The sequence below is a fragment of the Aplidium turbinatum genome, chromosome 10 (genome assembly GCF_918807975.1).
Source record: "Aplidium turbinatum chromosome 10, kaAplTurb1.1, whole genome shotgun sequence".
NCBI classification, from domain to species: Eukaryota; Metazoa; Chordata; class Ascidiacea; order Aplousobranchia; family Polyclinidae; genus Aplidium; species Aplidium turbinatum.
In genome coordinates, this window is record NC_137481.1 from 18,589,369 (window position 1) to 18,714,449 (window position 125,081).

Genomic DNA, 125,081 nt, shown 5'->3' on the forward strand with positions numbered 1-125,081 from the left:
CAATGGAAAAAAAGTATTTTATCCTTTCACGTTGTTGTTTTGTTAATATTTTCAAAATGAAATAAAATCCGTTTCATATTTCGCCTGTTTAGAGTAAAACTGTACAAGCAAATTTTGATTTGAAATTGAAAGAAATCCATGGATTAAAGGTTTTTGTTGGGTTTCTTTGATGAATCAAAGTTATTAAAAGTAACTGTTGTGAATGGACGACGACCGATGCTACATTACGTCAGCGTGCGTGAGCCTTTTTCTTGCGCGCCCGCGCCATCATACGGATTAAAACTTTCTTGTCTAGCTAAATGTTTTCATTTCTCTGATCGTGCGCTGACTGGGTTCAAGACGGAACCAGTTGGAAACGAAATATTTTACATAACATTGATTCAAGATAAATTAAGCTACACGTTTTTAGATCGTGATGATTATTAATTTGCATATTGCCTGCTTGATTGCTGTTCAATCTTGTACCCAAACATTCGATCCCCTCAATTTTTTGATCATGAAAGGGCAAAACCCGATGTTATTATTAACAAGCCTCCGCATCCGATCCTTAGTTTCTTGCTGTGGATACTCAGAATTCTGAAACAAACCACTTGAAAAAATGTGACGGGGCCAACTAAATTAAGCATTCTTTCCAAGTAGGCCTATCTATATTCTTTTTCATTCTTTGAAGATTTTCGTCGAAAAATAGGCTACAACAAAGAAAAACCCAAAGTTGTGCATTGGTTTGCCTGGTCGGGAAACAACAAATAGGCTAACAAGACTAGGGGGAAAATACTGAAGTGCTCGGGCAGCCTACTAAGAAAAATAATACGTAGCTCCTGATGTTGATATTAAATTCATATTTTGTAAAATGTTTGAAAACTGTGCTGCTCTCATCTTCAGTGAAACAGTAGGCTGCAGTTTTTGAAACTATTGTTGAATATGAGATTAGTTTTGGCATTTGAAGCTCTAATTTTTTTTACTCGGAAATAACAAGATTAAATTATTAACTTTTAACATATTCTTTGGATCTGTTAGGACTATTTAGTTTTGAAAAATTGCTTTTGGCTGAAGATCATGTAGCCTATTATAAATACCCATCAAGCTACAGTACATTCTTCGAAAAAAATTCTCTTTCACGTGAAAGTTAACTTTTATAATTATGTCCGCAACATGTCTTCAAAACTTGATTTTTCAATCTTGTATACTCTTATCGATGGAAAATTTTTGTCGAAAATAAAAAAATAGATTTTCTTTGAGTGCTGCCATATTAAATAAGCATTAGGAAAACCCCATTCGATACTTTGTTGTTGAAAACAAATTAAATGCTATCGTTTTGCACATTTTTGGATCTTTGTTGCCAATTTAAGTAATAATTCTTCCAGTGTGAACTCATGAACTATCTTTGCCATCCAGGTCGTTGTTTATATAACATCTGACAATTATTCAACTCTGTCACTCTGCAATTCCGGTGCATTGCAAAGCGTGAACACACCGACATCGCTTGTTATGGGTTGCCCAAAGTTCTCCTGTCATCATGACTTCCTTGCTTTTGGATGACAAATATCTGATCGCAGTGGTCTTGATTAGTCATGGTTAGTTCGATCTGATGTAGTTACGTTTTCTAGCGCAAAAAGCTATCTTAAAGTCAGACAACCTCAAAAGTTATATTTCAAAGGCTTCAGTTCTTTGTTGAGTATTCATGTCCTTTTCAAAAAAAAAAAATCAGGTTGTACTTGCATTGCACGTAGCCTAATTATAAATTGATTATAGCCTAACTGTAATTCTGTCAAATCTCCATCTTGCTTCACACAATTATATTTTTGTAAAACATCTTTGGAAAGAGTTTTCTTTGTTCTGTCTTTTTGTCGCAGAGTCGGAAAAGTCTTTTTCCTAAAGTTTTATTCAACTGGTGTGATTGTGGTTTCAATCATTTTATAAACTACGTCATTTCCTACGTCACTCAATGCGTCATTCGCAATCGGCAAAACAGAAACTCTGAAGAAGTCTTTGATAACGATTAGAAAAAAATGATAAAAGCGTATAACTTAAATTATATTGCATCGATTGCAAATTGGAGCACGCAACTGTTAAACCTGATGCATTTGCGATAATTTTGAACGGCGTTGGCGTCTGAGACAAACAAATAATAATTTTATGAATATGTGTTGTCATAGCAACGTAATCGTTGATGAGTGAGATTGCACTTTAAGACTTTTGGTATGACTATGTTCGCAATGCGTAGTTTTAGCTTCCTGGATGACAAATATACTTGTGCCGGAACGCATATGCCACTTATGACTTAAGCTTTTTAAAAGGTTTCTGTTGTAGGTGAAGTGAGTTTGGTGCTAAACAGAATGCTTGAAAATACAACAGATGTGTCACATAGTGCCACAGCACTGCAAAGCACCAAATACGACTTTGTTTTACGGTACGGCGTTATATGCAAAAGGAAAAGATGGTAGTTATTCTGTGAAATAAGGTTGCTTAAACTGTTTTGACAAGACAATTGGGTTCAACACGTACAGTAAATTAAACCGGATTAGACTGTTCATATTTGTCGCTAGTTACTTGAAAAGGTCGCACGTGATCTTATGGGACTACGATACTTTTGTGTTTTGTTTTCGCTCTAGTTACTCATAAAACTCTGAAGGTAATGTTGCAGGAATGATTTGACGAGTTTCTCTTTTTTTCCTGTATTGATTGGAAGTCTAATAAAAAAACAAGAGTCCAAATGTTGATACGAAACTCACGTTTAGCAAGCTTCAAAAACTATGCTGTCTTCATCTTTAGCATTATAAATGATGTGATTTTTTTTATTAGATGAACCAGGCGTTCCAATTATTTTGCTCCTAAGAACTGAAGTCATTTTTCAAGTTTTAACATGTTCCTTACAAAGCTGCAATTGTTTGATATATTTTGTAACTGTTACATCCTTCTACATCATTTTGTAACGTATCCTACATCAAATGTGTAAAACGTAGTTCCAGTTAACTTGATACCATTCGAATAGAAACATGAACAAACTCACCTTGCGGTGGAAAGAATTTTCATAAAAAAGGTTTACATTTGGTTTAGCTTTAGCATGCAACATGAGTTTGTATTTATCGTGCATTTGACTTTCTCTTGTAGCAAATTAAAAGGATTCATAGATTAACTTTCAATGAACAATTGATATTGATAGAAACGCATTGCTTAAAATCTAATAAAAAAACTTTGAAGCATTGATTTTAAGAGTGTTTAAGAGAAGTGTTACATAAACCACCACACAGAACCCGTCTGGGCTATCTTTTACGAGGAAGCTGGAACTGTTTGGCCATTTTTTAAAAAGAAATGCTCCAGTCTCACCTAAGTTACATAAGAGTCAACAGTACACATGTGAATTATATGCGTGCATAAATGTCAAGCGAATCTTCATACAAAGAAACATCGTATATCAGCTGTTTAATCGACGTAATTTTGCAATTGTTATGGCTGAGTTGTAACAGTGATCAATCGAATTGACCTGTAAACCTGAAAATAAAACCCGTCCATGTACGTTGCAAACCTGTTGATGCCCTAAGCCAGATAGGCAAACCCATCCAGTTTATCTTGATTTAACGTTTAATAATCATTGAATCAATGTAGAAGGCAAATTTTTGTTGGGTAGATAGGGATAGGCTATGTGGCCCGTTTTTTATCTGGTCACATACGCGGATTTCTACGAAAGAAAGCGACTAACCTGTTAAACAATAAGTCTGTCGTAAGAATCACGGTGCATACGTGCGTCACGGAATGACGTAGAAGTCAAAATTGCTCAGCACATTCTTCAAATGTTTATGTAAACGTACCACAAGTGGTGTAAAAAAAAGATTTTGTGTAATCTGTAGTCTAAACTTTTAAACCGTACACTTTTCAGCTTTTTTAAACCGTACACTTTTCAGCTTTGAGTTCTTTTGTTAAATGACGAGACTGTAAATGACGATATTTATCATCTTCGTGAAGCGATAAAAACTTAATTTAATTGATAGTAGTGTCCAGTTAAAAAAAATTAGGTTCACGAAGTGTGAAATGATATGTCATCGAACACGCTCCTTTGATATGTGCAATTTTCATCTACAGCAGTTTAATATCTCTGCTTTGTCATGAAAAGTCCGGACAGAGTCTTGCAAGTGTAAACGCTTAACAGCGGCATGCTTGATTTACTAGCCTTTCGAAGATGTGGTGTTTCTCTTTGAGTCGTTTTATAAAAAAATTTTCGTTAATTTAAAAAAAAATATTGATGGCCTTATTATGGTTGTATTGAAACAGTTACGCTTACTTCAACAGCAAATTTTGAATTAAGTATTTGGGTCGGTGTAAGCATAATTCTGGAGAGCGTTCTACTGTTTCTGTAAGTGGTTAAATTTATTAAGTGTTTGATGAAAGTTTTGTGCTATTTGAATGTTTTTCTTTTAAATATTCACAATCTTAAATTTTGAATTCGTTTTGAAAGTAAAGTTTTTTTTAACTTATAAATCTTGAAGAATATTTTACTTGTATTTTTGTTTTGGAGTCAATTGCTATGAACAGTGGCGGCTCGTGACTTTTGGCCATGGGGGTGCTGTAAATGGTGATGTTAAATATGACGTCATAAAGTGACAGCAACGGACAAGCGCCGCAGGCGCGAGCCTCCTAGGGGGGTCTGGGGGCATGCTATACTTGCACATGGTATACTTGCACACAGTAATACTTGCACATAATCTTGCCTGAAAGCAGATAATCAAAACCATGATTGATTTGAAGGTAGGTGGAAAGTTCAACTACTGCTCCCATGGACTGAATGCAAGCTGTGAATGTCTCGTTCGAAAGCCCAGCCATTCCACAAACACGACATTCTTCAAAATGTTTGTTTCTTCCTTCATAAAAAGGCAACCCGACATGATTTTTCATGGCTGATGCTCACCATCAATGTATGAGCTGATCTTTCCAGGCTAGATTGGTGGGCAGGAAATCACCAGCCACTCAACAGTCTCGTCGTCCAGGACATGGCTGATGCTTAATAGCATGAACACTGTGATCTCTTTCTTTCTCTCCTGAAAAAATTACCAAAATTTAATATATCTGCACTATACTGCTTGTGTCTTTGACCTCCACAGACTGTACATACCTTTAAAGCAAGTTGTAAAAGACATTACTTTCCAAACGTTGGTGATAAAATTGATGTATCGAGCAGTTTCTGAAAATGCTGAACAAGCTGTGCTGTGATGTTCCAAGCCGATTCATTAAAAACACCTGCATCTGCATGCCAAAAAATAACTGGTCAGTGGTCACATAAAAATACTAGTAAAGCTATGACAGCAACAGGCAAAAATTTGTCTTCTGTAACTGCAATATCAGATCAAGAAAAACAATAATAAAAAAGCAAAAATCGTAATTCAGTCCAGGGATCCCTGATTCAGTCTCTATTAATCGACAAATTTTAAACATGTACTGTAGAATAGCCTACTTGTAATGCATTTTTCAAACTTCAAGTTTGATGTTTCCACTACGTTTAATGCATTTCATTAAAAGGTATTTTCCCCATGAAAAGATGTATAAAAAATTATGCATGGGCTATATAGTGCTGTTTGTGTTTTCAAGATAATGGTAAAAGTAGCAACAATAACTATGGACTTATCAAACAAAATAGGAGAGTTTTGGAGCGGAAAACCCAGAAAGGCATAACGCAGCCGTATCAATGGGGTCTGGTCGTGAAAATTCAGACCATCAGCGTTTGGGTACAGATATACTCTCCCACTCAGCTCGGTATGATGTCAAACTTTTATGATCGCGTAAGTGCCACTGCCAACTCCATTAAATCTTTGACGTAACCTTTGGAAAAAAATAACCGTTATAACAATCCCATAGTGCAAAGACGTACGTTGAATGAAACAAAATATTATCGGTAATAATATTGAAATGCAGGTAGGGCACCCGGAATGCTCAGAGCCAAGTTTTTCATTTGGGAAATCAGAAATATTTTGAAGGCTTATTTGCTGTATACCACTCCGTACTTTAGGCTACTATTTCAAAGTAAATGAAATTCAATTTCACGCAACAATATCTTATTGAAGGTCCGGATACTTGAATCCAACATAAACTTACCTCGAAAACTTCTCCTCACTTTGTTGATCACATATGCTGGCACAGGTACACGAATTGAACGACCAAGGTGACCCTGACCCCACACCCACCGCACAAACTGCCGATAAGCTGCGTGCCTATAACACCTGCATACATGAACGTTGTTACTATTTGAATTACATCAACAATCGTGAAGATTTTACAGTGAGCAACCGTAACATGGTATAGCAACTCAGCATGCTGATTTTTGACCATGGCGTTAACAAAAGTAATCAAATTCAGTTACATACTTTTGTTGCTGTCCATGCTCTGCTACCGTTCTGTTGTAATGCTGCATATATGCCAAGTAAATAATCACCTCTTTTGTAATAAAAATACTATAAATATAGTTGTGGTTATCCACGACGTGCAAATTGCACATATATATATATAATTTTTCGTTTTCGCCTAATTTCGGCAAGGGAAGGTTTCGGTGTTCCCTCTAAGGTTTTAACTCTTCAGATGTAGTCTGCAGAGCTTAAAATTCCAATAAGCACGTGTCTCAACATATTTACATATTAATGTTGTAGATTTTGTACTACCGTTTGGTAGAAATACGCTGTTTCACAATAATTCTATTTCACAAACCAACGAATGTGCACTTTATAAACTTTTTGTACAAAAAATTAGTGTTAAACATTCCTTACTGTTTGAAGCTTTTTTTGGGCTTAATTGTAGCTCGGCATCCTTTTGACAGTGAAACACTAAAATCCGATGTGTCATATTGTGTTGCTACATCACAAGTCACTTTGGCTGCACAAGTCACTTTGGTTTGATCTGGCATTATGGATTTGATGTTTCATATGGTATGCAGTTTAAAGATTCATAGCCTATTCACTGTTGGCATATACCGGTAGTTCAGTTTATTTTTCATCATTAACAGGTCTGGAATGAAAATGGTTGTGAAAGCTACAATATAGACCTAACATCAATACGGTATACGAACATGCCAATAAACAGGAAAAGCTAACCAGTTAATGCTATGCATACCGTAGGTCTATCTATAGCCTACTGAGAAATGTTAAAGAAAATAAATGTAGCCTATGCTGTAAGCATCTGTTCTTAGTCCAACATCATAATTGTCTAAAACACTGACGTCTAGGTCTAACTCTACAAAAATACTTAATTTACATTAGTCTAACTCTAAACAGCTCAAAAAGCAACTGCAAGTTAGTGAGGAAGAACACACATTTAGCTCAGGGTTGCCAGATTGATAAAACAAAAAAGGCCAAATGCATCCCCAAAAAAGGCCAAATTATAGAAAAAAAGGCCAAACCTGAGGTTTTGTTCTCTTTGTTGAAATCAGTGGTGTTTTTGCACTTACTTTCAACAACAAATTAGATAATATTTACCCAGTTTCTATTGTTGTACATGTTATCTGTTAAAGAAGAATCGCTTAGTAAAATTCCTGAAAAAATACAATCCATAAAATACAAACAGATAGGTATGGAAACAATTACAATACAACTGAAATATGCATACAACATTAGGCTAAGCGTCATCCTGTAGACTAAAAAGCCATTAACGTCCACCAGTGAGACCCAGGTGACTAGTGAGAAGGAGTTAATATTGGCATATCACTTAATGCAATATGAAATAGTATATATCTACAATATTTATACCCAATATAATTACTTGTAGGCTACATTAAACACCCAACACTGCAAAATCAGAGAAATCAATTGCATTTATGTCCAACATCTTTCCACAATGAACAGTTGAACACTCCTTATTATAGGAAAGCTAGCGCCTCTGCCATTTCGTTACTGCTAGTTTCACCATAAACAATATCAGATGTAAAACGTCTTATCATTATGGCACTGCCATCAAAGTTTGTGCAACATTTTCCATTCAGCAGCCTGTCCGTTTGTATTCGCAAAATCGTTTCCAAAAGCTCAGTCTGCATTTTGTTTCGTGTTTATTTTCACTGCAGTAAGCAATGAAAAAATCCTCTCTACTACTGCATTACTGACAGGGATGCAGAGACATGTTAAAGCATAGCTAGCAAGGTCTTTGAAATGGCCATGATGTAAAACGCTTCACCAAAACTTTTCACTGTTGCTAGGGATAACCAAAAGAACTATGAAAACCAAAAGAAAGAAAGGCCAAACAAATGCCAATCGTGAAACTAAAAAAGGCCAAAAAAAGGCCAAGCGGCCAAACAAAAATTGTCCAGCCAAACACTTTTTAAAAAGGCCAAATTTCTGACATTTGGCCGTAAAAAGGCCAATCTGGCAACCCTGATTTAGCTGCCTGACTAGCTTCGACCGACAGGGTTGCCAATAGTAATACCACTGGCTTACAGTCCAGCAGTTTCTGTCGTAAGAGAAATTTCAAGACTACAACATGGCAACTCTGGTACTGCAAAAAACGCAGTCCCTCTCCCAGCCAAAATCGTTGCTTGTGAGAAATTCGCGCATGCGCAATACCGCACAAACTAGCCGAAACTGGGACTGCAGCACTAGAGTTTCCGTACCAGAATTTGTTTAATGCGGTGATTTGTGCTATTGTTTTCTAGATATGACGATAGGTTTGAGAAGATTTTCAAGAAATACACATACATTAGGTTCTTCAATAAAGGTTAGGTTATACATTAAGTTATACTTGTAACAAGTGAAATTACGCTAGGGGGTGCTGCAGTACCGCAGCACCTTCTGACGAGCCGCCACTGGCTATGAATTTCTTGAAAACAGGTTTTCAATAGTACTGGAATTTCTCCATGGAAGCATACCTTGTCTTTTAGGTTAGGCTTTATTTTATAAATAAGTGCTCATTTGAAAAGCCAGAAAAGCATCGCCTGGTTAATCGAGTATTGCAAAGTGCAAAAGTTCATGCAAAAGTTTTTGTTTACATAAACTTTTGACAGAAATCTTTTTTTTATGATAAGCAATGCATGTTTCTGTCATTTTCCCTTTTTTTAACGTATTAAATTGACAAAAATATACAAACTGTCATAAACCAGCAATATCTTGTTCGCCAAGCCCAGTCACGACCTTGTTGTGAGCATTTTTTAAAGTTTTGTTTTAGTTCTGCAATGATAAGTGTCACAGTTCATCAGCAAGTGACTTTTGTTGACGTTTGCAATGTTTTCTGATGTCAAAGGTCAAGACTTTCTGGTTTACACGGCTGAGCTCGACTTTCTGTTAGATGTAATGCGAGAATTTTCATCAAGCAAAATCAATCTGGCCTTTTTACATTGATTCAACGTCTGCAGACGAGGACGTCTTTGCTGGTTAGGTTGTTTTTTTCTTTGTGCAAACATTCCTCTAAGAAGCTGAAGTGCAATGAGCTTTTCTTTAAATTTTGAAGTTTCTGACATGAAACATGTTGAAAATAAATTTCCAGTCGTGGGTTTTGTTTATCTTCAAAGTCATTAAAAAAAAACACCACTATCTTATGAAAATGGGAAACGCCATGCTCGAGTTTTATCCTAATTGCTTGCCACGTGCAAACTGGACAAAAAGTTGAGAAGTTTGCTCTGGCAATCCCAATTCCGGTGAACGTTAAACATACTTAACTTCTATAACCGTTCCAAAACGTGACAAAATTTTTTGTGACCTCGAATGCAACCAGCTTAACCGTGTTCGGATCTGTTTATTAAGGCAAACTTCATTCTGTAATTTAAAAAATTTGCATAATCTTTAGGTTATCTGGCGACTTCTGTTGCCTACGCTTTATGTTTTCCGCAAATTGCCGTAAATAAGTTGTAATTTTGGCAACGGACGCCAAGTACCAATAGTAACGAGCTGCTACGGAATTTGCTTGACCTGGCATTTTGTTTTGATCAAGTTTTTCTTTTGATTAGATCAGGAAAGGAGTTTCATTAAGCTACATACATGAGCTTGGTGATTTGGGCGCAGTGACCAGTTTAGAACAGCGGCCATAAACAATCTACCGGTACTCTCATAGATTTATCGATAAATTATTAAAATCACCGGATTCTGAAAGAGAACGACGGTAGGCTCAACTATTCACTTGTTCAATGCAGGTTTGCTTGGTTTTGAACTTGAAAAAAGCTAAAACATCAGAAAAAAAGGTTAAAAAAAACAACAATAAAAAAACTGTAATATAAAGCCATCAAAGCAGGTTCTATTTTTAAAACTTTGACAGAGACTTTTTTCTGTTATATTACAGACATACAAAACTTAGTAACATCAACAGGTACTGAGCGTAGAACATCTAAAATGTAGAAGAATAAAATGTTAAAACCATTGATACTACTAAGTTTTGTATGTCTGAGGTTTTATTTTTGCGTCACGCAGTTCAGAAACACTTCAATGATAGTTCTTTGTTATGGGGATACGTAGTGCATAGACGAGTGTACAAGCAGCAATATTGCAATTAAGTGAAAAACTTCAAACTTTTCATCTCAGTGACCGAACCCGCTTCGGTGGTTTCTATTCTTTGTAAATGTACGCAACAGGATAAGGCGTCGGAATAAGATTTCGCAATCAAAGGTAAATGTCTTCCTTGTTGCCACGCGTTGCTGCTTGGATTTCAGTCTCAAAAGTTTTTGCGTTGTTTTGTTAAAAAGATTTCGGGCATTTGTGATACTTGCTGAAATCTGCTTCGAAAAATATTGCGCGCTATTGATGAGCACTTGCCAAATGTTTATATTTGTTTAATAAAATGCGTGCGAGTGGACAAAATTGGTAGCACAGCAAAATTATAAAACGTCTCTCCACCACCATGTTGTGAAAAATTGGCTTTGAAAATATCTTTTCAAAAGAAGTTTGTGCTAAACATGAATTTAGTATTCATATTTTGAGCTCTTATTTTTGATTCCATTTTGATGAGGGTCATGGATGTTTGGAGAAACTATGTTGATGGTACCCGGGCTTGCCAGAATGGATGATGACGATGACATTTGAAAAACTTCGTCAAGTTCTTTTGAAATTGAGTATTATTCCACTTTAAAGTCGTACTTCTAACAAAACCGCTTAATACACGGAATATGTAAGACACTGTAAGTAGCTGTTTTCATACACATGTCAGATCTGAACGATCTAAAGAAATCACAAGGCTAATCAAATATGATCAACAAACAAAACCAATTTCCAAACTTTAAAAAATTCCCAATCATGATTCTTTGAAACAATTATATTTCTTTGCCCGCCAAATGAACCTTAAAATGCTTTTAATGAGTTGAAATTTATTTATATTTTCGCCCGATTTGAATCGAAGTTTTGTGACGCATAAGACGGCAGTGTTTCGGCTGCACCTCTTTTAAACATTATTTGACGTTAAGTATATGTACGTATTTGTTAAGAGGAGTATGACAAATAAGGTATGAAAACAAAATCATTTAAAGAAAATTTATTTCTTTTTACTTTCATTGTTTCATCTTTAAATACACAGTGTCTTTGAATGTTGCGCAGTTGTTGTCTGAAGCGTTTGGACGTAAAAGTTTTATCAAATCTGAACGTCATATAGAGAAATAATTGCACATTTGTGTTTGTTTGTTTGTACTTTAGGGCTGGTCTTTTTTGTGATGTTGAATTGGGTAAGTCGCATTTTCATACGTAACATTTTCAATAAACAATTTACTTTTTAAACTTTAATTTAGCGCAAGCCCTGTAGCTGTATTACTTTATTTTCTGTAGCCTATACTTACCCTATCTGTTTCTCAGCAATGCACCAGCCCAAGTACTTTCAACTTTTATTGAGCTTTACTGATATGTAGTTGTTTCTCTTTCTTTGAAATTTTTCAACGTTTTGATGCCAGTGTTTTAAAAATAATTTAAATGCTTTCCGTAAACACATTTTGAAGGATTTTACAGTTTGTCATTAGAAGATTCATCTTTGAGCCATGGATTTTTGTGATTAAAATTTGAAAAATTGGTTAGTTTAAACTGGAATATGTTGCTTTATCAGCTCCTTTGTTGACCAAACGAACGAACATGAATAAAAATACCCCAAATGAATTAGCCAATAACTTCCAAACATTTTACGCTGTCTCAAAATCGACTGTCAGGTAACACACTAACAACGCTTTTCGGACATTGACAATGCTTGATCTCAATCAATTTCAACAAGCACGCTAACACAAGATACTGGTTTGGAGATCTTGTTTGTCCTCTAATAAGGTACGGTACACCATGAGTTGAACCAGTACAAAAGTTCAAACAACGCTCTGCAGACGCGGAAGCACATTTCTTGATTGAACAAAACATGGCACATTCTTTTGCTCTATGGTGGCCGCATTTTACCGTCAAGATAAGACTTGCACGATGTTTGTGCGATTCCGAGTAAGTGAAAACTTTTTCAGTTTTCCCAGAAGATAGTTTTTTTTGACTAGCAAATTTCCACCGTCAAGTTGCAAGGGAAACACTGTAGTGGTCTGTTAGATCTATTTGCTCCTGAGTTTGAAGCTGATTAGAAGATATGCTTATTTTGTTTTAAAGCTATTGATTGTTTTTATTGAAAACTTCAACGACCTCAAAATCACATTAAGCTTTTGTTTTTAACAATTTGCTTACCAGCAGTTCGATTTGTGACGTGATTTCTAACTCCAGTACGCAGTAATCGCTTTTATTACAATAAACTTTAGACGACAAACACTTAGAAAACATGTGTTATTCAACCTTCTTCTTATGAATTGATAAATAATAAAATGCAGTGAACTCCTTTGAACTAAAGCAGGGAAAAAAACTGTGTTAGGCCTCAAACATCTCGTTCTCAAAAGTAAGTCTCAATTAATCAGACTTATGATGGAAATAAATTGGCAGAATGACATCAACTGTGATGGCATGCTGCTAGTGGCAAAATATTAGAATTGAAATTATGATAGGTTGGTTGTTTGAACTGGGTTGTCTGCTGGCTTGCTTACAACGGTCTTGGTGGCAGTTGTGAATAACTGCATGCAATTTCAAAGTTGCTACCGAAAACTATGCTTTGTAGGTGGAACTACTCGATGTCGACCAAGCCAAATTTTGTTTGAAACAAATTAGACTTTGATTAAAACACTTTAAGCACAGCTACATGCAAGTAAAAGTTTCAACTGTGCATGTCTGTTAAAGGCATGCAGATATAATTGTACATACAGTGTTGCCAAGTTATTATAATTAGACGTAATTCTGCAGTGGAGTTTATTTCTTTCCATATAAAAACTTCCTCCACAAAATTATTTTTTTTAATTTTACAAGAAACTTATTTTCACATAAAATATCTATGAAAGTTAGTTTTGTTTCTACTATTCGGTTAAGATAAGACTGTTCATAGTATTTGATAAAATTGAAAAACTTTTTCGTTTGTATTGAATTTGGTTGAGGCATGCAGTGCATACTTTGCATTCAAGGAGGATATGCTAGTGGTGCATGGTTTTGTCAGATGCAATCTGCAAACAGAATCGAGATACTTTTTATGCTGTTTGTATTTTCCGTTGCGTTTAGAGCCTTAGTTGGTAAGAGTCATGGGGTGAAACTGCTGCTTTGTGAACCCAATTCTAAAACTGGGTTCTTTGTGTGCAAACATTTCCGGTCAAACAATTGTATTTGCATTACAAATATGACCTGTGAGACCATATAAACTGTACGCTCGTTCTCCTTTTGCAAGCTACAAACCATTAGTTACGTACACCAATGATTTTCCAACAGTTATTGACTGCTAGTTTTGTCTTTTTAAAGTTAAAATATTATTTTCTTGCGGAGAGAGAAACAATCTTCCATGTCAGCAATAATGTCAACAATTGACGCTTTGTAGTTTACAACCAATATTTTTAAAATTACAAGAAGAAATGTAAGTGTTTAATCCTGAATTTACATTTTACTCGAAACTCTTGAACTTCTCATGAAATGTTGTTACTTGACGCAAGCAAAAAGTTCTCAATGAAATTAATAAGTCAGATGACTGCCTCGTGGATTTGATAGAATCTCAATCGCGTTGTCCTTTTGACCCCATTGTTGACCAAGCACTCTTTCAAACTTTTGTGGAGCACATTATTCACTTTTAGATGCGACATTGAACAGACTTATAGGCATTCCTTCTAGCCAGTAAAGTGGTTGTTTTGCATCGTTTCATCATCCTTAAATGTTAAAGAATGCAATAAAAACCTACTTTGGCAGTCCAGTGGGTAGCCTATGACGTTTCTCAAGCGTGTGTTGGATTAAGTTGAATTGTTGATGACGTCAAATTGAGTAATGATTGGTAACAATCCATGGCTGGTGAAGTAGACTTTTCTTTGTGCTCTTCTGTCCAGGTGTTCTGCAATTTAAAGACGAAACAATCAACTAAAATACGTCTTATCTGGTAATAAAACCTCTTCAACACCTAGTCCACTTTTATCTGATAGGCTATTACTCTGTGCAGCATGTACTTTGTCAATTTGGGATTAATAGTCCTTATAGTGTCGCTGCAATAATAAATTAATTAATCACCGTCGCTGTGCAATGTGTTGTTGTTTTGTTATTGGACAGTAAATCTGTGATGGATAGTTTCTAGCTTTTCTTCTGAAGTGAACGCTTATGGGGATATTTACCTGTATAGAACATGTGTCCTCCAATTCACCTGAGATTGCTCATTTGTAGCTTTCCGGGCAGAAAGCAACCGTTTTTCACATCGACTTTCTGTCCTGGTTGTTGTAAACATTCGGCGAATCGGCGCACTGGCCTACTCTGAGGCTGTAGTTCTTGAACTGAATAGAGTTTGTTCTCAGAGGTCATGGGGTTCTCAACTTTTTTATTCTCGTTTACCTCTTGCAGAAGATCACGGATAAGTTTACTCCACCTGGCAATTTGGTATTATCGGATCAGAATTTGTGTATTGATTATACTGTTTATCTTCTTTGAAAAAGTACATTTAGTGATGTGATTGATGAAATTACCCCTGAGCAGGAAATCTATACACGGTTGAAAACGCGTCTTCTCAATCATTTAGAACTTTAAACAGAGTTGATAAAGTTTTATCAGTTTAGGTTTGATTCAATAAGATTCAACCTGTTTGTTATTTTCAATAAGAAAAACTTGGTTTCTATTCAGATTTCGAGAGTCAAAAGCCCTCACACAATTTCTAACACTGTTTTGTTGAAATTATTTCAGAATAGCATCACATGTGCTAAAAAATTATTTTTTTTAAAAGTTGAGAGACTCTGCTTTTAAAAAATGTTAAGCGGATCCTACACCAAATTGCCCCTCAAATTCCTACTACAAAAATAAATCGTCATTTACTTATAACGCAGCATTGTTGTGGATATTTCTAAAATTCTTCCACGCATTCTCAATAGTCTTAATTATTTCATTTCATGATTACGGTATTGTTCTTTTCTATTGTCAAGACATTTAGATAGTTAAAATGATTTGCTAAAAGTTTGAAACCTTACAACCGCTATCTCAGTGAATGAAAATTAACGGTGGTCTAAATAGGGATCTGTGCTGGTAGAAAGGCGAGCCTCATTGAAGGAAGAGAAAGCACTGACTTTAAAATAACAAGTTTCATGCCATATTGTAAAAAATAAACGGAGAGCAAAAAACATAAACAAAAAGAGATTCCGGTTTCAGATTTAGTTTATGAGGAAGGTTAATTTACACCCTTATCATCCAGTATCACACAACAAAGGATTTATAAAATTTGAAATTTTTGTTTGGGTTAGTGTAGAGGGCTACATCTAACATCTAACCCAATCTCAAAACTAGCAAGCTACTCTTTTTTTGTATTCTAAACAAATTTAGTTTAGTTTATCACATTGTAAAGCAATATATGCCCCGAGCTCGTTTGTTGAAGCTTACACGGTGTGAATGCGCAATACCGCTGATTCAGATTACTGGAAATGTTTTTCGAGATTGCGGAGCTGTCTCCAAAATCAAGGCGGAAGAAAAATATTCCTCTTATTGCGCAACAATATTTTATTGTTTTGTAAATTAACGTTGTTTCATCGTCTGCAGGTGATTAGATTTGAAAAAAAACACATCCAACTTTTGTTCAGAGTATTTCGTTTCTTTTACGAGTAGTTTTCACAATGCAGGCTAAGTTAAGAAATCGTACTAGCCTACAATTTTTAGGTGTTAGCACTTGTAAGGTGGGTCGTTTCTGCTTAGGCATGAAACAAAACTCTGAGGTCAGTAAAAAGCTACTTTCAAATTATTCAAATTTTTTTGCAAAAAACTCAACCGCAGTTCAATTCCATTGACAACAACCTATTTTGAATATTATTGTTTACTGTGGGTCATGCTGAGGTTAATCGGCTGTTGCATAAATAACAAGCCGAGAACAAAAGCTTGTCAGCTGGGCATTAACGCTCAAAGCGGCCGATGTTTTGTGATGAAGCGGAGTTGTTTGCAAGCCATGTTAAAAAAGCACGTTTTTAAGAAACTCTGAGACACTTCACTCACAAGACAATCCAGTTCCTGTTGTAAGCTTACACAGTTGTGTATTCAATTTTTCTGGTTGCTATTTGTGTGTTTGTTCTGATTTTGGTTATTGCATGTGAATTGACGATGTTATACATTCGTCAGTTGACGATCAGGTTGAGCGATTTCAAACACTTTTTAAAAAAATTAGTTTTGTCGAAGTTGAGAGACTCTGCTTTCGAAAAAGTATTAATGTATTGGCGCAGTGGCGTAGCCAAGGGGGGGGGGGGGGGGTTTTGGGGGTTACGACCCCCCCCTTGGCACGCGTGTGACGTCACGATATTGAGAATGATGCTTTCAATCTAAAAAAAAATTCCAAAACAAAGCTTCGTTCCTAAACTTTTCATCAAATTTTCCTATAATTCAACTGATGATCCACTGGGATGCACGGTGTGACAAAACATTTTAAATAAAGTAAACAATATCACACCAAATCAGAAGAATCGGTTTATTTAAATACAGAGCTTTCGCCACACAAGTGTGGCTTCATCAGTATAAACTGCAACAATAATAAAGAATGATATACTATTAAGATGGTTATAAAATTTAATGAAAGTGTTAAAAAAGTAGATAATATAGTAAAGAAATAGAAAAGATCAAATATTATACATAACTATAAGACTTTAGGTCAATACACTAGATAATAAGATGATAATTAACATGTAAAAATTCAAATCTATTAAAATTGTAATTGGAGAGAACTTTTAACTATAAAACTAGTTTCTACGTATTGTAGCTCCTATCATTTGTCATTTGACAAATGATAGGAGCTACAATACGTAGAAACTAGTTTTATAGTTAAAAGTTCTCTCCAATTACAATTTTAATAGATTTGAATTTTTACATGTTAATTATCATCTTATTATCTAGTGTATTGACCTAAAGTCTTATAGTTATGTATAATATTTGATCTTTTCTATTTCTTTACTATATTATCTACTTTTTTAACACTTTCATTAAACTTTATAACCATCTTAATAGTATATCATTCTTTATTATTGTTGCAGTTTATACTGATGAAGCCACACTTGTGTGGCGAAAGCTCTGTATTTAAATAAACCGATTCTTCTGATTTGGTGTGATATTGTTTACTTTATTTAAAAAAAAATTGCCTAATTTTAAACAAAATTGCATTAAAAGAGGGAGTTTTGCCAATACCAAACATTCAAACATCTCAGCCAGGAATTAGCAACAAGAAAACATAGAGACTTAGCTTTATTTCCGAAAAATGCCGAAGAAAACATGATCTTATCCTTTTGCTATGCTACCGGACAGCACCATTTTACAGAAATATTCGTACCCACATTTTTGTTGAAAATGCTCTCAGAATGCACCAAATTCAAAGTAATTTTTCAAAATTTTCTGGGGGAGGCCCCCCAGACCCCCCGCCGCTGGGTGGCTAACCCCCCCCCCTTTCAAAATTCCTGGCTACGCTACTGTATTGGCGAGTTGTAGACTACGTGGCGGAGTGATATGAGCTGCGCGGCGTATGAATCAAGAACATAGGCTACATACGCCTGAGTCTTGGCATCAAGAACCCTTGAAGGTAGACACGAATATTGATGTTATTGTCTTTCGCACAATTAATTCAAATTTCTTTTCAAATCAGTCAGAATTCTATTTTCTTTAGTCTTACAATCTTCTAGAGTCAAGGCAAAACTTCTTTGACGATGAATTGTCAAACCTTACAGCCTGCAATCTCCACCAAGACACCATTGAATGTCACATTTGCACTTCAAATACTCCAGTTTTTTCTCAGCATATCATATTGTATATTTAATGCATATTTTAAAAGCAGGAAAAAAATTATTGACAGAGGGATTGTAAAGTGTTTGGCTAAAAACAGAAGTGATTTTTAACCGTATTGTTTTATCAACAAAGCAAAAAATCAAAATTTTTTTCTGCATTTTAAGAAGAATAAACGTTTTCCTATTGTCCTGCAGGCGCTTCCCAGGATGAAAATATTTAACAAGACAGGTGCTTGCTTGCTGCTTGAGAAAGTCAAAAGTTCATTGGGATTAATTGTAATCCAACACACAATGCATAAGAAATTTCCTTGCAGCTTGCTTGGCTTGGTGCAAAGTCTAAACTAAAAAACGAGTTTAAGCTCTTCTGGGGTGAACTTTAAACGCATTCAGTAACACTTGACTATTTGGCCAGGTGCCTAAAATGCGCCCATTTAAATAATGATATTAGAAGGTGAATCCAGCAATACGATAAGCACCACCCTAACTGATCGAGCACCTACTGTATATAAGACGTGATTGAACTGTTGCTCAATGTTGGCGCTTGGCTTTTATCGTCGCTGCGAGCTTAATTGAGAATTGACTTGGAAAGAAATTGTTGTTAAGATAGCGTTGCCGTGTTTACGGCTAAACTTTATCGACCTTTCATTCACCTGATTCCATTGAAGCTAGGACTGAAGAAGATCGTTTTGCGGTTTGACGAAAGTGTTAGATTGCTAGAAATCTCAAAAAGTTTAACATCTTTGTGGTGATTACGTGACTTTTCGGAATGTGCAGATGGTGAAAAATCACCAATGCATTGAATGAGGAATGTTTTCAGAAAACCCATGTTTTTTAATTTCGACTTTCAAAAGCAGTGCATGAAAGATATCATAGAGTACAGACTACCTTTTGGAAATATAACCTAATATTATTAAGACACATGAAACCTGTGATCAACATTTGGCGGTGGCTGTTTTCCTTTAAAAGCGTATCCCCAGGCTATGTTTATCAATTAAGTTTTATAGCACAGCACATTCTCCAGATCTCTATCTACACCCTTAATTTTCAAACAGTTTGCTATAAAAAGTACATGCAAATTAGGATCTAAATCATTGCGTAAAAACTCAAAAGTGGTTGTGTGAGATTTTTCTTGAAAACAAGGTTGTTTTTCTTTATAAGTCTTTTTCAGAGGAAAAGGGGAGTATTTTCGTCATCGCGTGGAAGATTGTCTTGCTTTGAAGATTTCCTATTGACTTGAGTAATGCCTAAACACTAATTTAGACGTATTACTAGTTTTCTTAAAAAATTGCAAAATAATGTGGTTATACAGGGACGAGTTCTGCCATGCTTGTATGTAAATGTTCAAGCGTGAAGAGGTTGTTAATGTAGAACTCACAGCAAGCCCATGACTAGTCTGATGAACTCAGAAGAAACCTTACAATTTTCACAGTTCAAATCGATGAAGTGCAGCTTTGGCATGAAACTTGATCATATTAAACAGTTTGGTGCAATTTTCTGGCCATTTCTCAAAGTTCAGTTGAAGTTTTAGTCAAAAATGTTGCTGAATGCACTCTTTTGACGTTCTTTTTTAAAATTAACTACGCTAAAGTTTGAACAACGTGATGACTTGCAACATTTGAAAAAACGTTATTTTTTTGGTTGGAAGGTTTTGTGCGTGTGTACGTATTTTTTTCTTTTTACGCAGGCGGCGTTGATTGAAAACGCTACGTGTGCCAGCGTCACTATATAAATACAAACCTTCTCGCAGCCAACTCATTGCATGATATTTTGTTCTGGTGGTAACTTGTCTTGATTGACACTGAGCGTTGCGCAAAAAAAAAATGGTAACTTGTCTTGATTGACAGTATTGTACTAGATAGCCGCACTGAAAATAATTTAATGTCGTTGACTTGACAGTGTAAGAAGATTGTATTGATTATCATTAAATATATGAAATCTTTTTTATTTCTGCAGTGACTTTATTGTGATAAAGCTTTGGTAGAGAGTTTGCTTTGTTGATTTTATTGTAGTTTACAAGTGCGTTCTTTCGCATCTTTGGCTAACGGGAAAATAGTTTTGTCTGGCTATGACCCATATCTATCCTACAGAAACGTCAAATCTCGATAGAGAACAGTTAAAGTGGTCCAGTAAACCTTTAATGATGGTATGTTAAATAGATTCTTAATTTGTGTCAGTACAACTAGACTTTTTTAATCTGTACAGTTAAGAGCTTTCGCGATGGATTCTGGCACAGGTTCTGTCGCTGTAGTAGCGTTTTTTTGACCTTTTTTGCTATGTTTTGTATTTCTTTATAAGCTGAAACAATTGCAATTTGGCGTCATTTGTTCGATTGCTGCTCTTGTGAGAACAAGAATTTGAAAATTTGAGTTTGTGCTGCCAGTTCGTAGTGTCAAAGAAGCAAGTTATGATAAAATGTCAAAAGAAATAATAAAACAAAATTTTATTTCAACTAGAAATGCTACTTGATTAATTAAGGTAAGGATAGTATCAAAAACAAAGCCATTATATGACCAATCTAAGAATATCTTTGACTGGGTCATGCATTGAAAAGACTTTTGCACTATGGACTTTATTGCAGCCAAGCTTTTACGTTTCTTAGCTTTTACTCGAGGTGGAAGGAAAATAGATGTTAAGCATTTTTAGATATTTGTTTCACTGTTATTCAGCGGCAGGATAATATATAAATAGAAGCATGAAGTTTTTAAAAGAACTAATTAAATTAATTGTCACCTTATTTTGATCACAACTATTAGTGAAAATACTGGCTTAAAATCCTTCTGTTTACGCACGTGACTTTTCCGCTTTGTTTACGGCGTTAAATAGTTCAGGGCCAGCCATACATTTGCTCGAGAATAAAATACCGGTAAGAGTGAACTATTTGACTGTCCACTTGCTAACAAATTATCTTAGGTAGAAAAACCTAGAAATAACTATCCATAACATCCAAACTAAAATCTCTTTAAGTTAATTAAATCATTTAAATGTCGCATCAAATTGATCGGATACATTGAATTAAAGTAAAAAGATTGGTTTCAGTTTGATTGCCATTTACTTGCTAGTGACCGAATAAATTGCTGGGCTGATCACTTTTTGTCTCTCTGTTTTTCTAGTGATCGATTTAGAATTTGTTGTCATGAAGTACTTCATAACGCGAGTTAATGTTATTTAAACTTGCAAGAGAGCGTTTTTTCTTACTTTTACAGACAAAGTTTGTGGTTTTTCTCATCAGCAAAATTTTTATGCTAATCGATTGACTTTGGAGGTTGAATGAAAGGTGGCATTAGAATTTGAAAATCATATACAAACCTATGGTTTTCCGTTTGTTTATGTCTAATGCACTGTGAGTTTTGCTTTGTTATTTCGCCTGAAGATAGATTTTTGCTCAGGGTAATATTTATTGTTTTTGTTTATTTTAGAATCAGAACGAGACGCAAGATTGGAGTAGAGTTACGTTATCCTACTTCGAGGACTCCGTACAAGTTCCGTCATTAACTTTTCCTGTCGGAGCAGATAAAGACGCATTTTTGTCCTCAACTAATCTTGCTGGTGAATCTCATTTTGAAGATACCTCCAACGTTACGTTCTCCCATAATGCAACATTAAAAGACATTTTGGCAAACTCCACTAATTTTTTTATCACCTCATCTTCGGCATCGAATTTACCTATTCCTCCATCAATGCTGATAATATTGCTTTTCACCGTGCCGCTGATCTTTTTCCTTTGGATTTCTCTACGATCGTGGTGGAAAAACATGAATATTCGTTCTGCGAAAGATCCTTCCTCCGACATCTCGCATCTTCCACTTCCTCCAGGAGATTTTGGACTTCCCCTTATCGGAGAAACATTTTCCTGGTTGACTCAGGTTAGAATTTAAAATATCTTGCTTCAACTAGTAGCTCTAAACGAACTGTCATCAATTGAAACATTCACAGTACAGTAGGCTACTGTATATTGCTGTTACGGAATTTAAATCGTCCCAGAAGAAAAAGTCATTCAATTCAAAATCAAATTCGTTTACGAACTAAACTTTAACACGCGAAATGCTTTGACCATTGCACAAACACACTTTTGACATCACCTCAAAATTGTGACTTGATGCTTTTTAAACCCGCAACTTCAATTGTCAATACAATGAAGTTATGACATGTCGCATTGTCCGTATGTGACTTGCAATGTTATGGCTTACGGCTTTGATGATCTGGTTCAGTTAACCTACTTTACGAATTGACGCTTATTGATCAAAAATTGAGCGCAGCATTACACAAACATGCTTTCCATTTGGAAAAATGGCTAAAACAATACAGTTTTTAACTTCTAATGCTTGTAGCTTTTCATTTCTGGGTGGCGCTATTACCTCAGTAAACAGTTTAACTTTATATCTTTCAAAGTTATGTAATATACTTTCATAAACATTCCCCAGGCCTTATAAGGTTTTTTTGGTGGGCACGAAACCATTTCGAATGAGCCGAAACGCGCCTAAATTTTGTCAGCGTTTTGCTGAATCACTGTGAAAATAAATCATTTCTGTAACTATCATTACAACCTTTAACTGAACCCGCGGCAGTAAGTAAAGGTTCCGAAACTTGCCAGCTTCACACAGCACGTGTGGTTTTGTTTGCAATGCGGATATGTGATTTTTTGGTCTTAAAGTGAACCCTCTGTTTTTTCTGACGAGTTGCCTTTGGGATTTGAATGCTTTGTGCTTTTACTATTTCTTTTAAAACTTTTCGTATTTATTAACTTATTGAGCGAGTTGTAACAGTTAAGTTCGAAAAATGAAACTTAGTAGTTATGGTCAGCAGGCCAAGTTTTAATGTTTAGTTAGAAATTCCACGGTTTGCGATTAATTTTTTTTTGCTCTTTGATGCAAGCACCTGTACGATTTATGTTAAAGATGTTAACAATATCAAAAAAACACCTTGTTTTTGACGTACGAAGTCGTGCAATTACAGTTCAGAATCTAAGAAACCGAGCGAAACAAAAGTGCGTTTCAAATACCGATACAACTGCTAATTAAGAAGTAGTCGAAAGCTGACGTGAACTTTGCGTAGGTTGGCGGAATATTTGATTAGGTTTCCATGTTCGCTGAAGATCGAGTTCAAGCAGAGGACAACTTCTTGTAACTTCTATCATTTTAATCGCTTTAAATCACATTTAAAACTCGGCGAACGGAAAGTCTTGATTAATTTTGTGCAATTTTTTAAGGCTAGGTGACGAATCGATAATAACTATCTTTGAACTGTGATAAAGCCAGTCGATTTTGAAACTTTTGTGTTCGTGTTTCCTGTTTAGACAGCGGCAAAGTATTTTGGTCCAACTCCGCTCACAAATTTGTTAACTTTATTTTTACCAACCATGTTACCATCAGCCAGCACAACACAATCAAGTAGACTTCTCAATTAAAAATATTGAAAACGGAATGAGACTGCTTAATGCTTATCGTGCATTAAATTTAGAATCTTGAACTTTATGAGCTAAATTATCACAACGCATTAAAGTGACAGCATACTATACATTGTAATAACTGACTACAATTTGAACTGCAATATCATTTACAACATCTTGTGGTTAACTTAGCTAGTACAGTATACAATAAAAACAGAAGAGCCTATTTGTTTTAAATCAATGCTAAATAGTTGAAAAGTTGAGGATGGATTAAATCTGAACGGCCACTATAGATTCGTCTATTTCAAACTTTAGCAGTATTCCGTTTTCTTTTAAATGTTCTATCGGATCCCAGTGTTTATTTACATAGTTTAATCCTACGTGGCAAATAGCTGCATTTTTTAGTACGATGATTTATTTTCATTTGATTAATCTCTCTCGGACTTGGGTGATATAAAAACAACAATAAAAGCTGATCTGTTGCGAGTAAGTTGTTTAACGTTAATCGTATAAAATACTATAAATAATACATTAGAAGCTCAATAAGTAAGTTAGTTGTTAGCAAAAATCGAGTTTACTTCTTGTCCATTAGTCTTCTATGACATACAGCTCAATAGTTGTCATTGTAAAAGTAAATTTGGGATTACTAAGTCAGCGTTTCCGTTTTTTCGTCATCCAAATCCGCTTTTCCTTTTGATCATTTGATTGCTGGGATTGATCAGCTGCATTCCCGCGGAAGTTAAAAAACTCTTCGAGGTTCGGACAAACTCGTGACTCGCCATTTTTACAACCGATTTTACATAAAACTTGTTTGTTTTTCCAAAATGTTTTAAAATTTTGACCTTTAACCCTTAGGTTCTTTCGGCTTTTTTGTAAAGAACTACAGAAAGCAGGGCTTCTGAACTTCTCCTCTTTCAGTAGCAGGATAAAGAATTTTTATTAAGACCCGGATGTTTACGGAAACACAATGACTAACACACAGTCATCATATTGAAAAGTTTTATGTCAGAAGTTTCTATTTGCGGACAACTATTTTCAAATATTGTTGCTTGAGAACAGCTTTTAGGTTCGTTTCTATGCTTTGTAGTGCAGATTAGTCAGATATTTGAAGGAATTATGATGTCAGCAGATCACGTATCTCCTTCTCACGTTGTTATTGTTCATTTTCCCGAAATGCTTCACGGTTTTTGATTTATTCTATTATGGTTTTGTCCCCGTAGCGTAGTCGGACTTTATTTGAACGCAACCGGCTCTGTTGACTTCAATTAATGAGCATTAATGGCAGGTTAACAATTTATAACTTGATTTATTTATTTCCACTTTAAAATGCTGTCAACCACTTTTTACGCTCTTTTAACGTTCGTAGAGATTAAAACGATTGCAGAAATTACCTGGGTGTCTAAAATAAACAAAAACCAGCGACACCAAGTCTTCGTAACACTCTGACCCCATTTAAACTCTTAGTGACCTCCGTCGATGATAGGCGATCTTTTTGTAAAAACATTCACTCTTTTTTCAGTTGCAATGATTTGATAAGAGCTAATTGATTTTCTCCTATTTGTTCCCTTGAAAAAGCGTGTTGTTCTCCAGAAAGTGCTTTGTAATAGTCAGAGGAAAGATTCAAAACATGGCTATCACGGTTTGATTTTCAAAATTGATACAATTAGCCAATTTTTGTTTGGGTTCACTTCAAGGAAAAGCCTGTTACTACCCAGACAACTAATCTACCGTCTTTTTCATTGATTCAACGTCTGTAAAACGATGCTTCTTCAGACGTTGAATCAATGTAAAAAACGGTTGATTTATTGTCTGAGTGAATTGTCTCTGGTCGTACCTCTTTCTAAAGTTTTCAAATCATGCTTCCACATAAAAAAATGAATTTTTATTCTTAAACTTTTCGTAATGTGGTACGGAAAGCATGTCACACAGTTACCAAAATCACTACCTTTAACACTGACTCAACGTATGCAGACGTTAATTCAATGTAAAAAAAAACATGTTTTGCTGTACTGTAACATGGAGCATTGAATTTATCTGCCTCAATTCAAGAGCAGTGTGCAGTTTTTATCAAATGATGCTAACAACCTGAAATGCTTTTCATTCGTCACCTTTCCTGTTTGGGTGTGGTTGTCTTCGCTCTCTTGTTACGTCATAAGTAGTTGATTGACAATGAAATACGATGCGAGAATCCAAAAGTCATTCAAAGTTCATATCGGAGCAAGTTGGCAAAACCACTTTCTGTTGAGAATTTAGTTAAGACATAGGTAACAGTAGATGGAACGTGTAGCTTCTTTTGAGATGTAAAACTTTCAAATCCCCCATTTTGCGTTTATTTTGCTTCATATACGAATTATGTTAACGAGTTATGTTACGCCAACTGACAGTGACATTTAATGCTAAACATAGTTGAAAAAAAATCGTCCAATATTTTATATTCTAATCTGTGATTTATTATTTCAGGGAGCAAACTTTAACTCCAGCAGGCGAAAAAAATATGGCAACGTGTTCAAAACCAACACGATAGGATCCCCTATGGTCAGAGTTAGTGGCCATGAATTCGTGGGAGAGGTAATTCCTTGAACTACCTTTAAACATATTCATCATTATTTGATACAATTATTGCATTTTTTTAATGAGTATATTGGAATCGTTTTCCTGTTTTGATTTAACGTTGTTCTTCGTTCTCATTTGATGTATTTTCATTACTTTGTCACACTTTCCTTTTGGTGTGAAAGAAGCAACTTTTTCAGCAACTCTTGTCTCTTCGTTGCAATGTATCGTTCTCGTGATAAATTTTACTCTAATCAGCCACACCGTTTCTTTATGCCCATAAAGTGATCTGAAAACAATCTTAATTTCTTGTTTCAGATCGAGGAGATAGTTTAATTTTTATTTTGCTTGTAGGGTTGCTGGTAATATTGTAAAGTAAACGAAGTGTTACTGGGTATTCATCCAATCTAAACAATGTTGCCAAGCGCTAACAAAGTTTTTTGACGTAATTGCAGGTATTGAAGGGAGAGCATGACAAAGTGACGACGATCTGGCCCATAAATGTGCGGAAGATTTTGGGAGAAAACGTTTTGGTGAACTCCCTTGGTGCTGTCCACCGACTGAAGCGAAAAATCACCAGCAAGGCCTTCACGAGATCTGCACTTAATGGGTATATCCCCTCCTTGCATAGGAACGCAAAAAGAAATGTGAGCGATGTTTATTTTAAATATAACACGGTATCAAAATCTGTTTTAAATAAACTTCGATGCTTTTGAGACGATTTGACAGTGGACTCTTTTTGCGTTTGGAGATTAATTTTAATAAAAAAAAAGAATTATTTGATAGATTGTTACGAAAAAATATTTTTGAAGTTATAAAAATAGCTTTGTTTAAAAGAAGCCATCCATTGGTGTGTATGACAAACGCGAATTCGCGTTTGGCAAGTCGTTCAGAAAAAATAGCGTTTTTGCATTAATCTTTCTTTTTTTGTTGAGTGCGACCAAACTTAGAAACAACGTATATTTAGAATTTGGTTTTTAGGTTAATAATAATCTTTTTTCAATTTATAGATTTTAATGTCTAAAAGCGTAAAGTTATTAATTGTTTGCGTAACACCAAAGTTCACGCTTACTTTCTTGATAAACATGAGGATCGGATTTTAAGTTGTTCTTTAATGACTTCACCACGACTTTACCACAGAAATCTTTATCGCTGTCATCCAATATGAAACATATCCACAGCACACCGTTCAATAAACTCTTGGCAAATCCTTAATCTTGACATGGTGCATTTGTTTGGCATTTTCGAAACAGCAAAATCTTTTTGCAAGAGGTTACGTTTAATTCTGCTTTTATTCGTTGCTGAGTTTAAAACAGTTTCAACAGTCGACATGCATTCAACACGCAGTAGAGTAAACTTTGCGAAATCAATCTAATCTCTATATGCAAACCAGGACTCAGTGATCGATATATTTTAAGGTCATGTAAACAATAAGTTCAAAAAGATTGCTCAAATTGCAAAAAGTGTGATCTAATCCACCACGTGAGAGCAAACCATAAAAAGTATTTTTTTTTCTTTTGAAACATCTTGGAGAGAAATGCATTTTCGGTTGTTTTGTGCAGCAATACGAGGGACCACAAATAAAGCTTTTGTTTGTTTGTTTTGAGGAAACTAGTTTTGACCTGACATTATGCCATGTAATCAGCAGCACGATTTCTCTTTAATCAAATACTTGGCGGTTTGCAACGAACCCATGCGTATGAATACTTGCGGTGATTTTAAACCATCGAATTCAAGAACTTGAATAAGGCATTAATCATTTTTCTATTGAATTACATTTCCAGGAAGCTTATCTCAGACCATGGTCTGTGACCCATTTTTAACCTTTTCATTCTGAGATGTGTTTGTTGCCATGCGTGGCTGGTGCCTCACTTCCACGGTACCAACATTGGCCTGAGAGGCAAACAGACGATTCAATGACCACACAAACGCATCACTTTTCTCTTTTTTGGCGGCCCATAAGATATTTTTATGTTCCTTTGGGTACAAATTTACCTAAATTGTTACAAAAAAAGTAACTTCCGGATGCAATTATTTTATTAAGTTTAAATTTCTTTTGTTTTCGCGCAGATTCAAGAAATGGCTAAATGCGAACGCCCTCTGGTGTACAATAAAATGCTTCGCCTGACCTTTGATCTTGCCGCATCTACTCTCTTGGGACTCGATACGATGCAGGCTGGATGCAACACGATTGTGGACGCTTTTTATGATCTTGTCAGCAATATCTTCTGTATCCCGCTGAAGATACCTGGGCTGGGGTTTTGTAAGGTTGGTCATTTTTTGCTAAAAACGCCTCCTTTAAACGTTTCCGTTGAACTTCAGTTTAAAAATAAGGTAAAAAAAGCGGTAAATGCGATTTTTCTGAAACATAGCTCAAGTAACGCAGAGATCAAGGAAGAGTTAATCATGATGTCATTATGTAATCTTTTCTCTATAAATTCTATCAAGCTGTCGTTCCAGCACTAACCAGTGTAGACAGTTCACTGCCTTCGTATATACCGTAATACTCAATGTCATTGTGATTTTTTTCAGTTTTTGTTATTGTTTTACTTCTACACGCGAAGAATTGTGAAGCAAGGTTTAAAGAAAATACTTAAAAATGGCAGTCAAGTTTAATGCAAATACAAACACCCTTGACTGAAAAATAAATAATTTCTTGTCTAGTTTTCATGGACTTTCGCAACTAAATAATTTATATTTTTCAGGCAATGAATGCAAGAGAACAGCTACTAAATTTACTTCAAGATCACATTCGACATAAAAAAGCAGCCTTGATAAAAGAATTTGAAGACGACGCTGTATCAACGGATTCAGAAGAAAATGTTGCTTTTGATATTATCATACGAGAGTTGCTCTATGAAAAATTGAAGTGAGTTATATATGTCTTTGAAAAGTATTTTTTATGGCTTGTTAAATTTTATGCTGCATAAAAAACTAAATAGATAACTGGACAATATATTTAAGGATAAAAAGAATCCTAAAATTTTAATAAGGTAATGTAGAAACTATCAGACCGATGGAAAAAGTTAGCACACCGTAATGTTCGTTATTTGCAGTGAGATTTATATCCTTTACACAGGATTAACCTCCTTATATGAGAAATACACGTAAATTGGCAGTTATAAAAAAATTGAAACGATTAAAAAATAAACGACATGATTTCATTTCTACTTCCAGAAACAAAAAAGAAAATGGCGACAACACTCTCAACAACAACATCTCTCCGAAGGCCAATGAAGACGATGCTGAGCCCATCAGCGATTTTGCTCTGAAGGAAATGGCCATGGAGCTGATGTTTGCAGGTTATTTCACTTCTGGGAGCGCTCTCACATCCATGATTTTGGAGCTTGCAAGAAGTCCTCATGTCTTCAAAAAAGTTGAAGACGAACTTCTTCAGCATGGATTGTTAGCAGAGAACAATTCCTCCGACAAAAAGGAAGTTGACATGAATTTAAATTTAATCCATAATTTACCTTACCTGGAACAAGTTCTAAAGGAAACTCTTAGAATTCGACCGCCTGTCCTTGGGGGATACAGAAAAGCAAGGAGAACTTTTCAAATCGGGGTGAGTGTCCTTTTAAAATTGCAATAATATTTTGGTTTTCAAATTATACACTGGGAAGGGACGAATAACAATCTTCTGTGTTTACTGTAAACATCGCTTGAAAATTGAGGGAAAAGCGCGTGAGACTGCGCGAGATCGTACTGTATGTAAATGAGTCTAATCAATGAACTCGATTCGACCATTTGCAATCTGTTAATACTTAAACCACAGATCAGTTAAAGTATTTGTTTCAATGTGATCCAAGACACGATGTGGGAATTTTTCATCAGCTTGACGCCGCTGGCTTTTAATTCTTAATAATAACTACAGCACAATATGTGAGCAAACTCAAAGGTAATCTAACCTCAAACAGCTATTGTCTACTTTCAAGAAACATACGCACTGCTTCTGGCTCGTAGTCAAGCCGCAATTTTAGCAGAAAATATTACTAGGAAAAGAAAATTTAATTGTAGCCTTCCACACGCAGAGAATAAAATTAGTTTTTAGTTTTATGATTTTGCATTGTTTAAGCGTCGCCTGTGTTTTTAATCGAGAAACACATTCCTTTGTCATAAATAAAAACAGTAGCTTACAGTGCAGCTATAATAAAAGATATTATTAAAAATTAAGCTTGATTGCAAGTTTTCAGCTTTTGTTAATTTGCCTTAACATCAGCAAATACTGTAAGATGAAAAAAATTATGTCAAACGAAAAATAAATATTATTCATATAGACTGTTACAACTCTGATAAAAATTGAAATTAAAAAAATTCGAAAAAATCTAAAAAATTTACCAAATCTTATTTGCCCATTGCCATTTGTGGTAAAAAAAAAACGTTTCGCCCCATCTCTTTTTTTTTATAAAATAACATACAGACGATAATAAATAAAGGAGCGCAAAGCCTTGCTTATTCAGTCTAAAACGGAATACAAGTGTAGTTACTGAGAAGGTACCACACCTTGTAGTCTCCATCAAATAATGGTCTAGTTTTGGGCATAGGTTTTTTGAATATCTGTATTTGCGCAGGCGAGATCATTTCAATAAATCATGCTTTCGTTTCAGAATTATCGGGTCCCGAAAGGTTGGACTGTTATTTACAATATTCGAGACACGCATGAGTTTGAATTCGAAGACATGGACACATTTGATCCTGAAAGGTTTTCTCCAGAAAATGAAGATCTAAATAAGTTTAAGTAAGTAGGCCTACCAAAAAAATAACATCATTTATTTTTGTTAATCTTTGGAGTTTTGTTGCTTTGTTTTGTTTAAACAGAAAGCAAATGATTTCTCCACCTGATTGATTTTTGTACAGAAGAAACCACGCATATAGAACATGAAGATGTTTTGCTGGTTATTGTGCTAAAAGTGTTGCCATTTTGACTTGTATGCTACAATAAGTGTATGAATGTTTAACGTTGCTGTAACGTGGCTAACATTCTGTTTCTTTAGATTTGTTCCATTTGGTGGAGGCCCAAGAACTTGCGTCGGCCGAGAATTTGCGAGACTTATTATTAAACTTTCGATCATCGAGATGTTTCGGACCTTTCAAGGTTGGGAACTTGCAAACAAAAAACTTCCCAAAATGAAAGCCATTCCCACTTTGCACCCCGCCGACGGTCTACCATGCGTATTCCACCCCCGAGAAGCGTATGGTATTGTCTCCCGATGAACACATTTGACTTGTGTCTATTTTTGACGATCGAAAACAGACAGAACACGAAAAGAGTATGGCTTTCGGTGCTACTGAAATGTTACTGCTCTCTATCGCCTACTGACGATTATTTTAAACTGTGAATCTCACTTTCAACAACCTGGAATTTACCTTGAAACACAAGCACGTTTGTGAGAACGCAAAACGCCTATCTTGCCCCTTTTTCGGGTTCGAGTCGAAAGATGAGAAACGTTGCTCCAGGCGATCTCTACTACCGATCTAGGGGGTGTAATTCCCTGGTGATTGCAACCTACCGTTACTTCTAACATTTGCGATATTTCTTCACTATTTTATAAATTGTTGATTGACTCTTCTATGTCGCAGCATGTTTTACGACTAAGATGTTTTGTGGTTATAAGGTGCAGTATTATGCCATTTGCTTTATGTCGTTGTTCTCACTTTTAAGAGCGTTTCTTAGAACAAAATTTTTCACTATCATGCAGTTTATCAAAGACGTTTGAACCTGTTGCACTTCGATGGTTTAAAAACGCAAACCAGGCATGTTACCTTATCACAAATCTACACTCAACATAAATGACTTTGTCTTCATAGTTTAATGAAATCGACATTTTCCTGCTCAGTTTTCATCAGAGACACAAATGTTATTGTTGAAATAACGACGTGAAATTTTTTGACTTGCATTCTTGATGCTAATTCATCCACTTGTCTTGCCGCCACTTTTCCTATTGCTTCAATTTGCTCGTGAAGCAATTAAAGAGTAATTTATGAAGGCAGATATTTATTGATCAGTTTACGTGTGTGCACATTAACAAACAAGCTTTTTATTTTGTCGCTTTCTTGTGGATGAGCTTAAAAAGCGGAACAAAACATTAAAATTTTTTCTTTAATTTTTCCGAGATTTGCGGGCATGACTAATCAGCTCACAAAACAAGTTAAAAGAAATATCTCGTTTCATCGCAGTAAAAAATGCACAAAACGGTTGATTGGAGCCGATACTTTTAACGCACAGTGATACAAATAGTTTGTTTGCATGAGTAGCCATTTTGATTTTGCAATTCTTTCAAATTTCCCACCCGAAGTGAGCAAGGTTGTATCTTTCAACTAGGCTACATCACATTAGCCTGCTTCTCTGCCAACAAACCAGGCGTCTGCTGATGTTGAATTAACGTAAAAAGACCTAATTTGGTGGCTGGGTAAGCAAAGCTGCTGACGCGTAACTCTTGACATATCTTGCAAATCCATTGCGATACCTGCTCATCAACTTCGTATTTTTTATCATAAACTTGTTTAAATGTGGGACATAGGCCTATTCGTGCATGGAAACTTAAACAAGTTTAAATCAATGTAAAAAAACCGTTTTTGAAAAGAATTTCTCGCAAATTTATGCTCGTTACTTTGTATTGCATTTAAAACTAATAAATTTTTTATTATTTAAACTTTTTAACTGTGGTAGCACATTGTAATGATTGAGATTTATGTCGACATAAGCCTACTGTAAATGAGCGTAGGGTAGGCTAACCTAGCACAAATCGCTGAATGTCGAAGCATAAGGACCGAAAGTTAATTTTGATTAAAAAGTTGTTGCACAGTTGAAAACAAGCATTATTCAGGCCATTTCAGAATGGCTTCATAAAAATGTCAATCTAAACACGGTTGCGTTTATCAAACTCATACAGAAAAATGACCTTTATTACTAAATAGCATGATTACTCGATGGAGCCAGAGCCGAAGGACGAGTGGCATGCCGCTACAGAGCAGCGTGCGGCGACCTCTGTCAGAAGGGAAAACCGTTTACTACTGGCATCTCTTAGATTATTCTTTCCATCTATTGGAACCTAAATTCCCAAACAAGTGTGTGTTAAATTTATTTCGCAGTTCCATCATCTTCCAATGGAATATTGCATAAGGACGTCCACGCACAACGAAACCGATACCATTGATTGGACATACAATACCCAATTAGTATCCACACTCAAAAGGTCATGAAAAGTGAAGTCTCATTTTATATGGATCACGTGACCCGACAATTCATCGAAACGACAGTTCAAATGACATTCTGCTGAGAGATAAACACGTTTTAGTTCGCCTATTGTGAAAATAGAGAAAAAATTCATCGACTTAGCCTATGTATTGCAGTTACAGTTTATCGCAACTGAAATATTCTTTGAGTAAACCCCCCCCCCCCAAGGTAGTTTTACTAACCCAATCCCGAGAGAAAGTCACAAAACGATTTCTGTAAATGTAAATTATTGTGGAAGGAAAGAGGTGCAGGGGAAGAAGAACTTGGGGAGATAATGTGAAACAGTGAGCTGCTGACTTGTCAAGCGTCAGAGATGTAAAATGAGTAGCAAAAGAACGTGACGTGTGAAAGAAATTGACAGCAAACCTTCTGCTCGGAGACGGCACACAATGATAATAATAAATCCCGGGGGATTTGCACTGGAGACATATTTACCGGGGATATAGATCTAGCTTCAAAAATTCGATGAACTGTCATTGCGATAAATTGTCTTGATAAACCGTTGCTCAATGCACTGCTGTAGAAGTAAAACTTATTTTACATGAAAGCCGGACTAATGCAATTTACAGTAGACTACATTTTATATAGCAATATTGTTAACACAAAACTAACGTTACTGAACGGTATCAAATATGAAGAACAATGAAGCTGGTGTAGAAAGCATAAAGCGGCAAAACGTTTAATTACAAAATTACATAAAAAAACGCGCGATTAATGTTTTGGTGTTTGATGTCAGTGAAGCAGCCGCAAGTTAACAAAATTTTAACATTGCAAAAGTATCTTCAGGCTTTGAAATATTGTAAGAAATAAACTTTTACAGCATTCTTGCCAAAGTTGAAACCATAAACCTTACCCAACAACAAGTCAATCCTTTTTTACATTGATTCAACGTCTGCAGACATTGAATCAATGTAAAAAAGGATTGACTTGTTGACTGGGATATACACTAGGGTGGCTCGTTTTTGAACTTTTTTTTAAAATTCTCTCGGGGTAGTGGGGGAATGGTGCCAATGAGTGAGAAAACGCTCATGACAAAATTTGAGATTCGTAACAAATTGTCTTCAGCCTCCTCATGGGGCCCAAATATCGAAAATTGGGGTCAAAAACGCATTTTTTTTCAATAATATTTTTAGTTTGGGTAGATACAATATTGTTTAGATATAGGCTATCTAATTAGCCTAAGAAAAAAAATTGGAGTCATTTGAACTATTTATTTAGCTTCCTCACAGCTTCTGCAAATTTCCATTTTGCTGAAAATTTCGCATTTTTGTGGGTGGTTTCATGATACATAATTGCGTTAGACATTTTGCCAGCTATAAAACGTCATTGTATTTCTCTTTATAGACCTGCCCTGAGCTGTTGCGTCATTTTTTAATGAAATTGGGTTAATTTGGTAGGAAAAAGTGACGTCTTTTATTTGAATTTACGTCACTGACGAAGTTTGTAGTTATGTAACCACAAACAAAAATGCAAAATTTTCAGCAAAATGAAAATTTGCCGAAGCTGTGAGGAATCTGAAGGAATAGTTTAAATGACTTCAAATTTTTTTTTAGGTTATTTAGATATATCTAAACAGTATTGTATCTACCCAAACTAAAAATACTTTTGAAAAAAATTTCGTTTTTGACCCCATTTTTCGATTTTTGGGCCCCATGAGGAGGCTGAAGACAATTTGTTACGAATCTCAGATTTTGTCATGATTGTTTTCTCACTCATTGGCACCATTTCCCCACTACCCCGAGAGAATTAAAAAAAAAAGGTTCTAAAACGAGCCACCCTAATATACACTGGTCTAATCACTCGCAACTCTGCAATATTCAAACATAAATGTTCCAAGTTTACAAGCAAACTGTGTAATTATTGCATTCACGTGTACAGTTTAAAGTATTCTAATAGTAATTCACATGCGTAGGTGTAAGATATATAGTTCAGGCAAAGCAACGAAACACTATGTAATATGTATATTGTATAGCATGGTTTTATCAACGTAATGAAACTCAAAAACTGCACATACGTAACTATAGACAGACATATTATGTAGCCTCAGGTTCATACTTTTTGGTAGCGGAAAAGTTAATACTTTCCTTCAACAAACAGTTAAGTGTTTGGAAGAGTAGCCGGCGCCGGCTGGAATTTCATGCGGATTTGGAACCTCACTTCACAAATTTAATAAATATTTAGCCTATATTGAAAAACTAGCTTTGAGTTATTTAGATTTAACTTTGTTGCAAGAATAATGTTTCCATTTTAGAGCACGTTTGGGCTCATAATCTTGGGTTTGAGGGTACAAGATAGCGGCCACACATTACACAACAAATAAAAGTGCTATTTTCCCACATAGCGCATCGATAACACTCGGTAACATTTAAAAACTAAGGCAAGTACACTGAAGATCAAGCACTCTGTCAAATTTCACACTTCAAAAGAAAATCGATTCAAAAGATTTAGACTTTAGATAATCACGCAATGACTACACATTCCTCGAGAATAGGTTGTTTTTTCTGATCATGCACAAAGAAAAAAATTTCAAGATAACAAACACAATTGCAAGAATCTACGCGAGCAAATATATTTTTACTAATTCATACAGTATCTGTTTCGATGGACGGCTGGAGTAACAAAATTCTATAAAATCAAAACTGAATACGTCAGCACCCCTTCCAGTAAAAGGACTGAATGAAAGTATTTCCCAGAGCTGGTGACAGTGGTCTGGGTATGTTTTGAAAAATGAGAAAGATAATAAAACTGATATCTGGAAGTGTTCAGGTGCAGGCGGCATGGTCGGCTAACAAAAAGAAGGCAAAACTATGTCGACACTCGACATGGCGATTGGTATGACCATTGACCAACCAACCAGCCAAAGACCGAAAGGGATAGTCGAAAGTATGGTCGAAAGTTGTCACAGCCAGGGCTATGGAGTCTGGCAAAAATTAGACGACTCCGACTCCCCGGTTTATAACGGTAAACATGATCATAGAATTGACAAAGAAGAATAAGCATGAGCTGTATGAAACACAAGTGTAGGTTTCCAAAAAAGGAAATTAAAATTTATTTTACGTATTATAATTTTATGATCATGCTCTAGAATGTAGAGCTTACTGTTTAACTGGCCAACTCCGGCTTTAGTGTTGCCAGATTATTTGATCCTTTTTTATTAAAAAAAAATTAATTTCACAGAAGTTGTGATCGAAATTGAAGCAAAGACTTTCACAAAAACTGACAAAAACAAACAGTTCTATTTTCGGGTAAAGTTTTAGAGCGTAATACGGAGAACAAAAGTGCAATATTTTGAAAAAAGATTGTAAACTGAAATTTTAGTGTTTATCGTTTCGTACCAAGCTGGAATCGGCTTTTTTAGCGATTCCAGACACGCCAAAATTCATCCGACTCCACAGCCCTGGCCACAGCGATCCTGAGAGGGTTAAGCTGGTACGGTAAAAAAAATCGGTATCAATTTGGGTTGCTAACGGTTATTTTAAAGGAAGAGCTAGTAAAGTGATTGCTACCACGCACCAACGCATTGTGAATATCTCTTAAGAGTTTTAAAATCCAAGGTTTCTGAGCAAGAAGTAACGGTCTAACAATGCACAATCAAAATTTGTCTTTAAGGAGTAGGATAGGTTACGTTGTTCTAAGATTTGTCAGCAGTTTTTTTGGGAAATAATTTGCCGCAACAAAAACTGTTAACTTTTATGGGTCAATTGATAAATTTGCTCAACCAAAAGCTGGATGCAGTACTAAAGAGTGGTGACATCAATGAATAGGTTACAGTAGATATAACTTTACAAAGCTGTTGGATGATTTAAAAGCAAATGGTTGGATCGCTTCGTCTATTTAAATTGAACAAAGCCCAAACGAAGAAATTAAACTCATACACAGCTGACTGGCAACACTTTGCTTTTCGAAGCGCTTTGAATTATAAGCTTAAGTTCGCATTTTGGGACAATATTTTGAAACAAGCAACTATGCATAAAAAGAAGACAGTGAAGGTGATCCAAAAAGCAATTTACAGAATTTCAAATAAATATGAAACCACGTTTTACTGCACCATTAAAAGTTACAAAAAAATCATAAGAAATCTGTTTGAAACTGTTATTATCTATTGAAGGCGCGTTTGGAAAGAGGGTTGTCAGAATCGCCATATTGCACAAGGTGAGGAAAAACGCCATTCGGGGATTTTTGTCGTATTCAGGCTTACGTCTGGTGGTTGAAGATTTAGATTGAGTGGACAAAAAGGAAGCCAATCTTCATGTCCAACTTCAGGCATGCCTTTAAGTGTCCTGCCAAAGACGCAGCGCATGCTCCTGAGCGGTGTTGATCCGACGCTCTTTCGAATGTCAAACCAGGGCTCTCACCACTCGGCTGTGTAGCCGGCTAAGACAAGCAACATGGGCATGGAGTCGAAGGATATTTGACTAACCTCTGATATATTTTAAAAACTTTTACAAGGTTGGAAATGTAACACAGGCATGATAAATTTCACGAAGATTTGAAAAAACTGTAGTTCTATAGGTCAAATGATAGGTTAAAACGGACATCTTTAATCGTTACTCTTTCTCTGAAATAGGAAAGCTACTGTGTTGGTGTACGCTATTAGCGTTGACTGAATCAGTAAAGCATCTTTTCATGCAGTCCAGAGTGGACAAAACAAAAATGGCGATGGTTTGCACGAGTTTTTGGTCCAATTGCGTGGTCACCAATCCGTAGTTAGGATCCGGTTCAAACAGGAAATGACGATGTCGTAAAGCAGCAGGGACGAAATGTTCATCCGCAAGCTTCATCGTCCGTACATCTTTAGCTTACTCAGTTTGTTCTCGGACAGCTTGTGGTGAGGAACGCACATGATTGCCCAGTCTGTGCAACATCGATACAGTTGTTTAAGGTAAAAAAGTGACATTGTTTATACATATCACAATGTAGAATAAGCTATCTTGAATTTTTTTTCCGAGGCTATGCAATAGTGAAGCTGGATGCATGTGGCTATCTTTAAGCCATTAAGGAAAATGTAATTCGAAATTCAATTCAATTTATTTTATTTTTCTTTGTCGGAAAACAACAGCAATGATAAAGTTACAAATAATGAACGGGAACAAAACCAACAAAAGGAAAAGGTGGCAAAACCACAAAGTTTAAAACGTGCATGCGATGCAAATTTAAAGGTTACGTACACGAACTTCACTTCCAAACCAAATCGTCAGTGAAACGACAAGAGTTAGATACGACAGCTAATCAGCCGTTTTTTGCATTGATTCAACGTCTGCAGACGTCTTGAATCAAAGCAAAAAACGGCTGATTTGCTGTCTGGGAAAGTACTTAAACTTTTTTTCACCACCAGAAGGTCGTTTTCTAAAATGTAAAACTACTACAGACCGTCTGTAGCTAATCCGGCTGAAAAAGTCTTATGAATTTAAGTCCTTGACGTCAATACAAACAATTGCTATCTCATTTTACTTTCGATTCAATATCAACTAGAAACAAATTTTATCACTTAGCACGAATTGATTGGGTAGGCTTAATAAAGATGTCTTTTAGAGTTGAAAATTCTAACTGTAGAATATCAAATGCACTATCCCGGTTAAAAAACATTCATTTTAACACAGACTTGACTAAAAATATGAAACGCAGGTACTTCACAGTTACTTGCTTTCCGTTTAATGAACCACTTAACAATAGTGGTATAGGCTGCTTCAAAAACCATGCTGGCACATAGCAATGCTGAAAAATTTAACTGTGTTGTCAAAGCAAAAAGTTATCACTCGTTATATAGCCGTGGTGACGTAAAATGCGTCAAATAGTTTTCAAAGTAGAAAAAAAAGAAAAAAGAAGTGAAACTCTAGTTTGTTACGTCATCAACAAGAACTGGGAGATTTATTCAGTGCCAAAGGCAATTGATTTTTCACACTTTGAAATAAAAGATAAAAATTTGTGTTGAATGTTGCACGACCGTTCACAAGCTTGTGCGTTCCTGCTGGCAACCGTAATTTATACCTCATCTGACGAGCGCAGACCCAAACAGCCACCACTGAGTGTATATAATATGTTTCCACATTTATTCATGTTAGGAACGCATTAATAAAACAATGAATAAATGATATATTTCTAACGGCAGACGACTTGGCCTAATAAAAACGCAACACTTTTATGTGGGTTAGTCGTTACTGAACGTAATATGAACACAAATAAACCTCAGGGTACTAAAAACGCAAGATTAGTGAAGTTATAAGATTACTTTGCAGGAACAAGGCTTTGGATGCGTATCCATATTTTCTTTTAAATTCAAACGCTGTGGTTTAATTAACCCATATAACCATTTTTGTACGAGCACTGTGTTTTCCCTCTGTAGACTTGGAGGATTTATAAAATTAGCAACGGAATCACTGAAAGAGTGTGTTTATTGTCGAGATATGGTTGTAGTCGAGACTGTAGAATATGGTTTGACCGTTTGATACACATGCATTGGTGAATTCTACAGTACAGAAAGCGTGAAAAAACAATGCAGAAAACAATAATTAATCAAGAAAAGTAGGCTAAATTAGCAAATATCCGACTGTACATTGTAGGATAGGCAATAAGCGTATGTTTGCAATCTAGGTCTAACACTAGGCCACAAAGCTAACCCAGAGTTCAAGGTGAGAAATGAAAAAAACAAGGTCGACATCAGACATCACGGAATTTTATTTGCTGGATCTGATTAAAACTTAAAATGAAACTTTGTCGCTCCGTTCCATCTGACATATGTCAATTTACAAGATCGATGCAAAAAAATATTTTTCGATACAAGACGTTATATTTTGGATGCAGAGATTATCAAATTTGTAAACAGGAAAGCACCAACTAGATATAATCACCAGTTAGCAAAATAAACTACTTTCAAATGAACACTTCGTGACATTAATTCGAAAACAAAGTCATGTTTCAATGGAAGAAGTACGTTATTTTCAATTGTGATAGCTGGCTTAAACAAAGTTCTAACCAAGGCCCAGTGATCGGAATCCCAGAAAAGCTGAGTCACAACATCTGGGAATACCAGCGGCAGCAATCTTATTCTTTTCATGATTTTTAGCCAGATATAAAGTTTAAATAGATTGAGTTTCGCTTTTAGCAGCATGATCGTTGCTTACTTCACAAATGTAGATGCAAATGACCCGTTTTAGCCTGATGCTGCGAGTTCGTTGTGGTAGTAGCGGTTTGCAAACCGTTGAATTGATAAGATCAAGATCATTTCAAAGCAGAATGAAAGAAGTTAGTTTTCAACTGCAGTTGATATTTGTACTAAGTGGATGGTTGATATCGCTTTTCAATTTAACAACATTGAATTAACGCAGAATACGCTGTGTGCGCATAAAAAAGTTAATGCTCCTTGCAGAAAAACTGCTTCAAACATAAAAACTTTTACCCTCAATTGATTGTTGAGTGAAGCGATAAATACTGTTTCCCACAAATATTATAGCTTTGCATATTCGGTGGACCAGTCGGCAAAACATAAAAATTCAGACAAAAAAAAAACACAAAGTGGCATCACTGCACCTCATTTACAGCCCAGCTAGCAAAAGCTGTCCTTTTTACATTGATTCAGCGTCTGAAGACATTGAATTAATGTTAAAAAAACAGCTTTTGCAAGCCGGACGTTTATAATGTGATGCGACTACATCAGGTTTCTTCAAAAATCAAATGACGCAAGAACAACAGAAGCGATGATGAAGAAGCTTCGAGAAAAGCTTCGGTCATTTCTTCTTGAAGCTTTTCAGCCGTGGGCGTTTGCGTCGGACGCGAACTTCTCCATCTGGTGAGATATCAAACAAACAAGGTTTTAAAAATGCATTTTTACATCACTCAGATAAAATACAATGTTGTTTTGATGCAAAATTTGTTATAAGGGTTTCAAAATTGTGATGTGTAATATGTATGAATGTTAAAAAAGAAAAACAGTACACAGTGTCATTTAAATGAATCGAGGTGTGAAAGCTAAAAGTAACGAGTATCGAAGATTTTTAATAACATTTTTAAAACTACAAAAATGCAATCTATTGAAGCAGGTGAAAATAATTCTTTGAAACATTTAAATCGATGAAAACAAACTCTGCGAAGAGCCAATAGAAAGTCTGTGAGTGTTGATGGAAACCCCATAAATTATCTTTGAAAAGCTAAAAATGTATGTATGTGCAGAGATGATTTTAAATCAACGGTTCTGCTACTGATTCAAAGATTACTATATTCAATTTCTACTACTTATACCACGCAAAGTAAAACAAAATGTAAGTGGCGATGAATAAACATAAAAAAGCTTTAAATAAAACTGATTTCAATGCGTTAAGTAAATCGTCATGAACAGAAAATTTCGGCATCAGCAAAAACCAAATGTGCAAGGTGCATTGCTTTAAAATGGAAACAAAACTCCGGTTCAAGCTTTATAAGATTCATGTTACAGTATTAAAAATATGATAAAAACAAATATAATGAAAATTTAAATAAAGAAAAATTAACGAAAAATCAAACCGTACTTTGGAGCCAGGCAGCCAACGGTCGAGGCATCAAGCAGCTGCATAAGATGTAGGAGCTCAGGTTAGTTGGTAAATCAACGTGAATAGACCAATCACAGGGACATGTTAATGTTCGAACAAGCTCTGCACTTGCGCACATTATGCTCGATGGCTGCATTCACACTTTGGTGTTGCTGAATCATGTTTTAGAAATGCTGAGTCAACCCGGACAGCAGATGGAACATTCTCGAAGCAAGAAACCCAATTTTAAAGGTTTTCGTTGAGAAACTCACATCTTTGTATGATTTGCAGAAAAACAAAGCATTTGCAAATGAAAATATGAGAAAAAACGCTTGCTTTGCGTGTTAATTGCGTCATATTTCAGACAACTGTTCTTGGAACTGAAGCAACGCAATGAGCACAGCAAACGATCGGGCAACATTTAACACAAAACTTTCGCTAGCTACAGAAGCGACGTATGATGATAACTAATATGATGGCTGTTTAATAAAGAAGCTTTAGGCTATTTTCCATAACACTAATTGTAATCACGGTTAATGTTATGCGGTAGTTTGTTAGTTTAAAAATGGAATGCTCGATTAAAATGGAAAATTTCTTGGCGGTCATGTAGAAAAGTCAAATGTAGTACGCACGTGGCGGCTACCATGCTAACATGTTGCTACGATCAATGAACACCGGTTCGATTTCACGTATGGAGAGCATGTAGCATTTTCCACTTTCTCATTTATATAAGGTAAGCAATAAGATAGACGCTTATAAAACCGATGTCCGATGGGTTCAAACGACAAGATTTTGATTGATTTCGAACTTGCGCTTTGACAAATCAAGAACCTAACTTTGCTGGTTAAATCTAAAGTCCAATGATTTCATTACGGCCTTAAAAAGCACTTACCCAGATAGCAAAATCCATCTTTTTTACATTGATTCAACGTCTGCAGACGTAAAAATGGCGGATTTTGCTGTCTGGGTGCATGCTGAAGAAAATCTAAGGGCACCGCTTTCCGCTGAAATTAAACCACCAGCACGATGGTAATCGTCATGCACACGTAGACTTGCATGACGTCATATGAAATGACACACTCAATGTATGACGTCATATGAAATGTGGTTTCGCCAACTTTGGGACAAAAACGTTTTACAGAAAAACTAACATCTAATTGAAGCGCTGCATGATGGATTTCAATTAAACCCGAAGTGCTAAAATCCACACAGTTGGACCTCGATGACCAGACAAACTCGGAGGTCTTTTTAGTGGGATGTTTGAGTCAGTACTTTTGCCTTTGACAAAACATTGATAAAATTTGGTACTCTATCTAAAAGTAAACAGATATAACCCAGCAACAACACTACATTTAACATTTGTTAAATGTAGTCTTGTTGCTGGGTTATGTCTGTTTATGGTTTAAAAAAGTTACCTCTCTACTCAAATTGTGCTATTAAAAAGTGGTACATGTTCGAAATTTCACAATGACCAGAGATCTAGACTAGAGTAGTTGGCGTTGTTGCAACGAGAAGTAAAGCTGCTTCGTCGCTTAACTCCTTCAAAAACTACTGCCGTCACACACACGAGTTAACTTTTTACTGGAAATATAAGGGACCAAGCAGTGACGTACCATTCACGATCCCTTTGAGTTGCCGGATGACGGTCTCGAGGAGTTTCTTCTTCTCCCTCTCCTGTCTGCTCAGTGACGTAAATATATTCCTGTGGCCTCTGTCTTCCTTTATCCTGGAGGAAATGTTGTTCATCACATAAACGTATTCAAGAAACCAGTTTCGTAAGGAAACGACAATAAATCAAGTAGGTATAGCAGTAAGTACTGGTATGTACTGTGAAAGGTTGACAAAAACCACAAAACCATAGTGTGTGTGATCAAGTTGAAAACTTAATTGGATGCTGATTGTGAGAAATAAGTATTGTTTGTTGTGAGGTTGGAAGTCACGTTTTCTATATTAAGGGGACAGTCCTGACAGAATATCAATTTCAGCACGCGCTTAATAAATTGGTCGGAAAATGTGCTTAACTTGTAGAAAACCCTACATATTATATAGCTTTGGAAAGAATATGAAAATTACAATCAAATTATGGAACTTAAATAGGTGACAAACGTTTCCGTGAAAAAATATGTCAAAGAAATGCAAAAGTTTTTCCTTTTTTTTTTTAAATTTTACCACCAGTAAAAAATTTAATAAGTCTCAAGGGAGAACTTATACCATTCCTAACTTTTTGCTAGCATTGTCGCCATCCCTTATCCATATAATGATGAGATTTTCTTCCACGGATGTATATTTAAAAAATAAATGAATTTTGAATTTATGTACTAGACAAACTTGATATATTTGAAATTGTTTTTTAATTTGAATTGAAACTTCACAGAAATAGCAAAAATCCTCTCATAAATCACTTCTCAAGAATATATTGATAATGCTTGCAAAATTTCATGCCATTCTGACAAGAAATAAATGAGTAGTTGAAAATTGAATAGTTGAAATTATCAAAAAATGACTTTCAAAGAAAACAGCATTTGAAAAACACCCATTAAAGCACAAGCTACATTACTCACATTTAGCACCGTAAGTTTTGACACAAAGACAATGAATAGAGTCAAAATTTTACCATATTTAGAATTCTGATGAAATTTACTGCTTTTTAGATAATAAAACAACCTCCATCATGCGTGTCCCCTTAAAGCTACAAAACTAGGGCTTTGTATTTTGGCGTCAATTTGAAATAACTATTATAGTAACGTTTAGGAAAACTAAAAACTTAACTTTATGCACCTTGGGTCGTCCAAGATATCACCTAAAGCATGACGTACTCTTACACATTACTATAAAAATTTGTTCCACAGCTCTTATTTTTTTTGGCACGTTTAAAAAAACACTTTGTTCAGAGCGGGTAAAAACCACGTGATCTTACTTCCGAGTCTTCAGAGCTCACAGCGAACTCACTATAGTTAATAATTTTGAAGCAATTCAGATCACAAAAGACTGTCGGGAGCAAAAAAACCTTGAACATTGAATTTTTTTGCTCATTTTCAAGGTTGGTTTCATTGGATTTTCAAGCTTGCCCAAAGTATTATTACAGTTCTTAAATGTAAATGACTTCTAAACACATGAACCTATGGCACAAAGTGCTTCGGCAGCAAACACCATACACACTTTTCTAAAAGATTAAGAGCGGTTCCAGGGTTGACCCGAAGATACTTGCTGTTTCCACTTCCATAATCCGCAAGATAGGCGGACCAATCCCAGGAGAGGAAGAGATCAAGGAGCTGACGGAGCTCCACAAAACTCATCTGCAAAGCACCATCTTGGAATCCAGGAACTGGTTCGGAATTGGAAAAAGCTGGAAAAAATACATTGGAAAGTTTTCCGTGAAAATTTAACGCGAAAAGTTTTATGAATTACAGTACCAGTATAATGACTACAATTGTACAACAAAAACACATCATCATCCATTTGTCCCTTCTTTAATGGATGGGACCTGGCGATTGTCCCCGCTAGTACCGTAAGGATCCACTAGCTTTTGTCAGCTAAACGCACAATTGTTTGAAAGAAAACTGTTTTATATCTACCTAGTACCTACAGCAACTAATGATCATCTCTTAACTTAAAGTAATACATACCAGCTATTTTAGGCTGGAATTTGGAAAATTAACTCGTGAAATATAGAGTTATGATAGACCGTGACTCTTCACGCAATCAGAAAAAAAAGTTATGAATAGGCATGAAACAAAGAATAAAAACATTTTAAAATTAACAATGCATCAGAGACTTACATTCACATTGTATCACGTCGAGATTAAACTGTTGCAAAGCCGCCATCGTGATGACCTTGACGCTTGGATCCATAATAAGTTCCATTAAACTTGCGCTAATGTGTTGGCATGCTGACATGCAGGCGGTCTGAGCAACGTTGGGCTGCAAAGAAATGTAGGTTGGTAGGAACAAAATTAAAGTCAAATTTGTGTGTATTTATTTCCCAGAATAAGTATCTTCAGTTTGATTTGGCAATTTTGGTGCCACAGTGCGAAAGCTTGGATGCGACAAATAAAAGCAATGCCACGATTTAAATAGTTCTGGTCACCCACCGGTAAGTTAGTGAACACTTCAAAGTTGTGTTGTAGGAAAGCAATCAGATCTCGGAGGTAACGACTGGCCATCCCTTGCGGTTCCTTGAGTTGCCAAACGTACTCAGCGAGCTCAAAAAACTCATCGATTTTGCTGTTCAACTTGCTATAAATCTGAAAAAGTGCCAAAACTAATTAAATACTCGACATGACAAGTTTTTTGATCACGAAAACTTTGCATCTCATTAGAGGTTACTTTTTGTATTTCAAGGAATGTCAAACCAAAAGGTTCATTGTTTCTACCCAAATAGCAAAATTCGCTATTTTTACATTGATTCATCGTCTGCAGACGTTGAATCAATGTAAAAATGGCGGATTTTGCTGTCTAAGCAACTACTAAAGCCGAAAAAAGACTTTGAAATGAAAGATCATTTCTCGACGTCTTGAGCCCCCTAATTGCGTTGCATTGAATTGAACCAAAATATATATACGAACGTAACACTGTAAAATTCACAGGGATTTCATTTACAAAATTTTCCACGTGTGGATGTTTGGCCCTACTGTTTGTTCAAAGTATCTTGACTACATCCCCAATAGCTTGACACATGCAAGTTCAAAAAGTTTGTGTCATCTATCTATTGGAAACAAGCAATCATCATACCATTTTCAGTCAAATTTAAAGATTAAAGAAAAAGCTTGGTTTTTGAATTTGCGTGAACTCGTTTTTAAACCGGAAATAACCTGAGTTTCAGCTTGATTTCTGGCGTCCTTGAAAGTTGACACGCCGACGAGTTTGGCTGTATGCGCGCTTCCCACTCTCACGCCAGTGATAGAATGGACAAACTCTTCCACGTGCCGACAGGAATTTTCCAAATGTGTGGTGTTGACAATAATTTGGACAAGCTGAGTACAAAAACAAGGTTATTCTAATGTATTTCGTACGGTAGGATGGCGCAGCAGATAAGGCGCTCGTTTTCCAATCATGCGATTCTGGTTCGACTCTCAGCTAAAAACATTTGTTGAAAAACACCGCTCACGCATACCCAAAGTGGAATAAATTGGGCTAGTGTAGTTACTGAAGGAAAGGCGGCGGAGAGAAAAAAAACGGTAATCCTACTCTTATTAGTGCCGACGACAGCATAATGAGAACCTTATCCTCTCTTCCTCCGGATGCTTGTGTCAAGCATAAGAATACTTTTGCCTTTTTCCTGTAGCTTAAAAAAAATTCTTTAACAACGAAATCATACCAGTTACCGCAAACAACGCGTTATCTTTATTGTTGTGAATAACCGCAAGCACACCTTCCTTTGAAACACTTCCAACGTACAGTTGTACACCACATGCTACATCGATTACCATCTCAAAAATCAATCCTTCCTCATTTAAAGGTGTGATAAGTCAACCGGTCGCTTGTGGTTGACAAAACAAAATTTTCAAACGGTTTAAAAACAGCTCTGAACTTAAATGCGGAACTGCACTTGATACTTTGAACGGGAGTGACACTTTTGGACTATGACGTAGTTTCCGAGTCAGTTTATAAAACCGTTGATGTTATTCTTACAAACATTACGCGATTTCTGCGCGTGAACGCATCAATTATGGAATAAAACTTGATGCATTGATCATATTCTGTGGGATGATGGTGTTGAGTAGTAGCAGTAGTAGTCCAGTTTTAATCCGGTGATGTCCCCGTTACCGAGGGTGACCGGATTCGCCAAGTGCCGCAATCGCCTTAACATCCTGCCTCCACATCGATCTGTCTAACGCGTCCTCTCTTGTCAAGCCCACCTTGCTGCTTTCCTCCTCAACTTGCCTTTTCCACGTTTTCTTTGGTCTTCCTTGTTTTCTACGACCCTCCACTCGCAACTCCAGCGCTCTTCTCAAAACTGTTGAAATAACTGAAACCTCGTATCTTACGCAAACGTAACATCAGAAACACTGCCCGATAAATTTAATGACACTCACCTCTGTGAAACCCAGGTTTGGCTTCTGCACCAGAGCATGTAAGCCCGAGGCGAGTGTTCTTGTCAGCAACAAGTTAGTCGACTTTCTGATCATGTCATCCACCTCAGTGGAACTAAGATGTAAAAACATTAGTGTCATTAAAAGTAGACAAACACAAAGATGACCCAACTGTCCGCACGCAAGGCTCATCCCACACAGCAAACTCCATCATTTTTACATTGATTCAACGTCTGCAGACGTTGAATCAATGTAAAAATAGTGGATTTTGCTGTCTGGGATCTGGCCCACAAACTGCTCATTATAACCAAATGTTAAAATGATGAAAAAATATCGCTTTCTCAGCTCAAGAAAGATCTCGAGGCTAAAAAAAGCCATCTTTAATATGCATTTTAATGTGATTTTATCGTTTTCACAGCGACACAACACTCCTGCATTAAAATAAACCAATGCTATTATTCCTCACACTTTTCTTTTTCAGGAAATGGGGAATTGAAGGAAGTTACACCAATACTTCCGAAAGCAGTATGACAAGCATCTTTCCGCTTTCTAAGTCATGGCTGTGTGGAGTCAATGAAGCATACAGGAAACGTTATGGTTGCGTGCACTCAACACATTTCTGCTTGCTTGCATTCCTGCTTATAATGGCTTATGCTGATGAGCTAGCGAGCTTAACACTTGTACATTTCAAAACCATGCTTCAATATGCATCGACATTATTTAAACGCAAAAACAAACAATTGTATGTTGTGTTAATACACAGCATAAGATACTTCTGATATTAACCAGCTACCGAACATTGTCAATTTTGCCTCACCTCAAATGCAAATCTTCGCAGTACTTCAAGCAAGCGCGTATAAAGTTTTTGATTTCATTGTAAATTCGAGGAACAAAACGGGAGAAGGGTAATTTTCTTGGGTAGAGAGACAATTCGTAATTGGGATCTAAAGAGAAATCATTATTGTATTGTGTATCTGTTTGGTTTTGATGAAGACATACCCAGATAGCAAATCAACCGTTTTTTTACATTATTTAATTCAACGTCTGCAAATGGTTGATTTTTGCAGTCTGGGTACCGAGCCCTCCGTACAAGGAACACCGTTGTGTTATTGTTATTGCATACAAAGTAGCTTTAGCATGTTTTATACAATGACTTTAGTCATCAGTCCTCTGTCATCTTTCTAGTGGTCACTGGTTGGTATAGATAGCACATCGTATATATCATGTTTACACTTCAGCGAGAACAAAATGCTGTCTTACGAAGAAACAAATTCTACAAGTGACTGTAACCACATTGAGAAAAAAATAGTTTGACGGCTGTTAATGCGTCTACAGAGCCATTGGTAATGTTGCCTTGACAAATACAGTAGAATAAAAAAACAAAATGTTCATGCACGAGATGAAGATATTGCCCAACCTTCGTATGGAAAAGAAGTTAAAAGTGCTTGTGACTCCATGTCGCTTTCAATCAGCATCGGCGTGTAATTGTCTTCGTCAAAAATATCCCTAAACTTTTGCGCCCAACGCTTCAACAGTATCTCGCCGTATTGATTCCTCATCTCCATGAGAAGATTAAATAAGCGACTGACTGAGAATCCGTAAGCCTGGAGAGATCACCATAAGTTGATGTTATTGATAAGTTATAGACATTATAGGGTGGATTGGGTTGGTTAAATTCCAAGTTAAGCAATTGAAATATGGACGGTTAGCGTTATTTGTATTTTGTAGGTCGTTGCAGCAAATGGAGTGCTTTGACCGGTAGACGCTTTAACATGCAACAATTTTCCCTATAAACCAGCTGACTGCAAGCATTGTGACCCTTTTAGCACTCAGCCAGAGCTTTAATTCTTGCTTTGGACTTTGTTTGGTAACTACGGGAAAAAGAGTAATGGTAATGACTGCGATCAGCTGATTTAAATCTTACCTTCTGATTGGTTAATAAACTTCATCTGCTGCAGCGACCTGCAGATTACAAATACGCAACCCGGACTTGGGACGTGAATGAAAGTAAAAAAACGTACTTATCTTCACGTCTAAATATATAATCTAAATCTTCAACCACCAAAAATCAGCTTAGTTGCAACAAAACACTAAAATCGCGAAGCTTCAGTTAGTTTCAATGCTGTTTGAATAGCTGTGAAAGGCTACATCTTGACAACGTGAAATGCATTCCTAATGGTTACAACTGCTACTGTGTATTCATTGAACGCTAGCATTTGCACAACAATCTAACCTCTTATAATTTATTTACTACAGTAGGCCTAGTAAAACTTTTTTTTCAAAATCAAAAGTAATAATAAAAATACGTAAAACAAACAATAAAAGCATACTCAAATGGTTAGGCCTACATAACTTTCAAACCAAAAGCTGCAAGACTAAATCTTAACCTGATGTTCTGCCATGATTTCTGAACAATGCACTGGTACAAGTTCATCCATCAAGTAAATCTCAACAGTTCGTTACAATAAGTTTGCATTGATACAACATCAAAATGAATAACGTGTTAAAGAAGATCTACACTACGTGGGTCAAAGGTTGCTGATGAGTGATGACATGGGAAAGGAGTAACGAAAACGGACTAAGTGGTTGGTGGAATCAATTTCTGTATGTTCATTGTGGCTTTGATTTTATGCAGCCATTTATCTCCAGCGATGTCTACATATTGCTTGCTGGTTTGTTCAGTGAACGTAACGACAATACAGTCCGCCAGGACTAGTTTGTTTTTCAGTTCAATGTTGTGGAATTTTGCACGTGTCAATAATGCTGCTTTGTTACCGGATTTATTGGAGTAGATATAGCTGTTTCAAATAGATCTATGTGTGGCCGAACGTGTGGAAAATTTTGTCGTAGTTTGTCCTTATAGCGTTTTGAAACTGACAGTTTTGTCCAGCTTACATTTAATAGAGGTGCATTCTTTAGTCATAGGCTTATACATTCACATGGTTACCACAAGTTACAATACAGAAACAAAGCAAGCATACCTTCAAAGTATCGGCAAATATGACGATTAGATTCTTGACCTTCATCATTACAGCAGCATCACTGGAATAACCCTGACAACGACAATGTATAGGCATTCAAAGATCTGGTAAACAGTTTCAACAGTAACTAGTACTACATAAATGTTAACTTCAATTTTACTCACAACGTGTAGAGAACAATGCCTTTGTAATTATGAAATCTAACTTGAATTGATTATGTCAGCATGCACTCACAGAATCGGTCCTCAGCACGGCGATGAGCTTCGATATCGTCATTTCCCATAAGTCGTCCATGAACTGTCGGCTGATGAGGTTTTGAGCGGTGTGCAAGATGTGGTCTTCAACCACGAAAAACCTACAGAAAACGACAATTTCACGCGTTTGGTCATTGGGTACATGACATCACAAAATGTTGCATTTCCAGAATCACAAAAAGCATTGTTTTGCAATGAACAGTAAACTGAACTCTAAGCACAAATAAAGGAAGAACAACTCACTCAGCAAAGCTGTATCTTAAGAATTGACAGCGATACACACATGTTTCGATCAAATTACCCATCTCTTCAAGTATAGAAGTAATAGAAAGTTGTGTGAATATGCAAGTCCGCAAAAAAGGTTAGGCTGACAAACTAGTATCAAACAACGTGACATTACTTCCGCTTCATGTCGTTGTATGCAGCTTAACAGGTGCAACATAAAAGCATTGCGTAAATATGCCATGTGCAAAAAACGAATATTGCAATAAATTACTCATCATCATCATAATCCATCGTCGGTTTGTTCCCCACTAGTGGGGGTGGCCGATTAAATAATATTTTGGAGCATAGATTTTCCAGCCGGATGCCCTTCCTGACGCTAACCACAGTTATTGGCGGTGGGCCTAGCCTTTACTTAAAAAAGTATTTCCTGCAAGGCAGCAGGATTTCTAACAAGTTTTAGCCAACCAGTCGAGGTTGTTGCCCATGAGGTGGGACGTGAAATTACTATGGCAAATAAAAAGAAAATATATTACAACCAAGAACGGTGATTGCAAGACACCCTTCTCTTCTAACAATATCCAGTTGATTTTCAAGTCATACGATCGTTCTCGTTTGAATGTTAAAATGTAAAAAAAAAGTAGTGAACTGAAAGTCTTCATACCAGATTTGGACAACTAGATAATTCTAGTTGTCTAATTCCAAGAATTAGAGCAAAATGTTGGTAATTCTAATTTAGTTTGTTAAAAACTAGTTTACTTTTATTCTAGTTCTAATCAAATCTCCGGCTTTGCTAAAAATTCTAGTTTGTCCAACAGTGTTTTTCATCAAATAAAAGGAAACTGTGCTCTTATCAACCTCATGCAAAGAAAATGCAATATAACGATCAAGAACAAAGTGTCATTCCATCGTTTTAAGCATTAAAGTCATTAAAAACTGTGTTAACTTATCAATTCACCAACATTACAATGTCTATTATGATGTAATTGGTTTTGGAGCTGTGATGGTGGAATGACGCTTTGATCCAGAGTTGCCATATAGGCGTTTTTATTCAAATAGAAAAAGATATGGGACAACTGCGTCAAATTAATTCTAATCTAGTTTAAATTCTACTCTAATTTATGAAAACTTAAGTAGCTCTAATTCTAGTCTAATTTGTAAAAACTTAAATAGCTCTAATTATAATTCCAACCAAATTTCAAAAAACTAAAAACTTCTAGTTAAGTCCAAGTCTGCTTCATACCCGACAATCTCATGAAAGAAGTGAGCATACAACTCCGGGTTTTCTTGCATGGAAGCTGGCGGTTCTAGTGCCAAACGAGCTTGGTTGCGGCGTTGTGTGCGATAGTAGGTTTCAAATTGGGTACGGCAGCCCACCAAACCAAATATATGAAGGCATTTGTAGACAGGGGAAAAATCAACCAAATCTGAAGTCGACAAATCCTGTGAATTTTACAGGGGATGTTAGAGAATTTTTTAACAAGCTTTGCGCAAAACAGTATTTAGGGGATGCAATCGATGCCTACTTTTGCGAATAGATCAAATTTAGTCAACTTTAAAACAGTTTAAACCATCGCATGGACAATAAGGGCATCGCTTTGAATCAATCACAAAAGAAAGTTTTTAAAATCTACTTTCAGATGGTATTACGTCTGTTGTTGTGAAAGAACTTTTACTAAACAATACGTTTTGCAGTAAAAATCACTGCTTGAATTAAGCGTCAAAATAGTGAAAAATCAAAATAAGAATTTCATTGAATCAACGTAATGGATGAATCTGAAGTTGTCATCTTCACCAGCACTGTCTTGCTATAGATTTTCGATTAATTATGAATTAATAATTTGACGTTTTGGTTAAATCAAAATTAAGTCAAATTAAGCATCTTTTTTTTATCAAAAACTATTTTATCCGGCATACAATGGTTTCATCCACAATCTCTATACTTTTAAACAAACATTTAAAAATCAAGAATCTCTCGATTGCAATTGTTTTATTTTATATTGACATTTAAAAGTTTGATCATCAGAAATTGTAGCAAGTGGTTCGTTCACCGCATCATTGCTTTACATTTAAGGCAATGAAGCAATGTTGTGTGTCGTTTACACTTTACCAAACAAACCAAACAATAATTAGGAGTGTTTATGGTCTTGTAGGTATCCACCAAAAACACTATGTGCCAGTCCACCTTTAAACGCTCCAACAACACACCGCTGCTGAACCAACATTTTAATCATGTTGAACCGTTTTAGTTTCGCTAATCAGACTAAATTAAAGCTGTTTGAAATTTTCTCATTGCTTTAGTTGTATCCGTAATGAATTTAGTTTCAAATCATAGAATCATTTCTAATTTTGTAGCAGGATTGGAAAATTTGATTACTGAAAACTTGTTGCCTACAACGAATATGACAGGCATTATCCGCCAGTGCCGCTGCTTCATCCAAGGTCGTTTTTCATGCTCTTCAGGTGTGTTTCTTATTTCCTCATTGTGATACGTGCCCATGCCCAATGCAAAAGATGGAAATCGAGCAGTTGTGTGATGAAGCACAACTTCTGACTTTTTACTCTTCTGTTCCAATGACTCTTTCACAACACATTGAGCAGTTTTAGCATCTTCAGCCGGGATTTTATTATTATTAGTTGAAGAAAATTGCTCTTGAGTCATGTTTTGCTTGGAGATCAGCTCTTTTGGTGGAAGATCCACAACACATTGATCAGTATTAGTATCTTCGAGCAGGTTTTTATTATCGTTAGTTGAAGAAGTTTGTTCCTGAGTCACACTTTGCTTGGAGATTGGCTCATTTGGTGGAAGATTGTTGTTTGATGTAAGAGTAGTCAAATCAACACTTTGAATACATGAATTTTCAGAATCAATATTAGCCGTTTGTGGAATCGGCGGCACAGGTTTCGTAGCATTTTTCTTCTTCTTCCTTCTTGGAGGAGGCTTGACGAGCAATTCTACTGCCTCCTCATTCTTTCTCTCATCAGTAACCCCACTAGCGCTAAGCAGGTCAGCACCAGGTTCAACGGAGCTTGATGGAACACTCTCAATAGTTGTCGTAGTATCGCAAGCTTCTACTGCAACTTTGTTAATATTAACAGGATGATGAGAACTGAATGTATCTGCCTCTTTATAATCATTTTTTGATTCAAATCCAGTCGCCAATGCATCAAGACTATTGCATGTTTGTGATCCATTGTCTTCCTCTGGTGGCAAATTGTCACTGTATGGGTTAGCATTGTGATTAATCGATGTAACTGAATGTTCTTGTGCCGTTGAAACATCTTCTAAAAGGACAACACTTTCAATCTTATCATTTGATTCCTGATGAAAAAACGAAATAAGGTTTGCACTGGGAGTGACTGTAAATAGCTTGAAAATACCTTTGAAGAAAATTATAGCAATTTGTTTAAGGATATTCGATGCGTGATATTCAATATCACATCATTGATGACGCACATTGAGGCTTTCTATACAAACTTTAACGTGTTTTGGCTTGGACTTTAGGAGCCTTTTCAAATGTTTTAACCAAATGTTAAGTATATATTGTATTGTTTTATACCCAGAAAGTTTGTTGGAAGTTTTGCTTTGGAAGTACAAACTGGTTTAAGTTAAATGGAGTAATCTAAATGGTCTGGTGACTTAGTTGGGTCTGCTACTATTCGGTGAGTCCGATTCGGTGAGTTCTTAACCTCTATCTCTAACCCCGAACCCTAAAACGGCAATGATAACTAGGCTACGATACCCAATGATTAAAAAAAAAAATTGAAAAAATTACCGAATAGGGATCGGACTCACCGAATCGGACTCACCGAACCGGGCCATTCTGGACTTAGTTGATACAGCTTGGGTTCAATACCCTAATGGTGTTGGGTCACACCAAAAACCTTGAAAATTTGCACTGAAATTCGTTATTTATTACATAACATTCAGGTAATGGATTTAAATTAGCAGTCTACTATTTGGCCGCATTTAAAAAGTCTATATGGCTTTGTAAAGCACTAAGACGCTGAGGGAAATGTATAGCTACGTAGGGTTCAGTGCTATATATACACGTCTTTCTATATTATAATATTGTTATAAACGAATTACAAGTGTTGCGCATTCTGAAAGAAATAAACACATTGCATGTGCTCCTAAGTCCTCATAACAGCATAATATAATATAACTAGTGTATAAGTATAATGTGTTTTCTCGCTGCAATTGATACCAGTACAATCCTAAATGAAACACATGACGTCATAGGCTGCCCAGTCACACGTACCTCATAATTTTCATCTTTAGATTGAGTGGATGACGGATTTCGAGCATGCTGTCCATTTGTATGCAAAAACGGATTAACATCGTGAGCAGTGATTTGGTTTTTTTCTTTTTCATCGGCAAAAGGATTGAGTTCATTTTTCATAGTGCTTTCTGTGCCATTGGTTTCGTTGAGGAACGGATTTGGGTCATCGAAAGGATTTCTGGTGTCAACTGGGGAATCTTCTTCATCTGTGACGTCATCGAATGGGTTGATACGTGGTTGATGTTGTGGGGAAACAGTTGCAGGAACGTTTGGAGCTTTTTTCTTCACTTTAGTCTGATTGGAGAGTTTTTGTTGCTTTCTTACAAAAGCTTCAGCTTCTGACGGACTTTCTTCTTCAGATGTGACTTTGAATCCATTGACTTTGGCAGAATCTTCAACCCCTTGTTCAAGATCACGTTCTTTTTCAACCTGTGAGAGAGAATTGGGTACTGAAAAGCGTTGATGTTCATTAAGAGAAGTTTATTTTGTAGTGGCAGTTGCAGTGTTTACTCAATCAAAAGGAAAAATAAATAAATTGTTCTACAGCCTCATAATCTAGGACAGTGGTTCTTAACCGCCGGTCCTCGGACCGGTGCCGATCCGTGTAATTTTTTTGCTGGTCCGCAAAAGATCTTACTTTCTGCAAAGCTTATTTTAATGTGGAGTCATTAGCATATTGTAAACTTGTGATCGCACTGTGAAACATGCCCAGCTGGAAAACTGACATATCTCCACATAAAATTGTTTGAAAATAAAGGTGAACTTTTTGATGACCTAATTCTGTGCCGTTGATAATGTTTTTGTGACAAATTGCATAATCGTTTTCAAAAAATTTTGATAAATTTTAAAGTCGTTGGAAACGAAAATTTGGAATTAGATAAGTTTGAAGTTCCGGGATAAAGTCAGGCCTGCAATGGAAATTTGCCAGAACCGGAGTTTGAGAAAGCAAAGATCTTGTTTTTCAAAGAATGGAATGAAGACAAGCCGATTTGCTGTGGAAAATGCTGGTGAAATGGAGTGGTGAAAAAAGTAAAAAGAGGTGCTGAGCGTTGTGAGTCAACAATTGAAAGAGTTGGCTAACAATTTTAACGATTCATTTCGCGTAACATGAAGATCCTCGACATAGAAACTTTTGGATAAACAATCCATGCATCGATGATGTCAACACATGCGACCTTAATCTTCATGAAAAAGAAAGTCTGATTGAATTACAATATGTTACACTTCACAAACAATAAGTCACACTTCTGGTTATCTCTTGCCAACGAATTCGTGCCTAACTTTCAAAACAATCGATTTGATGGTAATTGTTTCAACCAGCTATTTAGAAACGACAGTTCTCTTAGAAACGACAAACAGAGCTACGTGTTTTAGAAACTTCTTTTATATCTCGTTTTCCTCACATAGGCTACTGGCAGCGTAACAGTAGCAAATTTCCCACTGACATTGATTTTGTATGGAAATGGATTGACATTTTTCTGTTTGAGTTGATTTGATTGCCGTTTTATTCTAATTTTCGTCCTGAATACAAATCATATGCTAAAACCTTGCAGTATGGTGCGCAACGACAACTCTAGTTAACAAAACGTTACAAATATTTATTCTATTCACTACGATCTTTGGTTGCCGGTCCGCGAACATTTTTTAAAAATTATGCCGGTTCCCCACTGTTAAAAGGTTAAGAACCCCTGATCTAGGAGATATCCTGAGAGACAGTGACAGTACAAGATTGTAGCCTTTTCAATTTATCCTTGTTATCAACTTCCTTTATCAGAGCTTGCACAATTATCATACAAGTCTACTTTTCCTGCTTCAGTAAATTTATTCTCTTGTTGTAAGTATAATATAAACTATAGTACATAGCGAACATAGTATTTTGTCTCACTAAATATTGAATTGATGACATCAAAACATATAGCATCTCAGAGAAAGCAGTCAAAAATTAAAACTAAGGTTCCATCTTACCTGTTTCATAGCAACCATACCAATTTTAGCAGAATTTTTTCTCACATTTTCTAAAAAGTCCTTTAACTTGGACATTGACGCTTCTTTAATCTGCTCACGAATTTTTGGAATATTATCAAGCATGATTTCACAAAATCTATATGAATATATATGAGGGAGGTAAGTATGTTCAAGTTGCTCCAGAGTCTTTAGGGCAGAATAATACCTAAAAATAAAGACAAGTAATCACAAATGCATGGAATAAAAAGGTCCAATCTTTTATATATATATATTGTTTTTGCTGACACATACCTCTCTTTATTCTTTAAAATTCTCGTAAACTTTATTGTAAGCAGCCTGGTTTATCACAAGTCTGTTTTTTAGAGAGAAATCGATATCAAGTATAATATATTAGAAATAGCTTTACAGATCAAAATGTAGTGTTAGGCATTGATTGAAAACTATGAAATAGTTTATAAAAAGTCATGTTATAGATATTTTTGCATTCAGCTTTATAACTTCATCTTCAAGAATCAAGATCCATTATTACCTCCCCGTCTTCATCTGCTCGCACATTTTAGCGTACATTTGCAAGACAGGTAAACACACGGAGAGTTTTTCAATGGCAGAGGCGACATTGCATTGCTGCAGTTGGCACTGAATCAAATCATCGCTTTTACGAGCAACTTCTTTACCCGATTCTTGAAGTTCTTTGTTAATCAGTAAGGTCTGCATCTGAAGTTTATTTAAAGTAATATATTACCAACTATTACCAAACAAGCATGAAGCCATGCTATCACATCACTGACATTTATCAAGCATCTTTGTCTTTTTACCACTGCTGTTCGTAAAAAAAATTTAAAAGAAAATACTTCTCTTGAATAAAAGCTACTAATTTGCATTCCATGTAATAAAGTAGCAATATTAACATTTCCCATTCAGAAACAAAATTTAACCATAAAATCTAAACTTGATGAATGATTTATTGTTTAAAATAATTAGCCACAAAATAAATTAAAGAATGTACTTTTAACTTTTCAGCACGACTTCGAACATTTATAAGTTCGGTGATTGATTCAATAAATCCTTGATAGTGAAAGTTGCACATTTTCTCAATATCTCGATCATGTTGTTTGATTCGACAATCCAATCTCTCAAGAAATTTTTCATGATCATTTCCTTCATACACAGCTCTGTAAATTGATAAAATAACTTACAAATAGAGAGTGCCGTAAATTTATTTAAACAAACTAATTATATGTGTAAAATGCAACACCTGGTATTATAAGATGCCACATTTTAAAAGCCGATAGTTTAAAAATAGAGAACAGCTACTAAAAATTAGGAAAACGGAACAGTATATATGTATTTACATTACCATAAAATGCCTCATGGAGCAGGGTTGGTTGATTTAAATCAAATGATTTAAATCATTGATTTACAGGCCTCGAAATTCACGGCGGACACGGCGGTCATGTCCGCCGTCACAGCATGTGATGTCCGCGGGAAGTACCATCTAGATCGGTCATATTTGTCCGCCGAGAAATAGAGATACAAATCGTCATTGCATAGCACGAACAATTGTTGCGACTTGCGAATATTTCCCGCGGATGCTAGCGCGCATCTAGAAAATGTGAATACTGTATCCCTTAGCTTCCATTCAAGCAGGAAAAGTTTCGATTTTTACGTTGCTTTAACGATTGGTGACATTGAATCAACGTAACAAAGGTGAATTCTTCGCTAAGAACCGATGGGAGTTACCGGTACTTTTACACTAATCACGCGCAACTTAATTCAAGTCTTACGTCACAATGTCTGGATTTGATCTCCGAGTAATATTGATAAGGCAAGGTTGGTTACGAAATTAGATTAAAATACGAGTAGGCTATTACAGCAAGATCCAACAAAATTTGTTAAGTTTAATAGTAGCTTTAGTGTAGAAGTTTTCCGACTCGTGCCCAGAGCATTGTGACGCAAGAAGCCACACGACCTCGTTCGGTGGAAGTTAATCAGTTATGCGGCGTAAGCTACACGGCGCTTCGGCTCTTCAAGCGCACGTCGTTGGTCTAATGAAAGCTTTTCAGAGTCAGTGACTTTGCTGAAATTTTAAAAAGCCTTCTAAACCGTAGCTATAGTTCTCAAATGGCGAAGAATTATCAAGATAAGGTGATTAAGCATGACGATCGACGCTAAAACTGGTGTGTCCGCCGTGAGACTTAATTTGTCCGCCGAGATAGCTGCTCAGACCGGACACGTTTGTCCGCCGTCAACAAAAACGAATTTCGAGGCCTGGATTTAAATCATGATTTAAATCAAACAATAAAAATCAAAAAAATCAATTAAAAAAATCAAATGATTTTTTATTTGCTAAAATAAAAATAAATACATCAACAAACGTTTCACTGCTTCTCTGTAATACAAAAGTTATATTTTAATACGTAACGCTATAGGCTATGCATGTTTTGAAAGGCAACTTAGTTTACTTGGCAGTTCATAAACAGTGTTGTTCACTAAACATAGTTTTTGAGCGAGTTTTTTCCACTTTTGGTCTGGTTCAATCAGAAGTTTGAAATCGATTGGGCACTGCAAAAGCTGGCGAGCTTGTATTTATGTACAAACTTCTCAATGCAAAATAAACGGCAATTTTTGTGTCATCTGAACTTTTATTGTTTTGATATGGTACGTCGGTAACATAATTATATTACACAGTTAAACTTTCTTGGCAAAAAGTCTGGTTGTAGGCTATGCATCAGTTGAGCAAAAAAGCAAAGTGATGTGTGCTCAAACGTAAAGAAAGATCTTAGTGTAGTGAGATGATAGTCTGAGACGTACCTCAATCTCGATAATTTTATGCACATTATGATTTAGTATAAAGCAACATATCACACCTACTTAAAAATATGTGCAATAGACAGGCTAGCCTACAATATGATAATAAAAATGATTAAACACTTGCAAAGCAAAGCCTTTCAATCAATCAAGGGGTTAAAAATAATTCTGCTATCTTACTAAAATGATCTCTTCCCCCAAGTAGACTCGACGCTTTTTTTATATAAAAAAAATCAAAAAAATCTGATTTAAATCAAAAAAATCCGATTTAAATCAAAAAAATCTGATTTTTTTGATTTTTTTAAAAAAATCATGATTTTTTCCAACCCTGTCATGGAGACTGTACTATCTTACACTAACTAAATAGACCACAAAGTCTCTATTTCCTATAAGATTAAAGCATGGCTGCTGTTCAGTAGCCTTGTAGTGCCAGGAAGATTGAAAGTCTGGGGAACATGGGGTGGTAAAAGGATAGACCTAAACCCTCAAACGCATACCGGTACACGATTATTGGCGTCGATTTATTACTAAAGTAAGCCAATTCCGGGGGGGGGGGGGGGGAATTTCCAGCTAATTCTGAAAGCATTTTCTAAAAGTTGCTTATTTTCAGCCTAAATGATTATAATGCACATTTGTGAACCGCATGTCAGTCTGTCGCGATTGCCGTGCAAAAGTCTGCATATTATTTAATTTGATTGTAATTGCGTGACGTTGACCAAATGCTCCAGAAGATACACAGCCTTCTAATTTGGCGCAAGGCAATTGCCGAGTTAATAGGTAAATGCTGAAGTAGCCTAATCGTACAAAATATGAATTGCGTCGGCAAGAAAAGTGCCAATGCAAATTTCAAACATGTTAATTACGAAAACCGAGTTAGCAAATCAACTCTTTTTACATTGATTCAACGAATCAACGTCTGTAAACGTTGAATCAATGTACTCATAATGTGTGAGAATTCAATCAAAAATCATAAAAGAAAACATGTTCAATGGTCTTGATTACAAATATAAATATTGCGGTACTGACGTTCTCAACATTTGCTTCTTCAATTTTAGTGCCAAAATTGTCGCACAATTAATAAATACTTACACATGCAAGTTAGGCTACTGTTAAACGATGAAGATTGAATATTACCGCTGTTCATGGGCGGAATGGCCCGTTTCGGTGAGTCCGATCCCTTAACGGGGGATTTTTTCAATTTTTTTTTTAAATTATCGGGTACCGTAGCCTAATTATCATTGCCGTTTTAGGGTTAGGGATTTGGGGTTAGGGGTTAGAGGTTAAGAACTCATTGAATCGGACTCACCGAATAGTAGCAGACCCGTTCATGGGCGTGGTACCGCTTTAAACTTTTCAAGCGTTTTTACTTTTTTTACATTTTCTTGTGTGTTTTTGTAAATTGTTGTGTGTGATCAGTTGTCTGCATTAACGACGACAATTGCCACTATTATTACCCAGCCAACCTTATACCATTGTTTCATGTGGCCGCTAAGGTTTTAAACCAAGGGGCCTGACATATTTTGTACCCTGTGTCTCAAACCAAAGGGGGCGCCACCCCCTACATAATCGACGCCTATGTGAACAATAGCCTATGACAAATAAGCAACAAAGTTTACTCGTACAAGTTTTTTAAATTATGATACAGCATAGGCTATCACTTAATCTGACACAAGTGTATTTACTACGTCATAGGGTATAATATTGAACATAACGTTCAATGAACAGCAATAATGCTCAAGTACAATCTTAAATTTGAAGTTACAGCGTGCAAGATGTGATAAACATTGGTCTGTATGGAGTTTGGTAAACTGTTTTTACAGATTATAGTGACATTAACTCTAGGCCTATACTATAAATTCATGACCATTCAGCAATCAGCATACCTTAAAGAAGCACCAATAAAGGCAGTGTCGGTTGTTTCTATTTCATTTAAAATACGGTCATGCTCACGATCAGTTTTTGTCTCTTGCTCAGTCAGAGATTCAGATACTTTTCTATTGTTAATATCAAGGTCCATACTCAATTATATTGCTAGATTTGAATCAGTGATCATAAAGCTTGTTACGATATCAATCGGTTTTCAATTAGTACAGCAGTATTTGATGAAGATTAAGTCATCGTGACTGAACAAAACCACTAGAATGATTCCAATACCAAGTTTCAGAAAGCATTAGATTTTGCATGAATGCCTAAACATGCCTCCCTTGAAATAATGTAATTGCAGTTTTATGTACCATCAACAATATGGAATATATAAACCATCTACTAAGATCATATTACTCCAAGCTTCATTACCAAGATCCATTCATTCTTCTAAAAGTGCAACTCAAAGCATGTCTACTTTTGGATAAGTTTAATTGAATGTATTATAGCCTATAAATATTTAATGTTTACACTTGATAGCTTCTACTATGCTTGGTTGGAAAAATATCTTAAAATATGCACAATCAAACTGTCTTATCAACTTTACAGACATGTGAAAATTTTTTTAAAGGCAACTTTTATCTGATTTTACAGAAAGTACGGAATAATAATACTGTCTGTAGTCTGTGTATTCTATCATAACTACTTTGAAATAAATTTGTTCTATTGGATGCAACCTAGTTCGTACCTTGAACAGTTCGTACCCTCGGTTCGTACCCTGAAAAGATCAAGAGAAAAAATTTAAAAAAGCTGAAGTCGCTGATTGCAGTTTCCGCAAACATTTTAAAATTTCCCCCTGAAAAGCTCGAGAAAAAGATAGCACAAAGCCAAAGTCGCTGATCGCAGTTTTCGCTAACCCTAACGCTAACCCTCGCTGATCGCAGTTTTCGCAAACATTTTTCTGCACTTTCTGCTAACTCCAACTCTAACCATAGACTAATCTATGATCTAACCCTAACCCTTGCTGATCGCAGTTTCCGCAAACATTTTTCCGTAGTTTCCGCTACCCCTCACCCTAACCTTAGAGTAATCTATGCTCTAACCCTAACCCTCGCTGATCGCAGTTTCCACAAACATTTTCCGCAGTTTCCGCTAACCTTTACCCTAACTCTAACCATAGAGTAATCTATGCTTTAACCCTAACCCTCGTTGATCGCAGTTTCACTAAACATTTTTCCGCAGTTTCCACTAACCGCAGTTTCCGTTTACTCTAACCATCGAGTACCTACAGTATGCTCTCTAACCCTAACCCTCGTTGATCGCAGTTTTCGCAAATATTTTTCCACAGTTTCCGCCAACCCTAACCCTCGAGTTATTTGCAAAAACTCCAATCAGCGACTTTGGCTTTTTTAATTTTTTCTCTTTTTAGGGTACGAACTGAGGGTTCAAACTGTTCAGGGTACGAACTAGGTTGCACCCGCTCTATTCCTCGTACTGTAGACTAACTTACTTAAATATGGAAAGGTATTTTCACTTAACCAGCATTTTAAACTTCTGAAATTTATTGTTATGTGTAGCCTACGATAGCTCATATTTTGATGAAAAATAACTTTATTTTTTTACCACCAACTACTACTACCGGTATTATACGATACGGTACCGTACTGAGATGACATACTGCTTATTGAATCTGTCTTATTGTCAACCAGAAATGTAACGTTTAGGCTATTCGAAAATTGACTGATTGTAACCTAAAACTAGACTGCAATCTAACTAAATTTAGGAAAAGAGTGTAACAAAAGTAAACACAAGGGCAGGGCTAATCTAAACAAAACACAGAGTTGCCAACCTGTCATCACCAAAAAAAGCCAGACCTAGTCACAAAAAGTCAGAAGAAGATACCTGAAAAAGCCATAAAAAAGCCAAGTAGTATTCATTAAACATAGGTACACATATAAAAAGTGCACAACCATATAGTGTCCCACCGAACTTTAACTTCAGCGACAACGGAGAAAGATAGTTAATGAAAAGACAAGCAACTAGAGATTGACGCTGACTGAATTTTTTTTTTAATAAAAATCGAAAAAGAAAAAATTAAGCCAAAAAAAGCCAAAATTATGTTGGATTTTTATTAATTTGACAAATTAAAAATTGATGAAACATGAAAAAAGTCAGAGAAAGCCTTTTTTTGTGGCTTTTTTTTTATTTAAAAGAAAATAAGCCTAGGGAGTTGAAAAACAGCCAGATTCTCAAAATCTGGCTTCAAAAAAGCCAAATTGGCAACTCTGACAGAATAACCAAAATATTGGTAGCCACTTTAACAAGTCGAAATTCTGCCACTGAAATTGACTAGAATGAAACCGCCAACCAATCATAAGCCACGGTTTAAGTGACGTGAAAATGGCGAAAAGAAGATGATAGAAAGCAAATTAAATGATGGATTTTTTGTCAGCTGGTTGGCTTAGGGGTTAGGGTTAAGGCTAGAAAGTAGTCATTTCATTGACGCGGGTTCGATTCTCACCACTGCTATTGCTCTTTTTCTTCTGTAATTACCAAATAAAGTTCAAAACAAGCATTAACTCTCTGGATGAGTGCTAGAAGGGTCACAATTGGACGGTAGCCTCTTATAACATGTTCTGATTGGTTGGCGGTTGCATTGTAGTCATTCGCGGTGGCAGAATTTCGACTTGTTAAAGTGGCTACCCAAAATATTATCGGACAAATTTCTAGTTATGACTCGAGTTTGACGCTTTACATTCTGACAGATGAAGGCTATTTCATGTAACTTCATAACTCACGCTCCGACCGGCTTTGCTGTCTGGAAAAATAAGCTAATTTTAGCAAAGACTAGTAGCAACATTACAACTAACTAAAAAAACAAATAAAAAAGTCAATCCTGCAAAACGGATTTGCCTGCGCATTTGCACTCATCTGGAATAATCAACTCCTTTCTTTTTCTTTAAAAATTATGCACTGTTGGTGGTGTTCATAATCCTTCACTTATAGCAAGTTAACAACGTCGCGTAATGTGGTAGCCTACAAGCCAGCTCTTTTTCGCATTGCTATGAAGTTATAAACAACAGTGACGTGCATACTTTTATAGACTTCTCACACAATTTCTCGCTTTCTCTAGACTTCGAGCAATAACTGTGTCCAATCTTTAGCCTACAATGTTTTCGGCACAAAAGACTTCATTGCATCAAAAATTATTGAATTGAACCTATTAATCAATGGTTTATTTGTCTTAACAAGAACATAGTACTTGTTTGAAATATGCAAGTAATATACACATCACACAATGCAAAAGCGAACGAGGCGACCATAGGCTATACGGTCTAGGCCTACTAGTCAATTGCCACCCTACAGAAATGAAGAGTTTGCCATTATAAAAAACCAATGTTACACAAAGACACAACGTTTCCGCGTTTCAAAATACACGAAAATATGTTTAGGATAAGAATATAACGTATAGGCTACCGGTAGGCTACACAAAATTCCAAGAAACAAGCAGAGATTACTCAAGTTTCAGACTAAACCTTTTCACTTGCATATGAAACTGACAAGTTAATTTCCATGTCATAGGGGATCATTCACAATGCGCTATAGCTTTGTAACGCCAACGTTTTGATCTCTTTTTTTTAAACAGTTAAATGATAGTTTTTTCAAACTGCTTGGAACTTTTGACCAGACCGTTGGTCCCAATAGCCTACCTAGGCTACATGGATTTTTTGCCAAATTCTGTGTTTGATCTATTTATAAAATAGTTAGGCCTACTGCTTGTTCGATATCTTGTGTTATGCTGAAGAATGGATAAAGCATTTTTGAATAAATCACAATACGTGGAGGGATACTGATTCATATTAACTTTGTAGGCAACATATGTTTTTATTTCAATGTCAAAATGTTTGTTTTGTAAAATGAAGAATTTGTGTAAACCGTAATAATTTTGTTTTGTGATTATTCTTATAACTTTTTGTAATTTTATTAATAGATCCAATACACTGTCACAAGCACAGCCCGTTCCCCAACTTGATATACAATATTGCAAGTGGCAGTAAAACAAAGCGTGATACGCATTTTTTAAAGTGTTTCTTAATTTCTTAGCAACGCCCATGAACCTTTTGCTATGTTTTTGCAAATTTTATCTATGTGATATTTCCATGTTAATTTATTACCTATGTAAACACCAAGATATTTTACTCTATCTACGGCATGAACACTGAACAGTGCTTAAAAAGGCAATAAACAACCAAAGTCTGATCAGGGTTGTAGCACAGAGAGGCACTTACAGGCTTAGACTGTGTCAAAATTAGTCAAAATTTATCAGTTTTCAGCGCTTTTTTAAAACAGAAAAGCGGAATAAGCTACATCAAAAACCAATGCCAATCTGGTAATACAAATGCCACTTTGCCATTTTACATACCGGTACAAATGCCATTTTAGGGTTCAGCGACCTCAATTTCGTTTAAACTCTCGGCACCAAAATGTGTGTTGATCAGAGTTGTTTTTAATTTTTTGGATGTAGGCCTAGGTAGGGACGGTACATTACGGGACGCGCAACTCCGTTGTTTCTTCAACATTAGAAGGGTCAATTGCCAATTTGACATTTTTTTTACACTTTACGGCTGGTTTGCTTTCAACTAAAAACCTTAAATTACTTTAAAACCAACTTCACTCTTCTTATAGGCTATAACCCATAAAAAGGAAAATATTTTGTAAATTACAAAAAAACGTAACCCTTCTCGTGTTGCGTGTTGGATAAGCCAAAAGCGGATGAAGTTTCGCATCCCTATGATCTACAATCCCTAGCCTAGGTGAGCTGATTCTTATAACTTTAAAAAAGCCTGTAAGAAAAAAACTATTCAAAAGATTAGCCTATGTAATAGTTCATGAGTTTACCTCAACACAGGCCCTAAAAAGAATCCGCTTTCGATTTCTTGGATTATCATGTCGTGAATGTATTCTTTGGTATCAATGTCAGCTTTGCCAAATTCAATTGCCAAATTCAGACGAGGCACATGTTCAATCTGGTGAATTTGGTAATTGTTTCGAATTTCTTTCACTATTTCTGCATCACAAAGAAAGTTTCCTTCGGTGTGTAGTCCGCTTACAGAGCCCGTATTATTTAGATCATAACCTACTCAGTAGGCTACTCATAGATAGCCTAACAAGTAAACCTGAGCATTGCAAAACCCTTTAAAAGTTCTAAGTAGGATAGGTCTACTGAAGTGAATAGTTAGATATATTATATTATAACCTAGGCTACTTTTGAACACTTATTCCAAAACAGAGCAGTAAGTTTTATTTTGCTACTTTCAGCTATGGATTGATTTGATTTGTATCCTCGGACTGGGAAAGCTTTTTTGAGAACTTAATCCTGACAGTATCCGACCGGCAAATTTTTTTTCCCACAAACTTTTTGCTACTTCGCATAGAGTTTGTATTTATACCGTGTGAATGCAAAAATTTTTTGTTGGCGCGTTTGGTTCAGTGATTTCGTCTTTTGCTTTATAATCATGAGGACATCGGTTAGACGCCCATCGAAGTCTTTTTTTTTCTTTAGGCCTACATTAACTTTTGCGGTGCACAAAAGCTTTTCAAAAAAAGTACGGTTAGGGCTAATAGGTTAGGGTTAATTCTTAATCAATTCGGAAAATCTTAATGTTAGACTAGTGACCAAAATCAATTTCATTTCTCAACTTTTTTAAATTTGATTAGACTAGGTGTGTCTCCAGGCTACGTATTTTTTCAAGTTCAATGTTTAGATTTGAACCTGGAGGGCGAAAATCGGCTGCAGTGAGGGCGAAAATCGGTAAAAACAGTTTCGCGCGCCGTGCGGTAACCAATAGGCTAATTGCTACACTTACAAAAATATGCAAATGAGACAGAAAGTTCGTGGGAAAAATAATTCTGCGGCCGGTCACCGAGATTGACATGGTAGAACTTGCGATAGTTGTTGAAGTGTTGTTTCTGGGGAATGATTATTCTTTAGATTTTGGTGAGGATTTTAGGTTGCCAAGATACAGTGACGATCGTTGAGGGAAAGCAAGGAAAGCAGTGCTTACCTGAGCGAAAACTATGCAAAATATAATGACTGAATTCTAGGTTTAACTTCTTATTATTTTTATTACATCTATTTTAACTTGAAAATTACTGTATTCGTGACTAGAATTACTCGTAACGCTTGTGAGTAGTCTAAGTCCTCACCAAACCGCATGTCTTGCCTATGAATGCCAATTAACGCAAACGGTTCTGTCAGAAACAATCACTGAGGCTCCAGGGAAGCAACTATCAAACTTGCTTTCCCCAGATTCAAAAATGTCAAAAAACGCCTTCGTTTTATCCAATCCTCACTCGTTTTGCAAAACGTCACCGGCTGCTTAGCCAATCAGATGTGTTATGGTGAGACTTGCTTTCCCAGTGACGTCAATGCGAACATTCGCTAGAGCGGCTAGACGAACTCGTCAGAATGGTCTCTCGTCACGGTACACAGCACAGCATCATAATGCCGAAATAATTGTTGCTGTTTTTTTATGTCTCCTCGCCATGTACTTTAGCCTACTAGCTTTCATAGTCATGCCTTTGCCCTTTTTACAGCGTTGATATAAAGTTACTTCGCCAATGAACGTTCAGGTGCGGATGCAATATTTAGTTCGTTAAGCTTCTATACGCAGGAGGCAAACTTATCCAGCTTTTTGTACAAATTGCTTGCGGTTGTAATGTTTAGGCCTAAGTGTTAGTTTTTGTAGTGTAGGCCTAACTGAATATCTGAGAATGAACATTCATGACGAATTAAATATTTAGACAACTATTATTCCATGTCTAACACTGGATTTTGGTCCTGCAACGTTAAAATCAAGATTGTTCATGACTTCTAAACATTAAATGGATGTATGATCACGACATAGGCGAAGCACAATTTGACAGATTTTTATTTTTGATTTGTTTTGGAAATGCTCTCAGAGCGCACCAAATTGGAAGTGTTTTTCAAAAATTTCTGGGGGAGGCCCCCCAGACCCCCCGCTGGAAGTGTTGCCTTCGGCAACACACCTTCGGGCTTCGCCCGACGGTTACGCCCTTCGTGCCTACTACCTTGCTGCAGCATATTTCCAAGTTGCTTTCCCAACGGTTTAAGCCACCGAACGTCACTGCCAAGATAATACTCTTGCCCTCAATTGGAAATTGATATAAACAAATTGCATTGAAATTAACCACCAGTAAATGATTCTACTGTAAGTTATAGTAGGATATTTCCTAAAATTTCAAATTACTGTAATAAAATATGCTTATAAAAACATGTTGGGACTAAGCTAGCATCGAATGAAAATGAATGGGCATGCTTTCTTTAAGGCTGAATAGTGTCATACCTGAGTAGTTCAGTTCGTCAGTTTCTTCCTTGGGCATTTCCACAGGAGAAGAAAGGGTAGGAACTATTTCAGTGTGTTGAGGGTTTACCCGTTTAGATTTTTTTCTGTCGTTTGACGTTTTCTTTAGATTAGGAGTGCTGATCCCACGCGGTAAAAATTTGGAACGCTTAGACGGAGAGTATGTCAATGATTGTTTATCAGACGACATCTCATCAGCAATGACTTTTTTCTCCAAAGTGGGGGTCTAAATTATTATACAACATTTTTTGTCTAAACGTACAGCAAAATATGATAACTTTCCAGACAGAAAAATCCAGTTCGACGTTGAATCAATGTAGAAATGATGGATTTTTCTGTCTAGATATAATGTATAAAATATAAAACTTAGGCCTATAGCCTACTGCTATTTATCATTCTATTGGAGTAGGCTAGATAAGTCATTTATTTATTTATTGCTAGCCAATTTTTTTTTCACGATTTAAAAAATACAAATAGTCTTTAATTTTGTAGCAGTAACCTCTTCCCGAATCAGAATCAATGATCAGAAATGTTGATTGCTTATCGAAACTTTCGATTCGACTGTTACCACAAGGGTTGTGGTCGTTCTGCAACTTTTATGCCATTCTACGACTAGGCTATGTTTCATAAGTGTCACCTTGCTTTTTCCAAAGAATAACTTTTCTTTTACGCCATCAACTTCAACTGAAGATGCTGTAGTTTCTGTAATTAGTTTTAATTATTTCTTCGCTCTGTAGGTTATCGCACATTTCACAGAGATATTGTCACAAAGCATTACAACTAGTTGTGTAAGAAGCTTAATAATCAACAAAAAGTTCATAGTTTGCTGGTACGAACTTGCGAAAAAGGTTTCTTTCCAGAACCTTCAATTCAACTCGTATTATAGGACTAACACACACAGTCAAAACAAAGTGCAGTATGGTCTAGCTACGTTAAAGTAGGTGTTTTCTGGATTATAACTTGTAAAAATCATGGTGTTGCTGCACCAGCAGCTATCATTGGACGCTAACAAACCAACCGTTTGTCTAAGTCAGATAATAGGCTTAGCCTATGCTTAATGCTTTTACTCTTTTTGGATATCGCAACAAAACACGAAAAAAAAAGTTAGCCAGAGTGTACAATGAGGAAAAGTAGGCTAAATAAGTTTTACCTGTAGACAGGGATGCAGAGTTTGTCTTATCTATGCCGAGAGTTTTGGGTTTAAGAAGAGCAGTGGTGGATACACCTCGACGCATTACACCTTTGATTGAACGTCTCTTTGTTACTTTTGGTAGTTGTCCTTCATTTTTGTCATTGCCACTGGCGCCAGTTTTGGAAGATTTTTTGCTTGACCCTCTCTTTGGCACAACAGGTTGCTCTTTTGGTAAATCTTCTATGGAGTTACCATCATTGTCAAATGGGTTTGTTCCGTTCTCTTCCTTGATTGGATTCATATTTACGGATCAGCAGTGTGCAAGTCACATTGACAGAAATGATTATTATTTGAATTGTCTTAAACCATTTTTAATCGACACCAACGGCAGCTTTCTCCTTTTAGCCTACAGTTTGATTTGTTCCAGCATAATAAATCTGATTGAAAGTAATTTTGTTTTCAACAATGACTTTAAACTGTCGCCAGAGGCGTAGTCAAGGGGGCAAAGGGGACAACTGCCATCTGCCCCCGAGAAACATTTTGAATAAACATTTCACACTCTGTTACAGCATGATTTGACAAAGTTTTATTACGGTATTGATTTAGGCTGAAAGTACCCTCAGAATGCGCAATTTTAGGTATTTTGTAAAAAAATTCTGGGTGAGGCACCTCAGACCCCCATTGCCGGGCTCACTCACATGTGTGTGTAAAAATACTTCTTTGCCCCCTCCCCGAAATATCGTTCTGGCTACGCCACAGACTGTCGCCTATGTTTGACTTCAAAAAAATTGTTTGCACCAATGGCTCTCCACCTTTCGTGTCAAAGATCAAAATGCAGAAATTGTTATCAACAGGGCTATTGAGACGATATTTCGGGCCCGGTATCAATGGGATCTACGGGCCCTAAATCAAAATCCTTCTAAGAAAAACGCACAATAGCTAAAGAATACGCGGTGGTTTGTTCAAATTTTCGGGCCCCCTAGAAGGGCTTTAAGCTGCTAAAACTATCTCGGGCCCGAGTCTATGTATACTTAGGCTCGAGCCCGAGATAGTATACCTCTTGGACCTCCCTGCCAACGCTACTGGTTATCAAGTTTTTGAACTTTTGTCAGAAATTTACCTAGACTTAATTAAAGATGAAATTTAAGATAATTTTGTGACTTTGTAATTGTACACTACATCAAAGGCTATTATGAGCACATTTAATAAAAAAAAAAACACAAAAAGTTCATTTAGTATTGAAAGAATTATAGCAAATGTGATCAAGGCATTCATGAAACCTTTCAATTCAATCCAAACAAAGGCCATGGGCAATCCCAGCTTTGCAATGGTGTCATGGGAGATCTGTACATAGCCTAGGTAGGTGAAACACTACGTAGGTTACATTTGTTATACGAATTAAGATTTTTCGGAGAAAAATAGCGCCCAGGTTTTACAGTTTTGGAAAGAAGTTCATGTCAGATACGTCTATGCAAGTTTGGAGCCATTGGTTTACACAGTCTCACAATATTTTTGCTAGTTTGACAGACCAAGAGCTTCACGTGACCCCCACAATAATTACTAATTTGTATGCTATGGTTTGAAGATCACGGCGTGATAAGCTTAGCTGTACCTCCTGGTGAACAGACTACACTTCCGACTTCCGAGACAAATACTGGATTACAATAAGCCACAAGTCATCATTTTCGCATTTATATTGCTTACACTATGATAGTCACCGAGATTGACAATGTAGCCGACTGTAAGTTATTTGACCCACTAGGTGCAGCCAAGGGTAGATTTGTTCTTGAAGTACTCAAGTAACCCCGAGATTTAAACCATCGTGTTGATTTTTCTTGCAGAGCTGAGTGTTTGTTTACTTAACTTCAGGATTCTACTTTGTGTAAAAACCTTGCTCAAAATATGTTTTATGTTAAATGGTAGCCAAAAAATTGTTGACTTTCATTAACTTCAATGATATAAACTCTGACGTATTTTTTGGTTATTATCATATTGTTGTGCAACTAATCCCCACTAAAGTTGCATCTTCAATACTCCGCTTGGGTGAAACTCATAGCTTCCAAACCGTTATTTTGAAGGATATTGTAGTATTAAGTCTTCAAGAATCGGTATTACTCAGTGCCGGATTAACCATTAGGCAAAGTAGGCACGTGCCTACAGGCCAGTCAAAAATCCAGGCCACTTTAAAATCAGTAGAAATTTAGTCATGTTTTCAAAATAATTATTTTCTAAACTAATAAGTATTTATCTTAATAGCTCTGTTTTTCCAGATGCATTCAATCGCAAAAACGCGCAAAGTTGTTATTTAGTTAGGCATATGACCAAGTTTTGCACGGTAGGCTACCCTGTGTTATAGTTGCAATAACGATTTTTGTGACAATGATTTGGCAACACTGATAATTCTAATTTTTTTTTAGTTGGCAACCCTGATTTTCGGGCCACTTATAAAATGTGCCTACAGGCCAGCAGACCCTTAATCCGGCACTGGTATTACTGTCCTGATTTATAATAATATTCCTATTTTTTACATTTCTCCTTATTTCCAGCTTACCACTTGTAGCGGTTTTTAATTCTTTTGCATTTCCTTGTAAACTTGAGCCGTAATTTCATCTTTATGGACTTCCGTACTAGCCAATCGAATTGGACTTTCTTTACATTTGCAGCATTTGGCATCTCTCGCTACTTACGTAATTTACTGCTTTTTATAACACTAGGAAGTTGATCACCTTTTCCACAAGAGCAATCTCATATAATAATATAAAGATTAAATATTGTCTGCTTCACCTCTCGCGTAAAAATGAAAAGCAAGTCCTGCTCTTGCCTACCAGACTTGGACAACTAGATAAGTCTAGTCTAATTTCATAAATTAGAGCGAAATGTCGGTAATTCTAATCTAATTCGGTAAAAACTTGTTTGCTCTGATTGTAGTTCTTATCCAATGCCCAGTCTTGCTAAAAATTTTAGTTTGTCCAACAGTATTTTTTGGCAAATGGAAGGATACTGCGCCCTTATCAACGTTATACAAAGAAAATCCGATAAAACGATCAAGATCAAAGTGTCATTCCACCACTTGAGCAGCAAAGTCATGAAAAATTTGATTAATTCATCAATTCACTGACGTTACATCGTATAGGCTATTATGATGTGAGAGGTTTTGGAGCTGTGATGGTGGAATGACACTTTGATCCCGAGTTGCCACATTGGCGTTTTTATCCAACTAAAAAAAGATATGTGACAACTGCGTTCAACAAATTTTAATGTAGTTTAAATTCTACTCTAATTGGTGAAAACTTGGGTAGCTCTAATTCTAATCTTAGTCTAATTTGTAAAAGCTTAAATTACTCTAATTATAATTCTAATCTAATTTCGAAAGAGTACAAAACTTCTAGTTGTCCAAGTCTGCTGCCTACACCTTTAAAAATGCTTTTGTTCTGCATGCATTTGAAACAAAGTGCCTTTTGAGCTGAAGATTAGGCTATTATCAATTCAAAATCCAGTATGCATGAACTCTATGCTTGAATAATGAAGGCAACAATAATAGTGTTAAAGTTTATTTTAATCAATTTATCAATTATGTCCAACTGTGACATATTCTTTTTTATCCTTGGGACTTTTTATCTCATTTTGTACCATACTGAGCTGTAAGCAATATGGTTTGTAGTAGGCTAATAGCAATAAACAGGTAGGCTTAAACAAGTCAATACGTTTGTTTTCAGTCAGCATGCTTACAATTTGTCTGGCTTCAACAAGTGAGGCAGGAAGCCTGTTTTAGGTTTATTTACAGCATATCAACTCACGAATTTTCGATTTTGTTGAGAACTAGTGGCAGTGCCATTTCAAATGCGAACAGTGATTCGAGATTACGTCATTGTATCTGCTTTAGCTGAGGCAAAATCTTTAGTCGCGTCGAAAAAACATTAATTGATGTTCAACACACACAGAAAGCGAAAATGCGTGCTGAATGAAATTGTTTGCTCTTCAGGTTTGTATGAACAAAAGGGTTTTTTAAATGGCGGTTGGCACTGCAAGTTCTGCTGAACTGTTACTTATTAAGCTTTTGAGGAATATGCGGTTTCTCAGTAATTTTATTGCTGTCACTCATGGACGTGTTACAACGTTGGTGTTTCATCGGCTGAATTGATCAGTTTGCTCAATGTCGGCGCTAATTGAGTTAATTAATTATCAAGAGTTGCAAAGATCAGAGCTTTAATATTCAGTACAATACCACTGTCGAGATAAGCGCTGCGCTGACAGGTATAGCAAACTGAACCCTTACCAAGGTATATGTATGTGTGTATGAATAAATATAATAACTGTGAGCCTTGAGTTTACTTCCTGACACGTGATTCCAGTTAAATCACCGGCTACAAGACAATGTGAATCAAAAAATCTGAACTAGCCGAATTCAATTTTTGTTTCGAACAGAGTTAATGACATGAATTTTACAAACTTTTTAAGTGTGATGTAAAATGTTACCTGAACTCAGGGTGTTCCAGCACAAAATTTCGCGGGAGGGGCAAAAAAGCATTTATTGCACAATGCACATGTTAGTGAACCTGTCAACAAGTTGACGAAAGCGAAGTACTTAAGTTATTTTTTGGGCCTAGTAACAATAGGTTGCCTTTATACGATCCCTTCAAAGTCCATTAGAGTGCTCACCTAATACCAACCAGCTCCGGCCCGCCACGTGCTGCGGAAATAACAGCTGCACTACAACTGTTCAGGAAAAAAGTTACCAAACTTCTTGTAAAGGACTAGCGTTGCTGTTTATCATTAGGCCACCACAAATGGAGACAGCCTAGGCCAAATATGGAATGTTGTAATGTTTTTTCAAGAGCACGATGCCCTGTAGGCTAGTGTATCACAGCAGGGGATAACTTTTCCAGCAACCTTTCGATTTTCATCACAACTTTGCTATTCCACCGCTGACTTTGTTATTTATTGTGCTCAATTCAAGTCAATGCAGATTCTAAATAGTTGTATATCTTTCGCATTTTGCATCCGGCCCGCAGCTGTTAATCTCGCAGCAATCCGGCCCCCAGAGAAAAAACTTTGGTGACTCCTGTGTTAAACGAAACACAGTGAAAGGAACATGTTTTCAACAACAACAACAATGCTTCAGAAAAAGCCTCAGTACTTCGCATTGCTAGATTCAACGACCGAAACCTTTGGCTAAACCTACAAGGTGCACAAGATACACAAACTAATATATTTTGAGGATGTGTAAGCTCAAAATGAAATTTTATCTTCATATTTTGCGTCAAAGCTATGCCAAGAGCAAAACCACTTTAAAAGTTTTGGGGTGCTGAGACTATTTTCCAAGATTGTTTTCACTTCCAATATGAAAACAAAAGTGAGCGTGAGCAGAAAGATAATTTCTAGAAAATCCCTATTGAAAACGTGCTAGGGGAACGTTCAAATATTACGTAACGCTTTTTTTTCCGAATTTTTGATCTCCCCCTCCCCCATGTAACGCCAACGTAACGCTTTTTTCAATCCCCTCCTCCCCCATGTAACGCTTTTTCACTACAAATTCAGCACAAAAAACTACCATTCCGTACTTTAAAGCGTTACGTAACGTTTTGCTTGAACCCCCTCCCCCCCGATGTGACGCTAACGTAACGCTTTGCATAAACCCCCCCTCCCTCTCGAAGGCGTTACGTAATATTTGAACGTTCCCTAGCGTATTAGTCGGCCCTCAATTACTTTGACAAATTTTATTGTTAAAAGCTAATAATTTTACGACTTTCCCAATCCGAGGACAAAATTCAATCAATCAATCATAGCCTTTAATCAGAATCAAGTTATTTTTTGGGCCTGATGACAATAGGTTGTTTTTATACGATCTCCTCAATATCCATTAGGATGCTCATTGCTCACCCAATACCAACCAGCTCACTGATCGACAAGATCAAACGGCGATAGTTGGACCCCCGGTTCGGAGCGTGCAGTTTAACAAGGCATTTTAGCGTTAGCTCTCCATTCTGCGGGAGCTAGCTGATTGCATGTGAAAATTTCAAGTTGTTAACATAGGTGACAGGGCATACAATTGTTATTTCAAGGCTTTTATCGACTACAAGCATGCGGAATTGCCACGATTATTTTTCAAAAGAAGTTTTCTCGGTCCGAGGATATAACATTCTTTCAATTCATCAGTTGTAATGATCAAGTCCGAATTCTCTGCAAGGATTTTTTTATTGCGTTTTATATTTATCTCATTTGAAACTGGCGGTAACTTAAGTTTGAAACTATTGTATATGATAATAATTAAAGACAATATACTTATTGTAGGTATAAAAACATTAAAAGCAAAAGCAGTTACTCTTGCATCATTATAACGTCTACAGTTTAAAAAAAAGGTATCTTTTGTTACTTGTATAATTTGCAAAGCATCTTTATATGGGAATTTCATTGCTTTTACTGCTCGTGCTCTAGATGTCAACTGCAGTAGGCTACAAAAATGCGATTCAATACAACTGTGCTATGATTTACTTCTCATTTGTTACCAAGTGATATCGAATTAGTTGTAGAACTACTGCAGAACCAACTTTTCTTCATAAATTAGCTTCTGTTTACTTAATTCAAGGATGTGTGCTAAACAGCGGCACATTACTTCTGCCTGGCTTGCGATATTTTTTCTGAAAAGCGATAGCTAGAGTTGCCATTTTAAAAGTGAAAGCCAACACAAAAAAAAGTTCTAAAAAGAAGCTTTTCGATAAAACGTTTTCACCATTATCTTTTGAAAACATGTTAGGCTACATTGTAACAAAACTATAATAACCAAGAACTTTACACCTTGTGTTGCAAGAGAACGAGTGAATGATGACGATTAATTATCGTTTGGGCTACTACAAATAAACCAAACGTATTTGTTATAACCCAGGGTTTTAAATTAAGTACAAGCCATAGTGATCTTCTACAAGTCGCCATGGTACAAACATTAGAAATGAAATGGGTCTGGCAACTCTGGCCATGTCACAACATGTTAAACTGTGGTCTGCTGACACCTGTTATTTTTCAAGAAGTTTGGAGCATATTATGCTTAATTACTATGTCTACACTTATAATATTCGCTGCTTTAATTACTGGTGTTTCGAGCACTTGATTCACACATGAGTTTGTTACATAAAACGTTTTCAAGCGGTATAACAACTTAAAATTATGTTACATTACCATTCCGTTATCACCAGAACAAACCTTAACTTCCGTTAAAATATACGCCCACCTTTTATCTATTTCACTAGCCTAGTGGCCAGTAGACAGACCATCTATAATGCCTGTACATTGTAAATGTTTCTATTCTTTCTATCTAGAGTTCTAGACCGTTGCTATATGTACACGTGTTGTGGTGATTAGAAATAAAAATTACTGAACTGAATCGACAACCCTAGCGTACTCATCATTGTAACGAGCAGAAAAAACAGCGACGTGACCTTCTGAACTAAATGTCAATCTGTAAAATGAAGTTAAGACATTGTCTTAAAGACAACATGGTAACCTACAAAAGTCGCCAGCTTAATAGGAAAGCAAAATATCAGGCCTATTCTAGGTGAAAAAAGTTGTCCTGTTTACATTGATTCAACGTCTGCAGACATAAAAACATGAGTGTTGCTGACAATGTTAAATGACTTGATTTAATGCATACATTGTCAACATAAAAAAATGTGTTTGTCACTTCGCTTCTACATTTGAGTAAACTTATCTTTCTCTTTGCAAGTTGAACTCAAAAGATGTCGCAACTTGTTATGTTCAAAATTTTTAATTTTGTTTAAAGAGACTCTGGGCAAAGTTTGAAATTACTTCATTTGAAGACAGCGCCGCTATGTTTAGATGCTGGATCACGATTTTCTGAAACTTCTCTTGACAAGTCGATATTTATTGACTGAATATCTTGACCTGAAATTAAGCCACAAGCTGAAAACTGCTCCAGGGAAATCAAAAATTATTATCCTTCTCGTTCTTTCACTAATCTACGTAAAACTTGTGTACTGGCTCAGTGGCCGAGTAATTATTGCTTTCGGCTCTGGTAGATCTGAGATCGATTCCAGATCGGGTCAAACAAAACACTTTAAAAACGGTACCGTACCGATTGTATTCTTTCTTGCATAACGCAACGAGAATAAGTCGGGTAATGTTGTGATGACATCGTAAGCTTGATATAAAATTAAAAATGACGATGAGTAGCCTACTGCCGCTAACAGACCCAAGCAGTTGTAGAGCGACAATAAATGAAACCTAAAACTTGCTACCTGTTTTCGTCATCATTGACCTTCGGCTCAAAACTTCTGTAACCTGCGTAAACTCTGAGTGACGCCCAAAGTAAAGACTGCAGCGCTGTGTGTACAAACACAATTAGGCTTCCTCAGATATTTTAAGCTCAAGGATGCTTCAGGTCAGACTAGTGTGAAACGTTCAACTGCACATCGTAGGCTACTAATTAAAGTCTGACAGGTGTAATGGTTCAGAACGTACCAGGGTTGCCAAACAATTTAGGCTACTTAAAGGGATACTAAAAGAAAAACCTGACTTGGCGATTGTACACGTTCTTTGTGTTTAACATGCTACCATAAAACGAATTTTGCCCCATTGGGGTCTGATCAGCATGTGCGCGTGATTTTGTCAGAGCTTTCAAAGCGGGAATGGGCGTGAGCAGCGAAGCATGCGACTGTACAGTCTACGTCACTATAGACTTGCAATCAGCTGATCGACCAATAGTTGTTACTGCGGGTGATTTAACTGTAGGCTATGTATGTATGTATGTATGTATGTACATCAAAACATCAGACAGTTTGCTCAAAACATCAGATCTGATGTTAAAACATCAGATGTAGTAAAGTGGCTTTTGTTATTGCTGTCGATAGTGACGTATTCTCGAGCAGTGTTTCCACTTTTTGGTCATTTTGAAAAAAATTAAAAATAAATGAAACATTGGACTTTGGGCCTTGCCAGTGCCATTGAAAACAATTTTTTTTCGGTAATTCTTTTGAAATGTGTTCTTGAATGTTCAGTTTACGTATTTTAATGCTTAATTCCCGTTTGAAAATTTTATTTAGTAGGCCTATGCCTTTAATCATTTCCAGATGTGCTTTTGTCCATCAAACGATAAAATCAAGATTTATAAACTAACTATCGCTGTAATATAGGACATCTGGAAAATAGTAAAATTTAGATGAAAGTCTACAAAATGCAAAAATATGAAACATTGTGGGCATTAGTTAATTTTATTATTGCACAGACTTGATCCAATTTCATTGCAAAATTAATTTTGAGACATTTTACAGCAAGGTTTGCAATACAGAAAAAATAATACGCAGACCTATTTTTACATCATATTTGACGATAACCTAGAAAATACTTCTGGCAGTGAGTCTTCCGCGGAGGCAGTATATACTTGTTTTGGAGAGATACATCACTGTCTGGCTTTTGAAACATGCTATTTATTACTGCTGGCAGTAGCTTATAAACTTGTTGCTGAAAAAATATTTTCTCAAGCCTTTAGATTGCTATTTATAATTGCTGGTAGTAAAAACGCCAAACTCTCGGTTTAGGACACGGCTTCCTGTGGAGAAGCTGGGGACATGGCTTTCTGTGGAGCATCTGGGGACATGGCTTTCAGTGGAGCATCTAGGGACACAGCTTCCTGCGATGAAATCTCTAAAACAGCGTCTTTTTCCGAAAAAACGTCCAACATAGCTTTCTCGGAAAAAGCATCCAAAACAGCTTCTTTTTGCGGAGAAGAGTTCGAAACAGCGGTTTTCAATGAAGAAGAGCGTTTAAATCCTCCACCAGCAAACCTGGGACGTTTATTTTTTTTAGGTTGGATGGTAGGGACTCCGATATGGTGCATTACTTTTTCTCTTTCTCTGAAAAAAAAACGAAATAAAATTGTAACAATTTTCAAATCACCTATTTATAGTTCAGTTTAGTTTGTTTCTAGTTCTAACCATCACTGCAAAACTATACATGCTAACACGGCAGAGGTGTAAAAAAGGTCAAAGCGGAAAAACGCGAGTGTTAAGTCGTACTTGAAACCGAAATAAGTTAGCAAATTAAATAATTCGACACTCTCGCAGCATCTTTAGAATTATTGGAGATTAGATAAAAAAAAAATCGAAAAAAACATAAACTATGGAAATCCATGGCCACCTTTAGGTGGCCATGGGAAATCTAAAACAAAATTTTATAGGCCTATTCAAAATTTGTAAAAAATAAGATGAACAGACAATTGCTATGAAGATTGCCCAAAGTGCGTTACCAATGTTGTAAGGGGAACACACCCTGAAGCGCTTCACTCATCAAGAAGAAGAGCAAGGTAGGCCAAAAATAAACCCACATAAAAAAAATCAAATTGAGTTACTGCGTAGAAACAACGTTTCGTGATGTAACAGGAACTTTGATTAAAAAGTATTAAAAGTGCACGATAACAGAGTGATCACACAGAATAGGTCGCATGGCAACAATGAGAGAAATGGTGATACTGTAACAAAATAAAACGGCTTTTTTGACAAAACAAACTGTACAAGAAAAGAGATAGAAGTAGTTGAATAACATGATACGTTCTTCTGGTACAAACTACACAAGATGTGTAAGATGATAATCTGCGTTTATTCCGACGTTTCGTCGATCAGACACGACTGCCTTAAATTGAATCAAAAGGGACTTTTCCGAAAGTGGACAGGCTATCTGCAAGATTTTGTGATCTGGCTGATTACAATGGAATTATGACCCGAGTAATAATTTTCCTCTAATTTGTAGCTAATTCTCACACAGATATCAGTGATGCGCTGCATAGGTTAACTGCTTCAATGCTCTTGAGGTTAACGTACTTGATTTGTTGTTCTTTTTTCTTTTGCCCGAAATATTTCTTTTTGATTCCCTTTAATTCTTCTGCTAGTTTCTCGATCTCATATTTGTATTCAGAAGACTGCGACTCATACATGTTCAGTTCTGACGCCAGTCGCTGTAATATATCACACATCACAGCTTAACATTATCAGTAGCCTACCGTATATGGTAGATAAATGGTAAAAGAAACAAAGGCAAACCAAGAATGATTTGGACATCAAATAACATCATTAAATGGACAAAATTAAGTTATGAAAAAGCAGTACGAGCAGCTCATGGTCGAGAACAATGGCGCATTGTATCCAACCCTCAATACGAGGAAAGAACATAATGATGATGACCGTATATGATATTATCTCAAAATCTAATCCTGCATAAACTGGACGCTGTTCTAGCAGTGGAGGGAAATTCGATAGAACAAGTAGGCCTATAGCATTGTAGAAGAAACTCACAAAAGCGATTGCAACCAGAATCAAACAAATGCGGATAAAATTGTGTTTCACAAGATTATATAAGTGCAATAGTCCATCCTGTGCTTGTGTATGCATATTTTTATATCTTTTCATTTAGGCTACAGTATTTAATTTTTTCATTCCCCATTTGAATGCGTATCATGTAGTATGTATTTCTGAAGCAAACATACAAGTACTGTAGCAAACTGTAGGCGAGAGAATAAAGTTAACTTCAAACCTAGATCTTGCAGGAAGGAAATTTAAAGAACTGATTTTCCGGAATCTTTTCCGTAAAGCATACTGGTAAAGTCACAGCTTTCTCATAGAAATGGAAATAGGATTTTTAAATAGTATTATAAACAAATACTTCACCTTCATTTGCTTGGTTTTCGAGCGTAGATTTTCTTGGTAAAGTCGCAATTGTTCAGCTGCCTCTGCTCCGGGCCGTCTGGCCAATACATGCCTCAAGTTGATATAGAGTTTATCCTTTTCCTGAATTAAAAGCTCTTTGTCTACGCTTTCAGCGGTTTTATGAATCAACCGTTTTTGCAATGCCTGTAAAAAAAAAAAAAGATATGTTTTAGATGTGATCGAATTAACAACGCAGAGTACCGGTATAAAAAAGATAGCCACTTTAACATAAATGAATTCTGCCACAGCCACTGAAACCTCGAACCAATCAAAAGCTACGTTGTCCGTGACGTGAAAGTGGCTACCGTTAGCAAATTTGTAATCTGCAGGTCGCTGATGGTCGTTAATGTGACCCTTTTAACACTTGGCCAAAAAGTTAATTCCTGCTTTGAACTTTGTTTGGTAATTACAGAAGAAAACAGAGTAATGGCAGGAGTGGATTCGAACTCTCGCCATCGAAATAACTATCCCTAGCCCTAACCCTCTAAGCCACGCTGGCGAAGGCAAAACGTTCAATTAATTTACTTTATAACAGTGCATGAGTCGTATGACTGCAATCAGCTGATTTAACTCTTGTCTTCTGATTGGTTAATAAACTTCATCTGCTGCAGCGATCTGCAACTTACAAATACGCCTAACCTCATTGTAACCCTTCTAGCACTCAGCAAGAGAGTTGATTCTTGCTTTGAACTTTGTTCGGTAATTACAGAAGAAAAAAGAGTTATGACAGGTTGACAGGGCTGAGAATCGAACCTATGTCATCGAAAAACTACTTCCTTAACCCCAACCCGTTACGCCAAGATATTGACGGCAAAACCTTCACTTTACTTACTTTTGGTTTTCGCTTTTTTTCACGTCTCAGAAGACGTAGCTTACGATTGGATTGATTGGATGAAAGTTGTTGTGGCTGTGCCAGAATTTTTTCATGTTAGTGGCTACTATAAAAAAGAAGATGTAGGCTAGTGAGCTGTGATAGTGCCAGGGTTTATCAACTAGTCAGCTTCGCTAATTCTGAACTCATAGTTTACTATTTGTGTGAGCTGAGCTTGCAGTTAAACATAAAGTCTACAAGACGCCCCATAAAATATTTCCATTCGGTTTCGACAGAGTGTGTGAAGAATTTTGGCAGAAAATAATATAAAGCACTAACACAATTGTTTATTAATCATTTAGTTTAATCGTTTTAAATCTTATTAGAATGTTGACAGTCATTGTGCACAAGCGCTGGCAATATTAGAATCTCAACAAACCTGGCGTTGTAACATCTGAAGAAACTTTTGCTTTGATGCGATCAACAAATATGAGGGAGTAACTTTGCTATCCATTGTTAATCCAAATATCACACAATTGCGTGAGAAAAAGAGTTTTTTCATTTGATTTTCAATGAGAAGTCAATAGAAAAGAGTGCAAGCAAGAAGAAGTGATAATAAAAAAGCGAGACAGCAACAAGCTGCAGTCGGTTAATTTTTTTTAAAAGTTTAATTTGATTTACCTGAACCTTCTTGATCAGTTCGTACGCTGAAGGATCAGTTCCTTCTAACTTTCTCCACCGGTGGACGTTTAACGGATTTTCAATTTCCTCCTGCAGAGCCTTACACCGATTCTTCTCCTGCAGCAGTTCTCGTTGAGTATGGTGCACCAAACGCCTGTAAGAAAACTCACCACATTGTTTAATCCAGTGATTTTTAAACCGGTGTTCCGCGTAACACTGGTGTTCCATGAATGATTGTTAGATGTTCCGCAAGGATTTTATTAATGTGATCCATGGAACACCGGTCGAAAATCAAAATCACAAAGCCTTCGCGATTGTCTTTCTGCAATTCTTGCCTGAATATCAAATTTGTGCTCATTCAAACAGACCAAAATTCGCACTGAAAAACATTGAAAATGAACAAATTGTTGTTCTATTGTTTATTTTACTGCATTATTATAAAATTTTGTTTCGTTTCTCGCAAAATCACTTTAATGCATAAAGTGTTTCGTGGCTTAAGTTGAAAAAGATTGTAAAACACTGGTTTAAGCTATGTGTGTCTGTATTATTTTTGTTTTTCAGTTTAAAATGGCACAGCATACAGGTTTGTCACTGAAACATCAAGTGAGTTATTACCTACTAGGTTTTAAAAAGAATTGACAAAAGAATAAAATGTTGTTACCACTTTATTGTCCTTTAACAGGAAAAGATCAAAGCTGTGATTATTTGATGCGATGATAAACCATAATAAAAAAATGGTAGAAAAGCGACCTCGAACCAGTAAACGTTGTTCGTTACTGTAGTAGGCCAGTAATAGGCTATAACTATAAATAGAGGAAGGTCATAATTGACTTAAAATATTGGGGACAAATATTGTGTTTCCTTCACAAATGACGAGACACATACATTTTCTACTAATAATTTGGACATAAAAAGCAAAAACTGGCAAATTTTAAGTCAGTAAAAACTTTTTAATGGATCACTGCAGTAAGCATGCAGTGAAATTTCTGATTTCAAATGACAATACAAAATTACGACAGTTCCTTTCTTAAAGACTTAACTTTTTTCAACAGTTTTACTCACTTTAGATCTTCGATATTAGCTGCAGAGATCTTCAAGCCAGCTCCCTCTCTCCTCAACTTCTTTATTTCCAGCTTTAAAACACGAATATCCTCCAGCCTCTGTCGGTACTGAGCCTCTCCCTTGTTCAAGGTGGATTGCTGAATCTTCACTTTTTCATAAAGAAGAGCAAGTTCGTCATTTCGTCGCACGAGTTGACTTCCGAGAATATCTCTCTCGTTTATTACCTGCAGAGACGCACGAGGATCAAAGGAGGAGATTTTATCACGTGCTCCTAAAACTAAGAAAACATAATCGGCTACCCGATTGAAAGCGCTTTTACGAGGCTCGGAATGACGTTGGTTCGACGTTAGTTCGACATAGAGGATGCAGTTATGTCCTATAAGACACTTAGCTGTAGGTTAAAATGGGCGCGGCTGAGTGACTGCGTAATTTTTGTTTCTTCCAGTTGTCTGTTGAGTTGCATCTCTATTTGTTAAATCTTAATGTATGTAATCGCACTGTTTATTTCCATGGACACAAAATAGAATACTTGATATTACTAGAAAAAACGAAATTATTTGAAACAAACTAAGACAGAATTGTCAACATTTATTGGGGCGCGACCCAATATAAACCTTTAATCTTTTGGGAACCTTTTTGCCCCTCAACCATTTTCATCGTTAATTTAAACCAAGTTGTTGTTCCCCAAAAACATTGTCAATATATTTCTTGGTGCTTACCAATATTTCAAAACGGTTTCACCACCATGAGGTTAACCAGTCAAGATATACTTTTCGCTACTATTTCCTGTTGCTTGAACCTGTTATAGTTCTGCGTAACGTTATGCTACCTGGTTCCAATACCAGCCCGTTAGCTCAGTGGTTACGCGATCGACTTAAGATCACGCGGCGCTTGTTCGGCTATCGAGGAATGTGCTTGAGTAACGCATTTTAAAGGCTGCTCTCCATTCAGCGGCATATAGTAGATGGAATAATTCCCTGGCAAACAACACTTCAACAATCGGAAAACTTCACTCTGCCAATCTCGTTAACCGGCCCTGTCCAAAGCCTCTACAAGTATGCAAAACTATCAAGAATAACCTATCAAGACCTTGTCAGTCCGAAGATAAAGATTCAAACCAAAACCAGCCAAAGTTTAATTTTAAAATGTATTACCGTCTTGCGTGCGTTTTGCAATGATCGATTAACATTCTGTGCCACAATTATCAATTCCCATTTCTGTATTTTACTTTTGCAACGCGACACAGCCTATGAGACTGTGTTCCAATTCTGCAAGACGTTGTGCTTACTACTCTGTGTGGGCTGTAAAAGTAAACTTTTTCAAAACGAAAGTCTTTAACTTTTGTTATTATACGCAGCTGGGCGCTATGGAGCTAATGCCAAAGGTATTGCCTTTACATTTACAACGACTGAAACACACAAAATTGTTTTCCTAAGGAAGTCAAAGAATTCATATTTTGCAGCCTTGACTAAAAAATAACCAGAAACTACAGCGGTGTTTTAAATCAAAAAAAGTTGTAAAGATAAAACTGCAAGAAAATTGAAATTGAAGAAAAAGGATCGACTGGTATAGGATACCTGATCAAGATCCTTTGTTTGCCGTTTGCGTTCTGAGTCTGTTTCTCTGACGATTTGTTGAAGTTTAGAGACCTCTTTCTCCATCAATTCTAAATGTCGTTTGCTATCTATATTGTGTTGTTTCCTTCTGTGAAGTTCATCCTACAACAAAAATATATTGCAATGCGGTTTAACATCAGTGTTCTAGGCTGAGGCGAAGGCTACCCTTCTACTATTACTGGAAAGGAAAATGCCCTCACAGCATTGCCATGACAGTATTACAAAATATTGCAGATGTTTAAGGGTGTTTTTAATTGAAGCCACATTTAGAATTTCAAACACCTGCAAAGGAAGATACCTCAATTGCATAAACATATAGTTATATCTAGGCTATGGTATTTACTATTCATACGTTGGTGACACAGGTAGCTTTACATCAATTTCCTAGCTAGATTATATTGCTACAATCAAACTTACGTAAATTCGACACTTTATGCAGGAAATTGACTAAAACTACAGTACTTCCAATTGCCTTTTATTGATACTGGCCAAAGTATAAACTGTTAAGCGTCTGTTTTACTCTGTATGTTTTATAATATGATAAAACTTTTGATTCTAAAATTTCTAATATGATAAATAAATTTGTTTCTATGTAGTTTTGACTTCTGTAAATACTATTGTAATAAACTTAAATAATTTAAATTTGATTTTGCTGCTGGGCTCTTGTGCCTATGATTCAAGAATATAATACAATTACAGAATGTTAAAACTATACTATATTTGCAAGACATGTTTTCAAAACCCCTACATTTGCAGATCCTTTCTCTTTCTCTAGTCTTGTTTGTTCAAGGTTGGCTTTCTTAAGAGCAGTTTCCTTTGCTGTTATTTCTTCCTTTAGCTGATCGATTTGGTGATGCATAATTTTCAACTTTCTTTTCATGTCTGACATGGCGTCCTGTAAGCAAGCATAGCATTCGCAACTGAACTAAAATGCTAAATCTTTTATTGTGTGTAGGCCTATTAGTGTTTCCAATTTGGGATAAAGTTTCAAAACCAGGGTTTCGGGTACGGGTAAACCCGGGTTCGAAACGCTAGTGTGTGAGAAATGGATAAAACTATCGTAATTTTTTAGGAGCTTCACTGCGGATGCAAATATCTGTAGCCTAACTCTGTCTCTAAGTCAAATAAACAAAAAAAGAATATAAAAACGGAACAAGTCTATTTGAATGTACATGCCTGGGCTTCAATCAGGTTTTTACTATACAAGTTTCGGTCGGCTCGAACCGCTTCATACATGCTTTGCTGCTGCTTCAACCTTGTCTCTGCCTCGGCAAATTGCTTCTTGCAATCAAATATTTGCATTTCGCGAAACTTGAGGTCTTCCATGTTTTGCAAAATCTAAACAGAAAGTGAAGATGCTTATTCCGGGCATAGTTTCACAACTTAGTGAAGAGTCAAACTGTGAATAGGTAGGCTACTTGTTTACTTTGATTTTAATTATCTTCTTCAATCGTATTGGATTTCGGATCAAATAGATGGAGATTTCAATAAGTAGCGTTTATGAAGTCAAAAGTTTTCTGCTACATGGAGTTTATTAGAGGATAGTTTTCCGTCAATTTAATAAGTAGCAAACACTACATTATAATTGTTTAACATTAAGATGGTAAAAGCCAATTGCTTTTGCGCTACAGGCTACATATTACTTAAAAACAGGGTTGCCAGCCAGAACATAACTTATCAAACCCCACTGAAGCGAAGCGATAAGCTTAATTGAACTCTGAACAGAAGATATTTGGTGTTGGAATCCGTATTGCAGATAGCTGTGTTTTCTTGAGCGAAGACTAGGGTTTGATTCATTGAACTATAGAGGGTTTCTACGGTTATATACAGTTTGTTAACGGACTGCGCACAAATTGGACCAGCTTGCATTGTTATTGCAAGAGATATTTGATGATATGTGGTTTGCTCTGAAACCGCAAGTTGCCCTTCGGCATGGCTCAGTGTGTCTAAACAAAGTCGAAGTCAACGCTGTCCCATTCTTAGTGAAGGTTTTAACGATGATGATGGCAATAGGTTGCGCTTACTAAGAATAAGATCCATTCAAGAAGACGATGTAGGCTAAGCAGTGCCGGTCTTAGGGTTTTTCGGGCCCTGTGCGGAATATGCTTTTGCGGGCCCCAATGACAATAATCCAATTCAGTGGCGTAGCTAGGTACTTTGAAAGGGGAGGGGCGGCGGTGGCGGCGTGATCGCCAAAGATGACAACCAGCGGCGGGGGGTCTGGGGGGCCTCCCCCAGAAAATTTTGAAAAATTACTTTGAATTTGGGACATTCTAAGAGCATGTTCAACAAAAATTTAGGTATGAATATTACTGTGAAATGGTGCTGTCCGGTGGCATAGCAAAAGGATAAGATCATGCTTTCTTTGGCATTTTTCGGAAATAAAGCTATGTCTCTACAGTATGTTGAGTCTGGATGCAACCTATTTCGTCCCCTGAAATCGTGTAACAAAATTAAATTTCGACTTAATTCGTCCCCTGAAAAGATCGAGAAATTTTGAAATGTTTGCGGCAACTCCGATCAGCGATTTCGGCTATGTCGTTTTTTTTTCTCGATCTTTTCAGGGTACGAAATATTCAGGCGACGAAATAGGTTGAATTCGTTGAGTCTCTATGTTTTCTTGTTGCGAATTCCTTTGCTGAATTCACTTGTTGAATTTTTCCTTTGAAAATGACAAAATTACTGCATTTTCTGAGTAAATTGCGGGCCCTGTGCGATCGCACGGTTTGCACATCCCAAAGACCGGCACTGAGGCTAAGTGTCGCTTTTTGACTTGTTACTTGAAACGAAAATTAAGCATCTTGCTTTAGAAGACGAAAAAAACAATGATGCAAACAATGGTCCTACGACAATTGTAAACTATACAGTGGACTAAGATAGAACTATAAGTGGATTATATAGACACAATAGTCGTTGAAACGTCACAGTGTCCATGTAAAAAAGGCAAGCCTACCTTATGTGTGGTCTCAGTGGCTTCGTTGATATAGAGATCTCTGTCCTTCTCTAGCTGAGCGATGATATTCCTCTGCTTTACGGCTTCATTTTTATAGCTTTGAATTTCTTGTTCCAAATGGTTCATAGTTTGCATATGCAGTTTCACAATATGTGTTTGTTTTTGCGTTGCAGTTTGTGCCTAAAAAATAAATTTGTTTTTAAGACCAAACACCGCAAATTTTTATCGACTGCCCAGTCGAGTGAAGAGAGCCCTGATTCGACGTTCAACTAGGGCGCCGGTTACACACGTTCAAAAGCATGTGGCTGTGTCTTGTTACCTGGTTAATCCTGCCAGTAGTCATATGCTTGTCTCAAAGGTTAAGCCATGCAAGTTTGGCAAGGCACTTGAAGGCACGCCGTCAATTGCGGAGTGGTTCCCCTTCGACTATACAGTAGCCCTTGATTTCTCTCATGGTTATGAACAGTACGCTGCTCCAAAGAGAAATGCCTACGGGACGGCCCATCTTAGGGTATGGCTTGCACAACAACAATTGCAGATTTGATGGATAGTGAAACTGCAGCAGTTGAAGCAAAATCTTCTATCGCATCTTGCTAAGTTCTTAAAAAGCATTTTTCCATAAAAATACCGGGAATCATTACAAGGGTAATAAGGATATCATTTCGAAGTATAAGTTAGGCTATTCTTCAGCATATTTTATGTTTTACATTTATAAATGAAAGACTTGCTCCCAGGCAAAGTAAATGGTTTGAATATTTTTAACTGCGAGACTGATAACTTGTCATTGACACTTTTGCATGTCCTCCGAGTCACAAGTGAAAGGCCAGTTCAAAATGTGGCCTATACTCAGCGTTACATCACTTAGAGTCAATGCTCAATTGCTCATACTAAGCTGTGCCCAATCGTATTTCCCTCGCGGACCGGTTTTAAATTGAAAAAAGCCTTACGGACCGGCGATAGGAAAAACGAAGCTTGACATCTAGAGCTACTGATGGGTCTAATTTTTTTTTATTGCTGTTTAAACACATTTTGAGCAAGATTGGTAAAATAAAATAGACAATGTAAAAATTGAGGTCAAAAAACGAAACTAGTTTAGCATGGGGTCGAGAATTGCTATCCCCAGAAAGTTTTGACTAATTTAACGTTGCTTTGATTGCTCTTTGTGCACTTTAAGCCTTAATTATGATTTTTTTTTATCAAAACGCACACCTTGTATTTGACTTATATCATAAAATTAAAACTAGATTTTTTTGGAAGTTTTTTTGGAAGAAAAAAAAAAACTTTTTTCACGACTAACAGCAAGATTTCAATAATTTAAATGTTTGAAGGTTTGTTTAATATTGTGTGGGCTTTCAGTAAATATTTAAAATCCATCTGAGGCTTTCCCAACTTTTGTGTATATCGCTTATACAAGGCATTTTTCATTTTATTATAGCCTACCTCCCTCTACTAACACTGAAATAGCTCAAATTAATTGTTAGGTAGCCTAATTAGAAGGCACTGGGCAAGGTGTTTACTTCAGAATATTTCATTAGTATCTTGGTTTTTGAAGGCCCTTGCAACTTTACCGATACCATAGTTTAATGCTGAAAGCATGCATTCTCAATTAATGCCACCTGTTTGGTTAATGACATGGGATTGGGCGATCAAAACGGGTGAGAAAATTTTGCAAAAATGTTAAAAAATGAATGCCTTTTTTCGATTTCGGACGGGGGTACGTGACTAAGTATCCCCTCCTTGCATCCGTTACGGTTCTGATGGGTATTGCCACAGGTTGCAGGTGATTCATTTGTACGCATTTTTTCTATGTTTTTTGTACGCATTTACTACGTTTTTTCTACGTCATTTGCACTTTTTCAATGTGATCAATTTATTTCATGGCTAAGGACATACTTTCAGCTAGCTCATCCTCTTGGCGACCATTTTGGGCGTGTGTTCTCGCGACCCGACATCAGCTTTTTTCGCGAACCGGTATTGGATCGCGATAGGGTGGTTGGGGACCCCTGTACTGGATGACAGAGGTTTGAGTGTGCGGAAAGAGCATTGACCAACCAATTTACTGATAAAATGTTTCTAGCGAAATGCACTAACTAAACCTTCTGATAGTTCTTGTTGAGAATATCTTTCTCCCTGGCTAACTCCTCAGCCACTTTCTTATCCACCTCAGCTTGCTTCTTGAACGCAGCAATATCTAAGACATGGAATATACAAAGCTAAGAGAGACCTTGATTATCAAAAAGTAAAGTTATAATTACGGAGGGGAGAGGAATTGGCTTTTTCAAATCCAAATTTAGCCGTGATTTTAAGGTACAACAGTATGTTCTAAGATCTCTGGTAAATTGAAACTCCTTTCCAAAAAAACCCTTACTATGAAAATTACTTTTTGCGTAAAATTGCCTTGTATTGACATCACTTTTGTTTGTGGCATTTAAAGGTCAGCTATTAATTATTTGTTATTGTTCTAAAACACGTTAAAATGTTACAAGACAGCCGTAAACATTACCCTGGTCTAGATTTTGCGGTAAAATACGATAAACTTGTCTTAGTTAACGGTCAACGCAAATAGTTTGTATGGAGCTGGTTATATTTAAGTCGCCGTAAATTCACCAAAACTTATCTCCAAAACTATGTTTCAAATAGTAAAGACGCATTTCGTTATGATAACTGATTTAACTGATAATAATGAGCCTTTGACTTCGGTCTGCAAAAAGTTACTTTATATTTTTGATTTAAGCCCTCATTCTGAGATTCTTCGCTCAATTTCTTTTCATCTAGCTGTCTATTTCATCTGCTGGTTTAAGTTTAATCACGTAGATTGACTTGCCTTTGAAATATTTCTGATGCAACAACCAATTGAAAACCTTAGGCTGATAACTGCTGATGAAGATGGTGAAGTTGTTGCAACGGATGGTGGTCGACGCGAGGTGGTTGTTGAGAAAGCTCTATCAAAAGGACACTAGACAATGTGCCAGTACTGTGAAGTGATCTTTCAGGTCTTTCCTTATATACTTTTACAATGCACGGCATTACACTCCAGGCAAGAAAAGGCAACATTAGTGAATGAACTGTTTCTTCTCGAAACGTACCATATTTCCCCAATTGTTTTTGGCCCACAAGCCAAGTATGTAGACTGTGTAGAGCCTTGGCTCCACGCATTCAGTTAACCTGTGCACCTGTAGAAGACCAGCCAGATATGTATATTGACTAGCTTGACCCTATATATCTATAGATGCACATTTGACTTGTTTTATAATTACAAGTAGGCGAAATAATTGCAACCATCGCTAATTTACATACATTAGGCCTACCGTACTCCTGGGCATGAGCTTCAATGGATCTTGTCACTAAAGTTTCTACTGTGTCTCTAAAAAGTAATTTTATGTATCAACATATAAGCTAACATGATTAAATAACTGTAGTTTTTAAGAAATCTTCCACCCTAAACATTTCCATGGAAAATCCGACGTTGCTGTGCAGAAACGGCTCAAAAGTAGGCTATTTCTATTGTGGGAGAAAGCGCTGCATGCGCTAGGCCGATTATAAACATGTTACCGTCAGGGAGTTTGACCTGGAACAGATTTTTACATATATCCGCACAAAAATAGTTACATAAGTATTCACGCACTTCGCTACACCAAAGAACGACAAGCCTATAAAAGTTTCCAAATGGATCTTAAGTGGATATTTATTTTGTCGATTAAATTTAGCCAGCTCAATACAAAATTCGAAAAAAAAATTGGTGAATGAACTTTTCATATTTTTGTTTTACCAGCCTGGGTCTTAGAATATACTGTTGTATCCTAAAATCAGAACTAAAGCTACAAGTAAAATTGCCCCCTCCCGTTATCATAATCTTGTCTTCCTAAACATTCGCTATTTTTTGTTGGTTCATATGTTTAAATAGCGATTGCAGGCGTAGCAAAACTATAAAAGACTTCTAAAGATATTTATATGAAGACTATTTTTGCCATTGTGATTGATGTGATTACCGAATGTGTAAGAGAAGATTCATTGATAGAGATAGCCTACTGTACGCGGAATGATTTGGTTTTGTTGAGTTACACAATGGAAGATCTAAGAGAGAAATTTGAGAAGTGGAAGGAGTCGCTTCAACATAAAGGTATGCGTGTCAATACCAAAAAGACAAAGGTTGTAATAAGTGGAACGGAAGGGGAAATCACATTGAGTAAAATTCACCCATGTGGTGTATGTGGAAGAAGAGTGATGGCAAATTCTGTTATGTGTACGAAATGCAGAAAGTGGGTGCATGGAACTGGAAGATGTGCAAAGATGAAGAGAGTGGCATGAAGATCCGGAGACGGTTTTGACTGTGAAAGATGCAAGAAGATTGAAGAAGGAATGGTTGGTCCTGTTGAAAAGCTGAATGACGAAGTTGAATCAGTGAATGCCTTTTGCAATCTAGGAGCTAGATTGAATGCCAGTAGTGCTGGTTGTAAAGCGGCAGTGACTGCAAGAGTAAGGTTTAGTTGGTGAAAATCAGAGAGTGTCGAGAGTTGTTATCTGGTAGAAGATTTCCGTTGAAAATGAGAGGAAGAATTTATAGCAGTTGTGTGAGATCTGCAATGCTGTACGGAAGTGAGACATGGTGCTTACGGGAAAACGAATTGGCGATTTTAAGAAGAACTGAGAGAGCAATGGTGAGAGTAATATGTGGTGTGAAGCTGATGGACAAAAGAAATACTGAAGAATTTATGAACTTTCTTGGGTTGAATGAGAATTTTGATAAGTTGGCGAAAGCGAATGAAGTAAGGTGGTATGGGCATGTTTTGAGAAGGGATGAAGATGATGTTTTGAGAAGAGTGCTAGAGTTGCAAGTGGAGGGTCGTAGAAAACAGGGAAGACCCAAGAAAACGTGGAAAAGGCAAGTTGAGGAGGAAATCAGTAAGGTGGGCTTGTCAAGAGAGGACGCGTTAGACAGATCGATGTGGAGGCAGGGTGTGAAGGCGGTTGCAACACTTGGAGGTGAATCCGGCCACCTTCGGTAACGGGGACATCACCGGATTAAAACTGGACTACTGCTACTAGCCTACTACTACTAGTAACATTGTATGTTAAATAATTTCCTACCTCTTGGGAAAATTGCTTAAGTCTTTATGTTAACTTTAGCTGCTTAAAAACTTGCCCGAGTTACCACTTACAATGTAACCTTTTTGTCAATGCTGCAAGCATGCAAAGGTACTGCATTAAAGAGCCAAAGATTTAAAACAAGTAAAACCATAAACTGAGCAGTTACTGTACCTCTGTCTAGTCCAGTGATTTGCACACGCAAAGCATCTCTTTGGCCCTCAACCTCCATTTTATCGTCTTCTGTATCCTGCAGTCGTTTTTGGATCAATTGTTGTAGTTTATTCTGTTTCGAAGTTTCGTGCCGTATCTGATGTAATTCTTCCATCAGGGTCTAGAAAATAAAACGCGCTGCTGATGAGCCGAAAATAGAATGGTGGCTGGCGTGTGCAATCTATACGATGAGTCAACTAGTAAATCTTTTTTTCATTGACTTAACGTCTGCAAATGTAGAGTGGATGTAAAAACGAATTGATTCTCTGGATAGGGGTTAAAAAGTTAGAAAAATGCTTGAGAAACAGTCTGTCATGCGTTGTGTCTGCACTGCGCTTCATGTAGCTTGGAATTCATCCAGCAGCCATGCTGCAGCTATCTGCAACTCCAACTTCCACATGTCCGTAGTTTGGAATAGTTTGAAAAAAAATCGTGTAAGAACAAATATGTAGCAAAACAGTTGAAGTATGAAGAAATATGAAAATAAGCTGGGATCTGGGGGCCTGCCAATAGAAGAAATTGACAATTTTTTACCTTATTTTGGTCGTATTTCGACTCTGATAAAGCTTTTTGTTTAAGACGCACACTTTTATTCATTCCAAGTCTTCATTCCAGAGTAGAATATTTTCATTAAAGTGAATAACGAAAATATGCTTTGGATGCTCAGTGATTTTCTCAAAAAAAGAAACAAAAAAAACGATTCACCAACAAAGAAGAGTGTAACTCAAAACTCAACAAAACACTTCAAAGAATCTTCACTATAAGCCAACGGTGTGTGTGCGGGTGTCATGAAACTTTAAAACATACCAGACTCAGGAAATTACGCTGTCAATAAGTTTACCTAAACATGACAATACAAAAGCCATTTCACATCAAATTCGTCACCAATTAGTATTAGAAGCGCAGCCATACACAAAATACACAGAAAATTTTAACTATACGGTGCTAGATAAAACTATAAAACAAACTAGCCTAACAAATTATCCTACAAAAAATCGTGATTCAACCATGGTTATCTGGGATTCAGCAGCCATGCCATGCTGCAGCTATCTGCAACTTCAACTTCCACATTTGCGAAGTTTGGAACAGTGAATGGAAAGAAGTCGCGAGACCAGCTCAATTCACGGTCCTTCCCAATAACAATGCTCCACTAGGAGCAGAACTAACTCGGAAGGGATGGGTGAAGCTCAATCGCTTGGGAACTGAGTTGGGCCGTTTTAATAGCAACATGTTCCAATGAGGCCTCGCCGACTCACCATCTTGTTGCACGTGGCTCAGATTTTTAGACTGCATACCACATTCTCTATCAATGTCCTGTATACCAACCCAAAGATAAACATGTGGACGTAACAACGCTCGATGAACACACCATCCATTGGCTGCTGCGCCTGGATATAACAACGTACCTACAGCGACCTCAAATGCAAGAAGAAGCATGAAAATGTAAAATCCAACACATATCAAATTCATGGCTAATTAAACGAGAAACGTTTAATTAGCCGTTTAAACGTTTAATTAGCCAAATCAGAAACGCAGCATTGCACCTTAAGGTCCGCAGTTTTGCACTTGTTTTCAGCCGCGAGGGAGTTTGCGGCTTCGACTTGCGTCTGATAGTCTTGTTGAAGTTTGGTCAAACGATTGTTGAGAAGACTCACATCTTTAGTTGCCTTGTCACAATGTATCTGAAAAAAAAAATGGACGCAAAGTGACATGAGAGGAAGCAGGAATTCTGTTATAATACTTTGCTTACTTGTTTGTTATGGTGGCAATGCAGATACTGGTAGTCATAGTTTAATGTCAAAAACAATAAAAAAAAAATGCACATAATACGCAACAAAATTGCTTGAATTTCGTTTGAGTTATGTGCTCGAAACCAAATGCAATAGGCCTACACAAAAATTGCAGAATGAATACGTCTGCAAGCAGTGGTTGGTCTAGAAAGTGTCCAATTCTTCTATAACTGAAAGCTAAGTATATTGATTAACACTGCAGTTTGCTAGTGAGTAGTGAATTCAAGGACACTATAGCTATCACTAGAAGAAGACCACGGAAATGAAGATGACGTGGCTACACAGGAGGAAAATCTTCGAAAGGTAAAAAATTACAGTTGTTCGGGAGAGCCACCAATAGCTGATTTTGACAGAAAGCTGTAACAGCACCTGACAAGGGACGAGTGGACGCAAACGAAAGGGTTATCGATTGAAGCAGGAGTGGTTAACTGAGCTCAATTGTACAATGACGACAAAGCTAAGACGGAGTGCATCGGTTGTATCAGCAACTTTCACCACGTGTTCGTCTTTGTATAGCCGCTCGTAGCTTCTTGTTCCAAACTGGGCAAATTCAGGCTCACCAAAAGTGAAAAATGGGCATACATCAACCTACTGCGCATTCAGTCGCTAGAAACACCTCAAGAGGCTCCGTACCTATATTACTATCATTGAGACCAGTGTTCCTTCTAAAAAAAATCTTCAGTGCGCAAGAGCCTAATTTTTTTCAGTGAGCACTTTTATTTTAAAGCTGTGTTTGCAAAATTGCGAGTGAATAACAGACCTAGTGAATTGTTAAAAGTAATCTCAAAGAACACGAACAAATTTAAACTTGATTCAAATAGCTCTGTGTGCGTTCGCACTTTTCCAGTGATCGTACACTTTTCATTTCACTCTACTCGTCTAAAACTTATTTCTGATGCTTTAGTCAAGACAGATTCGATCGTCACTCAGCAGGGTATATAAAAATAAAAATTGGAGCACCGAGCTCAGTCCAAAAAAAACAAAACATGTAGCTTGGAATTCATCCAGCAGCCATGCTGCAGCTATCTGCAACTCCAACTTCCACATGTCCGTAGTTTGGAATAGTTTGAAAAAAAATCGTGTAAGAACAAATATGTAGCAAAAAAGTTGAAGTAAGAGAAAATATGAAAATAAGCTAGGATATGGGGGCTTGCCAATAGAAGAAGTTGACAAATGTTTACCTTATTTTGGTTGTATTTTGACTGTGATAAAGCTTTTTGTTTAAGACGCACACTTTAATTGTATTTAAGTACAGTGCAATTCAACAGATCACCGATATGTTTTGTAAAAATTAAACTTAGAAGCTTTGTTTTAAGTTTGAAACTTTGAAAATCACGCTACGCAAATGGTTTGGTGTTGCTGCACATTTGGGGTCTGCTACTATTCGGTGAGTCCGATTCGGTGAGTCCGTGGTATTGCTTCGTTCGCTTTAAATGGTTTATTTCCCTAGCCTACTGCTACAATAAAGTCACAGTTTGGCAAAAGGGTACAGGTGAGTGGTGACTCCCACACATGAATCCAAGCATCGGGGGATGAGAAGATGTTCCTTTTCCTATTATACTAATCCTTCGGCACTAATGAGAGTAAGGTGGCCAGTTCCTTTCTCTTGGCCACTTTAACTACGCCCACCCAATTTATTACACTCTGGGTAGAGGTGAGCGGTGTTTTCAATAATCAGCTTAAGCCTGGAGTCGAACCAGGATTGCATGGCGAGAGCCTTATTCATGGACTTCTAAATAGTAGCATCTGGACTGGAAACTCAGTGGGCAACATGAGGCCAAACAGTTGGTACAACAGTTGACCAACTGTGGGCCAACAGCCAAGTAACTAACCCTGTTGGCCCACAGTTGGCCAACTGTTGTACCAACTGTTTGGCCTCATGTTGCCCACTTAGTTTCCAGTCCAGATACTACTATTTAGAAGTCCATGCCTTATTCGCTGCGCTATCTTAAAGGCAAAAGTAAACAAGTTACAAGAACATGCGATACCCGTTGATCTTTTAGATGTGACTCCAGTTTGGCATTGTCGTCCTTGCATTTTTGCAATTGAACTTGAAGAGCTTTAATTTGTTCCACTTTTTCTTTGACCATGTTCTTTTCATGATCGTAGTCGTTCTCAAAGCGTTCTTTTCTTCTCAATTCTCTTTTAATTTCATTATGTTTCATCTGAATTTCTTGTTGAAGCTGTAAAGCAAATTTATAAAATTCCATCACTTGGTTGTTATGCTTCGTTAAGCCCTTGCCCAGCCAAGCGAATTGCAATAACAGCGCCACATTTTATTTTTATTTTACATCAATATAATTCATTTACATCGAATTGTGGCAACTGAATTCATTTTCAACTGTTTTCCCCCTTTGCACAAACCTATAGGCCAATCAGTAAGTAAAATGTTTGTTGCGGACCATGCTTCTCAATCACGAGATAACGTTCGCGTTTTGTCGCTTTTACCTTTTTCTACATGTTTATGTTATTTATACTGTATATGACTTCTGATATGTTTGGCATATTGTTTTTTGTTGTGATGGTCAGAAATAAAAAATAAAACTGCTTTGATGAAAATGCATAAGTTCAGAGCATTAGTCAGCCATCAAGACTGGTGTATCCTAGATTTAAGTTTCATTTGCCAAACTTGTAAGATTTTTCAATTAACGAAGAATTGCCATCGTTGACCCTGAGGTTCTAGAACAGTAGATTCCAACCTTTTCCTAGTCGCATACCCCTTTCAAAGAAATACCAAATATGCTGTTGATCCCCAGACACCAAGATAAATCTTTTAGAGTGGCCATGAGTGAAAATTTTGCAAAATAGTCTTCCATACCAAATAATTGACTTATTGGTTGTGCAAATCCTAATCCTTAAATAGAGAATCGGGAATGTCAAAGCACGTAGCCTACAAAGCTATTTCTTAAAATAACATATTTTTGATAAAGGATAATGTCTAAGAAAAATGTAGCCTACTTATAAAATTGACCATTCTATGGAATTGACCATTCTATGATAAGGAGGGAGGAAGGAAGTTTTCTTAGAAAGGCACTAGATCTAAAGGTGGATGGGAAGAGGAAACGCGGTCGTCCAAGAAGAACGTGGAAACAACAAGTGAAGGATGAATTTAAAAAAGTCGGACTGAAGGAGGAAGATGCAAGGGACAGGGTGAAATGGAGAATAGGGATTAAAACAATTGCTGCGCGGAAACAATCGGCCATCCCCATTAGTGGGGAACAAACTGACGATGGATTATGATGATGATGGTAGAACGCAGTTAAAAAGCAACTTTATAGGTGAAGAATTTTAAAGATACACCTAATCTCCAAGATTAACTCAGATTAACTCACTGGATCCATTTCAACTGGCTTAAAAAATTTTTTAAATTTGTTGCTGTGTAATCTATCAAGTGTTCAGCGCATAAATTACCTTGGAGTATGATAAAAAATTGTTTTTTGGCAAACATTAATGAGCATTGGAATTAACTTATCTCTTTGAAAACTTTCTGTGTGCATATGCAGACTGTTCATGAACACTACACACCTCAGCAACCACCAATTCTGTTTCTTCGAGCTTCGTTTGAGTTTGAAGTTGATCGTTTGAAGCTTCTGCTAATTTTTCTCTTAATGCGACAATTCTTTCCAAGAGCTTGTCTCGTTCGTTTGTCATTGCTTCTTTTGCTTTTAACGTTTGATCGATGCTGAAACCGAACGTCGATGATAATTTGAAGTTTTTCAAAGGTTCTCAAATACTTCTGAGTAAAGCAGTAGCAGAAACTATGAAGTTAAATTGATTAGTTCAATTTTCATTGCAAAGCTTTCGCTTCAAGTGTGTGGCTTTATTAGTACATTTTCTTATTCAAATAGAATTTAAAACATCGATTGGAGTGACATCTAGAATACCCAATTTCTATAGCCTACAAACAGCTCTCTAATTAGATTCCACTAATTCAACAAATGACATCAACAGGAGGTGACTGTGCCGTTTAGTTAGTGGCTAAGCTAGAGGTCTGTGCCAGCGCATGCAAACAACCCTGACAGCAAATCAGTCATTTTTAACATTGATTCAACGTCTGCAGACGTTGAATCATTGTAAAAAACGACTGATTTGTTGTATGGGAAGGTCAAATAGCGTCAGGGAAAAAATGTTTGTGGAAAAACGCCATTTTTGTAACGAATATATAAACAAATATGACCCCAGTTATTACATTTCAGTTAGGAGGTGTCTCCCCCTTATTTTCTAAGTTAATAAACTTTTGCGCAGCTAACAGTAGACGCATAGTATTGCTCGATGTGCATTATAACCTCATGAGGTAAAACTCTACCCGTAATCTATAAATCTTGGTAGTCGACCATATTTTTATGTAATCGTAATCTAAGCATGTACTCGTAAGCGCTGATCATATCAGACTACATAAAAAAATTACGTTTAATTCGTCTATTTAAACATACGAAAGCTGAAATTACATTACAACCGCATACATTTCCATTTTTGTCATCCGCATTGTTGGACGAGATCAAACTTTTTAGTTTTATAAAAACTTGCAAGATCAATGTCGACGTTCAAATATGATGCCACGCCATATGCTTGCCTTCCTTCAACCCCTTACATCCCTTACATAACGTTCAGTGTGATGCTTTTGGCCAACTCATGTAATGCAATAATATAAAGTTTTCTCAGAGCTATCCTGGGGTTGTAAGATGATAAACAGCTCCCTAAACAGCTCATAAAAAAACCAATGACAGGAAAAATTAGGTCCAGCGAAGTTGAAACAAAGTAAGAAAAAGCAACTTTTGTTGGATAGAATAACAGCTCAAGTCCAATGACATGGGACTCTCCGCCAGTGGAAACTAAGCTGAACTATCACAATGTCTTTCAGGTTACAATTTGCATTTATTTCGACGCCTTGTCAATCAACAAATGCAAATTATCACCTGAAACACCCTGATAGTTTACCTTAGTTTATATCAGAAGAGAGTCTCACGTAATTGACCTAAATGCCTGATGAACAGCCTCATTCAATTTTTAGCTGAAGTCCTGTTCAGAAACGAAATGCCTGATGAACAGCCTCATTCAATTTTTAGTTGAAGTCCTGTTCAGAAACGAAATACAAACGTCATATGAACATAGCTCATTATTACTTGGAGTCAGTTTCAGAAACTCCCCCTGCTCCTTCCTTAACGAGATTAGTTAAGTTAACAATTTCAAGCTTCAATGTTGCGATGATTTCTCGAGCATGCGATTCGCGTTCTGTCGCCGCATCGACCATCTTCCAAGCTCTTTCCAGTTCTAGCTTGAGCTGCTGAATCGTTGCCTGAAAAAAGATTTGTTCACGACTCTGAATGGCAACTCAGTGAAGTTAGTAAAACTAACAAAGAGTTTGAAAGAACTTGCAGTATTTTAAGGATACTTACTAGTGAATATAACTTTTGTAAACACCCTAAAGATTTTGTCATTGGAGACCTATCACAAATCCAAAATCACCACACGGGTGCATACAAATAGTAGGCTTTCTAAGCGACTAATGCTGCGTGTGTGGGCTACTGCTCCACAGATAAGACCTTAGCGTCAAAACGGTGTAGGGGAAGGTCGGGACCTATGATCACAGTGGGAGTCATGATCCGCTCTCTTTTTTCAAAAATTTTTGTTTGCGATTTTTGACGTCATTCTATATTTTATGCTTAGATAACTTTCCCTTAATCTCTGTTAAAAGTGTACTGAAAGTTAAAGAGTCATGAGGATTTGTTGAAACGGATTTTTTTGGACTAGGTGTGTTTCAAAATAATTGATTAGTTGCGCAAGAAATATTTGTGATGTTTTTTTGATGATTGGTAATGTATTCATGAAAAAATTAAACTGAAGTTTTTTTTGGATCACAGAGTTAGTTTTCTTCAGCAGTTGTTTCATTTTTAAAATATCAGGTCGGACCCTTGAGTCATCTTGTGGTGGGACCAGCAAGCCGTGATATATAGGTGTCAGCTGTCATTATACAAAATAGCTGCTGTAATCCTGTTGTTTCTTTACTTTCACTTAATTCAACATTTGGTATGATGGGTTTTATTTTACATTTTTAGGCTAGTTGGTGCTTTTAAATTTTTTTTTATATTTAACGCAAGTTACCATGATTCAGCGTCTGCAGACGTTGAGCCAATGTGAAAAGGCAAGATTTGCTGGTTTGTACTGTACCTGTAATAGGAGCTGTTCAAGTACCTTGTGACATAATTTTCTTGTATTTTTGATATTTCTATGTAGAAATACATTAGGCTACTTGTTCATTAAGTAACTGTGTCTTGTGGGTAATAGGGGCCCTACACGTGTCCTATCGCTTCCTGCATGTGGGGACCGATAAGCCACTTGGCGAGTGTTTATGTTGTTGGCGAGTGTTATGTTGTTGAGCATAACTTAAACAATTGCAGAAATAATAGCTTGTGCCTTTGTTGCAAAGTAGGTTACACCAAAAGGCATGACAAAACCAATTTTTAAAGAAAAATATTGAGAAACGTAGAAGATATGCATCAAAATAAAAAAAAAGTGGCTCGCAGGTTCCGACCTTCTCCCTACTGTACCTTTGTGTACGAATACTCAACTACAAATATTATTCATATTACAAAAAGAGTGGTGAATGCCAAACTTGAAACTAAGCAAAGCAAATTCAAGCAAACAAAATCACTACCGTATTGTTTAAACATCTTAACAGCCTCTTTCACCTCAGGCTTGAAAGTTTTATCCAAATCAATAAAAATCTGTAAATTTATTTAGGTTTTATTCAAAGAGGTCCTTATTAGGACAGTAGCAGACCTTCCCAAAACACATTTATTTTGCAAAACTTTCTCGTTTCACTCGCTCAATCATAGCCTACTTGGCTTGCATTGATCTAGCATGCGGCATAGGAAAAACTTGTTTTACATCAGTAGCAGATTTAAAGAGCAGAAATTTAGTCATGTCACCTTCAAGAACTGGAAAAAAAAATTAAATCTAATTTTTTTGAAAGAAAAATCACAGGCTACCAACCAATATGAGTTACCTGATCATCTTGTGAAAGTTTGAGTGCTTGTGAGACCTTTACGGAGTTTGACACAATTTCGGCATTCAAGTCACGACATTTGTTCATCAACCGCTTTTCGCTGTCGTGAGATTTTGTCAAAGCTTTGTGTATTTTTTCATACTCAAGTCGAAACCTGTAATAAAAAGAACATTCAAGGGGCATTGGGGCAATCAAAATATGGTGCAAGGAGCACCGCTGAGGTCGTTACAAAGGGTGTATCGTAAATGTAAGTATCGTAAGTAAGTAAATGTAAATGTAAGTATCGTAAATTCTAAGTAAGCTATGATGTAATATCGCATTGTCGAATAAAACTTGAACGATTTTTACCGCCAAAACTTTCGCACTTCCAATATCACTTTGGTCAAAAACGAAACCCTACAAGTTCAGTTCCGTAGGCCGCAGCCCTAAGGGGGGGCCGTAGGCATATCTCTCCAGAGTAGCTTTTCTCTCTCGATCGAGTCCATCTCCTCCAATTGAGAACATTATCCATCCACTCTGTTTTTCTTGTTCCAGGTTTACTTTTCCACAAACCTCTCCTTCGATAGTAGCCAAAACCAAAGTATCTCCCCTGTTTTTCAAATAATCATAATTAGCGAAGCTTCCCGGTTTCCAATATTGTTTCTAACCCATTCATTCGTGCGTCTGTCAGTTCAACTCGCTCTCAGTACTCGTCTCTATAACCACAGTTCAAAGGCATTGATCGTATCCTCTTCTGATTTTCTTAATGTCCATGTTTCGCATTCGTAGAGCGCAACGTCGCAAACCGGCATTTCCAGCGGTTGCAAGTTGAAGACGTGGTTTTAGCACACAGAAATCATTAAAGAATTGTTTACGTTTCACAACGACTTCAAACCGATTGAACAGACTATATGCATGTTGTGCATTAAATCAGACCTTGCAAAATCTTTATTATTTGATGCTGTGATCTGTAACTTTCCATTGCACAAAGTCAAGAATAGATTGAATGCTTTGTTGAGCTATTTTCATTGCTTGTATTGCGTGTATACAATTTTTCTGCTTCTATAGCTTTTGACGAAGCTAAAATTACCGGGTACAACAATTTCGATTCGCATCATAAATGGAACCAATAGGCCACTATACACACAAACTTGTCAAGGGAAGGAGACGTTATCACCCAACAATGGCTTTTCTAGGATTCCACAGAACAAACAGACAAGATTGCCTTGGGCAACAGCTAACAGGACCATTAGCAAACAAGCCCCCACTGCTCAAACACTACGTTGGCTAGATGGGGCACTTTTACCAGCCCCGAATGCCCACCACTGCGAATCCAGCATTAAGAACCTCGATCACCGGGTCAAGGATTGCCCAATGCCCAGAGGCCAAAATCATTGGCGAATATGGAACGGTACACGCATGTGAAATTTTTATACGCTGGTTGAAGTGCCAAAGGTACCGGTTATGAGATGTTGGTCACAGCGGTAAACCATAATCTCTTCGTTAGAAAATTGTAACATAAGATTCCCGGATCCGTTCGTCTGTATGTAATGATGATGGCGTATGAGCGATCTTTCCAGGCTAGATTGGAGGGCAGGAAATCTTCAGCCACTCAGCAGTCTCGTCGTCCAGGATTCTCAGACCATGCGCACCGTGTGGAGGCCGGTGGATTAGGCAGTGGTGGATGACATGGTCTGCGGTCTGTTCCGTGGCACCACACTCACATTCTGATGAAGGAGCCAGGCCCCACTTGTGCATGTCCGAACGAAAGCGGCTGACACCAGTTCGCAGGCGGTTAAGCCTGACCCACGCAAGCCTTGCGAGGGACATCCCTGGTGGACGGGGATCGGCGTCGGGTATGAAGTCACGAAGCGTGGAGGTGTGATTTTGCTACTCCGTGTTCCACATGTGGTTCGTCCAGTGTGCCGCACTTAAACTAAGTTCTTCTGCGTTCTTAAGGAGTTGTTGTGCGGCAGGCACAAAGGGGCGTCTTGATTTCAGCCGCTGCTTTATAGGTGGTGGTCGCTTGAATGTTGCATGGAGGAGAAGGTCCGGGTCCAAAGCGCGGCGAGCGAGAGAAATCGTGGCTCCTTTACGGCGTAGCTCAGCGGGTTGGATGCCTGCTAGGATGGGTAGGCAGTCCGTTGGAGTGGGACGCAGGCATCCAGTAACAGTACGCAGTGCGTCGTTGATGGCGGTATCAATCTAGTGGGTGTGAGAACTACGACACCAGACCGGCGCGCAGTACTCAGCGGTGGAATGAACAAGGGCTAGGGTAGCTGTACGAAGAGTTTTAGCACCAGCTCCCCAGCCGGAACCCGCCAATCGCCTCAAAAGTGCGACGCGTGTAGATAGTTTTTTGCGCAGTGACTTCAAGTGCCGGCGGTACGTGAGTGACCTGTCCAGGGTTATGCCGAGGTATGTAGGTTCGGCACAGTAGGGCAGGCGTTCCCCATCAATCTTGATGTTTATCTCACGCTGTGCCTCCCGGTTGTTAAGGTGGAAAGCCGCCGACACTGTCTTTGACTTGCTGAGCTGTAGCTTCCATTTCTGGAGGTATGCTGATAGTGTTTGCATGTCTTGGCTGAGGTTCCTCTCCACTGACTGCCAGTTTCCTGCTGAGTGCAGGAGTGCTAGGTCGTCTGCGTAAGCATATTTCCTGGAGATGGTGGGGGGCAAGTCGTAGGTGTATATGTTAACGGAATGGCCCGATTCGGTGAGTCCGATTCGGTGAGTCCGATTCGGTGAGTCCGATTCGGTGAGAGCCTTTTTCGGTGAGAGCCCTATTCGGTGAGTTTTTTTTTTTTAAATTATTGCGCGCCGTAGCCTAATTATCATTGCCGTTATAGGGTTAGGGGATAGGGGTTAGGGATTAGGGGTTAGGGGTTAGGGGATAGAGGTTAGGGGTTAGGGGGTTGGGGGTTTTTGGGGTTGGGGTTTGGGGGGTTGGGGGGTTTGGGGTTAGGGGTTTTAATTAGGCTACGGTACCCGATAATTTTTAAACAAACATTCAAAAAAAAAAACACAAAAACCCCCAACCCCAAAAACCCCCTAACCCCTATCCCCCAACCCCTAACCCCTATTCCCTAACCCTATAACGGCAATGATAATTAGGCTACGGCGCGCAATAATTTAAAAAAAAAACTCACCGAATAGGGCTCTCACCGAAAAAGGCTCTCACCGAATCGGACTCACCGAATCGGACTCACCGAATAGTAGCAGACCCATATGTTAAACAGGAGAGGAGCCAAGACTGAGCCCTGTGGGACGCCGTTTTTAAGTCGGCGTAGTCTGCTTCGACGACCGCTACCGGTTGTGAGGGTAAAACTGCGGTTTTGCACAAGTTCCATCATCATATGGACCATGTGTCTGTCAGGGAGCAGACGGAGTAACTTGCAGGTAGTATGTAACTTGCAGTCTGTATGTAATGACCGAAAGAAACACTCTTCTGGAAACGTCTATTCGAGAATTGTATTTCTGTAAAAATAGCCACTGACTGTCGAAATTGGGACGCAACACCGTACGCCACTAAAACTTGTCACTACAATGCAAATTACTTGGATAAAGACGGAAATTTTGTCCAGCTGGCAAGCACTAAGCAAAACAGTTAAATATGCGACCAACTCTCAAGTAACAATTTTAAGAATGACGAGAATACATTGCAATATCTCAAACGCACCAGGGTTGTCAGACAGCTTTTGAGAAAAAGAGCCAAACAATGTCGAAAAAAGGGCCAAACTGGGTAAAAAAGAGCCAAATTGTTCAATAATGTTAATAACGTTGCTAACAATACATAATAACGTTAACAACGTCAATAACGTTATTACAACATTACAATAACACAATCTACATTCTACAAGAACAATTCCAAATCTTCATCTTCTACAGTATTTCTATTCGAATCTTTGGCATTGGCATAAACATTGTCAGCATAAACAAAGCACTGTCTAAAAAATCGTAATAACACTTTTCAGTCTCAACTTCCGAAAGACATTTATTTGAATAGCTAGTTTAATAGTATGTGCCATCTGCTTCCAAAAAGAGCCAAATATTGAAAACAAAGGGCTAAGGGGCCAAACAATTTTTTTGGGGGCCAACTACCTCTAAAAAGGGCCAATCTGGCAAGCCTGAAACGCACGTAGGCAGCTACTGTGACGTAATAATGATAAGCAATGATAAGTTATTCAAGCACCTGCCCAAGTTTGGCTCACACCTGTTCAAGCCCGGCCCACACCTGTTCAAGTAATTAAAGATTTAGCGATGATGTAATGTTTCAACAGGTGTTCAAACGGTTGTGCAATTCAAGATTTAAGGATGATGTAATGTTTGCTTATTTCTAGCAACAGTCCATGACGTAAGATGTCAGGTTTAGTAGACAACGGTTCTATGTGACGTTTGATATGAAAATTGTCCGTAACAGTTCAGTTCAGTTGTTTTTTTTATTTCTGACCATCATATCAAAACAATACACGTCAACATAGCAAAGGTCAAGAAAAAGGTAGAAGCGACAAAACGCGAACGTTAAAACGTGCTTGTGATCGAAGTAAGTTATTGAGTTGAAAAAAATTTGGCACGGTCGCAACACCTTCAGAAAAATTTAAGATATAAAGGGAAAATAAAAAAATAAAAAATGTTACAAAACAAATAAACATATATAGGCTATAACTTTATTAGCCTACATAACTTTAGCTGATATATTGAAGATTTGTATGGACAGTTGCTATAAAGATCGGCCATGGTGCGTTATCAAGAGTGCTGATGGTCGTAAGGGGAACACGTCTTGATGCGTTTAGCTCATAGCAAAGAGCAAGGCAGGCAGAACCTAACAGTAACAGATGTGCATACCATAATAATAATAATAGTAGGCTACCTTTGGCCCAATGCGGTACCTTTGGTATCATACAACTTCACAACAATTTTTTTAGACATAGTGAGCAACAATGGCAATTTTGCTGCAAGTGGAGTCGAGTGATTTTTGTTGATTGTCCTCCGAAATATGAAAAGGCTTGATGTAAGGGGGGCTCGTTCAAGCTTCCATTTATCAAGTGTAGGCCTTCGCAGTAAAGAAAAAGCAAAGGAGATTGCAGTGTAACAGCCAAGCCAAATTTCAAACTTATAATTTTATTTCGGATTCAACCACGTTTTGTTGCTTCTACCTTTTTCTGTAGACTACTTCAAGTTATGTTTTGGCATGGATTGTTTTTCGATATGATGTTTAGAAATTAAAACAAACTGAACAGTGTTTCGTTTTAAAAAAGGTAAAGATTGTTGGCAAACCCGCACCGATTACTTATACATACTTTGTCTATAACAACACAGCTAGGTGTTAATAGAGCTACCCTCAAAATAAAATGCTAGCAATACACCTCTGGACTCGTAACCCTTTTGGGAAGCCCTGGATTCACCTGAAACTTTTCAGCGCTAAGTCAGACAATTCTATGGCTTAAAAACAAGTCAAAAATGTTTGAGTTTCAAGATTATAGTCGTCAATAGTTCATTTATTTTACCTCATGCTAGCCTATTTGTACTTAGTTAAAAACGACTATAATCTTGAAACTCAAACATTTTTGACTTGTTTTTAACTAAGTACAAATAGGCTAGCATGAGGTAAAATAAATGAACTGGTCTACCTTAGTAATGTTTTGTCTCCCATCAACTCAGAAATAACTTCATGAAAATCTTTTTCCAACAATTGAAAGGCATCATCTTCCAACGAAAGTTTGTCAGACATCCTTAAGGCTTGATTGGGAAGATGCGATGACACCAGATTGCACAGTGTTTTCTTCCTCGTGGGCTACCGTAGGCCACCCTACAGCTGTTCCGTATGACGATTAACACACCTAACAATTTGAATCTCTTTCATCAAATGGCTGCTTAGTTCTGTTACTCTTTAAGTGGGTGCTTGGTTTCTTGATCTTATTAACAGCGAGTACAACCTCTCACGGCTAAACTGTTTTTCAAAAAACTTGGGTTGTCACAATCTGCTGCAAAATATTAGCCTATAAAGTCAAGAGTTACCTACGATTGCGTAACCATAACGATTGCGCCGCATAGTGACAAAATATACTATTGAGGTCATTTAGGCTTCAATTGGCACGAACAAGCACAACTTAATTTGAGGAGAGGGATGTTCTAATAGAAGAAGGTGGGAAAAAACGAACATGCCAATTTCAAAGTGTTTACTTGAAGGAAAAAATAAGATGGTATAAAATTTATTGAGTAAGTAGAATTTATATATTATCTCACAGGCGGAAGCAAAGGAGGTTGGTTGGTTTAGAATCTTTATCCTCTGACTGACAATAGGTTATTCTTGACAGTTTCGCACACTGGTTGAGGTTTTAACCACTGACGCAGGGATTGATAGAGTATAGTTTCATAGATGTTGGAGTGTTGTTGTCGGGGAATTATTCCATGCACTAGGTGCCGCTGAATGGAGAACAGCCATGAAGTGCTTGTTCAAGAGAACACTTCGAGAGCTGAACCAGCGCCGTTTGATGTTGATTGGGCTGCTTAACCATTGAGATAAAGGGGCGGAGGTTTTAAAGTCAAACCGCATAGGGCCTATATAGCCTACTGGTAATTCCCCATTGCGCTTGGAATTTGAGTTTTTATTGTTTTGTTGCCTACTTCGCTACTTGTTATGGTTTTCTTAAAAGTGTTACCTTTAAAAAATATATGGCCTACCATTTCAAAACAAAAATTTTCAAATAGGAGGCTACTTTAATAGGCATTAAAAAATCAGTAGCAATTGCTTTTTAAAGGAAAGAGGTTACAGAGACCAGCAGCAGCAGTGGCCAAGTGGCAGCAGTGGCCGAGTGGTTAGCGCGTTGGGCTCGCAGTCGAGAGCCTGCATGTTCGACTCCAGCCACCCGCACTTGCTGTTGTTCTTGCAAGAAACTTTACGATAATTGCCTCTACTCAGTGATCGATTTCGAGTAATGGGTAGTACCAAATTTAAGTCATAAGTAGAGTAGGCTAGACAACCGGAAACAGACATTGCAGTCGGCTGCAGCGTGGGTCAGGTGTACGTCGGATGGCGTACACCGATGCATAGCGCTCAAGTCCGCTTTCCCGCAATGTAGGCAGTGGCGTAGCAGCCACTTGGCGGTTCTGGCTCTGCGCCAGGGGCGGCAGGCTGCAAGGAGGCGGCAAAATGAGGCTGCACAGTGCACACAACACGAGAAGTGAAGTACCGGTAATGCAAAAATAAATAAAAAGTAAAACAACAAAATGATTTACAAAGAGACAGCTAGCACACCTTAAAAAATTTAAAGATAGAACAACAGCTAAAAAGCTCGAGTTGCTTCTTGCGTGATGTTGGATAGCTGTAGCCTGTACTCCGTCTGTTGTTCAATTCTTAGTAACATTTATTACGTCATAAATTTGTTGTTATAATCACGATTCATTTTCTCTATCTTAGCAGTAGTTTCTGTAGTCAGACCTCTTGTGTAGAAAGAGACTACGTTCAAAAACTTGATTTTGAAGATATTATCGCTGATTTTGCTTCGGCGAAAGCTCGAAAAGTTCAATTTTGAGGCGGCTATTGATCTTTTATTTGCCTAATACATTTTTTTCTCTTTTATTTTTGGCCTTTAACGCTGAGACAGTGGGGCTTCTTTCTCAAGCAATATAGAACTTCTGAGACGTGGCACATTATTTGTAATTATTTTTATTGAAAAGATTACTTGAACATGAAACTATTTCAAAATTTGCTGCAGTCTACTTAGGGCTGCATTTTCAACGAAAGCCAGGGGTGGCAGCATATGCTCCTACGCCACTGAATGCAGGATAAACATATGAAAAACAAAACAAAAAAACAGAATAGAGCTTTATAGCAAAGCAAAAATGCCATTGCTTGCCATATTTTGTGGCAATGCCTGATGATTTCCAGTTCATCACAAAAATTTCTATCCTGCAAAGAGCTTCAGAATAAGACTAAACATTAGTAACCTACAATTTTTTCACTACGACAGCAAAATTGCACGAGGACATAAGAATATTGTTTGTAGGCTAGGATTCCAAGCTGTCAAGGGTTTTAGACGTAGAGACTAATAACTATATTTGATTTAATTCGCTCTGGTTGGCTTTTTGCTTGGCATCAGGGCCGGATTTAGTTGATTGGGGGCCCGGGGCACTTTTAGATCGGGGGGGGCCCCGTGCAAAAAATTTTTTGGCAAAAAAACACCTTTACGTATACAATAGCTCACATTTTTTCCACGTCGGGGCCCTTTAAAAGGGGGCCGGGTCACCTGAACCCTTTGCTCCCCCTAAATCCAGGTATGCTTGGCATTGAGCACTTTTTGTTTGTTTGTTATATCTTTATCCTGCGTTGCGGGAAAGCGGACTTGAGCGCTATGCATCGGTGTACGCCTTCCGACGTACACCTGACCTACGCTGCAGCCGACTGCAATGTCTGTTTCCGGTTGTCTACTCTACTTATGATTTAAATTTGGTACTACCATTACTCGAAATCGATCACTGGCTAGAGACAATTATCGTAAAGTTTCTTGCCCAGGGAAACAACAGCAAGTGCGGGTGGCTGGAGTCGAACATGCAGGCTCTCGACTGCGAGCCCAACGCGCTAACCACTCGGCCACTGCTGCCGACCGCTTGGAGTATTAATAGTATTTATTGCTTAATATTCACCATCATCATCATCATCATCATCAGCCGGTCATGCCACTGCTGGCAGATGGCCTCCACATATGTTTCCACACCATTCTGTCTTTTGCTGTTCTCATCCAGGTGATGCCAATCTTTTCTTCTATGTCATCTCGCCATCTTCTTTTTGGTCTCCCTCTAGTTCTTCTTGTATATCTTGGTGTCCATTCTGTGGTTATCTTGGCCCATCTGTTGTCTTTCATTCTTGCTACATGTCCCGCCCATTGCCACTTTAGGTTTGTTGCTGTTTCTATGACATCTTTGATACCAGTTTTGTTTCTGATGACTTCATTTCTAATCTTGTCTTTTCTATTTATGTTCAATATTATTCTTTCCATGTTCCTTTGTGCTGCTGCCAGTTTTCTTGTTTGTTGTTTTGTGAGTGACCATGTTTCTGCTCCGTATGTTAATGTTGGCAATATTACTGTGTCCATGATTTTTCGTTTTAAGCTAATTGGAATACTCTTGCTCTTTAAAAAAGTGTTATATTGACCAAATCTTCTCCAGCCTGTTGTTATCCTTTGGGTGATCTCAGTTTCCATGTCGTTTCCTGGTGTTATCATTTTCCCTAGATATTTGTATTGATCAACCTCCTCTATCTTTTCTCCATCTATCAAAATACCCGTCCTTGGTTGTTTCCCTGCTATCTCGTTACACATTATTTTTGTCTTTTTCTTGTTCATCTTCATTCCATCTCGTTTCCCTTCTCGATTCAGTTCCTCAAGCAATTGTTGCAGAGTACATTCTGACTGTGCAAAAAGGATGATGTCATCTGCAAATCTGAGATTGGTCAGCAGTTGTCCATTAATGACAAGTCCAGTCTCAGATTTCAGCCTCTTGAATATCTCTTCAACTGCAGCTGTAAACATAACAGGTGAAAGAGTGTCACCTTGGCGCACCCCTTTCTGAATCTTTATTTTATCACTTAATTTCTCGGTTCTGATTTGTGCAGTGCCATTTGTGTATGTATTTTTGATAATGCTTACTATTTTATCTGATATACCATGAATTTGAATTGCATTAAAAACAGAGGAGTGCTTGATGGAATCAAATGCCTTTTCATAATCAACAAATGCCATAAATATGGGTAGTTGGTATTCATTCATCTTCTCTAAGATCTGCCCAACTGCATGCAGGTGATCAATGCAAGAGAATCCTTGTCTGTAAGCTGCTTGTTCAGGGGGGTTGGTTTTCATTTAGACTGCTGCTTATTCTGTTCTTGATGATTTTCATAAATAGTTTGTAAATATGAGAAAGTAGGCTAATGGGGCGATAGTTTGCAAGGTCTTTCTTGTTTCCTTTTTTAAAGAGAAGAGTAATTATAGCATTTTTCCATTGTTCTGGCACTTTTTCGGTTTCGATCACGTTGTTAAATAAGTTACAAAACTTTTCGAGTAGAATATCCCCTCCTGCTTTTACCATCTCTATTACTATGTGGTCTTCTCCGGGTGCTTTTCCATTTTTCATCTGTTTGACTGCCTTTTCAACTTCGCTTTTCAGAATTGGAGGAATTTGTTCGACTGGATTTTTAGTGACAATGTTTTGTGTTTGATCATTATATAATGTTTGATAGAAATCAGCACATATTTCAATTATCTTTTCTCTGTTTGATGTTTCTGAGCCGTCTTCATTCTTCAGTGCCGGAATCAATGCTCTGTTTCCATCTTTTTCAGTGTTGCATTTTTTCAATCCCTTGCCTGTTTCAATCGCATTTTTCACCTGTAAGGTGTTGAATTTTCTTAGATCTTGTCTAATACTTTTTCGTATGTTCTTGCATAACTCTCAATATTCACTATTGCCTTTAGATGTTTCTCTCATCATTTCTCTGCGTTTCTTCAGCATCTTTTTAGTCTCTGGTTTGAGTTTATCTTCTCTTTGGCTCTTGACTATTCCGCCCACTTTCTTTGCGCTTTTTTGAATAATATTGTTCAATTGTTTTGTCTTTTCATCTAAATCTTTGACGTCGCTTTCAAGTATTTCAAAACGGTTTTGCAACTCTATTTGGAATTCATCTGCCTTTTGAATCAGTCTCTCGGTGTCAATCTTTGGGTTTGATATTCTCACCATTCTAGTTCTTTCCTGTTTTACATTTAATCGTATAGTGCTGCGAACCATCCTGTGATCACTTCCGATGCTAACCCTTTGAATGACTTCAGTGTTGAGAACAACTTCTCGTTTATTTGTTAAAATACAATCAATTTCATTTTTCACCTTTCCATTTGGACTTTTCCAAGTCCATTTTCTTCCATTTGACTTTTGAAAAAGAGTATTTGTGATGATCAGTTTCTCTGATGTTGCAAACTGGATCATCCTATCCCCCCGTGCATTCTCTTTCCAATGCCATATGCTCCAGTGGTATTTCCGTCACTCTGTTGGTGTTTTCCTATTTTGCATTAAAGTCTCCCATGATAACTTTGTAGTGACTTTTATTCTTTTCCATTTCTTCATTTATTTCTTCATACAAATCCTCTATTTCTTCATCATCATGGCTTGTGGTTGGTGCATGTATCTGTATTATTTGCATAGAATATTTATTGTTAATTTTTATTGTGAGGGAAGCCACTCTATCACTAATTCCTTTTATTTCTGTAATTTTGTGTTTTATGCTTTGATGGATTAAAAAACCGACCCCTTTGGTTGAAGTATCTCCCCCTCTGGTGTAGAGCATGTGTCCTCCTCCAATCTGTACCAGATGCTCTCCTTGTCTTCTTGTTTCTGCTAAACCAATTATTTGCCACTTCATCCTTGTTTCATTTAGCTCGTGTGTTAATTCTAAAAGCCTGTCTTCATCTTTTAAGCTTCTTACATTATACGTAGAGATGTAGATTTTGGGAACCCGGAGATTCTTTGCACCATCTGCCTTTCGGCTGCCGGGGACTAAGGGCCTTTTTGAAAGTGTGTTCATTTTTTCATTGTGGGTTTGAACCTTTACTCACCACGCTGGTTCAGTGCGGGTTGGTGAGTGCCTGCAACTTGATTAAGCAGCAGGGCTATGCAACAGGTGGTACAGGATTACCTTTTACCTGTAGCAGATCTACTAATGATCATGACCTGACGTTTGTTTGAACTGATAATATTGTTTGTATATTATTATCAGACAAACTAATACTGTAGGTGTAGGCTATATGTTTTTATACCACATCGCAAGCCTGGTAGACTTTTTGGCACATGTTAGGCCTACAGGGTGATAAAAGCTCCATCACTTTTCAACAAAAATTAAGCTGCCATCGTCTGCCTGCTGCAGTGGCAGATGAAAGAGGCATTTTAGTTAGCCTAATATCGATACCCGTATGTAGACTATCCTGCAAAACTGAGAAAAAATGTAACTTTAGTTCGTTTTTCAAATTTTTTGAGCTCGCTACGATCGCTCAATTAGCCTGCCTTTATTCAATAGCCTAGCGCAGGCGTGTTCTTCAGCAACGAATTCAAAGGGAAAAAAATTTAGTCATGTACCTCAAAAACTAAGAAAAAGACAATATTTTAATGAAATTGCTTCCTCTCTACTACAAAAAGTTACAAACAAATTTACCAAGCTGTTACGGCCAATCTCTGTACAAATCAAACGTCATATAAAACCGTTCAAGTCTACTGAATATTACGTCATGGAAGTTGCTAGAAAATGTGCCAAAATTGCACCATCGTTCATAGACTTGTGTCAAACTTGTTTGGACCTGTTTAAACAGGAAATATTACATCAGCTTTAAACACCTGTTGGAATGACTTCATAATTGTCTTTCATTTATTGCGTCACAGTTACTTTCTACGTGAATTTGAGATATTGATATCTATTCTGGTCATTCGTAAAATGATTGTTTGAAAGTTGGCCGCACATTTAACTGTTGGCTTAGTGCTTGCTAGCTGGACAAAGGTTCCGTCTTTTATCCAAGTAATCTGTTCTGTAGTGACAGTTTTCAGTGGTGTAGGCGTTGCACCCCCTCGTTTTCGGTAGCCTCGGGCTAATTTTACAGGAATACACTGTTTGAAAAGAAGTTCAAGTGTGTGTTTCTTCGGTCATTATATACAGACGAAAGGATCCGGGAACTTTAAGTTACAATTTTCCCATGAAGAAATTATGGTTTACCGCTGTGACCATAAAAAATAAAAGACGATTCTCTGTCTAGTGTTTGGCACAGAAGCACTTAGAAGCAAAAAAATAAAAGACGAAGTTAGTTAGTTGGTAGGCCAAGAAGCACTTAGAAGCAAAGAATAATAAAAGAAGATCTTATTGGTTAGTAGTCTAAAGAAGTAAAGAAAAGTAAAGACATTTCTTCTCAGTTTGGTACAGAAGAAAAAATAACTTTGACATTTATTGGCAAGAAAGAAGATTAAAGGCAATCCAGCTGTGCTTGAAGATTCAAGTGGAAGAATCCAAGCAAGTTTTGTGGACGTTTGGACTTCACATACTCGTACAGCTACGGTATCGTGCATTTAAATTCTTTTTTGTATTTTTACGGTCTTTGCAGTTAAGTTTTTTATAACTACTGTAATTTGTGTGTTTGTGTAACTTAATTTTTTAATTGTTAAATTTAGCCCTAACATTTGATATGTCTACATTCGGTGGTGACAGGGACTCGACCGCCGTCGACTCGACTGAGTTTAAGCCTGATGATGTTCTTTGCGGTCGGGCAGGCCATTCTGGGGAGAGACCCATTAACGATGAGGCTAAGTCAGTTCGAGAGGCCCGGCATCTTAGACGGGATATTTTGACTCAAATTGGGAAACTTTCTGTGGCCCTAGGTTCTTTGAGTGATAAGCAGGAACTGTTAATTTTTCGATCTAACTTATCTACTTTAGAAGAGGAATTACGGCATTTCCATGCTCTTTTGAGTAAAATTGTTAACTCTGCAATCTTGGCAGAACTTCGTGATAGGGTAGATCCCGAATTTAACTCGTTAAAAAATAACTTCGAACAAAAAGAAAGTGAGTTGTCAGATAGCCAGGATGCTGACATACATCCTGAGGATAGCGCCTCAAATGTAAGCACTAGGATGTCTGAGAGCTCGTCACGGATAGTTGCACAAATTAACCTACAGTTAAGACGAGAGGAGCTCCAGATCCAAGCTGAGGCCGAAGCGAGAGCTGCTGAGGCCGCCGCGAGAGCTGAGGCCGAAGCAAGAGCTGCTGAGGCCGCCGCGAGAGCTGAGGCCATACGAGCTGAGGCCATACGAGCTGAGGCCATCGCGAGAGCTGAGGCCGAAGCGAGAGCTGCTAAGTTCGCACTCAAAGACGCTCAGTTGAGGGCCGAACAACGTAAAGAGGTAGTTTTAGCTGAATATCGTTCTGAGTTGGGCTCCCGGCGTAGCTCTAGGAAGGGCTCTTCTAGGCATTCCAGAAGTGAACATCAATCACAGTTTAATTTACCTAACCTTTTCCACACGCCTGTTCAATCCGTAAGTGGACCTGTACAATCCACATGTTTTCCAGCTGTTTCAGGAGGTCTCGGGGCCACGGCTAAGGGTCTTCCGAAGGCTGTAAAGCCAAGGTCTGCAAATTACAACCGAACTCCTCCCCCAGAGCGTACAGGTCACGGGGCCGCCATTAGCAGTAATGCTTTGCCCCCTTCAAAGTTTTCTGCGCCGCTAGTTGCTGATCGCCCAGCTACACGTAATTTGGGTGGTTGTGAGAGGCGTATCGTGTCTCCTGATTTTAACGTGTTTGAGGATCGTGATCGGGCTGTGCATGTGACTGAGCCCACTCAGCCCCTTAAGGGATATAGCTTGTCTTCTCCCGCTAAATCGAGTTCTCAACAGCAGGATTGCTTTTTTGAATACCAAAATAGTAGGACGTTCTTCGATAAGGCGGCCTTGATTGGTTACGATGGTAATAATATGCCATTTGTCTTCTTTAAAAATCGTGTTATGGCCTTGATGGCAGCTTCGCCCTTTAAGGGAACTCGTTTGACTTTGTTGCAAGCAGCTTGTGTTAGAACAGCTGCACAAACGATTGCTAATTTGGTTTCTGACACTCCTGGCTTGTCAGAGGAAGACAGGATAGAAATGTCGTTAGCTCGCTTGTCCCAACGTTTTGGAGTTCGTGGAGGTCTTTTCGCAGAGCCAGAAATTAGAAAGTATCGCTATGGTAGCAAATTGACTTCTATCTCTTCCAGTGATTTGAAAGAGTTTAAAGATGAATTGTCGCAGTGTTTGCTTTACGCGAAAGCGTATGGTCAGCGTGATAAATTAGAAGGACGTTTTGTTTTGGATTTGGCTAAGCGACTCCCGTTTGACGCCAAGCAGCGTTATCTTGACTTTTTAGGTGATCAGTATGGTAGCACTGAGGAACCTACTTTTCAGAGTTTGTTTGATTTTGTAGTACGGGAGGAAACGCGCAAGTCGACTGATTTTAGCATCATGCTAATGGGCGATTCTGGTGAGTCGCAGCATTTTAAAAAGTTTGGCAAAGGAAAATTGCCTTCATGTCCGGTTAGGCAGACGTCGGTAAAACCCCATGATAATGTGATTTCAGGGAGTTCGCAGTACTCGACTGCTGTTGGCGCACCGCGCGGCGGTGTGGCCAGACGTAGTGACATACCGGCATGTTTTTGTTGTTCGTCACGTGGTCAAGTTGAATATCATTTTTTGTCTAATTGTAAAGAATTTTTGCGCTTGACACCTAAAGGTCGGAGAGATGTCATTGTGAAAGCTGGAAAATGCTTGAACTGTTTGCGCCAGCATATGGTTAAGGACTGTAATCATGCAAACAACTGTCGTCAGTGTGGGCCTAACAACGATAGGAAACACTATTTTCTTCTGCATGATTTTTATGTGACGTCACGTGATTCTCTGGATTCGGTCGGTAAAGATGATGCTGGTGCCAGAGTTCCTGTGCGTAATGTTAAGATTGGAAATGTTAAAGCAGCCTTTAACCGCGTTACTGCTGCTCGTGTTTTGAATCCAATGACTGGCAAATCGAAGTTGGTGTATTGTCAGCATGATCCTGGTTCGCAGTTGACCTTTGTTTCGAGTGACTTGGTGTGCGAACTTGGTCTTAAACCGTATGATAAAGCGTCGTTTAAAATGGATACTCTGGCTGGTCAGAAACCTACTTGTGCTGACCTTGTTAAACTCAACATCCAGTCGTTAGAGACTGATGAACTGTTTTGTGATATAACCTCGGTGGTTAACCCAGCTTGGGCTGACGATGTTAAAACTTTACCCCATAAACAAGATTTAAGTGGTTTCCGTCATTTTCATGACGTGAATATGTTTCATTTGAATGATTGTAGTACTGTAGATGTACTGATTGGCAACGACAACGCTTATTTGATGTGTGCAAAAGAAGAGCGTGTTGGTGACAATCGTAGTGAACCGCATGCTTTGCTCACTCCTCTCGGTTGGTTGGCTTGTGGTGGTAAGTCACCCTTAGTTGAAAGCGTTGCTAAAGTGTGCAGAGTGCAGACGTCTTCAGAGTCGGATGTCATCTCTGGCTTTCAGCGTAAAATTGAGTCTCGCGATATGGAAATAACAGACCTGAATAAAGTCATTCAGGATTTGACTTTGCAAAATGAAACCTGTGAATTGTCTCGCAATGATATTTTGGCTAGAGAACTTGTCGAACCGAATATTGAGTTGAAAGATGGTCGATTTGAGATACCTGTTCCGTTGAAGGAAGATATTGATCTACCTAACAATTTTGTGTTGGCGTCAGATAGAGCTGCTGCTTTAAGAAAGAAGGCTTTAAAACAACCTGAACTTCGTGATTTCCTTACTGACACCATGAAAGATCTTAAATCTAATGGCTATATTGAGCGTGCTGGTGAAGCAGGAAATGTCAAGGGATTTGAATGGTATTTACCATACTTTGTGACGTCACAATTAAAAAAGCGCATTGTTTACGATGGCAAGTCTGAATTTCGAGGAACTTGTGTTAATGATGTAATGTTTTCGCGTCCTGATTTGTTAAATCCTCTGGCAGATCTCTTGGCTGGATTTCGGCTGAGTAGATTTGGTTTCGTGGCCGATATGACCAAGTACTTTTTTCACGTTTTGGACTCTTCAATACGTAAGCCCAATTTTATTGAACTGCTTACGTACACCAGTAGTGCAGTTCGGATCGTGAACGAACGCCCTTTGGTACCTTTGAGTGACGACCCTAGGGATTTTACTGTCATCACCCCTGCCTCACTTTTGACCCCATACTTAGACCCATACTGTGCTGTTGGGCAACCACATGATCGTGACCAATTAAGAAGGGATTATCGGTTCAATTTGTCACTTTCTCAGCAGTTTTGGAATAAATGGATCGATTTTTACTTGCCAGGTCTTCAGGGCCGGAAAAAATGGCTAAAAATGGCCGAGAATTTGGAGCCTGGTCAACTTGTAGTGGTAGGTTCTCTCCAAGACATTGGTAAACGTGGGAAGTATCAACTTGGGAGGGTGCATGAGGTAGTTCCACAAATTAGGAAAGGGAAGCCTGTGGTTCGTAGAGCCAAAGTTGCCGTCTGCAACTATGATGAGAGTACTGGGAAAGTGAAAGTAGACTACGTGTTGAGGGATATTTCGTGCCTCGCCCCCGTAAAGAACACCTAAGTGTTAGGGTTTGAGCCTGGTTTTGTCTGCGGTGGCCGACCCTTGTCTGAGCCCGGAACAGTCGGTTATTATCGCAACTATTGTATATAGCGTCATTTTAGCGTGTACCTATGGTACCAATTTCATGTATCGTCGTGTTTATTCTTATTGCTGTTCATTCTTTGCATGCCCTTTGTATTTGCGTATTAACTTAAACGTGAGTGATTCAAAAAATTTGTGTATCGTGTGTTTTATTCATTGGCTCACGATTGTCCTTCAATTCTTTTTTAGTTATGCCATGTTAGACTGTCATAACTAGGGGCCGCTATGTTACGGCCAATCTCTGTACAAATCAAACGTCATATAAAACCGTTCAAGTCTACTGAATATTACGTCATGGAAGTTGCTAGAAAATGTGCCAAAATTGCACCATCGTTCATAGACTTGTGTCAAACTTGTTTGGACCTGTTTAAACAGGAAATATTACATCAGCTTTAAACACCTGTTGGAATGACTTCATAGTTGTCTTTCATTTATTGCGTCACAGTTACTTTCTACGTGAATTTGAGATATTGATATCTATTCTGGTCATTCGTAAAATGATTGTTTGAAAGTTGGCCGCACATTTAACTGTTGGCTTAGTGCTTGCTAGCTGGACAAAGGTTCCGTCTTTTATCCAAGTAATCTGTTCTGTAGTGACAGTTTTCAGTGGTGTAGGCGTTGCACCCCCTCGTTTTCGGTAGCCTCGGGCTAATTTTACAGGAATACACTGTTTGAAAAGAAGTTCAAGTGTGTGTTTCTTCGGTCATTATATACAGACGAAAGGATCCGGGAACTTTAAGTTACAATTTTCCCATGAAGAAATTATGGTTTACCGCTGTGACCACAAGCCTCAGTCCAATGATAGTTTAGGAACGAGGTGAAGTAGCCTGTCTTGTAACCGATAGTTTACAGAGCCCGAATTCATGCCGAGCCGAATGATCCAAACAAGCGACAGCTGACACCCATGTGAATGAAATTCAAGGCTTTCGATAAAAATTCGTGTTTGGGGCCCATTATTGTAGTGCTTCGACTAGTCCGAATTTCTCTCGGAGGCCCTGGGCGTCACTGACTACCAGTGGCGTATATTCAGGGTGTTCAAGGTGTGCACTGAACACCCCAAGAAATCCAGAAAAAAAGAAAATTTCCATCGGTTGTCGATGTTTTTTACTTTCATGATATTCTAACATCTTGCTGCATGCTGATTGCTTTCTTTTCAATTGCAAAACTCGTCCCCTTCTAATTTTAATACTCCAACGTTTGAGGTCATTGCCTTTAATTTTTTTCGGTCATTTTCTTTGAGCTGGGTGTGCACTGACAGCTTGGCGAGTGCTATTTAAAATAAACAATTAAGAAAAATGACGTCACAAGGCAGCGAAAACAGCAATGGTTTTAGTTCAGCCAGGCTGTGCACTCGCTGATCTGAACACCTTGGCGCGTCATTGGGGGAATCCCAGGCAATAGCAAGTTTTAGCTTGTTGGATTAGACTGCAGGGGTGGGGAACCTGCGGCCCGCGGGCCAAATGCGGCCCGCGTGACTGTTCCATGTGGCCCGCGTCAAAATTTCTTTACCCAAAATATATTGAAACAAAAGCTCAAAAAAATAGTAGGCTCTGCAATGTCCGTATATTGCGAATGGCCTTCTATGTTCTATGACTTTAGTGGTATGCCACTGTCTCATTCACCAAGAAAACTTGTGCGGGAAGTCAGTTCAGCTTAGTAATGTCATGCCAATAGTGATAAAATTCATCAATTTCATCAAAAGCAGAGGTTTGAACAGCCGCTTGTTTAAGCAACTACTGGAAGATCTGAATACTGATTTCCACGACCTTGTCTACCACTGTGCAGTGTGCAGTTCGTTGGCTGAGTCGTAGCGACATGCTTACACGCTTTTACTTGTTGCGAAACGAAGTCGATCAGTTCATGAATAATCGGGGAGACCATGTCGTTTTGAGTGATAGCCAATGATTGTGTGACCTAGCGTTTATGGTTGACATTAGCAAGCACGTCTCCGAGCTTAACCTCAAGTTGCAGGGCCCGAGCCAGCTTTTGAACTCCTTGTTTGCAAAAGTGAAATCATTTGAAACTAAACTACATCTGCGGAAAGTACAACTTGAAAACAATAACACCGCACATTTCCCTACCTTGCAAGATCAAAAGCCTTCTACAACAGCCAAATATGCCGATGTATGCGTCAATCTTATGGAGACATTTAGTGCAAGATTTTTGGACAAAAAGAGTAAAGAAATGGAGTTAGATATTTTTGCCTCTCCTTTCAATGTGGTTGCAACTGATGTTCCTAGTAATTTTCAACATGAAATAGTAGAGCTCCAGAGTGACCGGTAGCCTACGTTGAAAGCGATGTACCAAAACATTCCGCTGCTCAACTTTTATCAACGCTACATAAATGCTGATGATTTTTCAGTCATGCGGAAACATGCTTTGAAATATGTGTCTCTGTTTGGAAGCACCTAGCGTTGCGAACAGTTTTTTTCCAAATTGAATCTTACAAAAAGTCGGCTTCACTCCAGACTGACTGATAAAAACGTGGAGATGCAGTTAAGAGTTGCAACATTTTCCGTGTCAGCAGACTCACACGACTCACCAAAAAAAAAAACTTTCAGCCATCCTACTAGCTGTGAAAGTGAAATAAATCATTGTCTACTTCGCTGCATTTTTTATCTGTAAATAAAATTTCGAAATTTTTAGTGGCCCGCCTGTGTTATTTCTCATTTTATGTGGCCCGCAATACTAAAAAGGTTCCCCACCCCTGGATTAGAGTTTGAGGTGATTAGAGTTGGAAACAAGATAAGATAAAATGTTTTTTATGCACCAAGTATGAATATGTTCATCAAAACTCTTTAAGTTCTGGCTTCAACGAATTGTTTAACTTAACCAGCACTACAGCATCGGCAGAACGAAGCTTCTCAGCACTAAAGAGAATAGGCTACATAGGCCTACTATAGGCTACCTGCTTGCGTTCCACACAAGGACAAGAAAGACTGAGCTCGCTCACCTTGCTTTCAATAGAGAAGGAACTTTTGCTAGAACTGAAGCAAAAGCAAGCTTTCTACGATGATGTAATTCAAAAATTTATTGCACAAACAAGAAGAATCGAATTATGCTATAGATGAATTTTCCTTCTGTAGTCGAGGTGTTAAACATTTTCGTTTTTACTAAGTAGTACGGCGGATAAAAGTACAGCCGACCAAGATAGCAATCGACTTTCTTTTCTTGTTTATTATCGAGTTGCTTTGCTATTGTTTTTTGTTTTAACTTTCACCTGTTTGTTTTTAATTCGCTTGTACATTTCTCAAGGTGTTGCGACCGTGCCTAATCCTTGCATGAAGTAAATCATTTCCATCTCGAGCACGCTCTAACTTTCGCGTTTTTTCAGACTCCTGCTGTGTTAAGGCAAGTAATATTGTTCGTTTTGATGGTCGGAAATGAAAACTGAACTGAAGTATGTGACTTTAGAAATGCAATTTAATGTTTGATATTAAGTCTTTCATTCAATAGGCGTTGTCAAATACATATCTATTTTGTATTCTTCTCCATTCCGACAACATTATTTTTGTCAGTTCTGTTCATGTTCAGAATTTATGCTAAAAATGCTCTCAGAACGCACCAAATTCAATGTTAATTTTAAAAATTTTCTGGGGGAGGTCCCCCAGACCCCCCGCTGTTGCTTTGCCGTCACTGAACACCCTGTCAAAGTGGTCACGGTACGCCACTGCTGACTACTAGCGGTCCGGAAATCACAATATGAGCAATCGTAGGCTACTGTTGATTAGCTTATAATCCAATAGTTTGTTGTTGCCTACCATTTTCTATTGCTTTCCGGCAACACATTTTAAATTGCTATAAAATTTCTAATAATCGCAACGGTAGTCACGGTTTCCGTCACTTAAACCAGGGGTGTGCAAACTTGCGGCACTGCTGGGCCAAAAGCACATAACTAGCTTGGTCCGCGGGCCACAACTAGAAATACTTATGGTTTCTTATATTATGATGAAAGTGCACTCAAGACATGACCACGCAGCTACCTCACGTCTAGCTAGCCTGAAGGCGATTTCAAAATAAGGGATGAAGGTAAAGATTTGTGTGCTTGATTTCACAATGGTTGAACTTGTCGGGTTGCCAAACAAAAAATGACGTTTCTTAAACGTTGTAGGCTA

General features: G+C 37.4%; 5 protein-coding genes across 6 annotated transcripts; 1 reads left to right on the top strand and 4 right to left on the bottom strand.

Annotated features, from left to right (window-relative positions):
* The first annotated feature begins 20,286 nt into the window (after nt 1-20,286).
* Nucleotides 20,287-32,776, top strand: LOC145778380 (cytochrome P450 26C1-like). The gene is made up of 9 exons (XM_082589856.1): nt 20,287-20,336; nt 21,610-22,056; nt 26,040-26,147; nt 26,585-26,776; nt 28,200-28,397; nt 28,835-28,998; nt 29,307-29,694; nt 30,737-30,867; nt 31,124-32,776. Exons 1-9 carry the CDS (start codon nt 20,331-20,333, stop codon nt 31,341-31,343), a joined length of 1,854 nt encoding a protein of 617 aa, XP_082445982.1. The 5' UTR covers nt 20,287-20,330; the 3' UTR covers nt 31,344-32,776.
* A 5,094-nt stretch (nt 32,777-37,870) lies between these two features.
* On the bottom strand, nt 37,871-70,945 carry LOC145777947 (exocyst complex component 6B-like). Of its 2 annotated transcripts, XM_082589311.1 has the most exons (20): nt 70,811-70,945; nt 70,298-70,362; nt 69,643-69,886; nt 67,175-67,343; nt 58,611-58,776; nt 58,134-58,318; nt 57,605-57,809; nt 55,619-56,068; nt 52,600-52,799; nt 51,115-51,235; nt 50,881-50,952; nt 49,317-49,503; nt 48,717-48,843; nt 47,903-48,014; nt 46,679-46,840; nt 45,959-46,111; nt 45,647-45,788; nt 45,027-45,213; nt 43,481-43,593; nt 37,871-38,220 (listed from the first exon to the last, which is right to left on the bottom strand). In XM_082589311.1, the coding sequence occupies exons 1-20, from the start codon at nt 70,893-70,895 to the stop codon at nt 38,144-38,146; spliced, it is 3,222 nt and encodes a 1,073-aa protein (XP_082445437.1). In that variant the 5' UTR covers nt 70,896-70,945; the 3' UTR covers nt 37,871-38,143. The 2 variants fall into 2 exon arrangements, with proteins under 2 accessions (XP_082445437.1, XP_082445438.1); XM_082589312.1 differs by lacking the exons at nt 67,175-67,343; nt 69,643-69,886; nt 70,298-70,362; nt 70,811-70,945 and adding an exon at nt 62,296-62,543.
* A 9,059-nt stretch (nt 70,946-80,004) lies between these two features.
* Nucleotides 80,005-109,689, bottom strand: LOC145778034 (cilia- and flagella-associated protein 58-like). Its single transcript, XM_082589426.1, has 17 exons — nt 109,327-109,689; nt 103,718-103,871; nt 101,835-102,007; nt 100,237-100,393; nt 98,700-98,894; nt 96,466-96,603; nt 94,883-95,042; nt 91,720-91,814; nt 89,624-89,803; nt 87,847-88,008; nt 87,419-87,565; nt 86,632-86,772; nt 85,055-85,278; nt 83,993-84,146; nt 82,462-82,644; nt 81,619-81,752; nt 80,005-80,655 (listed from the first exon to the last, which is right to left on the bottom strand). The coding sequence occupies exons 1-17, from the start codon at nt 109,425-109,427 to the stop codon at nt 80,337-80,339; spliced, it is 2,817 nt and encodes a 938-aa protein (XP_082445552.1). The 5' UTR covers nt 109,428-109,689; the 3' UTR covers nt 80,005-80,336.
* Nucleotides 109,690-114,139: 4,450 nt separating this feature from the next.
* On the bottom strand, nt 114,140-114,667 carry LOC145779033 (protein CFDP2-like). Its single transcript, XM_082590615.1, has one exon. The coding sequence runs from the start codon at nt 114,665-114,667 to the stop codon at nt 114,140-114,142; it is 528 nt and encodes a 175-aa protein (XP_082446741.1).
* A 73-nt stretch (nt 114,668-114,740) lies between these two features.
* LOC145779034 (uncharacterized) lies at nt 114,741-115,262 on the bottom strand. Its single transcript, XM_082590616.1, has one exon. It carries the CDS (start codon nt 115,260-115,262, stop codon nt 114,741-114,743), a length of 522 nt encoding a protein of 173 aa, XP_082446742.1.
* Nucleotides 115,263-125,081: the final 9,819 nt, after the last annotated feature.

Coding starts and splice junctions, on each gene's coding strand:
- LOC145778380 (XM_082589856.1), top strand. Junction 28,398..28,834: donor CTGGGCTGGGGTTTTGTAAG/GTTGGTCATTTT, acceptor TATATTTTTCAG/GCAATGAATGCAAGAGAACA. Junction 28,999..29,306: donor TTGCTCTATGAAAAATTGAA/GTGAGTTATATA, acceptor TTCTACTTCCAG/AAACAAAAAAGAAAATGGCG.
- LOC145779034 (XM_082590616.1), bottom strand. CDS start 115,262: ATGAACACACTTTCAAAAAGGCCCTTAGTCCCCGGCAGCCGAAAGGCA.
- LOC145778034 (XM_082589426.1), bottom strand. CDS start 109,427: ATGTCTGACAAACTTTCGTTGGAAGATGATGCCTTTCAATTGTTGGAA. Junction 89,804..91,719: donor TCAACAAGAACTATCAGAAG/GTTTAGTTAGTG, acceptor TTTATTTTTTAG/GCACAAACTGCAACGCAAAA. Junction 86,773..87,418: donor AAGAGAAAGGATCTGCAAAT/GTAGGGGTTTTG, acceptor TTTTTGTTGTAG/GATGAACTTCACAGAAGGAA.
- LOC145777947 (XM_082589311.1), bottom strand. CDS start 70,895: ATGCGTCGAGGTGTATCCACCACTGCTCTTCTTAAACCCAAAACTCTC. Junction 58,319..58,610: donor GTCGTGCTGAAAAGTTAAAA/GTACATTCTTTA, acceptor AATAAACTTCAG/ATGCAGACCTTACTGATTAA. Junction 52,800..55,618: donor CTAAAGATGAAAATTATGAG/GTACGTGTGACT, acceptor TAAAATTCACAG/GATTTGTCGACTTCAGATTT.
- LOC145779033 (XM_082590615.1), bottom strand. CDS start 114,667: ATGATCCAGTTTGCAACATCAGAGAAACTGATCATCACAAATACTCTT.